The sequence below is a fragment of the Gambusia affinis genome, linkage group LG09 (genome assembly GCF_019740435.1).
Source record: "Gambusia affinis linkage group LG09, SWU_Gaff_1.0, whole genome shotgun sequence".
NCBI lineage: Eukaryota > Metazoa > Chordata > Actinopteri > Cyprinodontiformes > Poeciliidae > Gambusia > Gambusia affinis.
Genome location: NC_057876.1, coordinates 26,817,795 through 26,961,894, shown reverse-complemented (window position 1 = coordinate 26,961,894; position 144,100 = coordinate 26,817,795). Strand labels below are relative to the sequence as shown.

At 36.9% G+C, this 144,100-nt stretch overlaps 2 protein-coding genes and 1 long non-coding RNA gene across 12 annotated transcripts; 2 read left to right on the top strand and 1 right to left on the bottom strand.

The window, feature by feature from the left end:
* The first annotated feature begins 31,930 nt into the window (after window positions 1-31,930).
* phox2bb (paired like homeobox 2Bb) lies at window positions 31,931-36,162 on the top strand. The gene is made up of 3 exons (XM_044126500.1): window positions 31,931-32,384; window positions 33,025-33,212; window positions 33,465-36,162. The coding sequence occupies exons 1-3, from the start codon at window positions 32,144-32,146 to the stop codon at window positions 33,891-33,893; spliced, it is 858 nt and encodes a 285-aa protein (XP_043982435.1). The 5' UTR covers window positions 31,931-32,143; the 3' UTR covers window positions 33,894-36,162.
* Window positions 36,163-37,649: 1,487 nt separating this feature from the next.
* On the bottom strand, window positions 37,650-106,301 carry LOC122836714 (LIM and calponin homology domains-containing protein 1-like). 10 transcript variants are annotated; one of them, XM_044126489.1, is made up of 27 exons: window positions 106,285-106,301; window positions 105,837-106,132; window positions 80,316-80,386; window positions 77,419-77,488; window positions 71,669-71,775; window positions 66,074-66,104; window positions 63,434-63,544; window positions 62,078-62,276; window positions 57,939-58,197; window positions 50,708-50,834; window positions 50,415-50,572; window positions 49,095-49,575; window positions 47,011-47,277; window positions 46,214-46,319; window positions 46,008-46,105; window positions 45,840-45,945; window positions 45,252-45,326; window positions 44,172-44,200; window positions 43,113-43,226; window positions 41,670-41,762; window positions 41,343-41,507; window positions 40,763-40,857; window positions 40,203-40,358; window positions 39,685-39,777; window positions 39,136-39,244; window positions 38,444-38,546; window positions 37,650-37,933 (listed from the first exon to the last, which is right to left on the bottom strand). In XM_044126489.1, the coding sequence occupies exons 2-27, from the start codon at window positions 105,936-105,938 to the stop codon at window positions 37,908-37,910; spliced, it is 3,351 nt and encodes a 1,116-aa protein (XP_043982424.1). In that variant the 5' UTR covers window positions 105,939-106,132; window positions 106,285-106,301; the 3' UTR covers window positions 37,650-37,907. The 10 variants fall into 10 exon arrangements, with proteins under 10 accessions (XP_043982424.1, XP_043982428.1, XP_043982426.1 ...); XM_044126493.1 differs by lacking the exons at window positions 39,685-39,777; window positions 106,285-106,301 and having other exon boundaries at window positions 105,837-106,215; XM_044126491.1 differs by lacking the exons at window positions 41,670-41,762; window positions 106,285-106,301 and having other exon boundaries at window positions 105,837-106,211.
* A 4,312-nt stretch (window positions 106,302-110,613) lies between these two features.
* LOC122836713 lies at window positions 110,614-129,176 on the top strand. The gene is made up of 3 exons (XR_006371598.1): window positions 110,614-110,660; window positions 113,516-113,579; window positions 129,107-129,176. It is a non-coding gene; the product is annotated as an uncharacterized LOC122836713 (long non-coding RNA).
* The last annotated feature ends 14,924 nt before the right edge of the window (window positions 129,177-144,100 follow it).

The window sequence follows — 144,100 nt, the reverse complement described above, 5'->3', positions numbered from 1 at the left end:
TGGTTTGCAATGTTTTCATATTCTTTTCCATAAATGCAAACCTACAGGTTATTATGAATCATTCATAAATGTTTCCACCAAAATGATGTCTTTCATACTTACAACTCTAACACTGCAGTAGCTAATGTGTTTTCCACTTTCTGCCAATAGTTCTCAAAGTTATTTCAGCTCCTAAACCTCAAAATAATAATCCAGAGAAGTTCTATCCTGAGCATTGTTAGTTAAAGTCTAAAAATATAGGTAGTGAGGCAGTTAATAAAGGGCACAAAACACCAACAGTTTCCATCCTGATTCAAATGCTCTACTCTATATTGGATCCTTAGCTAAATTCTTGCTCTTTGTTAGTATTCTATGGGACTTTATATCTACAGAGTGAGTAAAGCTATACAAATTGTCCAAAATATTTTTTGAACAAATCTGAGTTCCCCACAAATTAGTTCTTCCATCCCTAACAATGATCTGAACCGAGGTAGAGAGAGTGTATTGGCTGCTGCAGGTCCCTGCCTCTCTGTGACATGTGCACCTGTGAAACACTGACCATTAAACTTTAAAATATTTAAAGCAAATGGTTGAGGTTGGTAAGCAGAAGAACTGTCTTTACTGAATGTTTCATTCACTCAATTACAAGAAAGAAATTCTCAAATGATTTGAATGACTCACTCATAAAAAAATATCTTTTAGCAACAGTAATTTATTTCACACCTTCATTATATTCATGGGTCACATTTTGCATGGGTACAGATTTTGTAATTGCAGAACATCCAGTAACTCAAATTAAGTGAAATGGTGAAGAACGAAGAATGATCAGTAGAAAATAAAAGGAAATGAACCCAGAAAATCATTTGCTTGTGACTATGTGGAAGAATGGTGAAGCAAATATTCACTACAGTAAGAGTTAGGTTACTATTACACCATGACGTCTACAAAAGTTTTACTGACTGATGAATTACTCATTTTTGAAATAACATTACCTGCAGAGGCAATCAATCTTTCCTATTAAATCAACAGGCAGATGCAGTGTGCTAAATCATCCTCCACAAACTGAAGTACAGATATAAAAAAATGCCAAATGAGACTGTGTAATTATTTTCCAGTGATGAAACAATTCAGAGGCTCTTGTCATCTATATGACTAGATTTGAATATTAACAGAACATACTAACTGAGTCCTATTTGGATCAATTTGTGGACTTTTACACATCCAGCTCAGAACTTCTGTGAGGAGCTTATTTGCTTTGAATTCGACTTGATGTCATATATATATATATATATATATATATATATATATATATATATATATATATATATATATATATATACTTTGAATTGAGTTTCTCTTTGGCAGACATTTTTCTTGGTACTGTGTAAATCACCTCTGACAAAAAGTATTTAAGATCAAACTGATCAATGGACCAAAACATCCTGGAAAAAGTTTGATCCATAAAACATAAATAAAAAAAATACAGTATTAATTACAGTTGTTGCAGTTTTAGAAATGGGCTTCAACAAAAACCAGAACACTAAAATATCTAATAATTCAAAATATGAACAAGTCACATTAAAACAGAGTCATAAACCCATAATTACAGTAATCTGCGTGGGGTAATGCAAAATTATGGAATAAATGGGATGTAGTTCAAAGCAAAGACAGCATCTGTTCAGTGCCCAGGTGAACTCAAAGTAGAGACATCACATTATCACCAAAGTCACAGTATTGACACCAAAGTCACAGCTGTCAGCTCAGCCTGTGGGAGGAAAATGTTGTCATTTGTACCCACCCACTGGTCCATCAGGGCTTTCTGTGAATGGCCATGCACAATCATGACTGAGTCTGCAAACATACAACAATAATATTCCAGTTCAGTGATCCAAACATGCAGCAGTTTAAAAGAAAGTGTCAGATGATCATCAGAAGAAACCCCCCCCCCAATAATGTTTCCTTTTAAGAACCAATATCTGCATTGATATTCTGGTGAGAAGTAGCTACATTCATTCTTCTCAGATCATTACTTCTCCTTTTTTTCTTTCATATAGACACTGTCATTATTAGTGCAGTGTTTTGTCCAAGAAGCCCATAATGAAAACTCTAGATTTCTGGGTGGAACACAGTGGTCCAAATGAGCCAAATATAGTTCAAACATGGACTAAATGGACTGCACTGCATTACGACATTTCAGCACAGGTGAAGTGTTTGTGTAAAAACTGAGTTTTCATGCATTTAGATGTTATTGACTATTACAAAGATTACAAAGATTGTTACAATACTAGTAACAATCTTTTTAAATGAAAATTATTCTGTTAATCCTTTTAGAACCTTTCAGATGGTGCTACATGACTCACTGTAGGCTCCAGACCCAAACTTTGGGAACCACTAAACACATTGTGGTTTGCTGAGGATTCTTCTCCATATCTGGTAGATATGCACAAAGGCTGCAAAAAAAAAAAAAAAAAAAATCTTTTTTTGTCTAATGGTCCATGTCTAATGGTCTGCAAGGTGAAAGGTGAAAAACTGAAGCAACTCTCATATTTGGCTGGAGTTTAAAGCAAAGTTTAAAGAGGAAAGGGAAGGTTGGAGAATCCACATTTAGAAACTACAAAATAAAAATTTGGTGTAGGAGTGATTTAGACATGGCCTTTTCACCTAAAATATAATTATTTCATAATTATATTTAATATTTTTACTCTGTATATTTTACATATGGTTCTTCTGCTTAATGGAACTGTTGTTTTGCAGTACTTCTCAACTTTTCTTCCTTCTTTTAATCCTATTTTAGTACCATCAGCATGTGCTTCATACACCAAAAAACCTCCTTTAAGCTGAAATAAGAAATAAATGTGTTTTCATGACTCAGTTTTCGACCTAATCAAATACCACATAGGCAAAGTGCCATTGTTTTCATGTATCTATTCTGCAAAAAATGTCAGTCAAATCAGACTGACAGCAACAGACACAAACTGATCCTCTATTTTCCCTTTCTCTCCTCTATTTCTCTTCCCATCGCCTATAGCTTCCTGGAAGGCTGTGATTGGCCGGCTGTCTGGGTAGTGATAGCAGCCCTGGAGCCGAGGATGATTGATGACGGCGGGGGCAAGGCCGACACTGGCAGCATAAAGCTCCATAGACACCTCAATAAAGAGCCTGGCCAGTGGAGAGCCTGGGCCCCTCCGCCTCAGAGGACCCACGGCTAGAGGAGTGCATGGAGAGAGGCAGAGGAAGAGAGAGAGAAGGAGAGGTGCTCTGTTGTCGGATAATCTGTTTAGCTGTCGAGCCAGCAGCCGTCTGAGGCTGGATAAGTGCAGCGACGGATGTGTGTGGGGTGAAAATAGCAGGGGTTGGCTGGTGGAGAGCTGGAGGGGGAGAAAGAGGCAGAGACGGAGGGTAGGGGTTGGAGGAAGGCGTATAATGGGAAAAAAGGGAAGAAGATGAAGCAGAGGGGAAATGGGAGAAGCAGGCTGGCTGTTTACGCATGCTAAAAATGATCAACGAGCCAAAAAAAGTTGACCACAAGAAAGTGAGCGATGTGACCCCTCACACGTCAACCCTGGTGGTCATGACTCAGCCAGCCAATGCATAACTGCGGTGACCTTTGGTTCAGCAGATCAATGAGACCCTGCAAAGTTGGATTCCTCGGGTGTTGCATCTACTGATGTGCCTCCAGACCACATGCAGCCCTGTTGTAACCCCCATCTCACAGCAGCTCTGAAAAACACAATTAGGCACCAATCTGCTCCTACCAAGTCAGCTTTCAGTGAGTCCAGCATGGCTACACGGAGTCCTGCAGACCCTCCTGGCTGGAGTTGTCAGGATGGAGGTCAGAAAGAGAGAGACGAATGACGACAATGACGACATCTTCACTCTACAGGAACTGGGAGGGGTTTTGTCTGACTGTTGAAATTTTAATGTAAAGTTTAACATATTGATGCAGTTTCTGATAATAAATCTAACATGGTTTTATAAAATGTATCTGTTTGTTGTGTTTTAATTCCTGCACTGCTATGCTTGCATCATGCATCAGATCACACGAAATAAACTGGTCTAGTGTTAGTAACAAAAGACTAGAGAAATAAAAAGAATTCAATATAGCAATAAAAATATGCAATACACTTAATGATGATGATGATGATTATTATTATTATTATTATTATTATTATTATTATTATTATTATTATTATTATTATTATTATTATTATTATTATTATTATTATTATCTTAGACTCAAAGGAAAGATGTTTATAGACAGACAACTCCAGGTGGAATGATCAGATGTCCAGATAAAGCAGTGGTGATAAAAAATGAAATGCAGAAACAGATTTTATTAAAGTGAGAAGGATAAACATAGATCTGTGTTTATAGCGTGATGACAGTGACTGACATGCTTGTTCAGGAACAATTAAAAGCTGTGTGGCATTCAGCCTCATTGTCTCTTGTTAAGTTGTATAATCATTTCATGATATAAATCAGTGACTCATACTATTCACTAATGAACCTAAATCTTACTAACTAGCAACAAATTGCATCTTATTGCTTTATAGCCAATTAAAGACACCAAATCAGTGTGAGCAGTTTAAAAGCAACAGATTAATGAAAGCTCAACAGTCACGTTTGTCTTTATTGATTTGTGATTAGTGAGGGTGTTCATTCATGGGGTATCTATAACTTGATTTTGGACTTGATTTTAATTGCCTAATTGGAGTAATTATTAAGCAATGGGAAATCACTGCACCTGTTCTCTTCATCTGGAATGTTCAGTGATGTTTGATGTCGACAAATGCAGTTACACCCTGAATTGTTCAAATAAACTATTAGAATAATAAGAGATAATTTAAAGTGTTATTAGTTAAAAAACACACTTGTTGAATTCTGACACTGATGACACCAGCTTTAACAGCCTCATCTGAATTCTTGTTTGTCTTGAAATCCATTTGCATTCAATTTTCTATCCAAACATTCAAATTTTAACCAGATGAGTTTAAATACTCACTCTGACCTTTGTTTCTAATAACCAAACCCTTAAGACATTTGTCCTTACAGTTGTCATGATTAGCCATTCTGTTTGTAGATTTCACTTTGAAGCTGCTCAATTTGCAGCATCTATTGATGATTTTGTTTTTAAAAAGGAGATTTTGGTTATTTTTACACAGCAGGCAATTAAACCCAAATCCATCTATTTTTCATAGGAGTCCAATTCTGATCTTTTCAGTCCCTCTAAAAAACTGATCTGTGCCACTTTCATTTGTGATTCTAAATCAGGTTGAAAGCACCTGCATTCAGAATGTTCAGACGTTAACTAACGTTCAGAAAAAGTTAGTTTACTTTTACATTTTATGCACAATTTTATGCATAATTCTTAGAAGATGTCAGTTGTGGTAAATCTGGATGCTAACAATGGTTAAAGCGAGCAAGCTATTACTGATGCTTTTTTTTCTTAGCTTCCTTCGTTTTGTTATGATCTTGTGATGATATTATTGGGTCCCATTGCTCAGCAACTTTGAAATCATTCCATATATGGCTACATCCATTATTGGCTCTGCAATGGATGGCCATAAATTGAATCCATTATTTTCATGGGACAACAGTGTTAAGAACTTTGCCACTACACTGCCATTAATGTTTTACCCCTTCAATCATAAATCTGGTTGTTTTGGTTAAAAGGTACGCTGTTCTTCTAAGCAGGCAAAAAATCCTTTAACTTAGGGATTTTTAAAAATAAATAATTGGATAAAGAAGAACATTTATGATCATCCTTGTCACATTTTAATAAAGAACTTTAAATTTTCCTTTTGTTCAGTGGCCATTGGTCTATTATTTATTTATTTTCCATATTCATCTTACATATATCTGAAATGTAATGACTGCAGTCAGCCATGATCATTGACGCAACACATTAAAAGTCCTTATAAAACGTTCAATCTCTCCATCATTATATATGAACGTGTTGATGTTTTGTATATATAAATGTAATTAGATGTTTTATTTTGATCAAAGGGCCAATTTTGTCTTTAATGTATCAATTAAAAAATGCATGTAAACCATGGTTTATGTCTCCATATGCAGATTAATTTTGCATTCATAATATTGTCTCATTAAATGAGGTTGGAACATGGTTATCTGCATTGTGAACACATCCATTACAGTGAATTCTCAGTTGGAGCTATTACTCCCTATTACAGCTGTGCGTTGTTGGTGGGCAGAGGTTAACAAAAGGCCAAGACAAGCCCAAGCCACTGGCGTTGGCCACACAGGGAAATGTTGGCAAGCGAGCCAGAGAATAATCATAGGCTAATCTGATTTCCAGCTCCGATAATGGAGGCTGAGCTAAATAAGAAAAATTCCAGGCAAATTTGTGCAAATGAAAAAGGATTCCTCTTGACATAATGGTATGGTGCAAGACAGCGTCTAATGAGCAATAATCTGTCTAAGAGCTTCTCTCTCTCTGCTGTTCTGGTTGTCTCTCCATCTTTTTCGTTCTATCTCCCTCTCCTCCTGCTACTCCTCCTTCACCCTTCCCACTCCGCCCTAGCTCTCATCAGCTTCTTATATGTTTCTGCAAAGCTGCATGTCACAGCCCTGTGACACAGATTAAATAGAGGAGAGAAAATGTCTGCAGAGCAAGTTGTAAGGATTAACATGGAGTTTTAAGCATCTTATATTCACAAATAGGCAAGGTTATCTTGGCTGGCATTAATGGTCGCCATGTGTACATTCTATAGAGTAATAATTATTTCAAAATGACTCAGAACATTTCCAACCCACAATTGGTTCCATGACAGGTTGAAAGGTCAAAAGGATAAAACACATTTTCTTTAATACTAATTTGTATAAAAAATAATATACTGTTTATTATACTGTTTGATTACTATTATCCACTGTAGTATATGTATGATTCTATTAAAATGATTTTAAACTCTTTCTTCAGCTTTCTAAACTGGAACCGCAAAAAATATATATTGTAAGCTAAATTATCAACAAGGTATATTAAAACAAAGTAAGAGAGTCAATACCAGCCTTATTCCACAGTTTGCCTGTGCAAAGATCCTCAGAGGAGAGTGATGTGTGCTCACCAAAAAGTTTTTGTAGCTGTAGCAACCTCAACATCCTTATTAGGGGAGTTTGTATAGTGAAGATAAAATGGAGTTTTATTTCAAATTTGAAGAGACTTTAGCTTACTCTCAATTAAAATATGTGTTAAAAAACTGACTACTGTCAGATTGAACATTTTAAAAGCTGCATGAAGACATAAAACTTGTTCCAGTCAATCTACTTTTCTATTGAATCATGTTTAGGATTAAGCATTAGTTTACTTTGTTAAATATCCAATAATTAAGATGATTCTCATTTTTCCTGGTATTCATATGGAATTAATCCATCATTTCTTAGTGTGCTAATCTATACATCTGAAAATATTTTTTGTGTCTCAGTTCTTTACGTTCACTTCATCATATTTCTTCAAGTATCACATTTCACTTTAATATACCAGCAGTGCATTTTTGCAGAAAAAAAACCTGGAGTGCAGCAGGGCCTCATGATGTCACAATAACAGCTCTATAATGTTACAACAGCTTTTTTCACACAGCAGCTGTGAAGCAATTTTACTTCCAGAGAAGGGTAACATCCTTCCTTCCTCCACTCTTTTCAACCTGGGCCAGCAGCAGCAGCAGCAGCTTGGTCCGCTGTCCCTGACAACTTCCATAAATTATTAGATATTTTCATATTTCAAATTTCATCTACATTCATGTGGATCGGCCTAGGGCCTTGGGAGAAGCAAGCTTTGGGGTGTCAGCTGAGGAGGCAGTGGCTCCCTCAGCTGCAGCACTGCCACTGGCTGCCTGGCTCTATGGCCCCAGAGAACCTTGGCTAATTGAATTGCATCCCCTGATTAGATTATCCTTGCGGCAGCTTGCTGCCAATCTGAAGTATGGGTGCCTTCTATCCTACTTAACCCTTCGGCCCCCCACCCGCTGCTACAGGCTCACACACACAACACACACACATAAACGCAGACAAGGCAGAGTGGCCAATATATTCAGGGGCCATCAAAGTTGGCCAGTTTAGTTATTTTTCTTTTGCATTGTCTTGCCTTGTAAAAGTGGCCATCTTTCACCGCCTGGCCCTCACCACCGCTCGTTTTTCACCAAACAGCAAAGTCTGGCAAATGCTCAGGATCATTGCTTCAACTTTGTTTTTTTGTTTGTTTTGCTATTTATTTCCATGTTTCAAACTCAGCAACTGTGTGGTCGAATCACTGAGGGTCTGAAAGAGCCAGAGTAAAGAGAAAATTCATAACAGAGCACCTTACAAAGAATAACTCAGCACTTTATTAATCTGCTCCATATAAAGTTTACAACTGCAATAAAGTTGTAAAAATGCAACTTTTTTTGTTTGATTAAGGGTTTTAAAAGGTTGTTTATTTAAAAATATAACTTTTTTCAATGTTTGGGATCAACTAACCACATAAATATGGTAAGCCCCTATTTGGTACATTGACTGTTAGAGTTGGGTAGCAGAGTGATGTTAACCATTGTAGCAGTTAGATGCAATAATTAATAACTACACTTTTCAGTTTTCTATTTTGTAAAAAATGTTACACCTTGATTAAACCTGAAGTGTGATGAATATTTATCATTTGCATGAACAAACACGAATCTGATCTGTTAAATTGGATTGAATGTTCCCTTGGTCCCTATAACATGTTCAAGACTTTTTTAGAGAATACTGTGATCAACTGTTTTAAAAGCAGCACTAAGATTTAACAGGACAACTACAGACACACAGAAATTGCCTCCAAGGCAAAGGTCCATAACAACACATGAACACATTTTAGATAAGTATGAAGAGGGTGTGTACCCCTCACATCTGAGGAATATTCATTTCGACCCCTAAAACATTTAGAATAAAATGTTACTTAAAAACATTACTTAAATAAGTACCGTTCACATTGAAAAGGTCTGAAAGCCAACTTAAATGTAAAATAAATGTCTACACAACATTTCATTAGAGTTTTTCTACCATCACATTCCACTCCAAAGTTATTCAACAGTGTGATGTGTACCACAGATTAACACATAAATAAGACAATGTGTGTAGCAATGATTGCGGTAAACATTTAAATACCATGGTGACACTCCTGCATAATGCTGCTCGATGGAAGCTCGGTTTTTCATCCATCTGATGAAAAACCTTGCAAATTGGAGTATCAAGAAGGAACATGTTTTCAAGGATCACCTAGATTTCCTGACCCATGAAATCCCATGATTACTGTTTAAAATTCCCAATTTAGACTCCTAGAGTATTGCTCCTGGATCTCCATGCAAAACTGTGTCCAGTATTGGAAAGACTAACCTGCCAGAACAATGCCATCCCTGTTCAACTACAGGTTTTAATTATGCTGGGATCTCTGGCAACCAACTCTTGCAAGCATGAATTAGCTAACAGGTGTGTGTTGAACATAATCATAATCATAATCAATTCTCTTTTGAGGCCACTTTAAGGAACAACATAGCTCTGTGAAATTATAAGCCTGCTGAGAGAAAAAAAAAAATGCCTGTGTCTCGCAAGCCACATGTTAGCCATTTATTTGTGTCAATCTAAAACTCTGACATCAGGTGACCTAGATGTTCATGCTTCAGTTATTTCCCTACAATTTTTTAGGATGTGGTGCATTTGAAATTTACATTTTGATTTCTGGTGTAAGTGCACATATACTGAGTTTAGCCTATCAACATAATCAGTACAACACTCCTAAGAGTGGCTGTGAACTGCATAATGACAGAGCATCGTTGTGATGACGTGTCAGAATACAGACCGCTACAAGAAATCTTTTTTGCCAATAGCCATCACCATCTTCAGTAACTCTTTGAAGAATCTGAATTAATGAGCTACAATGACATTTAATTGCCCTTTGGGATTAATAAAGTATTTCTGAATATAAATTTGTATGAAGTACATTCGTACAAATTTGCAGTATTACAAAGGGGTTTGTTGTACTGTGATTTATTCCAATATAATGGTGCAATCCTAATACATGACGCCATATTCTTTCACGAGAGAAGAGTCATCTGGGTTTTCTGCAATTTCTCTGAACACGCTTGGAGCTTGGGGTGAGTCTGCTCCAAAGTCAACTCCTGGGGAAATTCTTATGATAAAACCATTCAATTAGTTCAATAATTGACACCAAACCAGTTTGGCCTTACAGTATTTCCCAAACCTAAGTGTGTAACCATTGTGTAACCATTGTGTTAACAGCAATCTTGATGGCACAGAAGCAGATATTTTGACAAATTTTTATGGAGCTAGTGACCTTTGCTGCTAGTGAGCCAACCCAAGCAAGTGATTGCCAACATAGAGCTGCTTCACACACTACTAATTTCTGTATTTACATTATGGTTGAATAAATATGTGATATTCTGTTTACTTGAGGTTGTGTGTGTCTAATTATACATGCAGACCAGGTGAGAAACAGATTGTATTTTTTGTGTATCACCCTTATGCCCAACAAACAAAAAAAGGACAGTAAGCTTAGAAAGGAAGAGTCGAAGACTTAGACTTTATAGTTTATGTTAGGGCTGACTGGATTTCTATGTTACAGTCAGGCCATTTTAGAGACAGAAGTCTTTAAACATCAGAGATGGTCCCATGACCGCACACTGACTTCACACACCTCCCTTCTTGATGACAGCATCTGGGGCATGTCATCTCGTGCATTGCCACATTTCAGTTTTGGGCCAATGCATAACCCAGATGAATATAAGTGTTCGCTGAGGAAAAGTCATGTTCTGATGTAATTATCATCTATTGCTTCCTGTAATCGCATCAGATCTCTTTTGAACAATAATCTCATGTTGAGCGTCTGGAAGTGGAGCCCTCCTCCCTGTTTATTGTTCTCCACTTCGGTAAAGCACAATTCAATTGAGGAGACTGCTATTAGATTTTTAGCTCTGTAGAATAACCCGAAATCGTATTTTTGCTGGAAATTATCAATACATCTTGGAGAACAAAAGGAAGAAGACACAGAGCAAAAGTAGACCCTGGGTAGAGAGAGGAGGGATGTAATACAGCAGATGAAAGATGAGCAGGAGTAGAATAAAAGACTTTCACCAACTGGAGAAGGGCTTTATTGACATGCCAGGGTCAGATGTATATGCTACAGTTTGCAAATCACATCAAAACTGTAAAACACTGCTTTTCCACAGTAGACACTTTATTGTGTGCCTGGTAAATGTGGTAAGTAAGTGGGTACATACTGAAATGAGGAAAGGAGTGTACAGTTGAGGAAAACATCAAAAGAAGCCCTGCAAACAATAAAAAACAAGTTTTTGTGCTTTGGAATATATTACATTAACACTTTCCTAGATTTAGAAAAGCACTACAGACATACCAGACAAGGAAATCTTTCAACATCTAATGTTTTTTTTTTTGTTTGTTGTTTTTTGTAGAACCAGCAATAGTTCATAGTGGCCAATGAGCAAAAACAGAGGAAAAGGCAAGAAATTTAGAACTAGAAAAACTGAGGGAAACCTGTGCAAATATTGTCACTGAGATATAGCATTTCTCTTGTAAATATTACCAGAATGTGAACTTTGATAATTTTAACTCTAAAGTTCCTGCAGTTGGCATTGAGGTCATGTTCCAAGTTGGGAAAGAAACTAGTCTCAGAACAGTTACAAATATAAATAAAACTACAAATGTTGACAAGAAATGTTTGACCAAAATATAAAAATGAAAAAAGACAATATATATATGAAGTGCTTTGCAAAAGTATTTGCATCCCTAGAATTTTTTTCATATTTGTTCATGTTGCAGCCACAAACTTCTGTGTTTTACTGAGATTTTGATTCAGTTTAACTAAGTTTATTTATTTATAACCAACTTACAGTAAATGTTGTCCCACTGCACTTTTAATTTAATTTAATACAAGCAGATCTAATTTACAGTCATAAATATACAGAACAAAAATCCAATTGATATTTAATACATTCCAGTTCAATACTAGATACTAAACAGTGAAGTTGTTTATTAATCTAACTGGAAAAACATTTTCTCTTCAAGTAAATGCACACAGTTAAATTTATGATTTGTCTGCAACTCCTCATGCAGTGCAGGCAGCTACAGTAGAAAGTTGATTGCTAACCTTGTAGCAGTCGTTCACATGTGGCAACAGTGGAAAGGAAAATGCCATTTTACCCAAAAGAAACATTTTCAGTAATGCCTTTCCTCTGGTCCTTCTTTACACAATTTTGACCAGATTTGAGAGGTGGACGAAAAATAGATTCCCCTCTCGGAGATACAGATTTCTGCAGATTCTCCAGAGTTACATTGATACAAATGATTCTTTCATTAACACTTTACTTACACCAACCCAGATGAACAAGCATTCCACCAGTCAATCTGGCAGACCGAGGAAAGTTTGCTGTCTGTTTCAAAACTTTACATGCAAATGCAATTTGGTCCATGCATGTAAGGTTGAGTGAGTGTATATGTTTTACATTTTTCAAGCACATTGGATGAAATGTCTTAGTTCAAATGTTGAAGTCTTAAGAAAATTATTCACCTATTAAATTTGAAATGCATTTTGTTGTAGAGCTGTTTTGATACAATAGCTTTGTGTAGGTTTGAGGATAGTAAGCTATATTTGTAGCTACCCAAAGTTATTTTATTTTATTTTTTTTACTTAACTCATATTTGTAGCTATTGCAGGGCTAGTTCCATTAGATAATCAAGAGTTTACTTTTACAAAAACAGCTAAGGCCATCGGATCTGGAGTGACAACAGGATGCTGAAGGCCTGGATGCTCCAACATGTGTTATAAACAAACCACAGCTCCCTTCTCTGGATAACTTTCTGAAGTGTATCAGATGATTTAACATCTTCTCTGGCTAATGGGTTCAGTTTGGAAAAAAAGAGCCTTGCATATGTCTTCAGCATCTAATGTAAACTGCACTCAAAATCAGCAATTACAAAGTGCTTTACTAAGTGCAGGCAGGAGGCACTAAGAGAACTGAAGTGAAAACATCACAAGCCAACACCAGCTGATCTTACATCTTATTATATCCAGAGTGGTTTTCTCTCAAGTACCTCCAAACAAAAAATGTTATCTGAGATGGTGCACATCTATGGATCTTTCTCTTCAGAGGAGGATAACTCACCTGACAATGGAAGAATGTGTGGCTGAGCACAGTAAGTCAGCAGGAATAAAACTGAAAGAACCACTGAATCATCTTCAAAGTCCTGGATGGTTTTATCACGTTCTTTGATGAGTCATGAACTCCACTATAATTTGGTGTTTCACATCAGCTGTCCTCCTGTAAATAACAGCAACTTAATTAATTCAATTAGAAGGTGCATTACAGTGAAGGAAAGTAATACTACAGTGCCTGGTCATAGATTATATCTTAAAGTGTATATGTGCATTATACTTTTACAACTTCTTAAAATTGATTATTGGCGGTCAGCACAAAGTGAAACACACAATAAATTTATCTGTATTACTATGCTTAGAGTTAGAGTAACTTTAATAAAAGTTTTATCTACAAAAATAGGATTAAAAAAAATCACTTCTATAGATAACCCTAATAGGACAGGATTTGCATTTTGATACTCTGAGATTAAAAACCAAATCCATAAATATTTTCTTGTGATATTTGCACCTTTGAGTAAAGATTTTTCAAACTTTTTTTTTGTTTGTTTTTTTTTGCAAGGAACTTTTATGGCCTGCACTTACTTTCTTGTATAGCTGATCATAACAGGTCTAATAGTTTAATATAAATGTTTGGCATCTATGTTAATTGTTTATCATCACACAATTAAATGAGTGGTGTTATTTTGATTAAAACAAAAATTTTATCAGTTTTTTATGTTTTAGGTAAATTATGTCAGGGAAGTCCAACACTACAAAATTAAAATCATATTTTGTTAATAATTTAGGTTACACACTGTTTGTATTTGACTATTCTTTACAAGTAAAGACTGACTGAAAACTGCTCACCTGTTTCTGTCGCTTCAGGATGTTGAGGACGTTGAGGCAGGAAGACTGGATGAGCTCCCCGCCTCCCTCAGCAGCCATCCAGCCATCCATCCATCCAGCCAGCTCTCTTGAGTCACTTTTCATAATTATTGAATTACATTCCTGGCAACCCATTAAGCAGGACATTCTCTTCTTAACCACCTGCTCTTCCCCCCTCCCCCACCCCATTTTACGCCATCAATCTTTCAGCGTTACCGGAGCCCCTAAAAGCTTTCTGACTGCTCTATAATGGGGGACAGCGCAGGGTCAGGGGGTGCTGCTGGACTGTGTGCTCAGGAGCAGTGATGCCTCAGCATTCTGGAGGGGAACGAGGCAAAGGGACGGGTCGCCGCAGTGGTGTGAGGGGGCATGGGGGTCACTCTGCTATGTGGCTCGAATAGGTCACTGATTGAACCTTTGGCTGGAAACAAAAGGGAGAAAAAATATATAGTTTATATGACTTTGTGCATACATGCTGTTGTTCTCTATAAACAAAACTAAAACTCAGTAGATTTAATCTTTGTGACAATGGGCTGTAATTTATTCTTCCAGGTGAGAAAAACTTTCCTCGGCTACCTCAGCTGGTGTTTCACTACATTTCCCAGAATTCCTCCTGTCCTTGAGAAAGAAATATGGATGAAGACTGAATCTGCCGCAGTAGTTGGAGGATTAATGACCACTCTCTCCTGTTAGGTTAAAAATGACAGAGATAAAACTTTAGGAAATGATATTCTTTTTTCCTTGTGTACTTTCAGCTTTATGCATGTGTGTGCTGACTCTCGCCACTTCTACAGGGACTTCTAAGGGGTACTCCCACTACAATGCAGTATTAATTCAAGGTAGATCATATTTTCCCTGATAAGCGATGCATGTAAAACCAGCAAAACAAAACAAAACAAAACAATCTATTGATCATGTTGTCTTTTATATTATTGTCTTATCCTCTATCTTATCTAATCATCCAATACAAACTACAGATAACCTCTGTACAGACTGCCAGTTTAAAACCCTAACAGATCATTTTCAGTTTGTGATTTCAGCTGAAATTTTTACCAAATGTCTTTGATACAAAACTGTGGTCTCCTGAACAGCTGGCAGGAAAGTATGAATAATTTTACAAGGTGTCAGTTTGCAAAGCTTTTACAGAATTCTCCTATTAACATAAAACATAACAGCTGGTGGGTTTTACACTTTAGGCTAAAGTGTTGTTAATATTAATACTCCCTTTTTTCTTCATATATACGGTAATAATGAAGAAGTAAATTGAGATTTTAGAAAATACAAATATTTGTCGTTTCATTGTCAGAGATCTTACTCAATGAACTTCAACCATGATATTTTCTAACAACAATTTTTTTTTTTTTTTATGGATTTCTTCTGAATACACCAAACATTCCTCATTCTTTAGCTAACTTTTCTTTATTTGGTTGACCTCATGCCCTCTGGAGCAGGGCGGCTGGACAGTGGGCCCAAAATCCATTTATTTTCCTTTAGTAACATGTTCAACAAAGGACCTGATAAATTGAACTGTGATTAACTAAGATGAATAATACCAGTTGACTGATTAACTTTTAGCAATCAGCTAGGAATTAAGACATTTCAGAAAATTTATTCTAATGTATTTTGGTAAAAAAAAAAAAAATCAAATTCAAGATAAAGAGGAAAATATTGAGTTTTATGATCATTATTCAAAAAAGCACTGGGGAAAAGTCTTCATATGTCTTGAACTTATCTCAATTCGTCACATCACCACATACTTCTGCGCTTTTCATTTGGATATAATCGGATAAACCAACAAATAATTGTGATGGGGAAAGAAAATTATATTTGGTTTTCAACATTTTTACAAGAAAGAGGAGTTTTCTGTAGTTTGAGGTTTTATTCAGATCTCTGAGTTAAAACCTTGGAGATCCATCTATCACTGAAATTACAATTGCATGTCTTATGTTGCTTGCAGCTTTTTACATCTGGAGCACACTTCTTTGCCAATTCTTTGCATAGTCGTTCAATGTCAATCAGATTGGATAAAGAGCATCTATGAGGTTAATTTTCAAGTCTAACCACAGATTCTAATGGGATAATATAGGGGGAGTCTGCTTTAAGCTAAATCACTGCATTGTATTTGTGGCTGCATGTTTACTGTTATTGTTTTGCTTCAAGGTGAATTTTCTCCCCTATTTAAACTCTTTTTCAACTTCCAACAGATTATATTCCAGGGTTACCATGTATATTTAGCTCCTTCCATCAACTCAATTCAACTTCCCTGTTCCTGCTGAAGAAACCCAAAATAAATTTTGTCTCAATTTTCTTCCTTTCTGCTTGGCTCTGCATGATGTCCTCCATAAATACCAAACTTGTGGAGAACACAATTAATAGTTGATGGATTGAACAGAGCATTGTAAGGGCGTTGGGAGCTTGTGATCTTATTTTATATCCTAATTTTGATTTAAAAATCTCCACAACTTTATATCTTAGCTGCTTTCCTAGTCTTTTTTGAACTGCTTACTCATTATGTCCCCCAACAAATTTCTGACACTTTCACAAAACAGTTAGCTTCATATTGAGGTTATGTTACACACAGATGAAGTCTGTTTACAAACCAGGTGATCTCTGAAACCAGTTGGATGTACTGGATTTCATTTAAAGGTGGCAGAACACAGGGCAATTAAGAAAAATTCACACCACACTTTTCTGATCTGTATTTGGAAACAAAAGTTAAAACCATTACTTCCATTCCACTGTAAAACCTTGTGCCACATACAGTGCATTTCAAAAAACTAAATAAAGTGCATTAGAGTTTGTCATGTAAACAAATCTCTCACTGCTCAACAAAACAATCCCAAAGGTCAACAGGTCAGCAGGAGACACAAACCTTTAATTTATGCTTAAACTGGGTGGATACACTACTATGAGTCCACATCTTCACATAAACACAAGAAACATGTACCACTATGATTCTTTATCTTTTAATTGCCATAGCACACTTTCATAGCTGTCCATATTGTGAATTCTCAGTCCTGAGTTCCCCAGAATGTTTGTTCTATTGCAGTTTGGCATTATTTACTAAAAGTGTTCATGTAAATTAAAGAATAAGTAATAAAAAAAAAATCTAAAGAAAACTTTAGCCCACATGACTTTATGATAAATCACCTATTTTATGGGTGCATTGAATGAGTTTACAGAAAGACTGCACCATATTATTTTCCACTGTTATTACTACTACTGGATTTTACCTCAGCTGGAGATCAATGGTAAATCATTTATTTACCTTTACTGGAGCTATGATAACATTTAGGTTCTGTTACAGGTTATAAAATACTAAAGAGACTTCTAGATAAAATGCTAGAAAGTAAACATAGGGCACACACAACTGCTTCTTTTGAAATTAAATCCATCAACTCAGTTTATAATGCACACACCTGGTGTTAAAGTGGCTCTGGGAGTCATGTTGCAACAGTTCTTCCTTCATCAGTCATCACATGAACACTGGAAACATCATGCAGAGCCTTCTGGTATTTTGCCTTGCATTGCTTTTTTCACTGTGATCTCCAGGAGACTCCACTCAAGTCGATATTAAGTGAATAGTAAGGTTAGCTTTGTCTTTACCCTGCTGGCTTATTGACTCATCTGTCAATACCACTGCAGGCAAAATCTATAAGACCTCCGAATGTTATCTCAACATTTTTGTTTTTTTGTATGTTCCATGTCTGTACATGGCTTTAAATGTCCTTCAAAATATTTAAATGAGATGTAAATCTGTATTGCATGTGGGTGGAGAAAAGGGTATGAAAGAGTAAGAATGTTATGAAAATGAAAAATTGACCTTTTCTTTATTAAAAGGCACACAAACTCACGTCAGTTCATTCTCCCAAGGAGAGTTTTTAGCTTAGACTTCTTATTAGGGTTGTGAATTTATGCAACGTGGTTCTAATGCTACATTTTGTTGCAACATATTCTCTATGAGCCAAATGAGTATTTAAAATATGCTGGGCCTTTGGCAAATATTTACCAGAGGCTTCTAGTAACACTTGCAAGCAGCTTTATAGACACTAAAAAAGCCCAAACTGCAATATTTCATTTGCAACCAACTTCTAAGAATTGAAATTGTTTTAGTTAACATCTTAAAACAGTATAATCATTGTATTTATTTCAGTGTTATACCACAAAAAGGAATTTTATCAAGTCAAACATGAATACAAAACAGTTCTAATTCTGTGGTGTTATTATCTAATATAATATTAATTCAAAGGTCTACCATCTCTAGACAGAAGGATCGCAGCAGTTAGTCATGTTAAAAGACACTGTCTGTGCCTTCAACATAAATTGGTCACAACCTGCTGAAGTACCGGACTTCAGCCATGTGTGGTTTTATGAAAATAGAGACATCTCTTAATGGAACAGGTTGGAAAAGAATTCCTGTTTAGTGTATCATCAAACTTCCACTGCAGAACCGATGATGTTTGTTTACATGTTTAAAAAATACAAAGACGGTGCACAATAATACACATTACTGTAAATACACTAGCTTTGCCAAAAAGGCTATTTTTCAACTACAGTTTCTGGATCAGCTGACATGAGCACTACAGGGATTAAAATACAATGACCATGTATTTAAAAAAAAACAAATATAATACACATGTATAATCACAAATTAACATACATTTGACCATCCCTTAACCATAGTTTTGATTGAGTGTATTGATTAAAAGCAAACAGTGAATCATTTTTCAACCTATCTAAACATTTTGTTTCACTGTGAACAGTAAAGTTAAAGTCTGCACAGCATTATATCATACAGGACATTTACACACAGAGTTCAATCAGAGGAAAGTCTGGGCCTCCCTTCTTAGGCTCCAGTCTCCCTTGTAGACACATCATCTACATTTTTACCTCCAAGAATTTTCAAAAAAGCCACTTAGCATGTTTTTTTCTATGTTTCTGTACTTTTTAGGTACTGAGGAAGATTTTTATCTTCAAGGAACCCAGTAGGGAGTAAATGCAGGTTCTCACAAGGAAAGTGTTTACAAATAAACATTATGGGTGTGCAAAGCAGGGGGGAGGTTGGTAGGTGTTATGCTTCACTTCACAGCATGCTGTTCATTACCTAATGCTCAGATCCCAACACATATTATTCATCTTTGACAGCTTGAACACTTTGCATACAGCACACACTCTTAAACACACAGATGGAGCCCCCTCTCTCTGAGGACACACACTGATGTAATGCATTACCTGAGTAGAAACAGCTAACCTTGTTCATGCCGAGTATACACCAAAACTTCACTGCATCTAAACTAAAGCCCTTTCCTTTACCCTCTGTAGAGATATTTTAGTTTCAGCTTTGGCTCCATGTTGGTTTAGTAAATAATTACAGTATGTAGTGTAAATCCGACCTATAAATGACTAAAAACCATTGCTCAACTATTTTTTAGCATTACAATACAATAAACTAACATTCTGGGAACAAACTGTTCCACTGCTCAAATGCGTAGAAGCTGTATACAAAAGTCACCTTGCAAGCCACACTTTATCATAAGCTGCACATAAGCATGCACATTCAGGGCGTATGAGTAATGAACAACCTTAATAACACCTCCAAGTTTTCCTCTTGTTCTCTCTGCTGGCTGTTTAAATTCACATCCCCCTTTAACGTCTCTCTAATCTGATTACTGTTGGGCTAATGGCTCTCCTTCTGCTCCTCCCAGACGCTTTGCCCAGACCTTGGAAAACACACACAGAGGCAAACAAACCAACACAGGCTGTTTGGGGCGTATATTGGTGCAGAGATGGTACATCTGCAAAGTAAGGCAGAGGGAAAAGAGCTGAGGGATAGAGAAAAAAAATGTTGGTGTTTATATGCATAGGGGTGAGTGTTTCTAGGGGTGAGGAGGGAGACAGGGAGTAGACCAGGAGCATCTCACTCCAAAAGCTCTCCCTTTGCTCTCCCTTTCTCTGCTTCCCCCCTCCCTTTAGCAAATCTATAGGGAGGGAAGGCAGAGACAGGTGCATTTCTCCACAAATTGAGTTAGCCAAGACATGCCACATCCAATTGGACTAAATTGATGTGAGAGTTTGTGATGTCTGCCGTGGGTATTACAGCAAAGGTCAGTGTGCCGAGACAATGACATCAATCTGGTCCACGTGGCCGAGTGCTGGGCCCCCACCAGCCCCGTGATTCAGATGCAAACCTGCAAACACAAGCAGAGGGATGGAGAGGGGCGGGATGAATGCTGGTTGCAAACTGGTGGGCATTTTGTGATTGCATTTAAACGGACAATGAACGAGATTTCCACGCCGTCTGAATGACAGGACACATGCCCACCAGATATGAAATTATGACAAAAAGGTGTCTTCCACAAAAATGTATGATATAGCTGTGGCTACAATGTAGCGTGCGACCGTTAGCGGGTTAATGCATCGGTGAATAAAACATTATACAATTTATATATAAAAACAAACTGACATGATGTTTTGCTATAGTAAGTGAAAGCAAAAAATACTATATGTGGTGAAGGGCCTCTGTTTTTTGCTATTACTCTTAACAGTATCACTTTTTTATCATTTCTTTTGCAGTTATGTTCAGACTTTTTAGAATCTTTTTTGTTTATAGGTTGCAAAGCCATGTTAAAAACTGATGACATTATATTGGAATGCCAAACTTGGCCATTAATGGATAACACAACAGTTCACCCACAACATAAAAAATGGGTGATATTGCTAACTGCAGTTCAAATGTTTGTTAATAAAATGTTTTCTGTATGACCAGGTATAGAAAGTGAAGAGAAATGTCTAAGAGCAATACCAAACAAACTGGCACTCGTGAAGGTCTTTAAAAGTTCTGTGAAGAGACCAGTTTGTGACAAAAAAATCCCTGGAAAACTAAACGCACCCATAAATGGTCCCTGTTTCCTATTTTTGAGCCATCAGGCAGCATTCCAACAAAAAGTCCTTCTCAAATTCTTACCACATTCAAGTTTTCTTAAGTTTCTAGCTCAGTTGCTGTCTACTGCTCTAGGAGTTCCCAGACAGTTTGCACCTTTAGCTTCATGTCATTACTGCAACAACAATCTTCAGGCCACTGTTACTGAAAGCCATATCTGCTTTCATACTGTGTGTGTTTAATTTCACCTGAAAGATGAAAAACTCTTCATGTATTCAAATTAATACCCAAAAACGTATATTTTCTTTTTCATTATGTTGCAGGTGCTTCATATGGTTTGATTGGGTCTTATGCTTCACTTTACCTACATACCTACTACCTGCATCTACCTATTAACCAATTCTTGTCATGTCTTCTTGTTTCTTTAACTTTGGGATGTTACTCATATACAGGCCGACATCATTGCCAGTTCCTCCAGTGTTATTCAGCTTATGAACACATACTGCCGATCAATTTCATATCTAACACAAGAGTAGTGGTATTTTAAGGTTACTTTGATTTAACTCTCAGAAAATCCAATATAAACTTCATCAGACTGTCACCTCTGCAGAGCCCTGCACACCCAGATTTCAGGGGCTTGGCTTTCATCACACCTTTATTCAGAAAGCCATTTTCTCTATCGCATTAGCGTTATTGCTCCGTTTATGGTTCCCTCTGTCTTCGCGCTGGTGCTCTATATGAGCCCAGGGCTATTGGTTTTCATTGGGACGCTTCTCAGTCTGGACCAGGACCAGGCCGGGCCGATCAGCTTCCCCTGATGATAATTCCTATGAAATTTATATGAACAGCTGAGTCCAACTCTTGACTTCACAAACTCACTCTCTCAGTGGAAACTGACACCTGAAACATTAATGTAACACAAAGATAAACAGTTAACTTGGGACATTTTTCCAAATGTCCCAAGTTAAAGATGACAATTAGACATTTCAGCAAAGCTCAACTTAATAACATGTCCTGTTAAGTGACACAAAAGTTTGCGGACACAGATTCAGAGCTTTTGAAAACAAACTAAGCCTGGTTTTTCAAGAAATTCACTAATTTCAAAGTAAACAACCATCCAATCTGAACTGATTAGGGATATCATCTGGCTTCTTCAACAAAGTTTCCTGGAACACACGGGATCCAGGAAGGAGATGCAATTCATCGCCTGGAATCCCAGACCAGAGATTTGTCTGAGAGGCAATTTACTGCCATTTTCTATGGGGGCTGTGGCCTGATGCATAAACATTGTTCCTAATATGCCAATTCATCATCAAGCAGCTGGGGGATTCTGGGTGTGTTTTGATCAAATTTACACCCGGTGATGATGAGGGGCGTGTTAGTTTTGCTGCAGAAAAGTGCAGATCCAGCTATTTGTCACGTCAAGCTTCCACAAGGGAGGCAGAGGAGAGATGATGCATGGCACAGAAACGATATAGAACAGAAGCTCAGAGAAGCACCACCTACTTTCAGGCAGCCAAGACTGCTGGCATCATATTTTAACCACTTGACTTCTCTTTCTGCCAGAGCGAGCAATATATGGTCTCATACAAACATTCAGTATTAGAGGACAAAAACCTACAAGGAATTAAAAAGCTGGGTGTAATTTTACAGTCACTTGTGATATTGATGTTATTGTCAGATGTAATTCTGTTGATAAATCAGTGATTTATTTTTCAAGAATCAATTAATGTCATGATCTGTAACATTTTGGGGTTTTATATATTCCTACATTTGCTTTTCTTTTAGCATTTTTCTGTTTTGTTAACGATAGTGGTAACACTTTATTTAACGGGTTGTGAATAAGACTGTCATGACACCGTCATAAACATGACATAACACATGTCAAGAACATGAATAAGTCTTCATGAATATTTATGACTGTTGTCATAAAGCATCATTTGGTAAATTATGACACTTTTAATACAAAGTTGACATTATTCAAAATGTCTTTGTCATGACAACTTGACATTAACCAACAAATCATGATCTGACATAAACTTGTTATAAAAGTATTACTGATTAAGCTTTAAAAATTATGTAGCTTTATGTTATTAAACCTAAAGTTTAATCAGCAATAATCAGATGACACTTTATGACAACAGTCATAAATATTCATGAAGACTTACTCATGTTCATGACAGGTGTTATGTCACGTTTTATGACGGTGTCATGACTGTCTTATTCACAACCCGTCAAATAAAGTGTTATCATGATGGTTTTATATGTTCCTGATTTAATCCTTACTTTTCTTAGCTCCCTGCACTCTGCAACAGTGTCTCTCTCATTGGCTCATTAATGTACCTGTCATAAGAATCTAACATGGGTCACATGCGCAAAAAAATGTTACATTTGGGTTGCCTTTGAATGCAGTGTGAATGTAATCTAAATTATGTTGTACATGTGGTACAGCATCATACATGCGGAGGAAAACAATATTTTGCAGGGACCTTACACACAAACAGAGAAATATAGCATAGCATATCATCCAAGGAAAAAATACTTACCACAATTAGGTCTTCAAAACTTGACTAATCACAATGTTAGAATCTTGTAGTTTGATGGGAGATGATGTCATATTGAACTGCTAATAAAAAATCCCAAAACATCAGATTAACTTTTGAAAAGCACATTCAGAAAAAAATTCTCAAAGCAAAAAACTTTGACACAGACATTCAGATAAAACCTTTTGAGCAAAACAACTAATGAGGTCATATGCTATGAAATCTCAGGACACCACCTATGTAGAATAAGAGCTTATTTGAACATCCTGAAAGGATATTTATAAGGAACATAAATGAAAACTGTTCAGAAAGGTCAAATCTCAGCTGTTCATGTGCACTACACCATATTCATGGTATAAGTTTGACAGTATTTATTTGACTTTAGCCATTTGAGTGAAATAAGACTGCTGTAACTACTGATACAATATTTCATGCATAAAAATTCACGACCAGAAAGCAAGTAATTCAAAACCAATTGATCAGTAAAAAATAAAATAACAAAGATTAATAATTGTAAGAAAAAATTATATTTAATATTTACTTTCCATGTTAGCCCCTTTCACCCCCCAGTTGTGTGTAATCACAGTCAAAGATTGCTACCCATATCAGACATAGATCTTTAAAATAGATCAATTTGTATTAAAGGCAATAAAGTTTTATGTGCTCAACAAGTGAATGATCCCAACCACAGTGTATCTAAAAAAGCAAAGACAAGTTAGTGATTTGATTCTGGGGACACAGAGAAATCTCACACAGGATTAGGGTCATCATCAAAGTTCAATGATTATTTAAAATCTGTAAAATACAAAAATTATTGCATCAGGTGCAGTCCTCAATCAAAATCCTCAGGGAAAACAGTTGCAAAAGGTAAATAAAGAAATGATGGCCTTGTATTTAGTTACTGTTTACATGTATTGATTTGATCCAGAACACGGAATCTGTCTCATCCGGCTCTGTGGTGCACCATCATCCTTCAGAGCCCAGACAACGCCTTCTGGGAACAGGAAGTGAATCAGTGGACAGACCCACTCTGATAGCTCCCATCTGGCTGTTCTTTAAGGCTTTCATCCAATCAAATTAGGTTTGATTGATCAACAAGCTCTGCCATTGGGTGGTGGTCATGGCAATATAATTTACCCTTCACCGTCAATATAGATAGCTGTTCTTTGGAAGACCAATGACAAAAGGATGAACATAAAATTCAAGAGTTTGCATTTGTTGTCTAGCATGCAGCTCAGAATACTCAGGTTGTTTCTGCTGAGGAGGAAATGTGCAAAATCCACATTTTGCACAAACAGAATCTTTTCATCAAGATGAAAGATTCTGTTGGTCGTTTTCATAAAAAGAGCCACTAAAAACATCAACTAAAGGGAAAAAAAATTGACATTAGCAATAAGACACAGCAAATGGATTAGATTTGGAATAATTGCAAACTTTTTCACTTTATTTACTTCACATCAGCCTCACTGACTCCTGCAAATCAAAGATTTAAAAAGTAAAACTAATTGGAAACCAGTAATCTATAAAAGAAAGACTGAAAGTTTTCTAGTACATCCATAAACTCCTAGGTGAACCTGAGGAGGAGACTTGGCTCCCAACACCTGTTTGGGCCGGTGAATGATGTCGAAATGCTTCACAAAATATTTGTTATAGCTATTTTTTGGTCAATGTTTTCCCTCCAGATATAAATTCAACATTTCTAATTCTATTAAATTAGCATTGTTACATCACCCTCTATTCCCAGTTAACCCAGTGTGTCACTGATAAGTTAATTAACGGCTCTGACATCTCATTTGTATAAGAAACAATATATTTTAGAAGCCCTGTTGTTGGCTCTCATTGGGTCCCCCCTCCCCTTTTTGACTATATGGAAATCATAATTCATATGAGCTGCCTGATGGTTTATGCAGATGGAGGCTGCAGGCAAAACAGTTTAATGCGCGGCCACGTGTTCAGTCATAACACAAGTGAGGAATATGAAACTGGGAGAGAAAGGAGGAACCACGAGGCGAGGCAAATTAGCAGCTTTAGAAATTGATAGCAGGTGTTTACATGCGGCATTTTTGCATATTATTATATGGAAGCAGGAGGGGTGTAATAAACATCACAAAGCCTTGTATCATAATCAATATCATACACAATGACCTTGACGTTGCATGATGGATTGGGGGACACGGACTACTGTAATTGCATCTCTTATCCTTCCTTCCTTTACTTCTTCTCTTTGTCCAACCCTTTTTCACGTTTTTTGCCGTAAAACAGCGCTGCGTCTTGCTCTGTGCGCTGCCTCCTTGCCTGCCGCTGAGATGACCATTAATCGCTTAATTCCAGTAAACCTACGTGTGCACAAAGGGCCGCTGTCTTCCCCTTAATGCATGTGTGATTAAGCTTCTGGGCAGGCCACACGGCATTATTAGCCAGCAGGTCCTTGTATAGAGGGCCAAATGCCTTCAGGGGGCCCGAGGGTGGTGTGTGTGTGTGGGGTGGCTGTGGAGGCAAGTTAATGACACTGACCCTCACTTCCCCAACAGCTATTCAATTCAACAATAATAACGGGTCACGCATCTGATTTATGGGGTTGGGGATAATAATTGTCAACTGCTAATGTCGGGTTGGGTGCGGAGAAAGGATAGGGGGGTAATGCCAGTGGACTATACTTAAATAAAATATGCTTTGACCCCACTGGGGGTGAAATGCAGAAAAAAAAATGACAGATGATGTTTCAGTCACCCCTTCCTCTCAAAGCTTGTTGCAGCCAAACGGAGTCCAAACCCACAATGCCTCGCTGTTTGTGTGATCTGAAACCTTCAGAAAGAACCCGCAGCCAGGCTCTCAGCCGGCAGCCTCATGGCCTGCATCTCTCCACCCCACCGCCCTGCTCGGCTGCAATAAATTAATAACAACCAAACAATGTGTCGCGGAGAGGCGGATTCGATTACTAAGTTTATTTACAGGGAAAATCTCATGAAGGCCATTGACCACCGTTAAACAGCGCGGGATGAAACGATGACAAGAGCCCCGATAAGAATTTAATTCCATCTCATTTCAGACGATTTTATGAATCAAATTCTTGAACACTGGCAAGAGATTTAATGATCGCATCTTAGCGAAATCTTATTTCAGAAGCGGTCGATGGCATTTCTCTGCGTTAATGTCGACTTAGAGGTTGGAGTAATTTAGTAATTGATTCTTTGCCTGGCTCTTGCTCGTGCCAAGGCCGCGTTAGAGGGTAATATGTTTCCTAATCTTATCCCCCGGAATAAGATTTTTATGTTAATCCGCTGGCTGGTCTCTTGGTCACTCGGGAAGCGCAGATAAAGGCTCGGAGGGGCAGATGAGGCCAGGAGGGACGAGCCGGGCTCTTCAGGAACTGGCTGCAACATCTGGAAGACAGTGGTACGCGTTATTGTAGAATAAAAGAACATTATCACTCACGACAGAGACCTCTACAGGCAGGGCAACTTTAGTTGAACAGCAAGTGTTTTGCAGGGAAATAAAGGAACAGATGCACAGACTTGTACATAGAGACGATAAATAAATAACACAAATGTGATGTTTAAGAATCAGATAAAAAGACAGAAACAGTGAAAACAAAAAATAAAACAGCGCATACATTGCATACGTAAATTATTACCCAGATTAAAAAATACTTTAATCAACCAATAAATTTGCTTTTGATAGGAAATGGAACAGGTATTTTTCAAAGGACAGCAAAGTAACGTATTTGCTGACATTACAGCAGTCAACTAAGTACTCTTTAGCATGTTTTCATTGGTATTTAAAGATTTAACTTTGGTGATGAGCTTCAAGTCTTGGAGGTTGGGAGTCCTCCTTGCAACCACCATAATCTTTAGCTTCCTCCACAGAGTTTCCTTTTTATTCAACTCAGAAATCTGGATGTGCTGCTCCAGAAAAACTGCATATTACTGAAGAAACATGATTATCAAATTAAAAGATTACTTTAAATTTAAATCCACCACGCGCATTATTGATGTTAGTTATAACTGGAGCTACAACATGATACATATGAATGAGCAAAATAAAATTTAGCCCCAATGGAAAAAACTATGAAAGACCATGGATATGATTTTACATCTGGCGGAATATGATCTATAGTTGGTGTTGGTCAGAACTCTTTCAGATGAGCTGCAGCTGCCTGATTCATTTTAATTAAAGAGAACAAAAACACCTTTTCTGTAACCTACTAAATATGAAACATTACCAAAATAAAATTGCATTCTAACTAGGACAGAGAAATAGGTTATGATAATTTTTAATATGAAGTAGGGTGATTTACAAATAGGCTTTTTGTGAATGTTGGTTTGAGTCCAAAGGTTTTGCTATGCGGTAAAACTTGTTAAATGTAGATCATCAAACTTGCATCTTTTGGGCCAAAACCAATTATGTTTTTCTTTTTTGCCTTAGATTTGAAAACATTCTGATAAATCTGCCGACTGTGTGGACATCACTTAGTGTCTTCCTGGGATTTGTGTGAAACTGTGTGTAGGATGGAAAACGCAGTCCTCATGACCTGAACTAGAATTTCCACTTTTGCTCAGGATTATCATCATTCCTGTAAAAGTAATATCTTGAGGGAGTCGGGTGAACTTCCTAAGATATATGAAGTTTATTTGTTTTGTAAACTGAATTTGACTAAATTGTGGTAGCATTCAAAATTTCAATCATTGCATTGCATGGTGCTGATTTTAAAATATATTTCTATGAATGGGATCTGTCTATCTGGCAAAGTGACTTCATATAACATTTGCTATATATAAACGTTTCATTTAAATATATAAAGAAAATTCAAATGAATTGAAAAAGAGTGATCTGGGAATGGAGCCTTGAGGAACCCCCAACTTTATCGTCATTTACTCAAAATTATAACTACACAATTATAGTTACACAGTCTGAGTAGTTTAAGCACAGTCAATCCCACCCATCTTTCCAGTCTGAAGCATGTTATGAGCTTTGCAAAGCGCATGGAAATTCAATAATATCAAAATCGACGATTTTCATCCATCACTGGTGAGATGTGTCATTAAGATACTTAAAATTAAACCGTGGGTTGAAACCACAAATGTGTTCTCAAAGAGGAGAGAAAACAACATTTATTTGCAGAACAGGTGAATATTATCTCTACATTTCTATTTGACCCAATCAGCGCAACAATTTATGTCAGAAAGAATATGCAACAGATAGAAATGCGCAAAAAATACAGAACAAATGTGACAGCGGCTGCACCATGCAAAGCAAACCCCTCTCTTTCTTTGTGCTGCACATTTTCTTTTCTCCTCTGCAGACACTGGTGGAAGACACCAGTTCCTAATTTAATTTCGTCTCTTCTCCAGATGTCACTTTCCATCTGTGCGGTTGGAAACGCAAAGCGCTTTTTACGCACCAGCCTGGAACACGGTAGTTTCTTCTATTCATATCTGAAAATGCGTCAATCGACAAACATTTAATCCGAAAAAATATATAACTGCGGTGAAGGAATGCTTTAACTTTTCCGAATGGAACTTATTGAAATGGAATAATCTGCGATGATTTTATCGCACCTCTGATTTTTCTCGGATATTTTTCTGCTCCGTCAAATTGAGACATCAGCCTAAATCGCCATGAGAGTGTCCCCAAAATGAATTTTTTATTTGCCCCAGAGCCCCTCCCCTGCAACACGCGGCCTTATTAATAACTGCTTTGATAAGCCCGGCATTTCCTCGGGCGAAGGAGTGAGACGTTGTAGGTGAAATGTGACAGCAGGACCCTCCCATCTCTCTCCCTCTCTTTATCTTCTTCTGTTCCTTTGCCTTTTCAGGGGAGTGGATCCATCCAATCCACCCGCAGACAATGGCATTTTGTTCCTCTTTTTGTTCCTCCTGTCGACCCGCATTCCTATATTGCTGAGCAACGATAGTGCGCACTAAATGGAGAGGAGTTCCTCCTGCATCCCGGCTATTGTTCGGCACTTGCCAAGGGAACTCAGGGTCTTGCACACATCCCATTTTCTTGATTTATTTAGGTAAAGCTGTATATTTAAAGCCATATAATTACACTTTAATTACCGCTGTATTTGACTTAAAGTGCTATTATGTTACTGTAAATCACTAAAAGCAATGCTCCAATGCGCATCTGGATAAAACTTCCTGTGGCATTTTGCAAAATGACTTAAAATCATGCAAAGAAACTCAGACTCCAGCGTGCGAGATTTCGAATTCAATATTCTGACATCAGAATGGAATCTGGGGCCTTTCGTCTCACCAGAACCAGTTGATAGAATTAAAAGATGTTGAAACTATAAAAGAAGGGGCGTTTCAATAGCTGGTGGACTCTGGTGGAGGGGACCGGGCTATAGAGCCCAGGAATAAAGAGCGGCCTCAGTGAAAGAAACCGATGGCTAAAAGCTATAATTGTATTTGCCTCGGCGAAATATCAGAAAAGACTTCTCGTTTCTTTGAGCGTTATTAGATTAATTCCCAGAGATGGTTTCTTTTCTAGCTGCCAGACGCGTGGAGGGAGGACGGTGAACCATTTGGCTCTTTGGTTTCAATAATCAAATTAACCATTTGGTACAACTTTTGGGTCCCAGCTCGTGTGCAGAGCGAATAAAGAAGATAAAAAAGAAAGCATTTACATAATAGGGACGGGGTTGTGTCAGTAAAGAATAAATAGGAGACAGAAACACACTGCAAGGTGTCAGCAGTTGGAGAGATACAAATAACTGATGGAAAACCCATGTCTTATGGAAGCAAAATACGTGTTCATATGGAAGTACGTCCGATCTAGTTATATTCTAATAAAGGTTTAACATTCCAGGAAACTAAAATTTGTAACGTATGTCCCATTTTTTTAGAGGCTAAAATGTAGAATTTAATCACAGACTCGTTAAAATTTACATTTTACCTGCAAACGGCCAACGTTTTTAATAACAGCAACACATTTCTTTTGGTGATAAAATAATCAATACTGCGATAAAGTCAGGTAAAATAAAGACTGAGACGCTTCAGAAAGAAAAATAATCTATAATAATCCTGTAAAACTAAACAGGCAGTGAGACAAACGCGTTTAATATCCACTGTCCAAACTGACACCAAACTCACCTGCTGTAAAATGCATGCTTTCAATCCCCCTAGGATTATTATAACAATATTACAGTCATATTCCAATCAACACACACCACCAGATGAAAGCGTTTAGGCACCAAATAACCATTTGCAAAATTAGATTGATGTGCCATAATTACTGATGCGCCTTTTTTTGTGTACAGATAATTTGGAGGGAAAACACGGAGCCTCGACAAGAACTTGAACTCGATCCAATGAATAAAAATAGGAGGGAAAAGAAGAAGAAGAGGAAGAAGAAGAAGAAACACAGTGTGTGTAAGCGCCATACAAAGCGGTTCACCTTATTACACAAACCGAATTAACCACTCAGCCAATATTGGGAGCCTGAGAGGTCCGATGACTGCCGCGCCAGTTCGTTACTTTCATTACAAAGATGTTATTTGCCAAATAAACGGAATAATGAAAGTAATAAAGAGAATTATAAAGTCATTCGAAACATAGAAAACACACCCGGCACGGTTTGATTCTGCAGCAGAGACAGCAAAGGAGAAGAAGTTTTTATGTTTTATTTCTTTAAATTAACGTCTTGAAATTTAAATATTTGTTTTATTATTTTTGTCATAAAATGGATATTTTTATTTGAAGAATTTGACAAGGCCCTTATTACACTTAACTGCACCTTCAGAGTTAAAGCCAGACTCTCACACAGAGCAAAACAAAAAAAATTGTCAATATGGGAAAAAAAAATCACGAGTGCATATTTGCTTGTTACATCCTCTTCTTTTGCGCAATGATTGCATTATTATCAAGTGCACTTGAAACGGATCCTTGTGCGTAAAAATAGGTCATTTTACTGGATAAAAATTGACATGTTTTACCGCTTCAGTGCAGAAGATCAGAGGCAGAAACAGCAGGAAAAAAATGTCGGAGCATACGGACAGAAAGAAGAGGCAGAGTGGGAATACTCTGTGAAATCCTGCCCAAGGTATACGGTCGCTTAAAAGGCTTAAAAGCTTGGAGAAAATTGGATCAGGGAGAATCGTCACCCAACTTTCATTATTTCCAAGTGGTGTGATTGAATTAAAGGGCAAGATGTTGGTTGGAGAGGAGTGGGGTGGATGGGTGGAGAAGGTGGGCGGCGGCGGCGGTGGTGGAGGGCTGCGTAATGGCGTGGTATTAAATTCTAATTAGAGATGCAGGGGATCAATGATAGGGAGGTTGGACAGCCCGGGCCCCCAGTGCCAGCCCAATAGACTGATGAGTTATTGTCATGTAAAAAAGCGCTAGCAATAAGACCAAACGCTTTGCTATTGTCCAAGCGGAAAGAGCCAAGTTTATTATGAGGACTATATGCTCTAGAGACCTCGGGCTAGGCGGCTCTTAGGGGGCTTTTCATAAAACAGGGCTAGGTTCGTATAAAGGAGGCCAGTTTTGGAGCAGGCGCTGAGCAGTGAACATCTACTCACCGTCCAGCCTTCTTCTAAGCAGTCCAAACCAAACAAGTCATCAAACTCAGACCGCGCGTCTTCCTCATTTTGATTTTTAATTTGGTTTTTTTTTTGTTTGTTTTTTTTTCGTTTCAGACCCATCTTTGGGTGCTTCTGTTGGATTTTTTTTTCCTAGGGAAGTGCAGCTTTCAATCGCAACCGAGACTTCTCAAATGTATAAAATGGAGTATTCTTACCTAAATTCCTCTGCCTACGAGTCATGTATGGCCGGGATGGACACGTCGAGCTTGGCATCGGCCTACGCGGACTTCAGTTCGTGCAGTCAGACTAGCGGCTTCCAGTACAATCCCATCAGGACCACTTTCGGGGCCACCTCCGGCTGTCCTTCCCTAACGCCGGGGTCCTGCAGTCTGGGGACCCTGCGGGATCACCAGAGCAGCCCGTATGCCGCAGGTAAGCAGCAGCGAGCTCCGCAGCCTCAACCTGGTGTATTATAGGACGCCTTGATTGCATTTGAAAATGGAAATGTGTTTAGTATTTACCAAACGAAATTTGCTTACACAAATGAAAGAATTTATCACGTTAGAAGCGATTGCAGGCAAGACGTAATTCGGTTATGGGGTTATACTATCCCAGTCACACCCAAAACCGCCAACAGAATTATCTTAAGCTGCCAAAATGATAGGCATAATTTATTTACTTTAGGATGAGACATAAAGCTTCGAAAATAATTAGATAACCAAAGACTAAAGCTCATTATTGACACTAAATTGGAGTTACAGTAGCAACAAGCGAGGCGGACGGCAACATTATGACAAGTTTTCAAACAGGAGCCTCAATCTGAGGAGCAACAATTAATTTTACAATTAGCCGCTTCACAGGTCAGCAGTGTTATCAATTCTGATCTAATTCAAAGGTAATCAAATACACGATTTAACTGGAAGCTCCAACTCAGCGTGAGTAACCGGATTTTACACAAAATAACCAACTTTTAATTTACTCCCATTTGACAGCATCACACTTAAACAATCTCGTTCCCTTTTTACTAAGCGGATAACATGCGTCAACCTTGACATTTCCTTTTGGTTTACAGTTCCCTACAAACTATTCACCGATCATGGTGGGCTGAACGAAAAGAGGAAGCAGAGGCGCATCCGGACTACGTTCACCAGCGCGCAGCTAAAGGAGCTGGAGCGGGTTTTTGCGGAGACCCACTACCCGGACATCTACACCAGAGAGGAGCTGGCACTCAAGATCGATCTGACTGAAGCCAGAGTGCAGGTACAAAAACCCCACAGCTCAACAGGAGCCCACCGCTGGCGGTTGACTTTACGTACGATTCATCTAATCATTTTCAAGTAAATCATTAGATACAAAGCTTGCATCTTTGATTTTACTAATATTGACGCAAACAGCCGCAAAATTATCCAACTTAAATTTTTATATTGCTTGTTTCACAACTATGAAAAAAATAAACATGAATATAATTTAAATGTTGTGTTTGTGGTATAAACGTTTTGAACGTTTTTGCAGGTGTGGTTTCAAAATCGTCGCGCGAAATTCCGCAAGCAGGAGCGTGCAGCTGCAGCGGCCGCAGCGGCTGCCAAGTCCAGTTCCGGGAAGAAGTCCGACTCCAGAGACGAAGACAGTAAAGACACCAAAACTACCGACCCAGACAGCACGGGAGGACCGGGGCCGAACCCGGTTCCCACTTCCAACTGCGGCGGACCGAGCCCCACCACAGGCCAGGTCAACACCACCGGGAACGGACAGGTGGACCAAGTGAAGACTTCCGTATCCACTGGCATGGGAGTGACGGCACCAAGCCAAGGCTGGGCCGCCGCACCCGGGACCATCACATCCATCCCGGACTCGTTGGGCGGGCCATTCGCCAGCGTACTGTCGTCTTTGCAAAGACAGAACGGAGCTAAAGCGACACTAGTAAAGACGAGCATGTTCTAATGAAGCTTAGAAAACCCGAGCAGAGTTCTCTGGAGACTGAAAAGCAATCGCCCAACACAGACTGGAGGACAATAAAAAACAGATAGAAAAACAGATGAATATGGTTATTTTATTTTTACCTTGCGCTTTTCCTTGTGGTCAACAATTTTCCTGTAAAATATCCATCTTGACAAGTCACACTTTCACATTGAGACTAAAGCAAGTTGGGTGAACTGCTACCACCTTCTCATATTCAAGTCTGAGAGCTATTTACCTACAAAACAGCGAAACGGGCTATTTACTTTCACTTAAAATGTAGAACGGCGTCATACATACCTCACCTTAATTTAGTTTTAGAAAAAAAGATGTTGGAGCAAATGACTTGTTCAGATGTTTATTTTTGTTCTCACTGTGGGGAAAAAAAACGAAGGTTGGCACACTGGAAACGCGCGGTGCCATCAGAAAGCAAAGGAGCCTCGTTAAATCTCATTCAGAGTGAGAGTTCAACAGCTGCTTCTGTTGGCTACAGAGGCGCCTGACAGCCATGACTGAGGACCCTCTGACACAACCATCCACCGACGCGTTTTTTCTTCCCTCTAGACACAGCCAACTGTGTGGAAACTGCGGTATTTTTTGTTTCTTAGGGCTGCAGAGAGTTTAGTTTCTTTAAATTGTCTCTACAAACACACTTATTTCCTCGATATTAAAAAAGGCACAAACTACTGCAATGTTCACGTCAGACAGGAAATCTATGTTTTGTGTGTCTTTCTACGGCAGTGTTTTGTGGCTCAAACTGTATAGTGTTATTACGTATTCTTGTCTCTTATAGTTGAACCATAGGCCATATTCCCTCGTAGATCGACCATACAAGTCTTTTTGATGTTTTACTAAAATTCCCTCGGAAAAATTTATTTTGGGTATTAAAAAAAGGGGGGATGGATGCAGACATTGTATTTATTTCTATATAATTTGCATGTTGTCTTTTTGTCTGGTTTAAAATGATTTTTCTCCCATTTTGTGAGCATTATGTAACATGTTTTGTCCAGGATCTGAAAGTTATTTATATGTAGGTATTGAATGCTTATATTTAAGAAGGAAATATTTCTACATGTGCACATAGTTTTCAAGGTGTACCATTGAAATGATTGTTGATGATAAAAAAATAATAGTTCAAGCTTGCTTTTGTCATTTTTTAAAGAAGTTCAAGAAGCGACCATTATTCTTTAAGTCTATATAGATTAACTGGGATTGTAAATCTCATCCCGGTGGTTTAAAAAGTCCGTCGATTTCAGCACCAAGGACAGTTCCGGGGCGGTTTCTAATTCATTTAGGCCCCATGGATTCTTTAATAATAACCAAACAATCACATCTTTGCTCCCCCAAAACAAACAAAACAAAATCTGGTTTTCACTTGACAAAACATTACAGCGATTCTGTTTCATCAACTTTGACGTTTTTACACATCGAAGAGTAGATAAATTAAAAAATTTATTTAAAACAAAGCATACTGGCAGTGTTCTTTTTTCTTTTTTTTCTATTTTGCTTAAAAATACCTAACATTAGTAATTGTTAAAAAAAAATAACATCAGAAGCATGACAAAAAAAGCATAAAACAAATAGTTTATGAAAATAAAAAAAACGACCAAATAACCAGACAAGTAAAAATAGGCTAAATAAAACAAAGTAACCTTTTAAAAAAATTAAATAAATAATAAAAAAAAAATTATTCTGCTTAGCAAACAGAAAAAAAGTCAAGAAAAATCATACAGCAAGATTGATTTAGTTGGATAAAAAAATATATTGTTTACTAAATTCTGTTTTAACAGTAAATAAGAAGTGAATAAATTACCAAAGTCATACACTCCCATCATTGTTCCAGACAGAATTTTTAAGGCAATTGATACAAAATAATAAAAATTAATGCCATTTTGTCATCTATATTAAATTGAGAACAAATATTATTGTTGAATTATTCCCAAGCATTAACCACAATCTTTGCAGAATCTTTCTACATTTACTATACTTCAAAACTAAATGTATGCATTTTGTTCAGTTGGTCATTAAGTCTTTGCACTATTTAGAATCATGTAAAAGATATATGGAAAAAGGTGATGTGGAAGGATTTGCATTTTCAATAAAAAAATAAAAATAAAATAATAATAAAATAAAAAAATCGGACTTTAATTTTCCAGCAAATATGAGCAACAACTTTTTCTTACATTTCCAGGACTTTCCAAATGTCTGTCAGCCACTTGTTTTGCAATAAAAGAAAAGAAATATATCTTTGATTTATAATATTTATTTATAAACATACAGTAATGTAATAATAAATGCCATTGCATTTAAACATCAAATGAAACTATATTCAGAATAGTGTTCAAGGTGAATATTATACAATAAATACAATACAGATGCAAAAAGGTTTCCATTCCCCTACTGTTCTGTTAAAACCCTCTGAGAGAGGAGCGCCGACTCAAACATACTGCTATAAAAGACTTGTCTTTGATTTACTCACCAGCTAAATGAGGATTAAAAATAAAAATACAACAGCTGGAAAATGATCCTAAAATACTGCAGATCAGAAAAAGTAAGAGATGACCCTGGAGGTGAAGCCTGCTCAGCACAAGGAAGTTTAGGCTGTTTTACTTTCATACAGCAAATCATTTGGTTTTATGCTTAAACATGCATTTTTTTTTCCAACACACCCACAACATATAACCAAGCTCTTAGCAAGAGTCCTAAATGTGCAGCTGGCAGGACAGGTCTTTAGTTTTAAACCAACCAAACATTGCACAGGTGCAGCTGCTGCTGGTCTGGTATTACCTCTGCTGACGATAGATGTTTCAGATACAACAGATGTTTATGTTTATGCTTTTTCAGGCTCATAAATGAACTATACAGCTGAGAAATGACCAAAATAAGCCTGATTCTTACACATTAAATATCACAAACATTAAAAATGAAACCCATATTTGCCCTGCAGTATGGAGAACACAGCATATTCTGTAACAAATGTTTTTTCTTTTCTCATTCGCCATTACGGATCACAGGGCAATCAAAGATGATGAAATTGAATACGTTCGTATGAAAATAAACAGCAGTGATTAAGCGGCTGACGGAGGGATGGAGTTTGCTTTTCTGCACTTTCCCACTTTAAATTTGACCAAATCACTTGTCACAAAATGAAAATAGTGCAGAAATAAGACACCATACATCTGGTGCTTTGCTTCCTGTATCATTTCCCTTTCCTAAGGCACATTAAACTGTTGGCTATACAACCAGAGAGACTGCATAAGGAACAATCTGCTGCAACCAAATAGCTCAAAACTCATTATTGCCTTTATAATAAGCCCAAATTGCTCTATAGCTTTATATTAGAACTTAATCACAATCTTTACAGAAACAAAAGTTTTTATATGACAGTCAAGGGTGAAAAAATATTTACTTTTGTATATTTTATGTTTCTAAATGGTTTCCAAAGGTTTATTCATAGCTTCATTGTACTTTTGTAATTTACCATGTAAATTAAAAAATTATTTACCTGAAGGGATTTTTAGTGTTTATACCTTCAGAAAATTCAGAATGAGCTACCTGACCCCATTTTCAATCCTCCGACTTCGAGTTGTATCCCTCGGAACAACATCAATCTTTAATCTGAAACAGATTGCATTACATTTTTGTGAATTTTCCCAGTATGAAAAGCGCTAAGATTTTACTCAGTGTGTTCAATGTAGGTTCTTTTCGGTATGGCTGCCGCCTTAAAACAAACTCACAGCATGATGAAGCATGTTTTATGGAAAGACGAATTGAATCCAGAATTCACTCACGTACCAGATGACATGAGCACAGATAATATATGTTCTTGTTTTAAACATTCAACAGTTCCCAGATGTCTATTTGGCTCATATGATGCATCTTCGGTGCTGCAGAGGAAGCATACATCCCAACAGGCTGCGCAGGACGTGATTGGTGGATAATCAGGTTAAAATGAGAATGAGACTTTCTTCTGTAAACCTTGTGCTTTTCACTTGAGCGTCACAATGTGGTCGGCTGTCCGGCCGCTTCAGAGAAAAGACAAGGAAAAAGAAACCAACAATTTTAACAAGCAGAAGTTTTTAAAAAAGGAATAAAAATGTTAATTTTCCAACAAAATTAATTTTGTCATCTCCTTTCAGACTTCCTTCTGATGCTTCACTGAGTCTGACTTGCGTTTATTAAAGGGATACTGAGGAGAGTTTTTAATAAAACACTTGTGTCTCACCAGGGTCCCCGCATTTAAGTTTTATAGAATGTTCTGATTTAAAAGTTTTAGAGAGAAACAGAATCAGTTTCCTTTAAAACACTAAATCTATGAACCAGAATTAACATATATACAGCAGTTCACAGTGTGTATCCTTTTGTTAAACTTTAACAGAACTTTTAATTCTGCAACCCATATAAGGGCTATAGGCCATGAAGACGGTTAATTTGAATAATATTTTAGGTGGATAGGTAGAAAAAGGATTTAAAAAACAACAACAACAAAAAAAGAAAACAAGAGATGGAGATAGAGATAATGTTTGGAAACTTACAGCGGGAACGAATGTAACATTGGTTGCAATTGAGGAGTCCATTTCTGATCCGGACGTCTGTCCCTGTGGTTGTGTCACCTAACTGTCCTTTACACACCCCACACTAACAAAGAGACAGGCAGGGAGAAGACAGCAAATATAGTTTATTCATTTATTAATACATTAAGATTAAAAAAAAGCTCCATCTCAGTACTGGAAAACATTCAACTTTTATCCATTGTTGCTCTGGCTGCATGTCCAAGCACCTTGTCCTGCAGACGGTGAACTTCCAACCTAGTTTCAAGTCTTTTCCAGCTTCTGACAGGTTTTTCTAAAACAATTCTTTACAGTTCAACCCAGATATTTACATTTCTTCACAAAACGGCTGCATTTCTACTGCGATTCAAATCAAATCTGTTTACTACTTAAGTGACTCAATTTTATTGACTACAAAAGCTCACCACACTATTAGAAAGGTACTGGCTCGTCTCATAAACCCTCACCAAAAATACACTAATGTTTGAAGTATAAATGTGACAGAATTTGAAAAAGTCCAAAGCATAAGAATAATGTGCAGAAAGTGTATCTAAATCGTATTCTTTAACTCTACCCATTTGATATTTAAGCTTTTGCTAGTAGAAAACAGAGAGGTCTGAATCTGTTACAGTGAATCAACCTTGTGGAGATAAAGTGCAGCTTGTGGGCCAACCAACCTTAAAGCAGTGGATGTGGAAGTAGAGGCTGAGAGTCTCTATGATCATGGCTGCTCCCTTCCCCAGAGGCTGACTACAGCTGGAACACAGCTTCTTCCCACTGACAGACCTACAAAAGGAAGAAGAGGCACGGATAAGATTTTTTTAAAACCAACATCTGTTTGTTCTATGCACTGCCCAAATCCTTTACCTGTGATTAAATTAACCACCATTGTCCTTCTTTTTTCTAATCTGTGTGTTTTTTTTTTTCATTTGAAACCTCATCAAAGCCTAGAAACTCAAATAGATCTGAAAACTAGAATTTCCCCTGCAATGTTTATGAATCTCCTCAAAATAAACAAAATATAATACAATAATTTTCTTGACATTATTGTTCACTCTGTCTATTTAAAATTTCAGGCAGACTGCAGGGTTGCTGCTGCAGTGCACATGGCATGAGAGGGGTGGAGGAAAGTAAAGGTGGGGGTGGGGAGTAAAGCAGAAAATGACAATGCAGAAATGAGCAGCGCCCATCCTCCTGGTCTTTGTGGGCTTTCTGTGCTGCAGTACCTGTTGGACGGTGGGGGAAATGTGTCTGGTGCTGATGGACATGCTGCGAGGGGCTTTGATGAGCTTCTTACATTGTTATCAGTGGGTCCGCACCTGGAAATGGACAGCAACATGCAACATGAAGATGGCTCCCAGAAACAGCAACATGATTGGACGAAACAGATGGACCACGACCAATCCAAACCACAGACACAAGAAACAGTTTTGGAAGATTTGACTGCACATTTTCGTTTAAATACAACATTTTTTATGTTTTTCTAAAACTTGACTTGTCTAAAAATGTTTTCTAAACACTTTTATGAAATGCAGTGGGTTATTTATGTGAAGGAGATTCATGGAGGAAAATACAGGCAACAGATGCCACCTGCTGGCCGTTTTTGGTTGCAACAGTGGTTCCTTTAAATCGAAAAGGAGGCAATTTCTTAAAACAGAAACAATGTTTATGAAAAATTTAAATGCTGACGTAATAAAACTGAATCAAGCTCTTTATTTCTTCTCTCTCTCAAACATTTACACACCTTCGTTCTCCAGCAGGCCGGCTGGTTCTGGTGCTGTCAGGCCCAGATTGCTTCTTGGGTGGAGTTGAACATTTGGGGGACGTCGGAGGAAGCTTTTGGCCATTGTGAACACTGTGACCAAGTCTCTCTGCCTGACTGCTGTTCTGACTCACCAAGCTGATAGAGGAAGAAAGAAAAACACAGAAACTTTCATCAAAGAGCCTCATCTCTATTTATGTTCAAAGCCTCGCCCAAAATAATGTCAAAATCTGGACTTTCTGACACAAATAGAATGAATTGGCTCCTAATAGTTAGGAAAAAATCTTGAATGTTTTGACTTAAACATGTTTTGAGTACAAAGACTATTCTGATTAAAACACATGAATCTTGCTAAAAAAAAAATAAAAGGATTTCCATATAAATAAATTAATGGAAAACGTTTTAAGACTTAGGAATGCACAAGTGAAGTAAAAATAATGACAAATTAACATCAAAGATCAATTGGAGCAACTCGCTGAGAAAAATCATCAGACAGCCATCTGAGCCACACTGTTAGCCACTTTGAGTCTCGGTTCACCAACCTTCTGCCGGTCTTCATGCTGTCGTCAGCAGTGCTGATGTCACTGGTTCTGTCATTTTCTTTCCTTTTCCACTCTGCACTCTCTGTACTTCCTCTCTGAATAATAAAACAGCAGATATTTGATTAGCTAACATAGCTTCTGAGAGTTTATATTTATAAATTTCAATCACTAAACTAGATAGTTTTAGCTCTAGTGGTTAAACTGTCATATTAACTATCTGCAACATAATCTTGGATTCTTTATCACAAACCAAGACAAAGTAATACAAAATTATAAAATAGAAGGAAAATGATACATAGTTCTCAAATCTCAAAAGTGTGGCATAAATTTTTATTCAGAGCCTTTGAGTCAATCTGTTGTAGAACCACTTTGTCCAACAATGACATCTGCAAGTCCATTGAGGTAAATCACCTTTTCCTTTTATTTCAGTCATGTACTACATTGTGTTAGTCTGAAACAAATTCATAATAAAACCCATTAAGGTTTGTAGTTTTAACTGAAAGAAATAAAAAGTATTTGTACAGCGACATGGTGCAAACAAAACGGATAATCCATAACACATAATGAATAAGTCCCTCACAGACTGTCTCTCCAGTAGCTCTTGTTTTCGTTCCCAATCTGCCAGCGAACGCACAATCGTGTCCTGTGGCTCGGAGGTGGAGGAGAGCCCCCCTCTGCTGGGGGAGGGCAGAGCTGAGGAGCGGGGTGTCAGAGGCATCACAGTCTCCTCCAGTATCCGACGCTCCTGTTAGGAAGGAGAAAATCCCAAACCAAACACCGACATAAACACAGTAGGTTGGTTTAAAGATCTAAAATGGCCACAGAAACATACAGTTAGTATGCTTTAACAATTCAGCTAATGCATGTGTAAACACACAAACACACACGCATGCACACGCACACACACCTCCTCATGATACTTCCTCTCCTCCTCCGCCACCTCCCTCTGTGCTTTTTCCCACTCCTCCTTCAGTTTCTCCTGCTCACGCTGGTATTTCTCCTGTCACCATGGCAACATACACATGACATACAGCAGAGAACCAAGGTATAGTGAAAAACTGAACTTTGTGCAGGTGGATGTTTGGGCCGAAAAACAGAAAAGGTGTGCACAGCTAGCTGGCACAGCCTTCACCTTTAAAAAGGTTTCATTTTTAGTTTTATACAATGACTGATTTTCATAAAATAAGGAAATAAATACAACAGAAAAAAACCCAAAAAACTTTAAGCCTGCATTTTTATTTTCTTCACTTAGATATGTGTCTGTTAAGCCTCAAATGAAAGATCAGAATGCAGCAAAAGCCCAGCAGAAAACAGACAATACCAAAGCATGCAGAAGCTGATAAGCACAGAGTTCCTTCACAATTATATTTTGAAAACCTGCTTTATATTTTTCATAATTTTAGGCAAAATTGCCAGAAAAGACAAATCAAATGTGTGGAGGAACCCCAGAGAGTTAGAGGAATTATCAACATTTATAATGGCGTAAGACTAGAGCACAAAGACGAAACACAGTGAGGAGGTGGAGAGCACACTGATGTGTCAAGCATTCATCCGTTTGAACAAACGTCCTCACAAACAACCAGAAAGGAGTGTAATCTGTTTTCAGGTCGCAGGTGAACGCTGTCAGTAACAGACCTCACTCCTTTAAACGTCTAAACATGTGCAGACTACAGATGCTCATTGGCTGAGGAGGGAGAGAGGGAACGGGGCAGCAACAACAGCAGCCACATTGGACAAATACCCCGCCTTTGTGTTTGCATGAGATGGAGACGGTGATGGAAGACTACCAAAGCAGGGCTTCTTCCACTGCATAAGCTCGCCATCTAGTGGTTCAAGTGAGCATAGGGGGAGTTGAGATCTGCTTAATATTAACACAAATATGCCAGGGAGGAAAAAGCAATGAAGTGCAGTTAGTCCTTCTGTGATTGTGCATTAGATGAGTACTATGATAAATAAACTATCCCAGACAAAAAAATGCTCTAAACAACTGGCTGAATTACTTCTGAGTGGATTCTGTGGGTTTGTCCAAACACAATGAAGCAAGTCTGATGAAACTAAACTCACTCTGTTGGTCTGATTCCAGTTATCTAAATTTAATAACTTTGAGAGTTAGATATAACATTCTCTCATTTACTTTGTATTTGCTTATTTTTCTGCTTTTCTTACTCAAACCTGTAAGACACTGAAATCAAACTCTACACATTTCCAGACGGGACAGAAAACCTGAGATAAACACTTCCTACCCCTCAGACTCACTGTTGGTGCTGTGCTCTGACCAAGCTCCATGACAAACTAAGTCTGGCCTTGCACACTCATGCGCCATGCTTTTCCCTGCGTGGTTGCCATGTACCTGCAGCATGCGCTCCTGCTCTTGCTGCCACCTTTCCTGACGCTTTCGCTCCTCATCCGGGTCCCAAGACCAGCGGTCTCCCCGCCTGGCCTTGGCCAACACCGGGACTGACACCTGATAGGCCCACACACGTATACACACAGGTCAACATGCACAAACACACAACAGATACATGCACACATCGATGTCCACACATAACCCATTCACATAGACCCCGATGTACACACACATCCACCACAGAAAAAAAAGAAAGGAGAAGGGAGGAGACAGAAATATTTGGTCTACCACAACAGCACTACTCCATTGCTAGCCAAAGGACGCCTACTAAGGAGAGAGAAGACAGAGAAAGAGAGCTGGAGGTGAATAAAAAAGGAAAAAGCAGTCTCAGCCATCAACTGCAGCATCCTCATATGGCATGCTACATCAACAGCTCCAAGTGATCTTCAGTAATTAGTTCAGTACCAGTCAGTGCGACAACAACCAAGGGCTAAGCTAAAAATGAGCAAAAAACGGGCATGATAAAAAATGAAAATAAAATGTTGACATTTGCATCACTATATAGTATGATGGGGCTGCTTTGTTTATGGAAAATTAAGTAACAAAAGTTTTACATAGGTTTAGATTTTTGGAGAAGGTTTATCATCAGCTTGACTGCTTATAACTGTAATTTGAATTAAAAGTAGAACCAAAATGTTTGGTGAAACCATACAAGTTCAACACAGAGGCTGCAGGAACGAACAGCGCAAACATGGAAATAAAAATAAATAACTGATAACATTTATGCATTCACTTCATATACACATGAAACATTTCTAAACAACTTTATTACCAAAAAACTATTATCAAAAAATGTGACAGAATGTTAAAGATGATCTTTTCTTCATAAAGAAGCTTAATCAAAGGACCAAAAATCTTCCAAATCTCTGTATTATTGTAGCTGCATTAGCAAGTTGTCAAATCACTGTTTCTACTAAAATGTTTCTACATTCAGATCTCTCTAGCACAAAGTATCAGGCCTGAAGAGAAGTAATAAGAGAGCTCAGCAAACCAGTTACTCACATTTCCATGTTGATCTTTCTCTGCTGCTTCTGTTAAAAAAAGGAACAAATAAAAAATCAAGTAATATTCTCGATACAAAGTGATGCGACAGATGTTTACAAAACATCACATTGGGGTGAAAACAAAAAGAAGATACATTATGAAAGCAATACATGATTTTTATAAGACTACAAATTATCTAATGTTGCTTATGTTATCCTAGTTGGTTTTTAAACCAGAGGAATGCACCTAGACAAAATATAGTCATTATTATTATTACTATTTATTTATTTATTTATTTATTTAATTTTTTACAAAATATCAGAAGCCACGCAGGAATTGTATGGGACATAGGTATGGAAAGCAAGAGGGTTATGGAAGATGGCAGATATTTTCATCTGAGTAGCGTTCTTGCCAGTAATTGCTACTTTTTCTAATTTTTCTAAAGTTCCAGGTGTCTTTGACAAAGAAACAGACCCGTATAATCACTGATCCTCCATTGTATTTAATACTGATAACAGAAAAGGACAATAGATCATAAAAGCAAAAAAAAAAAAAAAAAAAAAATTATAAGTAATAGAAATGCTTTACTTATTTTTTGGAAACCATTACAGATGCCTAACAATTTAGGCATCCCTAACATGGCTTGTAGCACCAAACCAAACACATAAAACAAATTTTATAAAATGTTCCTCACTGAAAGACTTTTCTAAATTTTGCAGTTTGAGAATACTCTTCTGCAATTAAAAATGACATTAATTCAATGTTTTCTTGTCTGGACGAGGTTTGCATAAATTCCGTACTCAGATTTGAACCTCATACATAGTTCAATGTAGGTGTGATTATACTGTTAAAGCTTGTTTAATACAAGTCAGATGCTGCTGGTTTTTGTGGAGAAATCAGTAATGAACACTCAACAGAATACTGTCAAAAGTTGGTTATCAGCTGATCAGTCTGATCAACTAGAAGCACACTCAGTAATATGCAAAAGCAGTTTAAACAAAAAGCTTCAAAGATACCTCAGATTGTAAAAGGATGAGGGAAAAGTGTACAGCAGCATGTTAGCGCGTTAAGGAGACCTCCACCAACACAGAGGTTTACCTGGTGGAGCGAAGAACTCCCAGCGTGATTTAGGGTTGTTGGAGGACTGTGGGGACTTGACACTGATTTCAAACTCTACAGCAAAATGATAAAAATATGTGGATGGAAGAAAAACAGGGAATGTGGGAGAGAAGGAAAATAGGGAAGGAAATAATGAGGGATAGGATAGATGTGAAAATCAGGAGCTGAAGCAGACAACCTGAAACATTAAGTCAAACCAGGGAAAAGTTCTGTATTTTTACTTATATGGTAGGTTTAGTAGAATTTTAGTTAGTAATAAGTAGACGCTTGGTATTAGGATGTGTGCTTTATTTTTTCAATATATTTCAGTTGACTCAGAACAGATCTCTGAATGTTTTGTTTTTAAAATGCTTTAAAGTGTCCTATAGATATGGATTAAAATCTGTATACAACTAAGAAGTGACTACAATAAGTTGTGATCAGTCATTTTATCTTATGTAAGCAGAAAGTGCTGAAAAGCTAAAAGAAAAACAGCAAATAAAACTGACATGATAATCAAACTTAGAATATAGGGAAGGATGGAAAAGAAGCTGCTGACTATGTTTGGATTTGAGGACATGAATTCACCTGATGACGTTTCCCTCAGGGGGTTATGTCCAAGTGATACGGGGGCAGCTGGACTCGATGTCGTCTCCACTCCCTCAAAAGACTCCTGACAGGAGGAAACTCTGACCTACAAGATGGTTTACAATGATTGGATGACTTCTTCTATGATGGCCACTGAATTTCTCTTACCGTTGATGTTACGGCCGGGTCGTTTGGTGTGTTTATCTCAGTTGGGAGAATCTGCAATATGTTCCCTATGGACTGTTCAGTCTTCTCCGATTTAGAATCTGTAAGACAATACAAACTAAATTCTAGAGATCATAGCTTTATACACAAAGAAAAACAGCCTATAAACAGAAAGTATGCAAATCAGCATTTTAGTTTGTTGTTAAGACCTGCAGGTGGCGCTTTCTGAGCTGCAGTAGTTGACTTTACTTCCTGTTGAGCAGAATCTTTCTGGCCTCCCGTCTCCACAAAGCTGTCCACTGGCTGCTTTAGCTCCTGTAATGGTCACAGATGGTTTATTGTCTGGATGAAAGACTGAGTCAGCAGACTGACATTCCTGTAGTGAAGGAGGAAATTGTTGCTTTCTAGAGTTCCAACCAAAACACTCAGGTGCCAAGAATTATTGGGAAAAGTTCCAGAGACAGAACATCCATCCATCCATCCATTTTCTGAACACCCTTCGTCCCTAATGGGGTCGGGAGGGTTGCTGGTGTCTATCTCCAGCTGCGTCCCAGGCGAGAGGCAGGGTACACTCTGGACAGGTCACCAGTCTGTCGCAGGGCAACACAGAGACATACAAGACAAACAACCATGCACACACACACTCACACCTAGGGAGAATTTAGAGAGACCAATTAACCTGACAGTCATGTTTTTGGACTGTGGGAGGAAGAGACAGAACAATTAAATAAATTAAATAGTTATAATAAAAACCTAAGGTCTCAAATCAAAAGCATGTCTTTGCAGGAATGTTGTGAGATGCAAAGTGTTTTGTACCAACAGAGCCTGTTTCCATAGAAACTGAACTGATGCAGCACGTTTGAGCATACAAAGGCTCACTGGATTCAACAAATCATCCTTTCCGCTACAGCAAGCTATTTGATATAACTTAGATGCCTGCTAATGCTTTCAAAGTAACTTTATTAGATGATGTATGAATGTAAATCATAAATATCCTGAATCTGACCTCCGGAAGAGAAGTGGGTCGAGTGGGAGTGGGCGAACCCTCATTGACTGAGTCTGCCTCCATGTTGCTCTGTTTGCCGCTGGTTTTTGTTAACACTGGACTTCCTCTTTCGGGGGAGGTGGGCGAACTGAGAGCGGGTGAGGCGTCTGAATGGGGGGCATCTGGAGATGCCTGGAACAGAGCAGGGGAGTCCCTTTCTTTGCTCTCCGACTTCATGGAACTGGGATCATTTCTGATGTCGCCGTTTACTCGTAGCAAACCGTCCGCCTGCATAACAACAGCACAGAATTAACAATAATATCTCCTTATTATGACCATAAAACTATATTGGATGTGAGGCATCAAAGTTAATTTTATGAAGTACTTTGCAAACATTTTCCTACTCTTAGGTATTTTTTTGTTAGATTTTGTCACATTACAACCACAAACAACCATGTATTTTATTGGGATTTTATGCACTAGACAAATACAAAGTACAAGAAAATTAAGTGGAAGAAAAATCATTCACTGTTTTAGAAATTGTTTACAAATAAAAATCTGAAAAGTGAGATGCGTTTTTATTTCAGTCACTACTTCACACAGTCACTCTTTTCAGCATAAAGACATGAATAAACTTTGATTTTTCTGTTTTTACAGTCTATAAATGTTTTGCTTCCACGATTGATCTTTATTTACCTCCGCCAGAGTTACACTGGGGCTCTTGACTGCTTCTCAGATAGAGAGCGAATAGAGAGGAATTCCTAGATTTAATCTACTAAGATTAAATCACACATTGGTGAAATCCATTTACAAATTAGCTGTCTTCTCATCACACTTGGTCAAACTGGATTTGAATTGAAGTTGGCAGGGTAAAATGGGTTTTACTCACTTTTAAGATTTCTACTTCTGAAGAGTTTTTACAGCTTCCCTTCTATTTCACAATTAACAGTCACAGAATGTTGTTAAGTCACATAAAATCCCAGTTAAATAGGTTTAAGTTTGTGATTTAAAAAAAAAGCAGAATCTGAAAAAGTTTAAGGAATGATTATTTTTTAGCACAGTATATTTTTCTGTAGGCTGAATTTTCACAGCTAAAAAAAATCATCAATTTATGACAAATAAAAAATGTAAATAATTAAACTAAAATCCCTCGTCCATTCTCATTATGAATCTTGCTTCTGTTAGTTATTATCTGTTCATCTGCTGAAAACACCCTGCTGGCCTCTGCTACAAAGAAGCACTAATATATGTGTGAGGAGCTCCCAGTGAGCGGTAACTTAAGACACGGTGTGGAGTCGGCTGAATGCAGCCTCTCAGTCGGCCCCCTCTTCCTCCACCTCCTCATCCCTGTCCTTACAGCCTGTGTGGGCACTCATTGTCCACCGGGAGCCCACTTCACATTGAGAGGGGTCCTACTTGTCAACTTCTTAAGTCAATAGCGAACAGAGGGCTCCATTCAAAATGGGACTCGTGACAAGAAATTCCAGAAAAAAGTGCTCTGCTGCATTTAGATCTGGTAATTCCTTGCATCTCCCTTTACACCACTCCACAATGCAAGAGCTCATTTTAAATATTCCTTTTGCTCACTTTTTGCCAGAAGAAAGAGGAATGGATCCCTTTAAGGGTGAAATTGGAACATTACACGCTTCTAAAGTGAGGGGAGGTTTTCGGTTTTCATACACACCAGTCACTCACCACAATAGTGGTTCTGTGACATTGTAATGTAAATGTTAAGAGATCTCCCAAGGGAAGAAGAGCAACAATACTTCCAGAATACAGTGGCTCATCTAAAGTTTACCCACTAATCATGTGAAAATGCAATATTTTTTTTTATGATGCAAAATGTTAGTAATCATCAACTAACATAGCAGTTGATTAATCGTCAACAAAAAAGCCATTTGCTTAAACAACACACTCAGAGAAGTAATTTAGCCAAGACTTTACAAAAAAATACACACATTTTGCATTGAAAATAAAAACACCTTTGTCTGTAAATATGTTAAGAGAGGTCAAGATGAACAATCTGAAAGCAGTAGTTAAATTTACTTTAAGGTTAATTTAAATGTAACCTTACATATGTATGTAACTCACAAATCCTGTCTCACCTTGCTATTCCATTTTTCATCAGCCGACGGTCGGGGCTGAAAGTAAGGCTTTGGTGTCAGCAAAGGCACCGGTTTAGGTGACAGGGCCCGGGTGGACGGTGGTTCAGAAGAGCGAGATCGGATCTGAGGCCGCTGGTGTGAGCTCGAGTCTTTGGGAAACTCTTCAATCTGCGCCTCCAGTGTGGACGTAAACCGTGGCGCCGGCGCAGATTGCTGCCGCAGGTACCTCAGTGGCCCGTCGGGCGCCTCGTCGAAAGGGTCTGGAGTCGTGGGGGAGGAGGAGAGTGAGAGGGAGAAGGGCGAGGTGGGAAAGGAGGGGTCGGCCGACATGCTGCGGTCCAGAAGCTTGGGCAGCTGCAGGCGTTCCAGGACGGCCTCGCTGATGGAGAAACGCTGGGCGTAGCGCTGGAGGATGGCCGATGCCTCCTCTGGAGTTCTGGCTTTCTGGTACGCCTCCCGCAGCTCCTCCTCACGCCGCTCCCTGACAACAGGCAGACATTTTCAGCCTGATTAAAATAAATTTGTCATTCAGAGTCAAAAACAAACATCTCTCATCTTATTGTCTTCATTTTCTTCACTTGCTATGGACAGCATTAAAGCTGCAGTATGTAACTTTTCTAAAAACATATTTTTTTTTCACATATTTCTGTTGTGACAGTTTGGTATGTGACAGCTGATCAATGTAAAAAAAAAAAAAGTTAATCTTCCTTCTCCCAGTGCCCACTAGAAAGAACCAGGAGTATGGTCTTAGCGCTGTCAATCACGCTCCGTGTAGCAGAGGCTGGAGTTTCTTCCCGATGGCAGAACCTGACAGGAATGCTAAGGCAAGTCAGCATGGTCACTGATGACAATGGTTTTCCTGTAAAGGTGGGCTGTTTCTCAGCCGTTAGCACATTGAGCAGTGAGTACATGAGAATGATTGACAACGCTAAGACCCTCCTCTTGGCTCTGATTGGTTGTTTTGTTCAGGAGCAGTGCATTTCTTCAGACAGCAGGGAGGAGGTGGATGTGATAGATTTTTTTCACAGATTATCTGTCTCATATTACACCCTCACTACATAGTGACAGTTTTAACAAATATGTGACTTTTTTTTTTAAAGAAAAGTTATAAACTGCAGCTTTAAGCCTTTTGCCAGTTAATAATAAATATCTTTATTTATGTTGGTTTTTAAGTGATGACCTTAAGTCAAATTTACCTGAATGTGTGAAGCCCATATTACAGTACATGTAAGGTTTTTCCACATCTGGATGTGTTGATCACTTTGGTAACTGATTTTGTTCAGATACCGAAGTGTTCAACATGTTGTGGACATCACCTACTTGTCCTCCACAATTTCTCTGTAGGTTTTGATGCTTTTTCTTCTTTGAGAGATGCAGCTGCCTCCTGACATCAGTTGCTGCATCATTTTCCTCTCCTCCTCTTTTTTGATCAGATCCTGAGAGACACTCCTCCTCCTACTTTTCCATCGGGCCAGGTCCTGACAGGCACACAAAAAAAAAAAAAAGAAAAAGAAATACAGGTCAGATACAACATGCTCCACAGCTTGAAGGAACAAATATTTCTGCAACCTTGCAGACAAAATAGTGAAAAGAGAGGAGACTAATGCATTTACTTCCTGCCAGTGATTCTCATCTTCTTTTATTCTGTTGTACTGGTTGTGCATCAGCTCATGACGAATGTGACTGTGCGGCTGCAGGATGCCCTCGTTTTCACCACGCATGTCGATCATACTCAAACTCCTAAAGGAGAAGGTGAAACAGAGATGATGCAAAATGGAGAAGCATAGCTTCAGTATTATGTAATGATATTGTTTTATTCAGAAATCAACAGAAACAGTTGCAGAATTCAGTAGTTTTTTTTTAGCTTCATCTGGAAATTTTGAAGTGTTTTTTTTTCCACATTATTTTCTGTTTAAGTCTAAAATGTTAGCTTGTATTTGCCTTTGCAACCCCAAAACAGGAGCAGCCAAAATAAAGGAAAGCCAGCCTTCTTTTATAGAACCAAACATTTGTGCTGATTCTTTAACTCATAGCAAAACGTTTTTGTTTTAATAAACTTTTATCTTAAAATAACTTTTCTGAATCCAGCAGCAGAAGGCAAATCATGCAACTGGCTGAAGCACAAGGGATGAGCAAAGTCTGTCCAAAGCAAAACATGGATCACAGGCTACAAGAGAATGCATATGGTCATCCTTTTTAATCACAGCAAAACATTTTTACTCTCCAGACTGATTTAGTCCAAACAGTAAACTTACAGTTTGAAGTTACAATTTGTGATTGAAGTGAAACAATTTGAAGTAGCCTAAACTTTACTGGCTCTACAAGTTCAGTTTAGTTCTACCTCATACAAATAAGCTAAATTATTGCCACCATAATGGTAAATGTTTTTGTCTTTTTGTCTCAATTTTGAAGCAGTAAAACTCCGTAAAACAACCTCTCAACCCTCATCTCCGGAAAATGCAGAGGAAAAACGGCACACGGGCGTTCGGCTACATGTGAAGGAGATAATAAACATTAAGAGCTGTTGATTATAGAAAGCAATTTTTGTATTGCTGCATCCAAATTCTGCTTAATAAATCTCTAAATATCATGATATTTAAAAAAAACAATCCAGGCAAGGGTACAAATGTTTGCACAGTATAGTAATCTAGGCCTTTTTATGATAGAAGGACAGTAGGGTAAAATTTAATTAGAATGAATAAATATGTAAAAAAATAAGACTCTGTGTCTGATAAGGGATCCAGAGTTATTTTTCCAATAACATCTGGAAGGATGTGTGGAAAGAGTTAAAGTGCAAACTGTAAGACTCAAAATGCATGAAGAAAAGGAAGAAAAAATAAAAACACCTCATACAAAACAAAAAATCCAATTCTGGCAATAAATGAAAAATGGAATGAGTCACAAACTGGAAGCACTTGAATGTTGAAAATGCAACTTACTGTGGATCATCTGATAAATTATCAGAGTGGCTGAAAACATAGAGAGCATGAAAAGACAACAATGACCAATGAACACAACCCTCAAGAAAGAAATATTTTCTCATGCAAATATACAGAAAATTAAATTTCTGCGTTTTAAATGACAGTAACAGATGATAGTATTCCAATTTAGAAAAAGGAGGATTATGTAATGGTTTGTTTGGTAAATTATCTCATATTAAAAATATAAACCAAACACAAGAGGGCAGTGTTATCCAAAATACAAATCGAATTGTAGCACTGCAAAGCAAAACAAAATAAAGAGCAAGAAAAGGTGCATTTCGCAAAGAGAAGCTAACTAAAGAAAGCTCATGCATCTTTAATCAGCATGAGCAGCTTAAAAGTTCCTCTCTGTGACCATGTATGAACTCGAGTATAACCATAAAGTTTCTCTCTTCTCTTTTTTAAATGCAGCTGCTGCTGTTATATTGGAATGGTGTGAAAGAAAGTGTGGCTTGTGGTCAGGGGAAACTAAATTTAGAGAGTAATCTCAAAACCAAACCCAGATTGTTTTCTGAAGCATCTGTTTACCACATGGTATACTCCAGAAAAACATCAAACTACCAAAAGATTTTGGTAGGACATCTACCTGGAATATGTCTCAAAATAGTTCCATGCGTATCGATGTACAATAAATGAGTCAAACAATTAGTTCCCCAATTGGATGACCTCAAAAAACCAAACAAAAAAACCCGCAGCATTCTTGTCTGCTTCTTTAAGCAAAAAAGCAAAGAAATTAGAATTTACTTTCACATTTTCATGCATTGTACAAACATTTAATCATTTAGAACAGCATTTTTATTCCCGGTTTATGCTTATAATATCATGCACTATTTAGACCATCATCCAGTCAAAGCAGTGCACACTGAGGTCAAACATCATGCTAATAGAGATTGCGCTCCAGGATCATCGGACTGACAGATCCCTCAGGTAAAAGGCAAGTCAAGGGGTTGGAGCCCAAAGCATCAGAGTTTGATAAAATGATTCGGCTCACGTTGCTGGAAGACTATGACCCAAACAAGATTTCTCTTCCTTTGGTTCCTCTCTGTCACTCCTTCCCTTCAATCCACTTGCATCGGTTGCTCCTGCAGCTGCTAAAGTGGTTGCCATGGCAGTGGGCACAGGAAGAAACTCAGAGGAAGCGTATTTGGGTGAGGTCAACATTCGACAGGCCCGTTTATCATCTTCATCTGCACCTGCACATCCCGCATCCTCCTGGTCTGTCGCGGTCGGACGTTTCCCAACACGGCTGGTAGCGCTGGGTGACAAAGCTGCCAAGTACTGGAAGAGTTCCTCTGAGCACGACCGAGCTGGAATACTGCAGAAAGCAAAGCAAACTGAAGCGCTTGGCTGCCTCGTATCTCCCTATATAATCAGACAACATTCCTCTGGAGCAGCCTGAATGTGGAACGGTTGTGAGGTCATAAATCAGAGGAGACGCAGCATGCTAACAGATCTGTTTAGAGCAGCTGGGTGCAAAAACAGCCAAACCCAAAAATGCTTCAAGTCTTTTTATTGTTTTGTCACCACTTTGTGATCAGCTGCTTTGCTGGTAGTTTTTACTGGGCTGAATAAACTTCAGCGTGCAGAGAGAAAATGGCCAGCTGCTGGCAGGGAGAAGAACAGCCTTCAGTCCCAATCTGCTCGGGGTCAGGGACGGAAGAAGACCTCATTTCCTCACATCCTGAGGGCAGGTCACATGTGCAGGCTGTTTTTGAGTATGTTTTGATACTTGCACACATGCGGGACAGTTTTGCGTGTATGGCTCGTTTAAACGTGCACACATGTTTCTTTGATGGTTGTTTTAATGAAGAGATTAAAACTAATCCACTGGAATGTACAGGGGAAATATTTTCTTTTGATTCTTGAAAATGTTATTACCAACACTTGCCCTGAAAACACATTTACATCCACTCCAAAACTTTTCATGCTTTGTAACATTGCAGCCTCTCCTGAGCCAATACAGCAAGAACACCTTTGGCTACTGTTGCATAGATTTTGGGATTTGTCTCTACCGCCTTAGGATATCTACAACCTGAAATTTCAGCTCAGTCTTCCTCTTAAAATTACTAAAGCACCATACGATGGGATGGAGAACATCCGTGAACTTAAATTTTCAAGTTTTGCCACTGATTCTAAAGGTATGGACTTTGACTAGACCATTCCATTGTAGATCTGGCTATATGTTTTAAGTGGAAGGAAAACCTGTGCCTTGATTGTCCTGTGTTTAACTCCATTTGTCGTCACAATGATTATGAACAGCTGAATTTTTACTAATAAAAATTTCTTACAGGATGATGCTGCCACCACCATGTGTCTGCTGCATTTATACTGAAATTAAATTACAATTCCTAAAGCAATATTTACTATAATGTCAGAGTTTATATGAATAGCTCACTTTTCTGATTTGTATTTTTTAATTATGCAAAATTAGCCTTATATTTGACAATTGTGCACTACTTTGTGCTGGTCAAATACGTAAAATACCAAATAAATTACATTACAAATTGTGACTGGAAAAAGTGTGAAAAAGTTTAAGTAATATGAAATCACTTTCAATTCATCTACTTTTGGTAAAACCATGAGTGCCAAGAAAAGAAAGCAACAAAAATTAAATGAAGGCTTTAAATCTGCTGTGAAACTAAACATGTTCAAATGTAAATATCTATGCCAAGAGCTTCATGTAGGAGCTTTGCATAAAATCCTTGAAACCTGCAGGGCCATTCTTAAAATGTTGAGAATCAACCAAAGCCATAACAACTGTGCCAAATTGAAGAAAACAAAAGGGAAAATGGGGGATGTGACTCAATGACAAACCAACAGGACTGAATGAAATGTTGAACTTTCTAGAAAAAAAAACTACAAAAATACAGGATAAGGCTGGATTATGATATAACCTAAGGCTTAAAATGTAATTTTCAAGAAATAAATACTGCCAATCCTAGAACAAGCCAGGTAAGATGAGAACTGAAATATAAAAACCGGCATTGAGCCTTGACAATTGATAAGTTTCCCCTTGTTGCTTAAAACTTGAAGTATAATTTATGGCCTCTGGGTGGCCAGCTAGGTGAACACTTAATCTGGTTCAATAAAGGACGGTGTATCCTAACCAGCTTTGAATGTGCACAGAGCCTTGTTAGCTTACAGTTAAGCTGTTGAACAGGAGCAATGGTGTAAAATCTCATCTGATAATTACAGTGCCAGAGTGTAAAAGGGTCGGATTAAAGCATCAGCTGTAAAGTTGGAACTGTTTTCTAAGGACGAGAACCATTCACTGTTATGTTTATGAATAACCTTGAACATCATGTCAGAAAATGGAGCATCTGCTGACAATTAAAATGAAGGGAGGAGAGATATTCAGATGGAAAGAAACTGACACTATTAAGATAATACTCAGTTGAAATAAACAGTTTGTTGAACCAAAATCTTTCACATGATGGAATGATATCAGTTCCATCAGGTTTCTTAATCTTTCCTCTCATAGGAAGTAGTTCGTAGTAAGAAGTTTTCAGAAAATAATATGCAATCAAATGAACTTACATGCAATTTGAGCACTTATTATTCCTTAATTTTACAAATTTACAGCTTTATGCTTCTTTAATCTGGAACATACTTCCAGAAAACTGTAGAACAGCTAAAACAGAGTTCCTTCATACCAAGGCTAAAACTTCATTCGCTTAGAGGTGTCCTTGATCAATAACAACTGGAACATTGATTAATTCCAGTCTGGATTAAACATTGTATAACTTCTGTTTATTATGTCACTGTAATTTAATGTTTCTTTTTTGTTAGTTCGTTGTGTTTTTATTATGTAAAGTGATATGTTGGTAATGTTGGTAACAATAAGTGCATTGTTGCTGAAATGTACAATAAAATAAACTTGACTTGTTAAGTCATGTTGGAAAGAGTTTGACCCAGACTGCCTCTAAAAATATGTGATTCCAATAAAGTCACCTTTAAGTTAATTTTTCTGAAGGTGGTTCTGAAAACTACTGAATGAATGAATGCAAATTCAAACAGAAGGAAAACTCTTGATTACTTTTAAATAATTTTAGAACTGTTGAGAATAAATAATAATTCTATGTTTTCTTCCATCTCATTTTGCTGTTTACATGCTCATATACACATCCATGTTTTCACATAGGTCACATGCTAAAGCTAAAGCTAAAAGAAATGACACACTAGAGAGCGCTCCCTTTAGGGCGTAGCTTAGATAGAGGCTAACAAAGGGAATTACAAACTGTTGTTTGGTGCCATTTTGCTCCGTTAGCCCATAAGGAAAGCATGAACAAATGGACCAGCTGTATTTCTGCTATTGATAAATGGAATTTATGAATTCAGTTCATTGAGTCTTCTTCAACCTCATGTACCAAGAACCTAGCTAGAGAAAGGATAATTCTCAGAACAAACCAAATTTTCTAAGAGACCTGAAAGATTATGTATGACAGTGGTTCCCAAAGTTGGTCCTCAAGGGTCTGAATCCTGCATGTTTTAGTTCTCTCCCTGTTTTAACACACCTGGATCCAATGATGGCTCATTAGAAGGACGAAGAAGAACATCGACATGCTGAAAAGACTGCTACTACTGCCAGGGAGAGAACTAAAACATGCAGGATGCCGACCTTCGAGGACCGACTTGGGCACCCTTGATGTAAGAATATTTCTTTCTCAGATGATATAAAAAAAAAAAAAACAACTCCATCAGAGATTTATAGGAAACGCTTATTTGAATTTTTCTAGACATTTCTAACATAGGGAAGTTGGACATGGAATTTGACCTTTGCTCAGAGATGACCTTCGGCTGAGTTATGGTGTCTCTGGGAGGCTCGCTGCTCCTCCTTATTCCCACAGCATGGATATTAATGCAAGGCGAGAATACTTTCAGCTTTTCCTCCTTCTCCTCCTCTTCGTTTTTACTTTCGCTTTCCTGAATCTGTGACTCGATGATTAGGGAGGGAGAAGGGCTGAGGGATTCTCCAAGTGGGAGTACTAAAACAGGGACTCCATTTGTACTATTATATCATTTACACCACACAGAGGAAAAATCAGGAGCACATAATCAGGTTGGAGGAAAATTGGTGACATGAGGAGGATTATGGTATGAAGATCACAAGACAAGAAAGCACACATGAACAATTAAAGGAAGGAAAAGACAAGAGGAGGTAAAACATGAAAGAAAAAAATATTTAATGCACAGTTTTAAGACCACATTAGCTGATGAAAAAAAAAATTTTAGCATCAAACAATGAGTGATGATGGAAACCGGAACAATGTGGAAGACTAATTCATTACAGACAAAGTGGCTGTGAGTTAATTATCTGCAATTTATCTCTTAATAAAACTAAAATGATTGAATAAGTTCAGTCAAACTCTGAAGTGATAGCACATATGGACACAATAGTTAGTAAAGAGAAAAATGAGAAAGAATTTACCGAGCAAGCAGAAATGTAAAACTTGCGATGAAAAGTCTGAACATTGCTCTCCCTGGTGTTAACATGCCATACAAATATATACCCATTAAGCCCTTCAGAGCTGAGCAGCTTGGTTCAATGAGGGCCAATGAAAACACACATCTGGCCTCCATCAGACACTCCCATCAGAACAATATGAGACAGAGAAAAATAATCAGTGGCTATAAGGTTTTACACCAGAAATATGCACATTGACACACGGTGTCTGATCCAAACCTAGAAAGTTTTAGTCCTGTTTATTTTAGCTCCATCTACCCCAACTCATATTTTGATGATTTATATTTATAAGTGCACCTCATTAAATTAAAATAATTAAACTAAACAAAGAGTATTAATAAAAGTGTTATTTTTCATCGGTTCATTTTAACCTTTTCTTTTCATCATTTTGTGACTCACCTACAGGGTCTGCCTCCCCCTACAGGTGATGTAGCAGTACTCCAGCTCTTTTGGCCTGTCTCCTCCTTTTCGTTCTTCTTCTTGCGAAGCGGTGCTGGCACGTATCCACTCTGATTGCTCCTGTTGGGGAGGTACTGGTTGAAAGGCATGGCGGTGCGCAGCTCAGTGACTGATGTCCGCCGCGCCAACATGTCATCCTTGTGGAGGTCCGGCATCTTCCTGTTAGGGGTGCCGTCGGACTCCGAGTCACTGCCGCGGCCTATGGTGAGCCAAAGAGGTGCAAAAAAGATTTTTATTAGAGTTATATAATGATAATCGCTCTCATTGTGGCCATTCTGCTTTATTTACCTTCACACAGAAAATAGTTGTTCACTGAATCAGGATTTAATCTAATTTTCAGAGACTAGCAAATTAAAAGATTTTATTTTCACGGAACGGAAGAGATGTAAAGGCGAGGGACATATTTCTTCCAGTTTGGAGAAGATTTTTTCATGCCTCAGCAAACATCAGACTGAAAGGCCAGAGAAAAAAAAACTGAGATGATTCAGCAGAGTTACAAAACTCTTGAAGGCTGACTCCCATTATCCTTGTGCAATGAAGAGCTGCAAACTATAATTACAAGGAAATTAATGGAAAAAATGCATTACTGAATCAGATATTTAAATTCATAACAGATTCTCTTCATCATCATTATTATTTTGCAGTATAATATTAACAGTTAACCTGTTTAAATCACCTTGTAAAAGACTTCATATCCTATGAACTTGTTCACATTTTATCGTGTTACATTAAACAATTTACTTGTCAGCTTGTCAGAACTAATGTTAATAAAAACCTTTGAAGGGTAGAAGGTCACCTCCCAGCAGACCAAACTTTACAGCCAGATTATTATCAGATTATTTAATCTGAACCATGGAACGGTTCAGATTAAACAATATTAACGTGTTAGAATGGACCAGTCCAAGTCCATACCCAAATTCAGATGAGAATCTAAAGTAAGACCTGACTTTTTTTTTCTGACCTAATCTTTTTAGCCTGGCAAAAGAGGCAAGTATTTCTAACCATTTCTATTCTCTAGATATGAGTAGATACTAGACCCCTAAAAGCATCATAACTATAGAATCTGCAGGGTTTTTAATCAGTGCAACTAATAAAAAAAAAAAAAAAAAAAACATTTTCAATTTTTTTTTATTTTTACAAAACTAAACAAAAGAAATAATCAACCAATGCTACTTTATGTTAGTCTATCACAGAAAACTATCATATTACAGATTTCCTGTAATATGATTAAAACAGTATATGAAGACCTTGCTTGATAAATACATTTTACCTATATAATTTAATTAATTTAACATTTCTAGGTCTTGTTTAATTTAGGTATCTTGTAACGGTAAGAAACAGCTAGCTGAGTCATTGACAGGAACAACTGGGAAAAGAGCGAAGGGGTGGCAGTGGGGCAAAGGTGTGCAATTATTTTAAGAAGAGACTTGTAATTGATGAGCCTCATGGCAGATGTCTGACAACCATTTCTTTAAATCTACAGATTATAGTCTTCAGTTCCTAAAGGTTATGAGCCTTACAGCAATCTTACAACAGTGTTTTAAAATTCAATGCATTCCATCGACTGAGCATCAATCAAACCCAAACAGGCTGATAGGCTGTGTTTATGAAACAAAGACAGTAACATAAATCATTACTAAATTAACATTGAACAGCTTACAACATTTTAGCCTAGAGTATGCAAGATTTTACTCTGGATGCCAATTTGTCTCCATTTTCACAGTTTGAACCCACTTCAGGGTCTTTTATGTTGTTCTCAACACCTGGCTTTGCAGAAGTGCACTGCTCATGGACTTTCCCTAATGTGTGGGGTAAATTCCTCTGAAATATGTCCTAATTCGATCCTCTAATAATACACAGAGGAGAGGAATGAAAATCAGGTTCTTAGAAACAGCCACATGTGTAATTCCAGTAATTTACTCCTGGCATACCAGAAGGTTCCTCTTTCATTTGTTAATTTATTTTGAAAACCTCTCCAATCGATAAGTCGTGTAAAATGGATAGCTTAGACAAACTTGTGCCACTGTCTCTTCACTCCGAGTTGTTCACTGTGAGCTATGACTCAGTGTAAACATTTCCTAACTAAAACACAAAACTTTCAACCAGATTTGAACCATAAAATAGTCCTTTATTTCTGATCAGAAACATATGGAAGCAGCCATGTCTGTTAGTGGAAATCAACGTCACATTACGGTTGTGAAAAGTTCTGGTCTGAAACAGATGAAGCTCCAACCAAAAAGGCCTGGAGACATCCACACTTCCAACTGTGAGTGATTTGGTTATGACTCTTAACCCAGCAATAGAAAACATGGGTGTCTCTTTCATCCACGTAAATCCATTTTTAAGGGGTAACATATGTTTTCATGGGATGATGTGCTCTCTGTAGATATGGTAACACTGAGGCTTAAGGGAAAATGTTTCATGTGTCATTACTACACTGTACCTTATAACAAATATCATCTACAAACTCCCACAAAAGAGTAAAGGGGTGCAGTGTGTTAAATATAGAAACTGAAATGATGGAAAGTCCACAGAGTGATAGAACTTTCCACAACTAAGACCGATGATATGGAATCAAATGATGATTATTAATTTTGTCTGTGCTATGAGCTGCATTTATAGCAGGCAAAAATTGGTTATTAATATCCATTTCCGTTATGCAACGCAAATTTACTATTTTAGCAAGAGTGAAAAACTCTGCATTCAGAAATATGCACAAATATTAAATATAATGTAACCAGGGATCAAATCTTTGTTTTTCAGATTTTAAATATTTGTTCAGAGCATAAGTTTTAATTGCTTAACTGAATAGATTTTCTATGATTAATATGCGGGAATTAGATAAAACTGTATTATGTAAACTCCCCAAAGACAGTCTCATGTATCAGAGCCATATCAAAGTTGGCAGAGACAAAACCATGTTGTCAATATTGAATTTCATTCAAAGAATGAATTAAACTCTTCCATCTGCCCCCTAATTACTCAGGGTGAAGTTAATTTTCATAGATGAATAAAGCAAGGGCTTTGTCTGAAGGTCATGGTAGGAAAACCTGGCACGTTTGTATGGATGTTGGTAAATGGATGCATTTGTTCACAGTGTGAGTCAAGGATTCATGCAACTGGGTGATCACAGATGTATGCTTTTCTTCTTCTAGTCACTTTGTTAGTTTTTATTCAATCACGTGTACATTTTTGAATATTTGTGTGTTAATGAACATAGAAAGTTTTTGATAAAATATGCCTAGCATTCTAATACCTGTTACACAGCTCTCACTAGGTAAAGTAATTTCATACAGTTTTTCAGGGACAAATTCTGCTTCCCTGTACAGCATCAGTAATCACAACATTTTTAAACTCTGGTGTTGGGGAATGTGCTTGACAGAATAAGAAATCACCATGAGCTTCATGCTCAGAGAAATTGATTGGAAGAAACTTGTGCAGTAAAATCCTTGAGATAATTCTTCAGAGCAGTCTAGCAATGAGGTTTACTGCAGCAACCTAACAGAATAAAAATGTTATCTCTCATATTGATTGAGGATTTCTGTGTGTCATTTTTTGCCTTTAAATTTGTAAGACTACAAACCTCCTATTCTTTTTTTTTACTTGATGGAAATGGTGTGTATTTTTTTGTTAGTTAAACTTATCAACAAGTATGGCATATTTAGAACTAGAGTCTGATAGCAGGATTTCCCTTTGCTCTTCCCAGAAGGAGAAACAAACAGGATGCTAAGTGTTGCTTTGAATTGTCACTCATGCAGTTTAGCAATGGAAATAACATCATGACTACTACTGCAGGCTTTTATAAGCTGCTGTTAAACTTTAAAAGGCACTAATTAACAAACAGTGTAGCAGTGAACAACTGTTAACTGCAGCAGATGGTTAAGTTTGGCATCATAAAAACCTGAAGAACTTTCTAACACATTGTGTAATTTCAGCAAAAACAATAAAAGCTGCTTTGACATTTGGGTTGCTATGTGCCATATACATACAAGTATTTGCCCCAGAAGAGGAGATAAGGAAGACTTAGCTTCTGTGGTAGTGCCAAGACAGATTCCACTATGAATATAGATGGATCCTACCATCACTGCTGCCGCGTGGGACCAGGACATCCGGCGACGGAGTCTGCTGCGAGCGCGAACCGAAGGAGTCCAGGCTGTCGAATGAATCTTCGCGTCCGTGGCGTGGCGGGGAGAGCGAGTCACTGCGTTCAGAGTCCCAGCAGTCGATGTAGCCACTGTCCCGAATGCTGCGTTGAGGACTTTCTGCCGCCTCTGCCTCCTGCATTATGAGGAAATGGGAAAAACACAATCAGATTTTTTGGTTTCTAAAATGTGAACTAAAAAAAAAAGGGTTAAACAAATATAATTTAATCCAATTTATTGAAAGAAATCCAGCATCTAAATGTTGCACTTTAGACTTTGAAACCTCTCAGATAACTCCACAGTCCTCCCACATCTGTTTAGTCAACAACCTTTTCAAAATATCCTCATTATCTTCTGCCTACATCCTTTCTCATTACTCTCTCTTCGCCTTAGTGACCTTCCCCTTTTTCTGCCGACAGCTGAAATGTGTCTTTGGTACTAATGGAAGGTGGAGAAAGACCTTTCCTGTCAACCAAATGGCTTCCTTTTCCTGACCCCATAACACTTTGCTATAGCTTCTCCAGCCTTGCATAAATCTCTGTATTCTTGAATGTTCCACAGTGGGTGGGAATTGTGTTCGACAGTGACATATTCTTTATTTGTTTTGGTCATATAAGAATGACCAGGGATATAAGGGCTTCTTTTCTTCTGGTACAGTCAGATTCACCTGCTTCAGGCTTTTCACTCATCATTAATAAATAATGGAAACACTGAGTATAATGTGTTGCCAATCAAAAATGAATGGATTTTGCAGCTTTATTGAACTCCCCTGTTATTCCAGTATTTTATTTATTGGGGAAAAAAAGGTTTTGTTTTGTCCATATGCAACATATGAACATCTGGTAAGCTAATTCCCCTGACTTGGCAGTAACTTATCTGTTTATTAGACAGTGAAATGATGTGACAATGTGGAAGAAATTTTGTGTAGGGTGACATCATGGCTATTAATGATTGTCACAGAAAGATTTGTTAAACCAGTTCCAACATTATTCCGTCCTTCTGGACAGCAACAGCAGGATTTCCACAGGAATCTAGTTTATAAAGGTCATGTCTGGACCTCAGGTGGATGATGCTATCATCTCTCTGAGATCATTTCTCAAATATTTCCTGACATCAGGACGTCCAAAAACATTCCCTTACTGATTCCTGATCAAGTGACAAAGCAGAGACTGTTTGTGTCTCATTTCTGGCCATACTGGTTAGAAGTACAATTTCTCATACTGAGATAAATAATATATTAATGTAATAAAATACTGAAAATATATTTTTTCATTGAAATATGACTTTAAAGACCTTTCGCATTTGTGACAGCAAGCCCTCAAACTCTTTTAGGTCCAGCGTGGGCCCGTTGTAGGAGGTGCAGCTGTTGGCAGCACGGCCGAGCCAGTAGATGGTGATTAAAACCTGCGGGGCAGAAATGGATAAAATTATCACAAAACTCAAGTGACATTTGGTTTGTTGGGATGATGGTAAACATGGAACGAACATTAAATACAACAGATTGATATGCCTGATCAAACCAACAGAGCTTTTAGTCCTCTCCTCTTGGCAGATATCAAATGAGTCAAATATATTTACTATAAATAATTTATATTTTTCCACTGTAGATTTGTTAAAATGATCAACAAACGTACTGTTTCAGCAGTTCATGTAAGTCACACACACATCTCTCTGATTCATATACTGACCTTTGAATTGGCCACTGTGATTTACTGAATAAATCATTGGGTCAGTTTTGCCTCTCTTAGACTACAGAAACATTACAGAACAAGCAGCTGGATTACTCTGCTATTTAGTTGAATCATTTGAAACCCAATGATCGAAGGATCCACTGAGTGTGAAATAGGAAACAAAGCTTATAGCACTCATTGGAAGTTTCTTTGCAGTCAGCTTAATGTGTAAAATGCAGAATGTACAGACTGAGGCTGACATCACACAGTGCTGCACCTTTAGCACTGTGGGGAGGGTGATTCCAGCTATATTTACAGTGTCCATGTCAACCTGCACTCCACCGGGACAGCTTTGATAAGAAGGCTCAGCCAGGCTTAATGTGGTAATTGCAGTTGCACCGTCAATGTAAACAGCTTCTGCCATTCAAATATACAGAGAGGACGAGCAAAGGGTTGGGCCTGCTGATCGGAGGGAAGCATGACGCCAAACAAGTCGCTTGCTGTGATCCTGAGTGAACTTTAAATGCAGTGACTTCTTTATTTTGAGTAACAGGTCAGAAGTACTTAGTGGCACTCATGGAGAACATAATATCAGTAAATGGACTAAGTAAAAGCTTAAGAAGTGATATTTTTAAAATCTTGGTTTTGGTGATCATCTCCATAAAACTGCACAATAAATTCTGTCACTCAAATTGGGGTAGGAGCCTATAATACCACTGGTTTCCATCTTGGACAGGTTGGCTTTGTCTTTGATGACATTTGGCTGCATTATTTTGCTGCTGTTCTGATTTATTTTCATTGATTTATACATTTCTCCATTTTGGTAGTGAATTTCATTGTCTACCCAACTACCATAATCTAAAACCATGAACGCAACAGAAAAGGAAAACTTGTGAGAAGCAATGACCTTTAAACCTTATCACAAGCATCATGTAGCTCTCTTAGCTGCAAAGTGCAGCACTCCAGTGTCACCAGCATAATGGGCACATCTCCAGTGAATGTAGGTCGCCACCAAACGTGTTCCACATGCTCACTATTGAACTCTAAATAGATCCACATTGATCCGAAATACAAAACTATAGTGGAAAACACTGTATGTCTGTTCCAGCACTATTTACACAAAAAATACCAAACCAACAAGCTGACAACTGTGTCAAACCAAAGCTTTGACATCAGCGCTGAGAAGCACCAGGTGAAAGGAAACATTTGTTTAGTGGAGTTTTGAGTGGCAGCAAAAATCAACAAGAGGCCTCAGATAGAGAAGTGTGTCACACTTACTTTATCTCATCAGTTTCAGCAGCTGTCTGCTGTGACATATGGCCTGTCAACGAGGATCTAGTGGAAAGATACGGTTGCCAAGCACCAAAAAACAAAAACAAAAAAAATAACTAGGATGTGAACAACTATTCACATGAGTACTTATGTTTTAACCAACACTAAGTGTGGTTTCCAATACAAAGAAACAAAAAACATGCTACTGGCTGTTCACATCTTCTCCTGCTTAATAAGCACATAACCATTACAGCAATATTCCACTCCTCCAGGAAGCCTCTTTTCAAAGTAACATCAAATCTGTTTGCTAAACAGGTTTATGTCTACATCAGCAGATTCTTCTCACAGCAGTTTCTTCACCTCTTAATATTTGATGCGCTGCAGAGATAGCCTCTGTCCAATCCTAGTCTTCAGTCTTCAGTGTGCAAGGCAAATCCACAGTGCACGTCACACAAGCAGATCCCAGCTAAAGCATCACCGACTGGCAATTTCCTCATTTCCTCTGCAGCTGTAAATGCTGGCTAACACAGCAGAGACTCAATGTGTTTAGTCAGCTAAATGAGCCAACAGGAGAGGTGAGCTCTGCAACGGCACACACATGAACTTGCTCAGTGCACACCAGCATCACAGAGAGAGTGAAGGGACGGAGAACGAGTGGAACTGCTCCGACTGCAGAGTGGGCAGGGCTAGCACAGCACCTTCTGCTTCTTAAAGTGCCATTAAAAAAAGAGCTATGTTGGAGCAGATAATAAACACAGAAAATAAGGGTAATAAAATCCTGTTTCTGCAGGAGAGAAATGTTTTCTAACAAGACAGACAGTAACTCCATGAAATTGAACAAACCTAATTAGACTCAACAGAAAAGGAAGATGGAAACAAAGATAGTAACAGCAGTCCAAACAGACAGTGTGTCAAAACACGGGTTTCAAAACCAATCATGCATTTAGCTCACAAACAAATTATAACAATCTAATCCAATGGCAACACTTACATTCTTGAGCCTTCGGCTGCAGTCGCTTCCCCTGAAGAAAAAGATAGAGAAATGTTAGACATTGGAATATAGGTTCCACAGATTTCAGGCAGGACTAATGTACTGCCTTCTACTGTTTTTCAGTTTTAATCAAGAAGTGTGAAATAATAGATAAATACTCAGATAAATTGCTAATGATCAGAATCAGATTGTTTCAGTTTGATCAGCTCTATTATGAACAAGAATGCCTCACATTAGTCATTTACCTCCAGGAAATACTTTTCTCTAAGTCAGCCAAATGTCCTTGTTAGACTTTAGGTTAAGTGAAAAAAAATCTTAAAATGTGCAGAAAATCTCTTCTTAGATGAATGTGCTAAAATCTTCTATCTGTAAAAAGGTCAAACATTAATCTAGGTTGATTTTAATTGTTTGGTATACTGACTAATTTGTAATTAATTAATTAGCCTTACTTTAACTCTGTTGAATGGCTGAAAAATCTCTTTTTTGATCAGTGAATTTATCGTACATAAGCTCTACAAAGTGATGCTGACAATATTTTTCAGTTGGGGCACCGGTGCAGAGAGAAGAAAGAACACATTTACTTATTTCATTATTATGAGCATTTGAGATAACAGAAAAAATAAATGCAACATTCAGCATCCTGAACAACACTGGTGTTGTTTCTACTACATGTTAAAGCTTCCAACTTGCTTCCAAGTTTAAAATAATTTTGATATACTATTTAATAAAAACTTTAATAAAGTATTAAACTGGAACTTTATATTGGCTCATGTCTTAAATGGGTTTGATCAGTTTGATCAGTATTAGAGTTAAATATCATTAGTCCTACTAAAAATACTAAAAGCATCTTTATATTATCCCAAATGAAAACAAACATAATAAATATGAAACTATTGAAAATGCTAAATTTTAAGATTTTATTGTAATTTCTCCATAATTAACATTTTTCAAAATTTATGTTTTTGTGTGTTGTTGCAACACATGAATAATTGCAACAACACACATAAAATAATAAAGATGCACAAGTTACAAAGGGTTAAGAAATTGCAGAAGACAGAGGTTCATTTCATGCTTGAGGTAGAAAAAAAAAAAAAAGCAAACCATAACTTTAAAGATGAATACTGGGTTGCAGCAATATAACCAAATTCCTATGTTATGAGTATGTTTCTAAGTAAGCTCCATGGTCAAACTCACTCAGCAGGTAACTGACACCTAAATAGCAGGTATTTGAGTTTCCCAGAGACCAAAGAAACAAATAGTGCGATTGAAGGTGATGAGGAAGGAGAAGTAGCTGCAGGGAATGATCCATAAACACTTCTTCTTTTGTTCAACCTGCTTCTCTGTCAGTCAAACACATGAGGACAAGCTGCTTCTTCTCTGCCATTACTCAGATGATGCACCAATAATTCACATTCCACAAGACATTAGCTCACATAGAGGCTACAGTTACAGAATACATCCGTTACATTATGTCCCTTTTCACCTGTCAGTCAGGGATTTTATGGAGAAATGTCAAAATTGAACAATGTTTCAGAGATGTAGAGTTTTTAATTTCCTTTAGTTCTGTTATTAAAAAGGCAAACAATACTTTCTGCATATAATTTTTCTCTTTAAGCACATTTTATCATGCATCCGAATGTGTTTTTTCAGTTAGGTGTTTGTAAATTAATAAGATGTGATCTAGAGAATTAATAAGAATATTCACACAAAAGGGTCACATATTTTGTACATTTTACACACTCCATGTTCACTCTATTATGAATAATTTCCAAGACTGAAATTTTCTGCTGCATCTTTCCAGCTCTTTGATCAAATGTCTTTTTACAGAAAATTAAATTCTAGCTCAGTTTCCTCAGTGAAGCAGTGTGTCTCCTCTCACTGAAGGACAAGAAAACAGTATCCTGAACAACACAAGGTTACATAACCACTGGAAATAGCACAGGGTCACTGGAACAATGACACCTCAGTTTCCTCTCAGATCTGACTTAATGCTGCAAACCTCCATTGTTTTTTGTTTTTTTTTAAGTTTTACAGAATTGATAAATTAGCCAGGCATAAGGATCCTTTTTCCCAGAATGTGTCCCCCAGTGTAGCCGGTGTTCCTGAAGTTTCCTAAGGAACAAATCTTACTTGGATTTTACTAGCTTTGCATACCCAGGTTGAGTGTCTTTCAGCTGCAGCTAACAAGAAGTTCTTTACTCACACAAATATGCGCAGAACTTTCAAAAAGACAAATCTATCAATTCTAAACAAGACCCTATTAGTTTGTATAAAAGTAAAAGCACATCAGGTCTGATTTCAAATTAGAAATTACTATTGTTATTTATTAGTATAATTTTATATGAAATAAGTTTGTTTAGAAAATGTGTAAAGTAAAAATATGAGTTATTCATCTTTATACTATTGGTAAAATACAAACCGACAATGGATTGCTACAGCCATGTGGACGTAAATATCTCTAAATAATGAAAAAAATGACATTTACAAACATGTTTCGTTATAAAACCTATGTAAACATTAGTTTCTACACATACAGAGATTCCCTGGTCCTGACAAAATCCCTAAAGCAGCTGCTCCCGACACCAGCTAAGATTAGCACTTATCCTCTCATCTGATCTGCAGAAGCAGCTTCCTAAGCCCTTCTGTGAATGAAACCCTGTTAAACACATTTAGCATTAGAACAGAGTATGCAAAGCACACTGAGAGACACCTGCACATTCACACAAACACTTACACTACATGTATAAACCATAACATGTTCTTGGTTTTGTTACCAAGCAACAAAGCAGGAGTCATGGCTGAGTGAGTGATGCAAAGCCTTTTGTTATATGTTGACAGAGACCAGTTGTGTCAAACAGACATGCCATTGTTTCTGCATTGACAGGCTTGTCCAAACTTCCATTAACTGCCTTTTACTAATTTATGTTGCTGTGAACTGCATGATTGTCTAATGCAGGCTGACTGACAGCACGAGACGAGGAAAGAAAAGCACAATCAGTGTTTAACAAAAGCTTTCTGTTGACATACAGCTGAAGTGCTCTGTGGCTTTCAGTCTGTATATAGCTGATTAAAATAAATAACTCATTCCACATTTAACAGCAACAACAGAAACTAGTCCTATATCAATGATGTATTGATTTTGCAGATTGTGACCCGAACTGGCTCAATTTCAGTTTGAACGGCTGCGACTGCTTACTGCCATATTGGAAAATCTGATTTTGCTGCAATCAAGTGAGAATGAGCACAAAATACAGTCAGCAGAGATCCAAAGTCAGAAAGTTCTAGTTGTTTTTCAAAAACAATTCAAGATAAAACTAAATTATTGACTTTTTCCTCGTAAATAACTCCACAGTTTGTGGTTATAGAAAAGGTTTGCCTCTGTGTGAAGCAACCCTGTCTGATAAATTCAAGTTTGTGTGAGTTTTAAAACACACAAACTTTTAAAATGACACAAAAAAGAAAATATAAATTACTGGTTTGGAGAGAATCAACCAGGCTACGCAAAACATAATTTCATCAGATGTTGACCGTACGTTTGGCTGTAACAAACAAGATGGAGAGGCTGCAAACTAACATGGGTCACACATCTCAAATCTGAGAGAAGCCGCCCTTCACACTTCCAGGTTTAGACTTTGAGCAATTTCTGAGTTTTGTGCCTCAGTAGACTCACAGATACGCCAGTGGATGAGAAAGAATCATAGAGCACATGCACTTCCATCTTACCTTTGGTGCATTAACTCTTCTATAGAAATCAAAAACCACTTCAAATGAGCATATTAATATTTTTTGCAAAATTCAGGAAGTTATTTTGAATCTTGCTTTTTTATCAGCCTTTTCTAATGCGATACTTCAAAATGTGCTTAAAAATGTTGATGGCAAGACAAGAAATGGTAGTTTCTTGTTACCTGCAGCTGAAAAGAACTCGACCTGGGTATGCTAAGCCAATAAAATCCAAGAAAGATTTGCTCCTTAAAAAACTTCAGGAACACCGTCTACACTGGAGGACTCATTCTGGGAATAAGCCTCCTTATGCCTGGCCAATTTATCAATTCTGTAAAACTAAAAATAAATAAATAAAGGAAGTCTGCAGCATTAAGTCAGACCAGAGAGGAAAATGAAGTGTTATTGTTCTAGTGACCCTGTGCTATTTCCAATGGTTTATGGTAATAAATACAATTTCAAAAGTAACTACAGTGCATATGCACCGTCTTTTTATGCTAGATTAGAGACAGAAGTTTAAAATTGTAGTTAATATTTGACCCCAGAGTTTATACTGTCCTCTAGAGATTTTGTGAAAAGTTTGAAACATAATCTGAAAGAATGGAAGAGTAACCACACATCTCAGAATGAGAGGATATTTGAGGTAAAGATCAAAGGTTCGGCCAGTTAAGACGTCAAAACATTTATTCTATGATTTCAACTCATTTCCTGTTACAGAAACATTTGTAGGCATCCCTTGCAAAGACGTATAAAAATTTAAGATGAAATTGTTTTATTGCAGTAAGATAGTCGAAACACCTTTTAATTTCTATTATATTAACACATTAATTAATTATTATATAAAAAAATAATTATGCTGTGAAAATCACTGGTGGAAGAATTATTTGCATCTCTGCAGTTTAAGCTTTGCACAACACTTATTGTTGAACTGGCTATCTGTTTTTGATCCTCATGCTGCTGAAAGATCCAGTGATGCCTCATTCGGAGTTTCCTGGCAGAGGCCAGCAGATGTTTATTTTAAAATCTTCCGGTACTGCAGAGATCCATGATGCCTTGCATCTTACCGCGCCTCTCAGGCCGTTGAAAGACAAACAACCTCACAGCATCACAGATTCTTTTTCATATATTTATCCATTGTTGCACATATGATTTCATATGAAACCAATACTGTTGCTGAAAAGCTCAATTGTAGTTTAATTTGACCAAAGTGCGTAGTTTCAGGTCAATTCTAAATGGCATTCATCAAATTTTACATCTTAATGTGTTTTCGACAGTAAATTTCAGTCATGTTCCCCAAATAACCTTTTGTCATGCAGGTAGCATAAAAAACCTGTTTTGTAGACTGGTCCGGATTAATCAAACAATAAGCTTTGGAGATATTTTATGTGTTTACCTATTCTGAAACAAAAAGATCAAAAATTGCTAATCAGAAGTGCCTAGAAACTTTGATCAAGTTATAAAAAATAAAGACGACTGGCATACAAATTCTTCTGATAAATAATTTCCTGTAAACTGAAAATAGCATTAAATCTAGAAGAAGAACTAATGCACCAAATGCATTAGTTAAAAACAATAATTTCTCAAATTTGTATTTTCCTCCTACTAAATATATGACTATACAACTGCTATACAAGATTCATTTAATTTAAAGTATTTTCCACATAATTTCCAGTGATTCCAATACATTGCTCATCATGTACATTCCTTAATGGATGCTTACACAAGTCAAGTGTCTTTTTGTAAAAAAAAAATAATAAAATAAGATAAACTAAATGTCCCTCAGCTAGTTTAATCTAAGATGACTGGTTCTGGAACAAAAAATTGAGAAATTGTAGGGCCTAGCAGGAAAGATAACAGTGAAGCTTTGAGTCTTACTTGGCAGCAGGACGTGTAGATGTGTCCTGCAGGTCTCCTGGGTCAAACAGCTGCGAGCCTTTAAGTCCTAACTCCTCACAACCTCGCAGAAAAACACTCAGGTTGTCCTGTGCAGAAAGGAAACAAACGGCAGGTTAAAACCAAAGCATGCAATAACTGCCCAAAATAGTCTGTCTTAGTAATAAAAATAAACTGCAATGTTCAAGAGTAGCTCATGACTGCAATCGGGTCAATATTAGCATTTCCTGAGCATAAATACATGAAAAAGCTTTTTGAGATTTCAGGCCAGCCAGATGAGTTTAACATCAAAGTTATAATAAAAATCTGAAGTTTTCTGCATCTTTAAGCCAAACAAGCCATCTGTCTCTGGTAAGAATGAAAATCTGGATACCTGTTGAATGAAAGGTGACACCACCAGGATTTATGCCCAAGTTTTGGACATCTTTTTTAGATTCCACCAACTTTCACTCTTCAGCTTCTGGTTTGAGAAAAATATTTTCAACCTTATAATCTGTCATCAGGCCCCCCTTTCTCACTGCTCATTCCTCTCTTCCATTGCTTAGATTTCACACTGCCCCGATCGTTGCAGTCCTTCGCTCTTCCCCTGTGTATGCTCTGACAATGTCTTTGTTGGATGCAACCCGAGTCAAGTTCTCTCATGTTCCCAGGTTCTCCCCCTCTCTCTTGCTAACTCTCTTTGTGTTTGTTTCAGAGGGCTGCAACTAAAGCCCTTCCCTCTCTTTCCCTCTCAGGGTGTCACCATTTCCTCTTCACCTAAGCCCCATTTCCCTCTTATATGATCATATTCATCTATGACATGAGATTATTCATGTCTTATATGAAAAAGTGGATCTAAGTGCACCCTTTGGGATTTGCAGCAAAACCTTGAGCAAAAGGATATTTATTTTAGTTTTCTACACTGGCATGGCTGCAAACATAAGCACAGCATGGAAAACACTTGTTCTCACGGTCCTTTTGCACTTGGAGCAAAACATTGCCTCCAAACCCACCCTGCAGCTTCCTGTGTTTCTGGGACGGGGCCATCTGTGCTCTCCTGGTGGGGGAACCCCACCCACAGATTGATACACACACACACACACACGCATACACACACACACACGCACATCTCTCCGCAAAAGGACTCAGCAGTTTCTTCAACCAGTTTAACTTCAGAAAGGGCCCACCAAAGCTGGGATCAACTGCATTGCAAAGAAAATTATTATTATTTTTTTTAGAGTATCAGCACAGCCATCATCCTGCTCTGTTGGCTTCAAGTCCTTCTAATCAGATGCACAGAAATGTTGGAGAAACCCGTTTTCTCCTGCTGCATTCAGAGTTGCGCATATGCCCTTCCCCCACCTGTTGCTACACACCGTCAATCACCTGGTTGAATAAGGCTGTTAAACTTTTCCTTACCTTGCATGAAAGACAAATGTAAACATAATAAATAAATCCATTGAATCATTATAAAAATATCCCTTTGCAATATTTTTAACATATTGACAGAAATCTTCAGTTTATTTCACTTTCAATAGGCAGTTTGGAATATTTAACATGATAAACAAATTCTCTCCCAGAAAGTAAGATCAACAATGACCTCTGATCTGCATATCAGGGCTCACTGGGCTTAAAAATAACAAAATCAGACAAAGCACCAAATTATGGGCCCCTATTTGAGCTGGTTGTTTTGTAAGACAGGAGGCAGGAAACTGGGCATCTACCCACACAGATGAGTGACAGCTGAATACGTTTGTAGAAAGTCTGTAAGGTCGAAGGTCAACAAAACGTTTTGGTTACTTGAGTAAAAAACTAAAAATATTAACCTTAAGGACAGTCAGTAGAACTCAAACAATATGATAAAATAATGGAAACCAAGTCAGACTTCCTGTATAGCAAAATGACACACCATATAATTTAAGATTATTAGACCTGGCAGAAAGACAAATAATTTCAGATGAACCAAGAATTTTGTTTCTGACAGACAATGATACATAAAATAAAGCAAGGCATCTAATGCTCAATTCTAATAGTTCTTGTCAGAAAAACAAACATTTTTTTATAGGTGTTTTTGGCTTTATTGGCTTGTATTTCACAGCAGATAGAAAGTGGATTATGAGAGAGGGAGAAGGCTTGCGGCTAAAGTCAGTGGGCTGTGACTCGAACCCATGACAGCGACTCGAGGACAGAGGCTGTACATGGGTCTCGCGCTCTGCCCACTGCGCCCCAAAAAGCACACATTTTTAATAAAAATCAGGTTAGCTGGAATTTAAAACTGATCTTGCCATTTGCGTCATTATTGTAAAAATACCAGCTTTAAATAACCTACATGACTGGCGAGGAATGCTTTTTGAAAATGAGAAGTACTGCTCATTATCTTGGAAGGGGATCACTTGCTGAAATGTATAATTACACTGAAAAACACAAGAGAATTCATAGTAAGCTAGAAACAGCCACCGTGGTCACAGAGGTCAAACTGCCAAAGCCAGGAGGTGGTTGTTCTAATTACAAAACTGTCTAAACCCCACAGAGACTTATTTTCCCATTAGTCTCCAAACAGGAAGAGGAAGGGGGGAGGACTGTGTTTTATTACGATGGGGCAGATAACAACAAACTCCTTGTTTATGTGTTTCTCACCTCTAAAATCACAGCCAAGACAAAGGAGAAAAGTGTGCAAAAGCAACAGAATTATGAAACTCAGAGAGAATAAAGGGAGCGCTTGTTCAGACATAAAAATCCCTCGAAGGTGTAGTGTTCTTTTAACATTATTTTTTATGTCAAATTACTTATGTAAACATGTCTTTCCAGTCGATTGTTTATTGTCCCTTTAGGCCAATTAGTAATGGTTAATTCCTGTTTTTCTGGTCTTGTAATTGTGTAGTCAACTACTGTAAATGATTGGATGTTTTCTTCATAATGTTGTTTTATGCTTCAGTGATTTGTGCTTCAGATATAACAATATATTTTTAAAAAGATGCATTTAACAAAATAAAATGATTAGAATAACTTTAAATGTTATGTAAGAGTCAGTAATCTTGATTAATTCAAACTCTGTGTTGAAAGTTTGGGTAGGCAGAAAACCTCCCACCCAAGATAAAAATAATATAAAGGATTGTCTTGCAAAGCACAGCACACCTACACCCAAATTTCCTGCACTGATAAGTGATTGTTCTTTTTTTCTCCTAATTTTAGTCATTTTTGACTTTAAGATGGTAAAGTACTGCTTGTGAAAATCCAGAAAAGACTCACTAGCAGCAACTTAGACAAGAAGATATATCCACCCACCCTGGACATGTTGGATTCAACCATGATTCTCTAAGTTCTAAGGTTTATCATAGAACTAACATGTTTTAATTACAATGCCTCTTTTTAAATCCTGACAAATTCAACAAGCAACCCTTATATGTGAGTTACAGAGGTTTGGATCTATAACTTCATTGACAATATTTCATTTTTTACTCCATCACATTAAAATTTAGTGTTTGGAAGAATTAAAACAATATTGCAAGATATTGCTACAGTTCATTGATCTGCATTTGCCCAGCAAATTCACCTTGATGTCAAACTGGGAACCCTCCATATCAAGTACCTACATGGTAAACTCTAAAGGCCAGAGTTAGCATGCTAACTGTACAATTTTATGACAGGATAATAAAACAGAAAAAAATAAAAAAACACTGAACAAGTATGTCCCAACTGAAAGAAGGAGAAGTCTTATCTTCCTAAAAGAAAAGAATAGAACTATACCTGGTATCCAGGTGTGGATGTACCTGAATACTAGAATTCTGGAATAACATATTTTATGCATATCAAAAACCTAAAAATGCTTTATAGTAACACCTAGAAGCATGCTTGAGGTTTGCAGCCAAAGGACATGGCCCCCTTGCAGTCACTGAGTCGAAAGTAAACTCCTCCATATATGCGTGTCTTATAGGATAAAGTGCAAGATATATCTGACTGCTACATCTTGGAACAGTTGCACCATCTGCATGACAATTATTTTAAACAGTGTAGCAAAAGTGAAGGGCTGAAAAAGGAAAGAAACAAGGTGTTGAAAAGGTTCAATCAAAGTCCAGGTTTCAGCCTGATTAAAATACTGAGGCAAAACCTGAAGAAAATTGCTTTTACTAATGTAGTAATGTAAACAGTTGTGGTCCAAATTTCATCCAAACTAACTCTTATAATTTTCTTGAAAGCAACCATTGGCATCGCTTTAAAATTAAAAGCAGGCTTTTAAAATAAAGTGTAAGTTGAGCTCCTATGCTATCAGCTATCAGTCTCTGTTTATTTGTGAGCGTCGGTCTTGAATGGCTGCTTCATTCAAATCAAGGTCACAGGTCATAATGAAAGAACTCTACTGTATTTGACTAGACTCAGCTGAAAACTATCAGGGTTGAGATATACTTCAATTCACAAGCTCTCATTCAAAGAGAGACTCAAACTGAGAATTCCTCAGAGTAACCAGAGCAACCACAGACAACAACATGTAATATTCATATTTCTGAAAAAAGAAACTTCTCTGCCAGTATGGAATGAAAGAGGTATTCTGGTTAAATAAAGACAGTGTAAAACTGGCTTTTTACAAACTGATGTATTGATTCAGGTTGTTAGCAGACAGGATGTTTATTGATAGTTTGATTTAGTGAAGAACTTTCTGAATGAGGATTTGCTGTCATGCATGACTAGATTTATTTTTTGTCATCAGATGGAACCTGACATTATTCACCTGTAGTTTAAAGCTTACTGCACTCCTGGTAGCTTAAAATGCAACTCCTTTTGAAGCCAGTGGTTCACTTTACAATGCTTCAAAAATGGACAAACATGCATCATTTTTCAACCTCATCCCTTCATGATACAGCATGAAACGACACAGAGAGCTTAAACTACTGTGTGTTTGCCTGTTTGCCTAGAGGTTGTCAGGTTTGAGTTAGTTTTTCTTGAAAAATACTGATGTCTATTTATATACTGTGAATGGTTCAGAGATATGTCCATACTGCCTATGTAACATCATTAACATCATTGTTTACAGAAATATTGTTTTAAATTTGTGACATATTGTGCAGCTCTCGCATATCTAATGCTGAGAATTTTAGTACATTTTCAAATTTAATGAACTATGTAAATGATGGATTAACGTAAAAGGTTGAGAATGAAAAAAGTTTATTTATGGTTATTCAGATTATGCATAACTATTGGTAGGTACAGCATGTTCTCAAAAAAACTGAAATAAAATTTGTTTCAAAATTGTTAGTTTAAGGGTTTTCAACTCATGCAGCCAAGTTATAGCAGCTATTTTATTTTTACATGTGTGCAGTTGAATAATACAAAATATATGTGACGCTGAAGTAGAAAACACATTTTGAAATGATTAATTTTAGTCTCAGTTTTGTACACTACTAAAACCTCACATTTTAGCAGGAGTGTGTTGACTTTTATTCAATCCATTGTCCCAAACAGCCAAACAAATCTTTTTTACCCAGTCACAAAATATATTTTGCACTTTCTTGACATGATATAATAGGATGACAGAAAACAGAAAATCTTATCTTTAGACAACCAATTACCGGAGATTATATTAAATTAACAGAAGCAGAAAATGAGGGCTTACACATATTTAGGCATTATGATAAAGATGACAAATAGCTACCAGAAGTATGGGGAAACATGCAGGCATGCCCAGAGGTTGTTCTAAGTTCATGAGTAAAGAAAAACAAATAAAAACATAAATTTGAATATAAAAGAGAAGAACTTACCAGGCCAGCTATTGGTGTTGGCAGTCGGTTAATTTTCTTTACCAAGCCAGGTCTAATGGAGCTCAGTAACCTCATGAAAAAAACAAAAAAACAGAGTAATCAATGTGGATCTTCAAGTGAATTTAGAGAAAGTAGAATCCCAACTTGAAACTGGAGCTGAAAGCAAGTTGTGATTAAAAGAGCTCAAATGTTGAGAACAAAGAATCTGTGCAAACAACCTCAAGGCCTCATACTGCCTTCTTGAAGATTGATAAAGATAAAGACCCTAAATCAGGCAACAGGCTCTGCGCTTCTCCTTTTCACCTTTGAACTTAGTGGATTAAGAAGGTCAAACTCATAAAACTGTTGTAAAATTTGAACTCTGACTACCATACGTTTTAAAAAGGTACAGATGTTTCTTAGTGGGAACATATTATTCATCCCACTTTGGTTACCACACCACACAATAATTTCAAACTCCAACATGTTCAGAATCAGACATAACTTAGAAGTGTTTTGAGGAAATATAGTTATTTTCGTCCATGAAGGAGCTCTGGCTGCATATAGTGACCAGATATAAAAGGAATAATGGACTTTACAATTTGTTAATTAAATCTATTCAAGGGTGTTTGCTAATTAAAAATACTGGCATAAATCAAGACAGAGGATGTTGCTTTAAACTCAATGTGTCCTATGTTGCATTATAACAAGACTATTGAGTTTTCTTGAGCTTTTGTAACAGAAAAATGTCAGACGGCAAATGAAAATGTACCTGTAGAGTTATAATGCTTTACAAAAATATTCACTCAGTTTGAACTTTTTCCTGTAAATTTTTGCAGAATTTTATGTAAAAGACCAACACACAGTGAAGAATAGTTATGAAGTTGAAGGGAAAGTATACATAGATTTTAAAATATTTTACAAACACAAATCTGAAAGTTGTGGAGCGCACATTTCTGACTTTCAGTCCAGTCACAGCTACAGTCTTTTCAGGTACATCTGACAGGTTTAGGTTTGAACATCTCGAACATTAACAATTTCACCAAATCTTTGTCAAATAGCGCACTTCTCAAGTGTGAGATTTTAGGGTTAAATTTGACTGGGCCATTCTAACACAAGCATGCATTAATCTGAAAAGCATTCAACTTTTGATCTATGTTTAAATCATAGCTAGGCAGTTCTGTCTAAGTAGGTTTGCACTTGTGATAATGTAAAATCCCAGTTTCATTTTCTTTTCACTCTGTGATTACATACTAACTTGTTTATGTCTACCATCCATCCCTCCATGCTCTGTACCTGCTAATCCTTACAGTGCTCCTGAACTATATCCAGTTGTGATCGGGCGAGAAACGGGCTACACCCTGGACAGGCAGTCCATCACAGGGCAACACAAACACACACAGGACAAACAACCATGCACACACATATTCAAACCTAACGGGGATTTGCACTGTGGTAGGAAGCCAATGGTGGATAGCATATATTTTGTACCACAGAGACTTACATAAATGCAGAGGATAAACTTTCTTTTTTTTTGTTCTTTTGCAATCTCTCATCACACAAGAAGCAATCTTTTCTCTGGGGCAAACTATAGTACATTCCTAACATCTATGAAGAAATAGCTTTACGGTGCTGGCTCTCCCTCCCTGTCTTATGTTTCAACTTTTGTGTCTGTTTTCATCAGAGGAAACACTGTAATGACCCTTCCCTGTAAAAGGAAAGCCCCCTCTCCTGGTTAAACTGTATTAGGTAGCAGACCTGTTATGCCGACCACATTCCAGCAGTCAATATGAGAAGAAGTACCATACAGTGCCTGTATAATCCTCTGGATGTTTTCCCCTTTTAATTTCTTTTACAAATCAACCATAAGCAATAAAATACAGAAGGAAAGGAGGGAGAGGGTATTGACATAATGAGTAAAGAAAAACAAATAAAAACAAAAACATTTAATGTCAAAATGACAAGTAAAAATACTAAACATAAAACCTGTGACATTCCAGATTCTGGTGTCTTTATGCTACAATCACTGCACCCAGCTGACCTCCATTCCCCTCTGGATGAGACTCCAAGCACCAATTGCCTGAACCTCAATTGCCAATTCAGGCAACCTCAGTGTGAGATTTTAGGGTTAAATTTGACTGGGCCATTTTAACTCTTACAGGTATGTCAGTGATTTTAAAAGTGCATCAATTATTATTATTATTATTATTAATATTTTCATTTAATTGTAACTACTTTCTTGAAATCAGTTTTACTTTGACATTAAAGGAGTAGTCTAGTACCGAGAACTTGAACAAGTAGGTCAAATCTTACTATAGAAACATTTGAAAAGTGTAAAACATCCATGGGGTGAATACTTCTTATAGGAACTGTAGTTTACTTTTCTAGTGAGCTCTGATTCCCTTAGCCCAAAACGTGTTCTTACTCCAGTTAGAGATTTCCTGCTGGATTGTTCACTTCTAAAAATAACTTTGAAGTAACAGCAGGAGGAGGATGTTTATGTACTCTATGAATGCTGTGTAGGTGTGTAGATAAGAAAACTGGCTGATAATTATAACAATACCAGAACTCCAAAAACGATTGTTTGGAATAAAAAAGTGCCTCATAAAAGGCCTTTGTTACTGTATCTACCTGCATAAAAAAGGTAAATAAATAAACCAATGCTGGCAGGTCCCATACTAATACTCAATTTAGCCTACTTTTTGAAAACTCCATGCACATTTTTACAAAATGATAGAGAAAACAAAATGTAGCAGATATCTAAAAAAAAACATATTGATAAGATGGGGTCCAGAAATAGCTAACTAATAAACTAGATGTTTCCCACAGACTTATGTTAAAGATAGAAAAAAGACAAAAAGAAATAGTCATAATCATCATATTTAGATAAAGAGCTAAACAAATGCAGAAAAACTTACTCGCACAGCAGAATCCCGTTCTCCAATCCTCCTCGGAAATCCTTGTCACCAAAGCACCGTCCAGTCGCAGCCTACAGATTGAACAACAACATTGAGTCACTCAATTATAACACCAAAAGGGCTGCAGATCACGGTGTGAACAAGACACATGGCCTGTCAGAAAACTACAAAACAAGGGCTGCAATTTTTCTTCTCACATCTTCATCCTCACCGGAGAAAATCAGAGAAAATCAGAGAATGGCTTGGATATGAGCACAAACACAACAGTTGTATATCACGGCCCCCTCCAGTGTAACAGCTCTAAACACTAACAAGCTTGACATAAGCTGCAATCATCCTGACCAAATGGCTGCAGCAGGATCATGTGTTGCGACAGAGGATTTATCGGTTAATAGAGGCTCAGACCATCCGAGACAAAGTCAGTCTATGAGAGTTTCCTGACAACTGATCATAAGGCATGACTATGTGGAAACACATGTTTATTTGTTGAAGAAAGTCTTTTAGTAATTTGCTTTTTTCAGTATCCAATTTAAACTGTTGCAGTCTCTTTCCCCCCCACCCAGAACATAAAATGTTTATCTGGTGTGATTGAACATTTCATGAATGGTTCTTACGTCTAACATGAAGTCAAGCCTTTTAAGAGAAAAAGTAAACATAATGAAAAGATGGGGCATGCTCCAAAGAGTGTGCTGTCGAATGACTTCCATGGCCAGTCTCATTTAAGATCCATTTATTCTGCATGTAAAGGAGAGACTCCTTTCGGTTTGCTGCTAAGGAAGCCAAAACAATTGCAAGATTAAATTTCCTGAGTGCTTCTTTTACATTAATTTTCACAGCTGTGGGAAGAGTGCAGACTTGTATCTGGCTGAGTGCTTTTATCAGGTTTTTGGGTCTCTGTGGATTCAGGAGGGTCCACAAACAAAACAGACTGCTGTGTGACACCGAGTAGGGCCAAATGTAGGTCCTGAATCTATAACATATATTTATTATATCTATAACGCCATATTTGGTGTTTATTTGTCCTTGTGTTAAGCTACTCTTGAAACAGAGAAAATGTCTAAAGCATCTTACTCAGGTTAAGAAGAAAAATAATTAGACAGTAGCTCAGTTGTTCCAGTTTGGGATACGAGTGTATCAAATATCTAAAAATTAGTGTGATAATGACTATACTGATTCTAAATGAACACCAATGTACCCAAACACAAAATGACAAAAATTTTAATACAAAAATTATGTTAGTAGAGCCTGACAGTATGATACGGGATAATCTGAAAAAAAAAAAAAAAAAAAAAAAAAAAAAGTAGCTCCTCTGGCTCCTCCCTGCAGTCCTACTGCCATCTGCCAAAATACACCACTCCCAGTAAGATTATATATTATACTGTCAGGACATAATGACAGTTTTAACAGATATGTAAAATAAAACTATAAGAAGTTATTGCAGCTTTAAATCAAAATCAGTCTCAGGTCTACTCCCTCAAAGAGGTGATAAAGAACTGACAGTTGGAATATTTGTCTGATTATAAAATAAAATCAAACATAAAGAAAGTAACACAATGGCAGCTGTGATGGTACCAGCAACAATTTAAAAAATGTTTTTTTACATCAAATTCCTGAATGGAGGGACAAATCTAGAGCTGGAAAAGTCTGGATCTGAACGTGTAGCTGGGTCATACAAGGGTATTCAATTAAAAAGAGGAATGTGTTGCTTTTGTCGTTTTCAGTGGAATGTCGCTCACATTGTTTCACCAAAAATCACATAACTCTCCCTGGTTTTGTTTTCCACCTATTCACTTCCTTCCCTTTGGGAAACCTTCATGTCTAGACCAAAGTCCTTCTTATGAAGCAGCGATTCCTTTCACTCTGGCATTCGCAAGGAAATGAAAGCTCTGCTGATTTAGGAAAACACAGATAATCTTTGCAGAACTAAGCTTTTGGCAAATCCAGTTTCCCTAGGAGGGTTTCTGATTTGGATCACTTTGAAAAAAATATAAATCACAAAACAGACACTTGAAAGGAATTTTTATGTTGGGAGTCTCTTCTACAGTTGGTTAATATCTGACAGAATCCCAATTGTCTTTGCTGGAAGGGAGTCAAGAAAAAATAAAATGCAACACAGCTCATTCAATCAAAATAACAATATCAAAGAGTTTTCTGTTGAATAGCCACAGAGTTCATGACTGTCCCAGTGCTCGCTCCCAATCTGAAACAGATTACCACATTCCTCTGATTATGACCACCATTCAATGAAAACAGACAGAAGTAACCTGAGAAACCCAGAACTTTACAACTACCTAAACCAAATTAGACACCAATAAGCATTCAGAATGGCTGGGATTCCTTGACATGGGGAATGAAAACACTAGTTACTTCAAGGCCCCTGAGGCCAGGCCTTTTGCAGATCTGACACTGTAAGCTTAAAGGCTGTTGAACATAAACAGAAACAAGCTCTCAACCCCACAGGCCTGGTTTACAGCACCATGCCTGCTCTGAATCTGCATGCCTGCTTTGCAGTCAAAAGCATTCTGCATTAAAGCCCAACAAGTTACGTGTATTGCATAATCCAACAAAGCACGCACAAGTCACAGAACGCACGTAAACACATCTTCTGGCCAGCAGCCAATAATCTTGTTAATTCATCTTGGCAAGAGCTGGAACTGTGAAAGCTTCTGGTTCTAAGAAACAAAAACAAGACAAGGGAGTCCAGCCTGCTAACGTAGGACACAAAGCTGATCAAATGAGCAACGGGGTGAAACACAAACAGCTCTCTGGCTTTATGATGAGAGACATCCAGTGTTTTATTTTCAGAAAGAATTTTTCTATTTCTTTCCGTTTCCAGAAACCGTTCAGTGCCACAAAACATTTTGTGGCACAGAACTAAATATAAATATGTTACATTTTCACAAGCATCATTGAGTCAGATCAGAGGGTTTGCATGAGTGGTCCATGTGACGGAGCGTTAGAGGGGACCCAGTCAACACTTAGACCTCCAACGAGTTCAGCCACAGGTCAGGAGTGGTATCTGCCTACAATCAGTCATCTGGACCTTTTCTCAAGCTGTCACCACTGCCACCCCTGTGGGGGTCCTTCATGGAAGCATTGGAGTCCTCAGATTTCTACCATTTGAAATGGGAAGGGCAATGAGAATTTGGTGAGTTGAGGTCTTGGACTGAGTTGTCTACAGATTCAACCAGAAATATCTTTACAAAAGGTAATCTTCTTGCTTAAAATGGTTTGAGATTTGATATTTGATTTAGTTTTAAGGTTAGCATGACTAAATTTAACTAAATCACAGCTGTACACTGAAAGTATGCCACTTATTGGTTTTAATAAATGGTTATTTGGTTGAATCAGATTTTTTTTGTCCATCCAACTGCCACTCACTGCATACTTTCTTTTTTGGGTCATATTGTTAATCTAATAGATAACTATGGATGAAAATCACAGTTGATCAGTGGTTTTTACAGTTGAATATCTCATTCAAGAAATTAAAACTACTCTCTTTCCCATTTTCATGCTCAGCTTATACTTTATTAAGTTACCTAGATGCCTAAATGTATTGCTGTCATGTGATTGTTGACCAACAATTGAAAAGTTGTACCTAATAGAGTGCCTGAAGTCAGCAGAACAGACCTCAAAGACAACTGAGGTCTGTTCTCAGTTGTCTTTGAGAACAACTGTTCTCAGTTGTTCTCAAACAACATGTAGTGTTTCTCAGAGAGTAGAAACAGTACATTTCAGCTTAAAATTAACTCTTGCTGAGTTCTCCCTAAGAAAACAGTCTCCTACCAGCTTTTACAACCACTACACAAAACATAAAATGTGTGTCTGTAAGGCAAAATTACTTGTAAATTTTTCCTTACTCCAATGTTTTCTCAAGTTGCTAGAGATTTTCTGATTATGCCTGCTGAATTACTTTGATACTAAAATCATCAGCTTCTTCTGCACACAGATTGTTGAAGATGAACGTTCACACACACACACACACTGACTTTCAAAAAGTTAATAGACCCCCAATGGACCACACATAAAGAAAGTACTTAATCATTCAATACAGCCATTTTGTCAGCATGTTTTCTTTTAGGCGGGATACAAGATGGATGACTTTAAAGGCAGCATGTGAACTTCTGAAACCGTGAGACACGCCGAGTCCAAATAAAGGCTCACTGCTCAGGCCAGAGAAAGTGAACAAAAGTAAACTGGGATACAGAGATCACCACATGTCTGAGAGGTTTATCTAATGTAATCACCATAGTATTAGATAGTGGAATTATCACTGGGCTGTGACAGACTAATCCCAGAGGAAGACAATGAATTCTGATGCATCTAAACCTACTTGATGACAGAAGAGAATTTAGGCTTAAAGAGCTCCTGTTTTAAAGGATTATATCAGCTCTCATCTTGAAAGACCACCATGAAGTGCAAGAAAAATAATCATTATCAAAAGAAAAGATCTAAATTAACCATTCGGTATCCAACTACAAAGTTGGATACCGAATGTATCCAATTTTCTGACATAAGACAACATAAGAAAATGTGTCTGGGACAGTTCTAAAATACTTTTCTAAAGGATTAATGGATAAATTAGAATGTGCCAATCATGCCAAGCAAGCAGCATTATTATTATGTGGAGAACAACAAATAATTCTCTAATTATTAGTAAAATAACCTGTTACTTTTTTACAGTAACTTTTAGCCTTCTTCTAGATGTTTTACATTCTTTATGATTTATGTAGCCAAATTGTCTTACTGAAGTTTTTGCAGACATCTTTTCCTGCTGCAATCACTGCTCACTTTGTTGGAGTGGTTTGGGGATAGATGACAGTAGCAATAACAAAAATATATAATTAGCAACGAGTCACAGTATTGATCAGATTTGAATCAGAATGTATAATACAATGAAAGCAAGGATGTTAACTTGGACAATATTCTGGCAAGTTAGTGATATTTCCACAGATGTGGACAAGAGAGAACAAATCAGGTTGAGTCTGAAACTAGACCATCAAAAGACCAAGGCTGCACTATTGAATGCTGACAGGCATTACAAAACATCACATTTTAATAGGAGTGTGTACACAAGGCTCAATAAAAGTTTTTTTATCTAGGAGTATACACCCCATTTTTACAGCAACACTGAAATTTGTTCTGTATTTTGGAGAATAAACCATACATTTATGACTGCTTCAAAAATATCAACTTGCTTTCATGTATTTAGAAACACAAACAAATTCATTTTTTTGCTGTCACCGTCTCATTTTTACCAGAAAAGCACAAATGTTCCCAGGCACACAGTGGATCCTGTGAGAGTCAGCTGGCGTGGGAAACCTTACACAAGCACTGATTAGTCATGAATTTCTCCTACTCACCAAGACACACTGATTTCATCACTGTATTTACGGTTCAGTTGTCAGCAGACGTTTGCAATAAATAAATATTCAAACACAGCTATAATCAGCATTAAAATTATCACCACATAATAATAAAGTAATGGTCAGCCTCCAGAGTTCTGTGACCACTGGTCTGTGATCAGCAATATGCTGCAGGAAAATGTTTTCTTATGGTGTTTTTGGTGTCACACATCTGTCTCCGGATACGAGTCCATCTGTCAAAAGGAACATACTGATTAGATTTTCTATATGGAGAAAATAAAGAGACCCCATGGAAGCTTAACTCAGTTTTACTCTGATGTTTAAAGAAACATCACTTGGAGCCAGGAAGACGTTTCCAAAAGTAGGTTAACTTCATGCCTTTGTAATAAAACTACAGATAATTTGCAGTTTCTGCATGTAGATTCAAGCAATGTTATAACACTGTTCTATATGGACATAAAAAAACAGGCTCATGTTTTGTTGGTTGTGATTTTTATTACATGTAGTCCTTGAAGACTTAACATGTCTACCACACACTCCCACATCACCTCACATGCTAGATTGTGCCATTTATCCTCCATCTCACTCACTGGCATTATGTAGCTATTAGGCCGTGGGTAAGAACAGCTTGGGCATTCAGAAATAGCAGCCCAGCAGTAAATTAAAATTAAAATGGAGTTTCTAACTTTGTGAAATAAGAACTGGTTTTTACTTAAAGACCTATAATATACACCCATAGCAAACACCTGGCATTTCATCAGAAGAGGCAGCTCCCTCTTACAAATCTGTTTTCTTTGGAGCTTAAATTGCCTGAATTCCAAAACCCAGCTCCTTTTTTTTTTATCCCTTCCCTTCTCTTTTACTTTTGATAAGCTCCAGTGATTTAACAAGACAAATTTCCTGTGACTGAAATGGACTAGCCCTCAGCTAAATGTCAGCTTTCCAGCCGGTCTGTCCCGTTACATCCTGATTTCAAAGGTGGAACAATGTTTTTGTTGTGGGTTAACTCCACTCCAAGTCTCCATTGGTGCCGTTCTCTGCCACCACCTTTCCTTCTAACATTTTACCCCCGTGGATTGACATCTTGGGGCATGAAGGACAAAGGAGGGGCTTCCCGTTCTGAGATTAGGCAGGCAGTTGCCAGGGAAAATTTAGATAAATTATTACAGAGGATCAACTTTGTTTTCCGCTTGTAAATCACAACTCATTTTTAATACCCACCAATTTCTCAGATAGCCATTTGTAAAAATTCTGAAAGATATCTGTTGTGCCAAATGTGGTGATTTATTGCATAAAATCCAAAAATAGTATATGGTCAGGGCCTACCTGCTATATATGTATTCATACCAAAAATAACTGATACTATCTTGTCAGTCTGGTATGCAAATGATTACAGACTTGATCTCTACCTGAACAGAATGTAACATTTTGTAGTCCCACTTTAGAAAGTGATAACAAAAAGAGAGCAGGGAGGATGCCCAGCTATCACTAAGCTCTATTTGGGAACATTAAGTTTCTCATACTGCTACACTAAGGGAAAAAAGTGACCTGAATCATTTTTCTAAAAGCAATAATATTGCTCCAAACTGATTTACTCACTGGAAACAAGTTCAGGTGGAGTGTAAAGCTCACTGGTACTGGAGAAAAATAAGTTGATGACCAAAGGACTTTCTGTAGTATCCAATAAGCCTAAACTCTGCACATCTTCTAAAATGCAAGAGGGAGGATCCCTTTGATAAACAGGGATTTTCCCCAACAGCTGCTGTGGAGAGTTCAGGTACAATTGGTACTCTAGGTGGTCAAAATGCCAACACAACTCCAAATAGATTTAAACATGGTTCATTCTCAAATATGGGCACAGTTTGATTTAAAACATTTTGTTTTCAAGTTGTTATATTATTGTATAATCTATCTAGCTATGTATCTATCTATCCAGGTAGTGGGTACACCTGCTCATACTACTATATTCATTGGTAAAAAAAAAAAAACTCCAATGACTTCCCCAGTCAGCTCTATACTTTTCACATTTTTCAGTTTTAGATCAGAGTTTCTCAATTCCAGTCATCAGGGGTTGCTGCCTTGCATATTTCAGTTGTGTCTCTGTTCCAGAACATCTGATTCAAGTGATTGCATGACCTGCTCTGCATGTCATCAAGTGCTACAGAAGCCTCTTAATCACCCACTTATTCAGGTCAGGTATGTGGGTGAAAGGAAACGCCTAAAACATGAAGACTGGAACACTGTTTTATACCATAATGAAATCTAATTTTAAAAAATGACAAGAATTCTTTCTTTACTGCTGTGACTTTAGAACCCGAATACCAACTGAGCCATGATTTTAATGTACACCTCTAGAAGATGGATGATGGTAATTACAGGGCAGTCCTCCAGAAAAACCCTCCAGAACCCGTTGCACTGTAATTTTAGTTGACAAAACATGAAAAACCAGTGCAAACTGTCAGTCAGTCGTTTATTCTGACTAAACTTGGGAAGTCTACCTTTTCCTTGCTAAAGAAAGTGTACAAACCTATTTGGGAATTTTTCTATTAATGAAAAAAAGACATTAATGTATCAAAGAAAGGAATAGCTAACTTTAGTCAGATTGTAAATGTTACTCCACAAAGCAGAGTGGCAGTCAAACATATGTGCATATGAGGTATTTTAAGCAGTTATATACTGTAAAAGCTTCATTTTTGCTCTTTTTGTTGATTTTTGTTTTTCTCATTTATTTATCATGATTTCATGACAGTTGGCAGTCTCAAATTGGGTTCTCTATTTTTCATTCCGGTGCATCACTTTTATTAGAACCACTGCAATAGTTTTATTTTTATTAATATTTTAACATGAACCAGATATTTCACCTTGCTCCTTAAAACAACAGTAAGCAGATGCAACAATGTAAGAAATACACACTGACCAACTCATGGAGTCCACAGAAAAGCACAACTTCACCATTTCTCTCATACCCGACAGGATTTTAGAGACAAGCTCGCCAAGATCCCGGATAGGAAACAAAGATCCTCGATGTCGACACTGGTTCTCTGAGCTAAGCTACTTAAGCAGCTGGGCTTTTCCATGTGCTTCCCGTAGACTCCAATATCCTGCCAGCTACAGCTTTCCTGACGGACAAAACAACATCTACCCAGTGGTCACACAAGGAGTGAAGTCAAACTCTGACAGACAAGCGGGCGCCCTCATGTTGACCTGGTCCACATACAGCTCATTGGCAGTATTCATCAAACAGTAACCTGTTTAATGAAGGCCTAGTCGTGGGTTAGTCTAACACAAATACATGGCTGAGCTGGGTTTTAATCCCAATAGTTTTCAAATTGGCTTGAGTGACAATTGCTGTAATTGCCTTTATGTAGTAGGTGACTACAAAGATATTGTGTAAAATACTTGGATTTATAGTTGCTCATCACATCACCTGTGTGATGCAATCTTTTCCAGTAGACATTTGGGAGTATTACTCCATATGGTGAAACTAGCCTCATCAAGGACAGCTATGGTCACGACATGACAATCATTTTTTAAAACCTCCCTAGCCATCCATCCACAAAAGTGAACATGCAGAATGATTCAAAAGAGAGACGTTACTTTCCTGGATGATCTGCATGGTTGTCTTGTTGTATAGACAAATACCTATAGTCAAGACGGTAACTGCTTCAATATTACCACAGAGTTGTGCATAACCTGAAGGTCTATTGTTCTTTTGAAGGAAAATGCTCCCAGACCTACCTCTGTGCTGCTTAGAAACATCTCCCGTTTCATCCGTCATGTTAATATCGTCAGAGGCCATCATGACATTGACCATTAATTTTTTTTTGTCGAAAAATAAACTTTCTTCCGACTTTTGATAAATGCCTGAAACAGTCGGGTTTTGTTTTGAGAGGAGCCATTTTTTTCTTTAAGCCTTTCTATTGCAGACCTGGTCTTACAGTAATTGGACACAGTCAGCATCAGTAGGAATCTTCTTTGGGCTCAGGATCAGCCTGAGTCTTCACAGATAGACTGTTGGATTTATGAAGTGCATGTGAATGTTTTCAGGATCACCTGACTTTTCTGTCAATTCAGGATCTTTAAGAACTTTAAAATGTCTGTCTTAATATGACCAATCTCTACAGCAACAGAGTGTTGCAACAGGCCTTGTTTTTGTCCCTCTGCCACATTCAAAGGTGTTAAAAAAACACTTTGCCACCAGGTGGTCATTAGAGTGTGGAAGCAATTTGCTGACAGAACATGATAAGGAACTCGTATTTAAACCCATATTTGATTTTAAACTTTGATCAAGTGATGAAAATACTTAGTCTATATGCAATTTCAAATAACTTGCCTACTCTGTTGTTTTGTCTCTTGCTCTCACTTCTTCGTCTTGTATTTTTAAGCTATACTAGGGACCTGGCAATGAATGCTCAGAATAGAGTAATTGTAGTAAAAAATGTGTTGACTTGAAATTTCTTCCTGTGTATTAAAAGTTGGATTTGGAGTTTATTCACAAGTGGCACAATACTCAGAACAGTATCCTGGCAACAGACCCTGGATGTTTATTAAAAACAGCAATGACAGAAATGAGATTCCTTTATATACTGTCAATTTCAGAGAGCCAGGCAAGTACACAAGCCAAAACAAGCCAAACCCCCTAATCTGTCAGCATGAAAAATTCTTTTCTTCCCCATCTACATGTTCTTACATGCTCTTTCTTCATATCCTCACAAAGCTTTGTCCTCAGCAGGTCTTATCAGGAGTTTCACTGACATTCTCTGTCAAGAGCAACATCAAAACAGGGCGTTATTCAAGTTATTATAACAGATTTTAATTTAATTTGGATATTTAAGGCAATTTTGTCCAATAGAAATCAACATTAAAAAGTCTACAACTTGGTTTCATCAACACAATGATTTTAACAGGACTGAGCATTCCTAAAAACACATTCAAGCTTTGGAATGTTAAGCCTAAATATTTCAGACAAACGACAGTTTACATGCACTGAATAGTCTGTTTTGTCTTGACTTATCAATTTGTAAGCTTTCCAGAAGATAACTGCACTCAAAATACAATATAACCATTTCAGACAGTAGAGATGATTAATACACATTGCTACAAAGCTTAGAACATTAATGAGTCCTAGGTATTCTCAGGCCTCTTGAGAATGCCAACAAAGACTGTTTAGACGTTTAAGGTTTTATGCATTTCAGGTAACAGTTTAACTCAATGAACAAACAAAACTTGTTTCTCAAATGCATTTCTAGGGATGCACAATATAATGGCATTAATATCGGTACCGACCAATTCTAAACATGCACTGATGTATCAATACCAGTCTGATAAATAAAACAGGACTGACAATAATCAACAATATTTATTGCCCTCTAGTTTGCTTCTGCGTTTCGGGAGATGTTGGCAATGTGGTATTTGTTGGGTATGTGACAGTTTTAGTGATACAGCATAATGTTTTGGGGTTTTAATTTGGGCTGAGATTTACAGTCAAGATTAGTGATTATCTAAATCTCCAGAAGCGGATGAGGAAGATGGCCCTCAACTATAACTATAAAACAAAAAGTCCCCTGTTTGTATTTCGTTGATAGTCTGTTGTTGACACCCTTTCTCAAAATTATGTAATATAATACAAAAGCCTCATGCTTTAAATATCCAGTATTAATGAACAATGATATTAGCAATTTTTGAGCAAGCTTTGTTTTTTAGGGCCCTTACTTAGGGCAGCTTCACACTTTGGACTTTGTTTTCAAGTGCACATAAGCTAATATTCACCTATCTCACTTGAGTCTGCTTAAAGGCAAATTAATGGTTGTATTAATTAAAAATCAATAACATATTAGCATGTTAGCAAAGAAACAATTTTCAAGTTTATACCCAAGTATTCTTGATCTTGATTAAAATGTAGAAAAACTATCAAATCAGAGTTTGGCCAATACAAAATTGTTTCTCCACACTTACATGGTGATTCAAAAAGAGTTATTTCTATATGCATGTTCATGAATGCAAAAAATGGCTGCTGGCAAAGACATGACACAAGGATGCTGAGAAGTTTCTAATAAACTGTAACTTCAAAACACATTTTCCTAAGTTGTCTTTTGTATCTGGATGTAATAGTGATTTATAACGTGCATCTTTCTTCCCTTGAATGATTGACAGGTTTGTGTTATATGGCCTCAAACATTACTGCTACTCAAGACCTACTCTTTTAATATTAATATTCTTCTTATCTGCTGTGATTAAATACTAGTTTATGCAGATAATATCAAGGAAAAACCAAAGAAAGAACAAAATAAAGCACCTATAGACAGCATTTAGTCCATCAATGTGAAATGTTAAATGGCCTGCCAAAGTTAAACTGCTGCCAGTATTCAACAAACAAGCTTCCTAAATTGCAGGGCTGGCAGTAAACCAGCTATGAAGGAGCCTGAGGAGACCTCTGCTGATGCCGCTCCACACAGCCTGACCTTCTGCAGTTCCAGAGAACAGGACTTCTACTGTCCAAGTCACACTTCTGCCTTTTAAAGGAAGCTTTTATCCTCTTCACTTTTAATGTGGCTTACGCATACCTGAGTGTAGAAAAACCTTTCAAGCAGCAAATCTGAATTCAGTGTACAATGAAGCAGCTTTGAAGATCAGAAAAGAAGATATTATCAGAGCATTAATAGCTTCATACATTTTAAAAACAGAAATAGAAATCTGCTTCTCTTAAAACAACCCGATACTATCTGACCTCTTCTTTAAGCTTATGGAAAGCCAGATTATAAAGACAAACTAGATGTAGACCTGATCAAATCCAGTGCTGGTTGGAACCAGATACAGACTTCTATCTTGCTGCACGGTTTTGACTGATTTTATGCACAGACACATATTAAAAAGGAGAGTAAGAACTACTTGAATGTGGAAAATAAGTCAAATGTGGGAAAAATTCCAGCATTAAAATGCACAATGTACAGTGAGATAGAAAAAAAATAGTATTTACAATAAAGAATGGACATATTGCTTGTGAAACGTGACTATTGGCAAAAATCTAAATTTGACAGTTTTCACTGCGTAAAATTCTGCATTTGTTTACATTTACATACACAGTCAAATTGGTCAGCAAAGACAATAAAAACAATACATTTAGTAAACCCTTCATTTCTTTACCAAAACAAAACAGGAAAGCAGAAAGTGCATAGGGGCAAATATTATAGTAAAGTTTACAGCTCTTTCTCCTCATTTTCATTTATAACACAGATGAATGGATGTTTTTATTTTGGTATAATATTATTCGTACCAAATTTTTTGGTATAATATTCATTCAAGATAAAGTGAAAAAGGATCAGATAAAACTTTCTTTCATTTGATCCTTTTATAAAAGATGCCATCTGCCTGCATTAATATAAAACAAGTGCATGTATATTTTGTCATCATGCAGGGTAGTTCAGGCAAGTGTTGGTCATCTGAGGCACGGTTGTGTCACTTCCCAGAGTCTGCTGGCTGCACACATTGTTAATGAAGCCAGTATTCGTGTGTGAGTGGGTGCATGTGTGTGTGCTGATGTCTGAATGGGATGAGGACTAAGGGGTTTTAGGAATGTTGGACCCAGTGGGCACAGAGTAATGTGTATGACACCCTGTGTGAGGAACAATGAAAGCAATCCCACTCAGTTCAAAAAGCTTCCATTCATGGCAAACCTGAGTCATCTAAACCTCTCTGATTCAAAAAGACGGCCTGCTACTTTAGCTTTTTGTTTCAACAAATAGAATATACTTATCTGGATGAAAACCGTTGTCCCTAAAATACCCATTATTTACGTTGTTCCTACACGATTTCTCTGAACATACAATCTGTAAAAGAAATGACTTCTACATGAAGACAATGAAAACAAGCTTAAATGCTGCTGTAACTATTCCAGGCCTGCAAGTGGTGCTATAACTCTGTCATGGAAACTTACTAAAAACAGAGAAGGAGGCATGGAGAGCCTGCATAAAGCTTTCAAGTCGGGTAAAGACAGGGGTCCTCAAATACAGGCAGCAAAGGCTGGCATCCTGCAGCATTAAGGTGCGTCAATGATCCAACACATCTGAAGCTAATAGCTGAATTACCTCCTCAGCATGCAGTCAAGTTCTCCAGAATCCTGTAAATGACCTGATAATTTAACTCAAAAGAAAACATCAAAGTACTTAATATAAACCATTTTTATAACTACTCCAAATGTTCAGTTTTTAAGATCTCTAGGTTTTAACTAACCCCTCTGAACTTCTATCATTAGCCTGTCACTTTCAACTTTTGCCAGCATTGCGTGTTGTGCAAGAACAACAATCTGAAATGTATTCAGAGAATGGGTGGGAAGGATAGATTTTCAAGATCTGTAACCACAGGAGGCATGTTATGTTTCTGTTTGTTCAGTCATTTGTAATACAGCCATTATTCTGATAAAAGATGCTGTGTTTCTTTAACAATTCTCACATTACAGCTTCATGACTGTCAGTCAAGTTTCACTTACTCCCTCGGCAGTCAGAAAGAGTCCAGCTCCCCAGAGTGCCGGCTTAGAAAACTAGGAAACCAGCTCACCCTGTATGACCTAATTAGAAACATCCCCTGGATGGTGATGAAACATCAGTCACTGCCTGTTCCCTCAAAAGGTCCCATTTATCTGCTGTTAAAAGCTTCATACACCTCAGGATAGAGGAAGGTTTCAGAATAACACCTAATGCAATAACTTTTAGCTAATAGCAAGGGTACATCTGCATAAATTTCTTCCATAACAACAGAAGAGCTGTTGCACATTTGCAAGGGTTTAATCATGGTTTCTAAACTGACCTGTATACAAAATGCAAGAGTCCATACAGGACTGCATAAATCCTGAATTAAATCAGAGGCAGGCAATGTGACCACCCAGCTTGAAAATGAGGACAATCAATAGTTTTGGCAAACTACAAGACAAGTGACGTAGAGCAACAAGGCTTGTGTAACCTGCACATATTTCTGGCTCACTGTTGATTTGTGGCTCCTGTTTAATTAAATAGAAGCTGGGCGTTCAACTAGAACGTAAACACTTTTCCTCTGTAGTGTGTTCAAAGGAACAACTCAAAACAGCTCCAGAGGCTCTACTTTTTCTGTCAAAAGAAGGCCAGTAAATAACAAGAAGAAGGCATGAATAGCTTTACTATAAAAATACTTTTAATCAGCTTTGTTTTCCTTTAAGAGAATAGTGGTGATTTCTCTAATTCTGCTTACAAAGACAGATAAATTAGGATTTTTCTTGTTCCTTAGCTTTTGTGTTCCCACTAAAGCCTAAAAAATGACTTGAGTTCTGTAACTCAAGCAGGTCAAATTTCAACCAACTTTTGCCACTTGTGAAAACAAAGAAGCAAGCAGATTTAGGCTTCAGGTAAAAAAAAAGCATATTTACATAATGCCAACTGTACTTAAATCCTGTGAAAGTCATTGATAAAGAGTTGGTTCTGTATTTTTGAAGTGAGGTTTTGGTGTAAAAGAATGAGGAGTTAATGTCTTAACTGCAGTATGTAACTTTTAATGTGTTCATCTAGTGCGAGTCTCTCCTGCAATATCCAGTGAAAATATTGTCATTGTTAATACTAATTCTATTTTATGAATGCTTAAACATGTTCTTGTACTACATGCACTTACATAATAGCAGACCCTAGCAATTAACTTAATTGAGCCACCATAACATTGAATTTAAGGCTGACTTAGGCTCACCTTCTAATCTAAAGAGTCATTTCATGACTCCTGAACAATTATTTTCTTGTCCAATTTCATGGGAGAAGGGGAAATAAACGACTCTTTCCTTTTCTGTGTTATAGTAATGTACCATAATGCAGCTGTTATAGTTGTTAAAGTAACATTATTAGCTTCATTAGGATTCCCTGTTATACTTCTTAACAGTACAATCTAGTAAAAGCAGTTAATGGCAATTTCAGAGTTGGTGTTTTTAAAGTTGTCAACCACAGACCACGCCTCAGTCAGAGATGTGCATATTCTTCTGTTTAAAGTTGCATTTGACTTGTTAACTAGGAATGTTACAGATCTGAAGTTAATTAAGTATTATTAACAACCCGTATGCCTGTTGTAGCAGGATAAAAATCAGCACAAACTGAAATCAGCATTAAATTAATGTGGATAATTTCAAAACTTAACTTGCTTCTTTATTCTATCTCTGTTTAGATAGCTTCACTGCCAAAGCACTTTGGGTTCTTCAAAATAAAAGCACTTCCTGTTTAATTCATCAAGAATTTTGACATTGCCATGTGGTAACTTATTTAATAAATAAGTAATAAAAAAGCCAAAAATATCCCTCCTGAATTAACTATTTTCAGATGGGGTTTTTTTGTTGTTTTTCTCAATGATTTTAGGCTTAAAAGATCAAAGCCTAAGGCACTAAGGCACTTTATGTGTTGTCACCTATCAGTTAATTCTCAGGGTGACCCTTTTATTAGATTTACCTCTAAGCGTGCTAAGTAACAACCCTACCTAACAGCTTCCCTGCAGAGAATGACTGTGCAGCCTGGCACACGGCCGGCTGCCTCTCTTTGAGACAGCACTGTGTGTGTGCGTGTGTGAGTGCTGCAACACAGTTTGAATGCTAGCCTGCTTTAATCTCTCTTGTTGAAAGCTTTCTCTTTCAGAGCATGAACACACACACACACACAGCAGTTGAACAAGATGACTCTGTTCACCTTGTCACAGACAGACTTCAGACAGGAGACACACACTCTGACACACACCCACAGACACAAAGAGAAACAGTGAGCAGATGACATGCTGGGTGGGTTGTGTTCTTCACAGGCATTTAAAAAATTTTATTGATCTTCTTTCTCTTTTACTTTTTTAATTTGGTCATGCCTTGGTGGCATCAGGAAGAGAATTTGGAGGAAAATCAATCTGCCACAATAGAAAGCTGATACAAGTACGCAAAGATTTATAAACCTTTAGCTTCAGACATCTGGAGTGTAAAGAGAGAAAGATCCAACACCCTTTCTAAATTTCTGTAAATCATCAGGAATAGTCTATCTTGCTTTCTTTTCTTCAGTTCAACCAATAGTCTTCATGTCTTGGAACTGGGGTGGCCATCGTACAAGGCTGATTCTCTATCTATCTATCTATCTATACATAGAGAGAGAGAGAGAGAGAGAGAGAGATATCTATGCATAGAGATATAGATATTTTTTTTTTTATAGTGGATGTGGCAATAAATTTTTTGACAGCCAATTTTCTATTTTTCTGGTAGACTCCACCAGACTTGTATTTAAATTGAGTAGAAAAATATAATAAGGAAAAGTTCAAGATGCTCATCCAGCCTTCTGTTCAATGGCTGACAGAAAAGTGTGCGTCATGTGCCATGCTCTGTTCATCACCCAAAATACTGGATTACTAAAATGCCATAGAAAGTCTGACAAATATAAAAAGGAAGGTATAAATGAAACAAAAATGTTTAGTTTTATTTATTTAGTAGATATTTTAAGAGAAATTGTGCCACTTGTTGTTTTCATAAAGACACATTTTCTTAACCTTCTATTTTTTGCCACTTTGATTGCTACTGCAATCAAGAAAATATTAAGGCTTTTTAAACATTCTTACATCTAATGTGGCCAAAACAATTCATTTGAAATATATAAAACAAACTTTTCCAAAAATACTGTTGTCTAAGTTGTGATGAGAATAACTGAATAACGCTGTTATTCAAGTCCAGCATCCACCTCATTTAAATATATTTGGTTGTGAAATGAAGAGCCTGTAGATGTCACCAGATAAGGTCAACCTTCCTGTTTCACATGAACATCATCCTTCCGTCAGACCGATGGAGCTATAAAACATCCACATTGCTTCTACTGACCATTCAATTCACTGCTTTATCTGGATGCTCCTCGAGAACGTCACTAAACAAATCAGCTACAGGTAGAACAAACATCATCCTTACCAACCTTTAAAATGAGGCAATGCTTCACTGGTTTACCAATTACTGGCATCAATTGCCAATCAACATGAGCTAGATAATCAACATGAGCTAGACAAGCATTATTAAAAATGCATTCATAGTAACATTTTCATACAAATCTAAAATCATGCTGCACAACTAATTTCAGTTTTGCACTTTATTCAGAAGCATTTAATCCACTGAAATAGACTGATATACATGAAAAGCATTCTTTTTTTGCATCTAACACAATGAGGCCAAGAGATCTTCACATTTGATTTAAAATGTAAAATTATTAAATTACGGGCGTGCTGTGGTGGCGGTAGCGCGACCCACATTTGGAGGCCTTGAGTCCTCGACGCCCAGACCCGGCGACATTTGCTGCATGTCTTCCCCCTCTCTCTCCCCCTTTCCTGTCAGCCTACTGTCATATAAGGGACACTAGAGCCCACAAAAAGACCCCCTGGAGGGGAGAAAATAAATAAATAAATTATTAAATTACTTACAGAAATAAATTTAAATCTGTTGTTTTGATCAATTTAAGAAGTGATAAATATGGCTAACATCTACATGTGCCCCCATTTTTCATGAGCTAAACATTAGCTGAACAAGGACTAGAAAGAGCACTTTTACTGGTTCATAAACTACCAAAAATAAGTCAAATGAAAGGGGTGAGAAGGTCAAACATTGATTTGCATTTGATTGTTGAGCTGAGTGAGAATATTTGCAAATGTTGATTTCAAACTTACACTCAGATGCTTCACAGGAGCAAAAAGCCACAAAACAAAAGCAGACAATTAAAGAAAGTGCTTCACATTATGGACGAGGAAAAACCGAAACCTTCAACAACATAAGGCTAACTATAATACAAACCATATGATGTACATAACTTATGTTGAAATCTACAATTAAAAATATAAATGGTGTAGCTCAAGTTACAAACTACTATCAGAATTTTGCCCTGATCAAACTTGCTGAAATCATTACAATTGCAAATCTTTTCCTGCTCCCAACAGATCAACTCTGAGGGAAAATGTCCACTTGCTGCCTAATATATCACAGGATATAGTTGCTAGAAAAATAATCAGTTCAAATCACTGTCTGAGTAGTCATAGTGGTATGTCTAACCAGTAAATTTCCCTGCACTGTGTTCCTGTACAGAAATTCAGAAGGAAATGGTTTCTAAAAAAGAAATAATGCTACACCAGGTGGCTTTCTGCCAGTGGTTCTTAACTCTGTATTTTACAACCAGTGTAAAAGGAGCTCCAACACAAGATCTGGTCTAGTATTTGCAGTTAAAAGTTGATAATATCTTTCAAACACTTTTCCTCAGTGGTGCCATTTTCACTAATTCAACTGTGTCAAGACAGCAGTTATTTGCAACACAACTTGAAAAGATTGACAGATTCTTACTGAGCGGAGGGCAGGAATTTGCATCTGTGAGTCGGTGATTGCCACAGAATTAACTTTCATCTGTCCCTTTCACAGGTTTATTTGAGCTACACAACACTTAACAAGACAAAAACAAAACAAAACAAAAAAAAAATCACATTTCTCCAATGACCAACCCTTCAGCTCACACTACATTATTATTAGTCGTTGAAAAGCTGTGTAAAATAAAAATTATGGAAGAAAAATTAAACTAACTATTCTTGAGTTAATTTTCTCCAATTCCAAGACTCATAATAGTTTCTTAAAGTCACATTTTAGGAAATGACAATAACTAACTGCTAGCTCAGATCTTCAACAGAGTCCATGTCTGGTTTGTGTTAATGTGTACTTGAAGATGCAAATTCCTGCCCTCTGCTCTCTGTTATCATTGGAAAAATGACACTACTGATAGACTAAACATTTGGAATTTTGTTCTTAAATCTTCTGTTTCAAATGTTGGTCTTCAACACAGTTTTTCTTTAATCTGATTTTAAATCAAACATTCCAGTTCTGAAAACAAGAAAGTGCTACCTTAAACAACAACATGAAAAACACTAAAAATGGATGATTAAATACTTTTAGCGAGTACAAAAACTATGCACACCCTGATTTCATAAATCAAGGTAGTAAAGATAGGGATGTCTTTGTACATCATGGGTCTAAGAGCACAAAGTGATGAATGGAACATCCTTCAAGTGGCCTAAATCCTTCTCAGACAGACACTTCCTTCTAAAATTACATTCTTCAACAGCTTGTAGTCATAGCAATGCAGCCCAAGTACTCCAACGGTAACTGCCAAGAAAGCTCAACCCTTAACATTAAGGTCCATTCTGTAGGATGAAATTACAAAGAACCTAACCTGCAAATGATATCATGCAGCAGGTCGTAACTAAACACAGACAGAGTAATTGCAGATGTTTGTTGAGCTCAAATAAATCATTTTAACCAATTATAACAATGAGGGCGAATTGGTGAAAATCTTATGTTAAAGTAGAATGCAAGATTTTTGCTTAAATAAGTTTATAAACAAACAAAGCAGATATGTTCAAGATTTTATGCTTTTCAAGACTGGCCTCAGCTCAAAGAAACAACATCCTGAACAACAAAGAACTCTAATTACAGCTCAAGAGCCGCTAAATTATAATGAATTAAAGATTTTACTGAAGTATACACTTGAACATAAAAGATACTTTATCAAGCTGACCAGTAAAATATCTTCATTCTTTTACATCTCACAGGGAACCGTTTGTGTGAGTCAACAGCTAAGACTAAACACAGTGTGGACGGCAGCCTTGATAAACAACCATGCATCACGGTCCGCCTTCTCTGACATCCCTCCATCTGGGCTCCTCTTCCTTTCCATAGAAAAAATTTAATGGTGAATTCCTTTAATTTATTCCACTAGAGAAAAATGTTTAACTTAAAAAAAAAACAAGACCTTAAATGGTGTCTTTCACAAAGCCCTCAGAGGATTTCAGCTAAATAAAAAACAATTAAAGATGCACTGATTGAAATGTTAAGGCCAATTTCCAGTTTCTGTAAAGCTTTGACTTGCAGCCTGGTAGTCTGACTTTTTGATGGTTCAATCAGTGGTGAGTGTAGATAAAACTTATTAATAATAATAATAAATCATTATTATTATTATTATTATAAGAATTCTTTAAAATTCATTAAGAATTTTAAATAGTGTTTTAGAGGTGTACAGAAAATAAAAATGCTTCTAAAAGTAAATCGGACAAAAATATCTAAGCATAATTTTCTAATAGTTTTTAAAAGAAGAATATGTTTAGAAATCTTTAGTGGATACAAGTTGCTTTAAAGTATGCAAATGTCAATTAGAGAGTTCACCTAATCCAATTTAGATTATGATGTTAGCAGAAGTTGATTATTTACATGCACATCAATCATCATACTAAGAGTTATTCACGTTTCCCCTCTGCTCCAGAAGGGTGTTCTCTTTTTGCCAGCACTCATCCTATTTTGCACATACTGTGCCAGAGCTGTTGCCAGATCCTGTGACAGAAACAAGCAACCTGATCCAAAACAAAAGACTGGATCAAAATCCATTAACAAAGAGCAACATTATTTAGCCAAAGGCATGGATCAGGGAGCAGCAAATTGGAGTTTCAACAGGTGACATGAAATCCCTCAAATTTCACAGGGCAATAAAAATGCATAGATGTATAAACCAAGACTAGAAAAATGTACACATCTTATTTTCATATTCAACCTTTTTTCTCCATCAGTGTATGTCATAATTGGGCTTATGAAAGCAGTAAGTCTAAATATAGTATACATGGTACAATAAACATTGAAGAGAATCTCAATAATATGCCTGACCTGTCTGCTGAGATCAGAGACATTGGCATGTCAAGAATATCACTTTTCCATTCAGGCATCTTTATATTATTCCAAAAATTCCAAATGTGTTTTTACTTGGTAAGAAAAGGGACACCCAACACGCTCACACATGTTCAGGAGAAAAAACATTGTGCCAAGAAACCTTGTTTAGACTAGAATGTGTTGGGGAACAGAGCCAACAAACAAACCAATCCAGACAGTTTTCACCTTGCTGATCATGCATTAAGACTAAAATCATTTCACTTTGTAATCACTCAAACTCATGTTTGAAAGCTATCTGAACATACAAAATTAACAGACTTGAGTAATCCCATTTTGAGCAAGATTTTTCAGTTTAAACATAAATGCCCGAACATTTTTAAGAACCAACAGTAATCAAGCTGCCAATAAAAAAATGGCTCTATTTCTGGGACTTCAGTTCAGTATAGGTTTTGGATTAGATAAGGTTACATAATTTGCATTTTTTTCTTGTTCTAATTTGTTTCTAATAATTCTAGTTGTCTGTTTTGCAATAAATTTGTCTTCAGCTCAGGCAAAACTGTACAATTGTTGAAATAACGCAACATGTCATTTGTTATAATTTCACATGATTCTGTTAAGAGGCAGAACTGTCCTAAACTACCAGTTAGAGAAAAGACAATTCATCAAACTACTGAGACGCTCCAGAGAAAAGAAGACAAATAAGGCGGTTCATCAAGTTTCTGTTCAAGCAAAACGCCCCATGGCTGTTCGACACAAATCATTCAACCTAACCAACTGAGGGCTTCTGCTCTCATCAAAGGGCCAGTCAGACTCCTCTGAAGTTCAGGGGAACCTAAGCACCATCATTAAAGAGGGCTGCGAGTGTGAAGAAGCAGCCATCAAAGCCTTAATAATTGCAGGTGTCAATGCTTCACTACAGTTCTGGATTGTTCCAAAGAAAACTGCTGGATGCCTTTTGTCTGGTAGTTGTAGCTGAGGAATATTTTACATGACTAGTTTGTCATTTCAACACGATAATTATTATTTTCAAACATAACATTTTCATTACATTATGACCATCTGTCTAATAATGTGTTAGCTACCCTTTTGCTAAAAAGACAGCCCTGAACCTTTGAGGCAAGGACTCCACCAGTCCCCAGAAGGTGTGCTGTAGTTTTCAGCACCAACATGTTAGCAGAACGTTCATGTCATGTAAGTTGCGAGACTCATTGAGGTTGTGGGAACTTCAACTCCATGTTAATGACTCATATTTATTGTGCTGCTTAAACTATTCCTGAACTATTCTCGCTTTGTAGGAAGGATCATTACTGTGCTTAAAGAGGTCACAGCCATCAGGAAATACTGTTTCCAAGGGTGTACGCATTATGCCACAATACTTGTTGGTGGGATGTGTCAAAATAACACCCACATGAATGGCAAATGTCCAGGGTTTCCCAGCCCAAGATTGTCCAAAGCATCACAGTGTCTCTACTTTCTTGTCATCTTCCCATGGTGTGTCCTTCATGGTCCCATTTGTTCAAAAGCAAACATGGCACCTAGCCATCAAACAAGTTTAAAACAAAATGTATTTAGTCAAACTAAGCCTTTCCTCCACTGCTTCCTGCTGCAGTGTTGGTGTTCACACGCCCATTATTAGGGTTTTCTGCAGTGAACAGGAGTCAGCATAGGCTCTTTGACTGGACTTTAGCCATGCAGGCCCAAATGTAATGCATTGTGTAACACCTCAGTAAATTCACCCATAGTAGTTCAACTCCTGGACTGGACCACAGGCACTGTAATTAGTAAGGCTCAGTCACCCATGACCCTGTCACCTTTTCACTGCTCCTGCTTTGGACCATATTTGATAGTTACTGACCACAACAGACCAAGAACAAGTTTTAAAATTTCTCTAGTTATAATTTTGCCATCATAATGTGCCCCATCCATGGACGTTAGAACTGGTCCAGTGATTCTAGATTTAAGTTTGTCTGTATTTCCAGTACAAAGTCACTGAAAGAACTTAACCTCTTTATTCTTATCCTATGTATTATTGTATTGTATTGTATTGTATTGTATGTATTAGGGGTGCCCAAATTCAGTTCTTCCATCTATGGAATGAATGGTTCATTACCGAGCCTCTGCAGAGCTGAATAACACCTTGATTCAGGTGTGTTGGAGCAAGGCTGCATTCAAACCCCTTTATCAATGGTTAAGTCTCACTCTAGCCAATAATGTCTGGTTCATTTCTAGCCAATAAGGGCATGTCTCCAATGGCAGTGTTTTTCTCACTGTGTGAGAAAAAGCTAATCATGCTTAGATTTCCCTAAATTAACTTTTGAGTTGGCCATATCCACCACTAGTTGTTCGTAATTTTAGAGGAACTGTAATAGTTTTTGTTACAAAAATAAAGTCTGTGTCAACCTCCCATCATTGAGTTCATCAAACATCTGTGAAAAATTACTTTCACATCTAATCCTTACAAGATACATCCTGGTAGTTAATGACAGGTCCTTTGACTGCCACAGCTTTACTTCAATTGATACACAACCCACAGCTGAAGCATGAATCAGTTCAAGATTTAACCATGGTCAGACCACCAGGACAGGCAGACAGCAAGGCATGAATCTGGCTTTGAAAGCAGATGCAGAGGTCTCTGTGTGGTTAGATGATGAATGGCAGGTTTTAAATTATTCTCACCTGCCAAAACAAAATAAGTAAAAGGTGATCCATGAAAGGGGGGAAAAAGAAGTCAGCCTAACTATGTTTGGCATGAACTAGCTCCGAAATGGCTTTAGGAAGTAATCATGCATGTCTTCCTCAGTCAAGTCTGCATCTTGTGAGCAAAAATTCAAATTGTGAGCTAAAAACCCTTCATAAAATGACAGTTAGCTTTAACCTCAACAAACTGCTGAGAAGATACACATCCAAACATGCCAGACTCAACTGTTTTCTATTGTTTGATTCGACTTTGACAATAAATGTCAAACTGGGGAAACTGCTGGCATAACCTCTTGCATCAGGTGCTGACATTATACCTGATGCAGCAGTTGGATATAACTGGATGTTGACTGAAACTTTGTGTTTAGGTTCAGTCAGGAGCAAGTGACTGTCAAGTGGTGTGTGGGGATAATGAAGTCCAATCCCAAGGGAGAAAGCTGAGAGGAGAACAACAAAAAAGCAGTTTCAGTTCACTTCCACTGATCTGTTCTCAGCCTCATGAATTCTAGGTCAGTGGTGGCTTTTTAAAGATGTGACATGGTCCTCTGAGGAGTTTGGAGCTACTAAATAGGCCTGCAAAGGCGCCTCACACTTTTATCTGTGTCTTTTTAATGCAGATAACATGGTGTGTTGAGAGTGTATAAAAATATCAAAATTAGAAATATGGAACAGAGATGCACCAGTCAGCCAGCAATGAATGGGACATATGCTTTGCTGCATTTGGGGATAAGCTTGTAATTTTTTTTTTTTTTTTTCTGTTGGATTCAGAACTATTACATATTTTAAGAAACTTGGAGATCATTCGTCATGATTATATGTTTTAAAATAACTGGAATCTGTTAAAATCAGAATTGGCTGAACAGACCTCTAAGAAAGGCAGAAATGATCAGAAGAAAAGTGCATTCTAGCAACAAGCCATAGATTTTCCCTTTGGCATGTGCATTAATAGCTAAAAAAGGATGTTTCAGTGGCGTTTTTGTATTTTTCTAGCATTTCACTTCCAGAAGTTTCCTGCTGTTAATGTATTTCATCCCAAGACAGACTCCAGCCTCACCATGTTGGACAGCAGCTAACAGGCAACCCTGAAGGTCACATGAACAGAGAATATCAGGTCCAAGATGGTCAAAAGTTTTATGCCACAGGGTAAGGAGATCTTCACTATTCCAAATCAAAATGTTTTCATTTTAATTATACAAAAAATGAGTAAAGTGAAAATCATGAAGCAGTTATCAGTCAGCTGTGATTTGACAAGAGGACAACTGAAAGCAGAATGATGACAAATTTAAACGCAATGGAGGCTGACAAGTGTCATGATTGAAATTCTCCCTGAACAAAACCTCGCTTGTGTGTGATTATTGTTGACTGGGCCTGCAATGGGGCAAAAATCCATTCCACATGATGCATTCATTGTTTTCAGCTAAACACGCTCCAGGTCACTTTAAACAGCCACTGTACAACAGCAAGCCCGTTCTGCAAATTTGAGAAGGGCCTGGACAAAATAACTGAAACTGTCTGTTTACGATTGGTGTTAAGTTTAAAGGGTAAAAGTTAGGATTCAGATGATGCATGCAGCTACAATGTATGTACCGGTAGTATTTTTTTCTTTTGGAAATGCATTTCTTATTTCAACAGGTGAAAAAACAATAAAATAAAGTGCACTTTAAACAGGAGGCTACATAAAGGCCACGCTATATCAACAAACACCTGCGCTTAAAAGAAGCAGGTTCTGAAGAGGTGATTCAGCTTTCGAGTTTTTGAACTCACCTCGATCCATTTCTGAGCCTCCAGAAACGCAGAGTCGGAGGCCGACTCCGACACAGGGTGATGCTGATGAGACTGTCCAAGGTCTGCAACCGGACTGGCCATGGACGAATGACTTGGCTCTTCTCTTTAAGTATGAACGCCTTACAGAAAAGGTGCAAAAGCCGCGATATTCCTCCGAAATGAGTGAAGAGTCGCGTCAGTGTTCCAGTTTCCCTCCGTTGTAGCTGTAGATGTTCCAGCAGCAGCACAGGCGGCCAGGCAAACGAACCAGTTTGTGCACTCCAGAGTCGCTCCTGCTGGAGTGTTTGCAACATCAAGTTACACGTAGTTATCTACAGAACTGAGGCTTGAAGCCTTCACAATAAAGGCAGCTTGCAGACAGACTCCGTGGAAAATATATTGGATCAGCAGAAGGATGAAAAACAGAGCTAAAACTCTCCACACTTACAACATTTCGTTCACTTTTGTAGCATTTGGAGATATTTCCAAACGGTTAGCGAAGTTAGGACGGCAAGTTTTCGCTTCGCATGTTCGTTAGAGGCTTTAATGGTGCTCTTATTTTGATAAAGATCAACTTCCGGTTTTAATCTCGCTGTTTTCCGTTCACTTTGATGGTAGTTTAAGACTCGCACACCGCAGTATTGCTCCAACGGTCCAAAATACACACAGCAGCGCCGCTCCACCGGCAGCCAATGAGGGCAGCAGCACGCTGGGGATCACACACCCACTTTCACATGTGGGGCAAAAAGCACAAGAGGGATCTCACTGACTTAGAGCAAAAGTTTCAAACCTGAAATTTACAATGAAGTAATAGAATTGACACAATGATCCACATTTATTGCCTAAATAGTTTAAAAAGAAAGATTAATGTATAAAAAAATCTAACTCTTCCAATTACATGCAAACCACAACAATACACACAAATAGAATACAGTGCAGTGCATCTGTTTGTAATGAGCTTATATAATTTAATTTAATTTTTATTTTTTTTATTTATTTATTTATTTATTTATTTATTTATTTATTTATTTATTTATTTATTTTAATGTGTGCTAGACCAGCTCTCCATTGGAGTGGCCAGAAGGAACCAGCAAGAAGCTTAGGGTGGCACACATAAAAGTTTTCCTTCTGCTTGAATTTTCTGTTTTGTAATTAGGTTCTTTATGTATTTTAAGTATTTTCTATTTTAGTCTTTAAAATATTAGAATTCACACATAACCATATTTTTGTCTTTCTGGTGACATCATTTAAAACATCTTAAATAAGATGCAAGCAAGAAAGTCCTTGGTTCAAATTTCAGAGTGAGGTGTTTCTACATGTAGTTTGCATGTTTTTCCTGTGTATGTGTAGGTTGCCTCTGGCCGCTTCCCACAGGCCAAAACTCATGACTGTTTGGTCCTCAAGTGTGTGTGAGTGGTTGTTTTTCCTGTGCATCCATGCTGCCCTGTGATGGACTGTTGACCTGTCCAGAGAGAACCATATCTCTCCCCCACTGACACCTGAGACTCTGCAAGGAATCTTTAACACTTCTTGTTTCAGGGTGTTTCAATTGTGTCCTCAAAATGCTTATAAAATAGTATATAGCTATTTAATGCTGAATGTTGACTAATTCCAACATGAGCCAGCTTGATCCTAAGCCTGCAAAACGCCCTTAATAGATAGATAGATAGATAGATAGATAGATAGATAGATAGATAGATAGATAGATAGATAGATAGATAGATAGATAGATAGATAGATAGATAGATAGATGGATAGATGGATAGATGGATAGATAGATAGATAGATAGATAGATAGATAGATAGATAGATAGATAGATAGATAGATAGATAGATAGATAGATAGAGAGAGAGAGAGAGAGAGAGAGAGAGAGAGAGAAGGGAAACTTGTCTATTTTTGTTAAAGTGACCGTGTTCTTATATAGGCTAACTGAGACAAAAACATCGTCTGTAATATAGTTCTTTGTTCTGAATTACAGAAGTACAGCAGGTTCTGGTCACAATTGAAGCTTCATAACTCCACAGGAAAGAATCCGGTTTTAGTTAGTAAGATGATGCGGATCTCTGCTGACATCTTGTGGAAATATGTAGCAGTACAGAAAAAGAGACATCAGGAAGTCTTCCTCCTTCTCTCCCGTTTCTATGGTTTCTGTATCCTGGATACCATAAACAATGACGGTTTCTCTTCTTTTCTCATGTGAATGCGGAAAAAAACTAAAGTTTGACCAACAGAATGCGGCTTATTTTGTCATTTTGCTTAATTTTGGTCTTTTTACAAACTATTTTTCCATAAATTCGATAGAAGAAGACGAAGAAGAAAGCGATCTCAATGAGTTTCTTAGAATTATTTTTAAACAGAGCAACAAAGGGAAATATAAGTTACTTTTAAATTTAAGTTACAAAATCTTTATTTATCCAAAAGTAAAACTTGTTATATAACAGACATGAACTACATATTGACAAATCTGATGCACATTCTTTTTTTTATTCTAACATAGAGGTAAACCAGGAGATATTTTTTCAGATGTTAATTGTGTTAACATTTAAAATCAATACAATGTTCGTTTACCACAAAGCATGGTTCACTTACTCGTATTCAAAAGTTGTGCATTTTGTCTACAAAATTGTTTTTATTCCCAATAAAATGTTTCAGGTTCAACCAATAATTCTTAGGGAGAAAACCATAGGAAAATATGTTCTAATATTAAAATATGGATGTGATGTTACTTTTTCAATGTACTGTATAATTATAATGAGTAGGACAGCTCTGAAATAAATATTGATGATTAGGTAGATGCAAGATATATTACTGATACTCATATGAATGGCAAATAATAATATATGATGGTACACTAGATGGCACTCTTTGCATTCATTATTTTCATTCCCTTTTAGATATTTAAAACACATCCATGTTGTTTTAGGAAATTCTAAATTAGGCTTATGTTGGTGTTTACTGTTGGGATGTTTTAAATAAAAGCACACAACTAGAGAGAAATTTATCTCATTACAATAGTCTTTCAGAGGTTTTCAATTAAGACTGAAAAAAACCCTTCTGCTTTAAAAAAAAAAAAAAAAAAAAAAAAAAAAAAAAACTTTGTACATGATATGCTCAAACACTTCATGGTTTATTCTAAATAAAATGCAGAAAGTGTTCAAATTTATCCTGTTTATTCCATTTAACGTGAAAAATCTAATAGAAAGATCAGAAAAAATGCAGCACTGAGAATGCCAACTTTTCTATACACAGAAAACTGGAAAATATCTCATAATATCTCATATGGTGCGTATCTCCAGTGGTAATTGGGTGAAAGGCAAAGTACCTGACAGTCATGTTTTTGGACAGTGGGAGAAAGCCAGAGTACCCAGAGATAACCCATGCATGCACAGGGAGAACATGCTAACTCCATGTCATGCCATACCAACATGCAGCCTCTAATTTTAGCTATACCTTTCATTAGGAGATGTTCACATTAAGAATTTGCATATTTATTAATGTTATGCTTTTGATGCAATCACAAAGATGTGGTTTTAGTAGCAGTTCATGATGCATTTAAGCTGTATTTGACTTTGTAAATAATAAAATATTATTAATGAAGCTAAATTCTGCCTTCATTCACCTTGTACACTAACAGAAAAGACGCAGTGACTTTCATTTATTTGACAGTGCTTGTTTATTTTATTTAGCTGTGAAAATTGGAGAACAAATATGTAATGGTTGGGTTTTACAAGCAGGCATTTAAAAACACTCAGAGCACAATAATCATGTCTGCACCAAGTGATTACTCATTAGCCTGCAGCCTCTCATCAAAGAGAGTCTCTGAACTTTTTACAGCAGTCTCAGAGCAGAGATGGGAGGAATTTCTCAGCTGTCAGAAGTGATTTAACATTTCCTTACCCTTCTGTAAGAGTCTTACTGTACACACCGCTGTACAGCCAGATGCAAACACCATGTTCTGTGACCATGCCAACCTTCGGCCCTTCCTCCACATTCACTCAGCATAAAAAGATTCATTTTTAATAGCTTCAATTTTCTGGCTTCTCTTTTAGCAGGTTGTGAACTGCAGTGTTTGCTGTAGAGACTGCAGAACGGATGTAAACACAGCTTTCAATCGCAATTATAAATCAAACTTGTAAAAGAGTTATGCTCTCCGGTCTCCTGAGCTCTCTGCACAAAGGCTCAGCCTTCTCACCCAAAACACCCCACTGTGCTCTGCCAGGAAGTTCTGGCTGAGGGATAAATTCTCTACAAGACAGAAACTTTTATGGCAACTTTGAAAGTTGGGCAGAGGTTATTATGCTCACTATTTTGCTTGTTTCCTTGGCTGATCCTCCCCCCCCAAAAATACAATAAGTGAGAAGATCTGCACTACTATATATTTAGAATTGTACACAGAATATTGGAAAGATGAAGGCAGGAGATAGTTAAATGTGCAGGATCGTTTTTATGCGAATATTTTAATGGTTTCATGCTTAGCAACTTCTATGCATGTACTCCACAGTAAACAGCTATGAAACAGCTTGTTGAGATGTGTGGGTGTTACTTCCATGTAACCCAGTTCATAGGACTCTTCACTGGAACCATCATGCCATACACTTCTTTGACCTTAAAAATCATCACGCTCCAGCTCATATCAGAAATCTGATTGTTCCATATATGTCCCTAACAGAGCACTTTGCTGTTAGACTGCAGGTTTGTTGATGGTCTACAGTTCACTTTGTTTACTTTTAAGACTAGGCTTAAAATTTCCTTTTTGGTTCTGTAGTTATGCTGCTACACAGACTTAGGCTGCTGGCAACAAACTGACAATTTTTCCTCATAAAGTAAGTCTGGCTGGATATTTCAACATTACTCTTGAGAGAATGGGGAGAACTCATATCTGTCTGTTACTGCTATGCTTTTGAAAACACTCTGCAAATTTTCAGTATACGGTAGTTATTGGTGGGGAATTTTGGTGTGGAATATTTTAGAGGCTATTCCAGAACCTTGTCTTCTCCTTTTCAAAACTAGTTGTGATGCATGCTTGAGATGACTTTCTTTCTGGAGAATCTAGTTGTATCTAAGTTTCATTTAAATCAAACTATTATCAAAAACTGGAAATAAAAAAAACAACATACACATCAAAAGTTGTATGAGGATGTCTAAAGACTATCACTAAAATTCTGGAATTGAAGCCAAATAAAATAATATTTGGACGTTGTTTAAAAGCCGGATCAGTGCCAGAATATCAACCAGTTTAAATGACATCAATCATCACTTCCAAGAGAGGTTACAGTCAGAAGTATGTCATTTGCACATTGTTAGCTTAAAAAGGATGCAATAGTAGATGCAACGCTGAATAAATAAAGTCAATCTAGCAGTAAGGACACCATCTCCAGACATTTTTTCCAGCAAAGTTGGATAAAAAAATTAAAAACATTCGTAAGGGACATCTAAATCAAACATAAGTTGAAATGCATGCATGTACAGCTTTGAAAACATTCTACTGTTGTTTAGACAATACTTATTTCTGTTTTTCTGAATGTTTTTAAGCCCTGAATAAAGGACAAATTGAATGTATCCTCAGAGACCAAAAAGCTGATTACATTCATGATAAGTTTATATAAACTTTCTACTGTCACTGCATGTATAGTAGCTGCTTGAACACTTGATTACTCTAAAGTTATTTGTATATTGAAACCACATTTAGTTTCATTCAGAGGAAAAATAAAACCCGATACTAATATTTCATCAGCTGGAATGGAGGCTGTTGTTGATCCTTCAGTCTTCTGTAGCTGAGATATCCTATGGTAGTTTAGTCCTGCTCATCACACTAGCACAGATATAAACCATGCTTCACTCTTTTCAAGGTGGTGCAACAGTTCTGTGTTCACCTTTAACCTCTCTTTTTCACAATACTTTTTTCCTTAATGACACATGTGTCTGCTGCTCTCTGAAAAGTCCCTGTAATTTTTAATTTAGAGTTTATTGTTCGGTGTAGTTTTCTTGCATTAGGGAGAACCATGGCTACTCAATTACACCTTAATGAACCTTTGTTTTCCTATAACATATCAAGGTATTTAATTGCAGAGTCTCCCACCTACATTCACAAACCCTTTTTTCAATTTGAAATACTTAAAAGTAAAATCCCACTGGTCACTAAATGTCAAATGTTTTAAAAAATGCTCTGCAGGCTGAAAAACATTTATACAAGCAATGTTTTTTTCTTTCTTGTTGCTGTGGAACACAACTTGGAGAACTTTCTTAGACAAAAATAAAATGAGTAGAGTTTCATTTAATCCAAAGTAAGTTTCAAGAGATCAGTGTGGCCTCTTTCTGTTGAAAAATGAAATCACTGAGGTTCTTTCTTAATCCTTGGAAGGATCTAAGAGAGTGAAGAGACACTACCACCCTCCTCTAACGCAGACTTCAACCTACACACAAACAACACACAGATATGCATCCGTACACACTCCTCCTACCCTGTGGAGAGAGAGAAGATTGAGAGAAACCTCCCACCATGGGGTGTCTTAAGAGGGCTAAAACCTCTCAGAATGTACTCTCCCTGCATCAAGATTTAAAGACCTCCCATACATGAGATTTTTGTTCTCAAAGAGAAGAAAGATGTGCTTCCTTTCCACATCATTTCAGACTAGAAAGCAAAACTTTTGTTTTTCAGTATTCAGACATATTCACTAAAATTGTCTCCATTTAATATTATTTAACATGCAAGTTTTTCAATGTAGTATGTTTTACACATTAAAAACTGTATAATGTTCCTAAAACCATATTGAATAAACACTAATTACTAATTGTTAAATGTCTAAATGTAAAAGTATTTAATTAACTATCATGAGGTCATCACTGTCCTCATGGACCCTTTGACTGACAAGTAAGCATTTGGGGGGTGACAGTTAAGGGATTAAAACAAGACAAAGATAGTAATTAAGTTACAAAAGCTTGCTCTAACTCCTCACTTTTCCAGTGGAGAACGACTGATGTTTAGAAGCTTTCAGTCTTGCTGTTGCTTACCGTTTAATTCTCCAGATGTTCAGCTGGAGGCATTTTCTCCTGATATCATGTTACCAGGCTCTTTACCTAATCCATGCATTCTATGTCATTTTGGCTTGTAAATATGTCCAGCATCACTTAACAATAGTGTTAGAACCATGAGTGGCCACAAAGTTGTGGGTATACACAGAGAGTACAGAAGTGCACCAAACACATCCCTGAGGAACTCATGTGTTGTCAGGAATATGTGGCTTTTGACAACTGCTTTTCTACCTTTAGTTTAAACTGGGTGATATTTGAACATTGGCGTGACAACATATTGAGACAACATTGGAATAAAGTCATTGTTTTTTTCTATAATTGAAAAACAAAGTGAAAATATGTTGGTGTTAGAAAAGAACAATTCATTAAAAATAATAAGGTAAATGATAAAATGGAGAAATAATATTCTAAATAAAAAGATGTAACAAGTTCAATTGGTCCAATAAAATCTTCATTGATTTATCTTATTATTATTGACCTTTGATGTATTATGACCTTTGATGTATTATTCAAGCAAAGGCAGATTGGGTGCTTGTACTCAGTGTGTGTGCTTGTAGGCCAATCAATGCATGTACCTGAGTGTTCATTCTTCTGTTTACTATAGACTGAACCTGAATGTTTTATTGATGAATTAATTGTGTTTCAGCATCATCAACCTTTTAAAGTCGAGTGAAGGCATATCGATTTGAACTCATAATGCACCCCAAAAGGTGAGATAGTTGGAGAAATGTGAGTTCAATGATCAATAAGTTGGCCAAGAAAAAAGATGATTGGCTACTAAAAAGTTTAAGCTGATTGTGGAAAGTGTGGGGAAATGCAGCTATTTTTGAAACAACAAAAATAGTAATTATTATCACACAATAAAAAGAGCTGAAGAATTTAAACTACAATACTGAAGTAATCCTTAGTGAAAATGTGAAGCATAACATTAAGCATTTGAACTGCTGTTAATGAAACTTAAAATTATGTATTCAAAACCAGCTTCAGTGGCTCCTGTGAAATCAATTTTTGTTCACACATTAACAAGATAATAATAATGAAATGAAATGCACAGAACATGTCAAATTTGACCTTTCACCTACAATAACTGCATTCCTCCAAATAATTTCAATTTGTTCTTTCTTGACATGTTAATGTAAACCAAATTGGTTCATTTCCTTCAAAGGTTTTATCTATGTAAGCTATGTCATAAATACAGCATCAACAAAGATATTAATTTAGCAACCAGCACAGGGCAACGTTATTGCTAACAAATTCAAATCTTGTTACAGTGGAAACTATTAAGTACAACGCAAAGTATTTCTCTTCTCATAACTACAATTTTTTGCTTTCTCTTTAACTATGACCACATCTGTCTAGTTACTTTTATTAAAAAGCAGACCTTGGTACACCCAAGTCTGCTTTTTAACTTACTTATTAAACTTGGCAAAATACATCAAGTGTTTTTAAGGAAAGAGTAACCCAAATACTACTCTTATTGATGATAATGAAAACATATTTTATTTAAAAAACAAATGCATCCTGAATGCATTTTGTACAAACACTTTTGAAATTTTGATGCCACAATATTTTGCACATCTTCTTCCTGCAAGAAATATGACAATTTGTGAAATTAAAATATTGCATGCCAAGTTTACTGTTGAGCAGGGAAATAAAATAAATCCCTGCTCAACAGGGATTTCTTTCCCTGTACAATACACACATACAGTACAGACCAAACGTTTGGACACACTTTCTAATTGAATTCAATGAGAAGGTGTGTCCAAAACTTTTGTTCACACATTAACAAGATAAACTTTTGGTCTCTACTGTATATATTTCAATTAGAAGTTTAAACAATAGATTCTATTGTCCAAAAGTATTTTTATCTTAGCAGTTTTGGCCAGCATTACACTGCTGCTCTGATTATTATTCACAATGGCTGTTTATCACTGAAATTTGTTCATAAAATAATAGTTTGAAAATACTTGAAAAAGTCAAATTGAGATTTGAATTCCAGTTTTCTCCTTTATTCCCTTCCCTCATGTTAGTACTAATCTTTTAATTTAAGCTCTTAAAGAATCTAAGATTTGAATCGATTTTACTCAGATTTTTAATGTAGCAGCTTTGGTTAGGTTTGCTTGTTTGGTTGTCTTTTTCATTAAATCATTAGTACATTTAGTTTGATTAAGATGAGTATTTAGATTTTTCATTTACGGGTTTTCCTGTTGATTTGTTTACGAATCACTTTTCCATATTACGATTTAGGTAAATCACTTTAAATTTTTCAGTTTCACTGAAATATAAATATCAGCAGCCTATGATGTTCTGGTCACTGCAAATGTTAGTCAGCTCTAATGTCTAAACTGCAACAGATGTAGCTCATAAACACATTTTAAATTGGCTTCCATTTAAGCCACAGGATGCAGACGGAAATTATGCAGTATGAGGCTACGATTGGCTGACTGATCAAAACAAAGTAACTGAAATTGTTTCAAAGGACATTACTAAAAAGTTATTTGTGCGTTTGTTTACCGACAAGTTCCAGCAATGTTGAGGTTTACAACAGATTAGTGAAGTCAACAGTGTACAGTTACCATATAATGGGACTCCTGATTTCTCTAAATGTGGCACATGGCAAAGAAAATACCCAGAAAATAAAACCACAGATGTTCCAGCATTCCCCCAAAAGAGCAGGCTATAATGACCTTCTTTCAAAATTGAGAGTAATTCCAACAAACTGCCATCGGTGAAGCAGAAACAGCGATGGAGTCACAGAGTTTATTTCCCATGAGTCTATTACTGTTGAAGCAGCCATATATATATTAGGCCTTGAAGCAGAAAAAAGTAGCATGTGATCAAGGAGGTTTTCACCAGAGCTGTAGCACCATGGCACAATATGAAATTTAAATTGTATTATTTTTTTCTTATTTCTGATCAGCATGGAATGGAGGCAATTTCTATGAATCCCTGCTGGCATGAACTCACTTCCAGACCTCTGGAGATTTCCTCTGTCCAGCCTTTTTACTGGGGTCTAATTTCAGCTGAGACTCTCTTCAACCTGCCTGCTAATGGTTGCTGTGAATATCTAATGTGATGCATTGCCGTGGTCATTTTCATTTTATCTGAGAACAAGTATTTCTTTACTCCCTCGTGTAGAGTGCTAGCTTAGAGTCTAACATGGGACAGGGAGGCAGAATTCCTCCGTGTCCAAATGCACTTTTCATTAGGAAACGGAATGGTTTGGGTCACAGAAGCAGCAGAGATGATCAAATCTCACACAATGGACCTGCTGGCTCTCTTTCAGGTTTTTGTTTATTGATGTGAGTTCAGGATTGTTGAATTGTCTGTGATTGTGTATTTATGGCTCGGATTTTCAATGGGGGTGAGCTGAAGCATTAAGCATATTACTGAGAAAAGTAACCCTCTGCAGGGTAGCAACAAATGCAATTTTCTGAAGATCACATTCAAAGTCACCTCTTTTCCTGTGTTACCAACATATTTCTGCATGGAGTTCTCCATTTTCATCTAAGGACTCTCCAGGTTAGAACCTGTCCAGGGTGTACCCGGCTTGACCTTGCTGAAATGTAAGAACAAAATAATGCATAAGTCAAAGTTCCTAATATGAGATGTAAAAGTCAGCTAAATCATTTGTCTGCCTGAGTAGGGAATGTATATGTAAGAGTAATTTGAGAGCAAAATAAATAAAACAAAGTGTCAGCAGGTGTGTGTGAGAGTAAGAGGTTAGTTTGTAGCGAAGTTTTTTAATAACTGAGGAGCTTCCTGAGTCCCCAGGTGTTCCATATAACAATAATCAAAGTTTTGCACTGTTTACTGAACCCACACAGATTTATTGATGCTTTTTGATGGAATAACACAGAAGCACAAGATGCAAATGTAACAGTAGGTCACAAAGCATAATGAATAAATCTGGGATGAAGCTGTTCGTTTGTCCTCACTACAAAACACAACAAAGGAAATTCCAGGACACTTAGGTTTAAACACAAACCCATAAGGTACACCTGATATATTTCCAACTATCATAAATCATTAAAGAATTCGTTATGACTGGGAATAATCATTCTTTGAACTAATTTTGCCAATCTTCTAAATGTGAGACGATGTAAATGTGACAATAGACTCTGCTATTTACATACAACGTCCACGCACAACAATGCACCATGGACCTTATGTTTGTATAAGCTTAGAACAAATATTAATTGCATTCAAATTGTGAATTATGTGTCATGTACATAGACTTCATTTCTATATTTGTTAATGGCCCATTTTTGCTTTACATTACATTTAATGAAAAATAATTTATTCAAGACACCATCTATTGTCTAGCTTAAATTGTAAATATGGATAAGTGTTAAATTAGAGCAGCAATGTATTCAAAGTCACCATGAATCTGCTCTCTCTTCCTACTCCTGCCTAGTTATATGACCAAATCTTCTGTAAAAGACTGACGGAGAACCTGCTCCTTCTATTGTTTAATGACTTTTGGTACTCGTTGCCATGGTAAATAAATATAAATCAGTATTGTGCTGATAATTAGTTAGGCCTCTGAACACACTCTAAATTTAGCTTCTTTAAGATTAGTGAATTTAATGACGTGAGCCTTTCTGAAACTTTAAACTCAGCTTCTTCAACTCAAAGTTCAGAGTTCGTTCTCTATATTTCCAGTTCTTGTCTGGAACCAGTTTAGCTTTCCATGACCTAAGAGACACGTCATACATCTATAAACATCACTTCCAATTAAATTTTAAATCCATCTGTTTCATTCCATGAATGACAATGACTGTGGTGAATGGAGACAGCTTTTTATTGTTGTTGCAAAAATCATATTATTTATTGCATTATCCCTGCAAGCATTTGGCCAAATATCACCTGCAGTACCAGCAGCCTACAAAACAGGACAAGTTAAAAACACTAATTTTCTCTGATGTGATTGGAAATAAAAATGTTTAAGAACCTAGTCTGCATGGCGTTCATGGATTCAGAAGTAAATATTGGGTTTGAGCACAGCTGAATGCAGTGGATTCATCTATTTAAACCCTGTCAAAACAAATAGTGGGAAGAAACTGTAGTTCATATTATTCCAATGATACTTTTTTTCCTAATAGTTAAAACTGCTCTTTTACAATTACAGTTACTTACAGTTTTTCATCCTAAATTAAACAGAACACAACTAACTTCAGAGTTTCAGACACATTTGAGTCACACTTTTTTGATTGGCTGTTTTCCTCCATAGAGTCTGTAGCTCCAGGTGAAAGCAGTTTGTCTCTCCAGCACAGAACAGATGCCAGAAAAAAAAAAGACTGTTTATTTGTACAAGAACTGGTTTCTAATGGTAGAAACACAAAGAACTACGGCAAAGCAAGTTCTAGTTAAGTCTCCTTTCTGGACACACCCTAATTTATTACGATTTTAATCATTTGTCCAGGTTTTTGTTTGTGTGAATTAAAATAATTCCCCTCCTGATGCATTTCATCAAGAAAATGCTTTGTCTTGTTTTTGAAAAGTCAGACCTGCCAACAGGAGTTAAAGATTGAATAGATTTTCTACATATTTTGTGTCCCACAAAGTAAAAGATCATTATACTTCCATTTTCAGTCTTCTCTTTAATCAAGTAGATTGTTTTCACCTTCAAATTTGTTATTAGTAAATGCCAATCAAGAAGTGTACGTCAAATGTTGTGAAAGGCTAAACATTTATCATCAGAGTTTGCATCCTGATTTGTAGTAAGAGGATATAAAACATGGCATGTAGTGATACTATGGGTAATTATTGATTTGTAATTACCTTTTTCTGTAAGTGTTTTATAGCTAAAAGTGACAGTAACAAAAATTAATTTTACATTTGAGTTACTGTGGTTTTGTGTCATTGTTAAGCCTTTCTGTGTTTAATAAAACAGCCCTGACCGATGTTCCCACTGACCTTTTTAGCAGAGGTTGCTGTTATAACTGGGTGTCTCCATGCACCCGCATCAAATATGAGTGTATACCATGGTAGCTATGAGCCTCTGGTTGCTGTTCGTTGTGTAATGGATTGTTTATTAGTTGCTCTGTACTGAGAATCACACTGTACTCTACCTTCATGAGTAAAATGTAGGGCATGACCTTGTTTTTCATACTGGTTTCATCGTCACACATTATCATATGTTGTGGAGCTATTTCTGACAAGTGCACGCACCGTTAAAATATGCGGACGCTCAGGAGGACAGGATACACTCTAATTAGACCAATCTGCATGCACGCTGTGTGTTTTGTGCATTTACAGTTGTTAGATTTAAGATGCAAATTGAATCCCACAAAGAGTCACCTCATGAACCCTCCTAATGCAAGCTTTGATTGCGCTTCAGTTGTCCTAAAAAGTGATTTGAAAGCTCCTCTGTCTGCATTAAATCTCCATAATGAAGCAAGACAAAAATGCCTTGGCCATTAGCATATGAGTTATCATTTGTAATTTTTTAAAGGCAGAAGCTCATTATGTTGAATCCTGTGAGGAGGAGAGGATTGCTCATAAGATAAAGTATCATATTCCTTCAAACACTAAAAACAATACTGGTTGTTTACTCAAATTGGTTGGAGCACTACAAAGTAAAGTAAGCTAACTAACCAATGAAAAATGGAAGATTATGAACTGGGAACAAACCAGGCCTACATTTATTATTGTAACACCATGTTTCTTTATAGTAGACTGATACATAAACAGTAAGAAATGTCCTGTACTCATGGGATGTATATTTGTACCTGTAAAAGTCAAGGAAGAAACAGTCAAAAATACGAGACTAAAGAATGAAAAAGAGACAAAATGACCAGCACTCTATCAAGAGAACATATTTAAAGCTCAGCACGTTTAAATGAATAAAAACAAGTTGGCTTTCTGGCTAAATAAAGAAAGCTAACAATCAGACAAGCAGACTCTCTCTGCTGAACATTCCCTCTACTTACTTTTCAAGTTTTCTTTTTCTCTTCTTCTCATTGTCTTTGTGCTCTGCAACAAACATCAGGCAGTAGCAACAGCTGACCTTGAGGGTCTTGCCTCTTGACAATGCACTGTGCTTGCCTCTGTGTTATTCTATAAATACGAGATAAGGACCGTGCCTGATCCCAGATGTGGTTGTGTGTGTTAATTGAGAACCCAGCACTGGTGACCTGCTGTATGCCTGTGCTCCCTGGACTGCCGCCCATCACTCATGCTGGGTAATTGGTAGCAGTGTAGCAGCAGAAAAATAACATATGAAAGAACAGAATAACTCTGATTGACAGGACTGTTAGGAAAGCTTCTTGTAATGAAAAATAAAATAAAATAAAAAATTTTACTTTCAGGCTGTTCATTTTAAGCTCTCTGTCATATTAATTATATCATTATATAAATACATTAATCTCCTCTGACTTTTCAGTTTGTCACTATAATGAACAGTCCAAATACTGATGTAACTTAGCTGAATAAATATGTAAATCACAAAGGTCAAGTTAAACTGAAAGTGTCAAATTGGTGATGTATATGTTTTAAATTGAAAATTAAAACTGAATAACAGTCGTACAATATCTGAAGCGCAACAATGTTGTCAACTGCTAATATTGGTGAATATTACCTTTGGCGTAAAAGGTCCTATGCTTGGTCCTACACTTTTCATATTATGTGTCATTTATATTAAACATTATGTTTGAAGAAACTTGAAATTATTTAAGTAATGGTTTAATCGAAACAAATAAAGACCCAACCCCTGAGTGTACAATAACTGATGGATGGCATCTAAACTACTAAACAGTAAATTAAACATCAGTCTTGTGATGAATTTGAAATTGTGCATGAAACCAGATTTTTGGGAGAGACAATTGATGGCTATCATCACCATAAAAAGTCAAAACATTGGAATGTTTTTGAAAAGTTCATTTGTTTAATTAATTTAATCTTCTAAGTGAAACACATGTTATAGATAATTTCACACTGACAGCTAATAAAAACACAACATTCAAGAGTGTAATACTACATCTGACCAGTAAAAAATGTGTTTTTCTGCTCAAACAATTGTATTTGTACACTACATTTCCTTTGCAACAATGCAGGTGGTTATTTTCAAAATGTATTGGTAATCTGACTAATGAACCTTATCAGAAAGCATATTCTGATTCACTCAATATAACTGTATATTATGTTACGTGTAGCCCTAGTGTTTTGATGAGCAGAACATAAAACAGGTCAATATGATAATAACACTGACTGAAATTACTTTCCCTTCTGACTCAATTTATTTTAACCGCCGTTAACCATTGTAAATATACTTTTTTCATAAAATTGTATGTGAACCAGAGGTGTACACAGATTTAAACAAGAAACTAGAACTAGACTGTGCACATTATCAGCATTTGCAGATGTAAATCAACACAGTGACAATAAAAGAGACTGCAGCTTTTGTTTGATAGACAGTAGTCAAATAATATATTAAAATATTAATCAACTCTAGCAAATCCCTGAAGGTACATTTGTGTATAAAAAAACTCATCCTTTCTGGCACCAAACAGATAATGGATGTCAGCATGTGATTAAAACTTCTTTGTACAGTTTATTAAAAAAAACACAATAGACTAAAGGATTTAGAATCTCTCCCCTCCCACCACAAAAAAAAAATACATTTAAATAAATTCATCCACCATCCATTCTCTTGTTTACTTCAAATATTAATTAATCTGTTCTAAATATTTTAGTGTAACCATTGCCTTTGACTGAGAACTACCTTTTTCAAAAGCTGTGGGTGCATTCAGTTTTATTCTTCCAGAATGCCATTTCCTCCCATGGAAGAGGTGACACAATAAGTGGCCCCGTTTTTCACCCTTTTAAATGGGTTGGGGATGAAGGGGTGGAGGGTGTCGGTGCATGTGCGTGCAGAGAAAGATGGGGGTGTATTACCCCCAGGGGAGGGCAGCACAGATCCAAGGGAACAAAAATGCCTCCATATTTGGTAAGGCTTTTGTCTCCTCTGACAGCTGAGTGTAGTGAGGGCTCGTAAAGTAATGAATTGAATTAAAATGTGAGTGTAAAAAAGCACAAGAGGCAAGGGAAAATTTTTCTGTGAGAGGGGTTGTTGAGGTTATTGGTTGTGTGCTTGTAAATGCCCCAGTTCAACACCAGGGTGAATCAAAATAAACACCCAAGGAGACACATTAAAAACAGTCTCTCCATATCCTCATTAAATGGTCTTCTTGGAAAATAATTGGCTCTTAAATGCTGTCAGCGCTTCCCTTGTTGTTTCCTATTGAGGAACATGTGAGAAGGAAATAAATTTCTTCCCTAATGAGTAAAAAATAGACTGGTTCTACATTAAATCAAATTAAATATGAACAAACCCCCATCACATTCAGCCTTCTGAGCTGATTAAAACACCTGATATCAAACTGTATGGAGCACAGACATAATTTAAAGTTGCCTATTTCATATTCCATTACTGTACACTCTTTCAACATAACCTTATATCTCAGTGAATCCATTGATTGATTTACTTTAAGGTATAAATCTTCTGATGTGAGAACAGCCGTAATTTTGATTTGCATTTTATTGAGCTTTAGATTGTTCAATAAAATCCCCCCACGATAATGATGAACGTGGGGGCAGCATTAATGGCATTAATGTTGACCAGCATGCTCTTTGTTTTTGCAGCTCTATCTGCTAGTTGCTTTTAATAAATTTCCTACCCACGAGTTTAGTGAAAGATAAGAAAGTTTGCAGCTGACAGAATTAACAAAAGGCTTAACATAAATTTATCTTTGAATCTATCATAACCTTATTGCTGGTAATTTTGACATCATGAATATGTATTTAAGCTTCATTTAATCAGGTTAGTCCCATTGAGATCAGACATCCCTTTTACAAGTGGGACCTTGCAAAGACTGCAGCACTAATTACAATTTGCTCAGAGGAAAAAAATGCATGCTGTAAAAATGATATTTTTAACCTCATGAAATGTAACACAGGTGTGAAATTGAAGCTTAGATTGGAAGTTTTTCCAGATATGAGGTGCTGAAAATTTTCTTGCACAGTTTAATTCGCACTTTGGGGTCAACAAATTGCAGAACATCCATTGATCTAAGACTGTAATTTCCACTTTCCTTGATAAGACAGGATGGATAAGAAGGTGAGATACCCCAGCTAGTTTTATAAATAAACTCATATCAATGACTGAATTGTACTCTATATGAAGATGCCCAGAGTGCACAGTGATGCAGAGATGAAGGAGAACACAGTTGGTACAAAATCTCAATGTACCATGGTATGTGGAGACAATGGAGCGACACATTCATATTCAAACATCTGCATAGTTCAACATAAAAAGAAGAAAAAAGCCATTAGTAGGATGATGATCTCTAACAAACCAGTAGGTCTACTGCCAAATTGCTGTGTAAGAAAAGAATAAAGGCGATGGAATGGCTCATCCAAAGTCCAGACCTCATATTGATTGATTGCTTAATTTTATCCATGACTGCAAAAGAAACAAATCCCCCGTTATATCACTGTCTGATAAAAGCAACTAATATGAGACTGAGTCTTTTCTGCCAAGAAGACCTAAATGTAAGTGCCGGTCTTAGGTTTTAGAATAGGATGGCCAACATGAAACTTTGAATATTTAAAGCAGTACACAGTGCATCTGTAATTCACAATGCTTCACTTTTTCCATATTTTGTTAAGTCTCAACATTTTTCCAAATTGTTTTAAATTAATCTTTTTCTTTAAAGGTCTACACTGTTAGACTTTTTATTGTAATTTTACAGTACCTTACTGGCAACACTGTTGCCAGTAAGGTACTGTAATTGCCATTCTACAGTATCTTGCTGGCAACAGTGTTGCCAGTAAGTTACTGTAGAATGGCAATTACAGTAACTTACTGGCAACACTGTTGCCAGTAAGTTACTGTAGAATGGCAATTACAGTACCTTACTGGCAACACTGTTGCCAGTAAGTTACTGTAATTGCCATTCTACAGTATCTTGCTGGCAACAGTGTTGCCAGTAAGTTACTGTAATTGCCATTCTACAGTAACTTACTGGCAACTTACTGGCAACAGTGTTGCCAGTAAGTTACTGTAATTGCCATTCTACAGTAACTTACTGGCAACTTACTGGCAACAGTGTTGCCTGTAAGTTACTGTAATTGACATTCTACAGTACCTTTACTGTCATGATATTTCACAGTTAATTTTTACTGTGAGTGTGATTTGCAGTTATAACTGCTTTACTGTAAATGTAGTTTATAGCATAAAACTGTAAATGTATTTTATAGTAAAGCTGGTCTACTGTAAACTTGTTTCACAACATAATGTCAGTTTTACTGTAAATTAAAGTTTACATTTTTTAATACAAGAATATTTTACCATAAACCGAAAAATTTCATAAAAGAAATTTTAGTCCAAGTACTGTGAATAAAAACAGGTATTTATTTTCAGCAGATTTGTTGAAATAAAATCCATTTATATATTCACAATGTCATAAAGAACAATGTCACAATACAATATAATGTGCTATAAAACAACAAAACCATAGAACACACTACAGGTCATGTCAATATTTTTTATGGCACATGTATGTAGCAACATGAACGTGTGCATCAAGTACCAGCCATAAACTATTAAAGACTGACTTTAAAAAAATATATAGAATATACTTAACTTCATTTGAATATGAACTGTATTTCATTCAATATGGACACTTGAATGCATCTGGATCCAATAACAGTAACAATCTTTACATAACCTTTTCTATTTGTTCCACACTGTACAACAAAAGAACAACTAAAAAAACTGGGCACTACAAATTTTATGTACCATATCAGGTATGCACCAACATGAACACGTATATCATTCAAATGGTGAACAGTCAAAAACCAGTAGAGGCTGCATTGTCAGAAAACAGTTAACAGTAGCTTAAATGTGCTCTGTTACACAATACATCACAAAAACAGTGCAAGTGTGATAATGTACTGTATGGTAGACATTCATATCAATAAATATTGTTATATCAGATGCATTTCCTACATCAGAAGAACTTTTATTCCATTCGTCAAACAAAATCAGTGAGATCCATCTTGTGGAAGCTGAACTGTAAAGAATAAGACGATGTGGGAGGTCATGAGATGGTCAGGAAGTTATCTACATTTTCAAATCGACAGGAAGGCTGACAAATTAAGCTGAAGTGACAATGTCCAAATGCATAAAACCATTGGCATAAAGCAGCATTAAGTTGATAATTTGTTTAAAAAATCAATTACACTGAAGTGATAATAGAAGCTGCATAAAGAATGAGCAGGACTGGCTTCACTTCAGGTTTTTGGATTGTTTATGGCAAAAGCAGTCAGTCAGTCTTCACTAATTCAAACGATTGCGTACTGTATTGAGACCCTGCAAATGTCCCCAAGGAGACGATGAAATACAACATGTCATAACAATCTTTTTAGTCATTTTGTTGGTGGACAATAAAATAATAAACATTTGGTAAAATGCTTACCTAGTTGGAAGTCCTCTATTCAAATTCAGCGAGTCGTTTGAGGAAGGTGGTGATCCGGGAGTTGACACTGACTACTTTCCTCTTGACAAGACTTCCCGTCTTGCGGCTTGTACTGACTTTGGCTGTGCATTTGGTACCAACATCTGGATTGATCCTCACAAAGAATCTTTTAACAGAAATAAAATATATTAATTGTATTTTTAAAATTAAGACATGCAATACAGCAATCAGCTATGGTTCTTCATCATCAGTCAAACTGTCATTAAATTTAATTCATAAATGGTTTGGTGTAAAGTACTTACCGTTGTATCATCTCCAGTGTGGTGGATGCTGACTCCTGATACTCCAGATTGAAGTCATAATATGACCCAAAAAGACAGCAAGGACGCTGGTAAAGTTATGTAGTTGCTCAGGCTTGAAAAATACCTTCTCCTCCATACTGACCATCCACCAGGTTGCAGACATCAAGCTATTTCCTAAAATAGACAAACCCTTGTCAGGCTAACGCTAGTGAGTAAAAGTACAGACTACCATAACTATTACATAGATTGCTAAAAAAAATTATAGTGATAGAAAATATTCCTCTTACCAAGCATGATTACCCTTGGTGTTGTAGGTAAGGTCATTTCCATCTCAACAGACATCTTGGTGGAAGATACCTTTGAAACATAAAAGGAAAACTCTTAAATATGAATTACTGGTAGTAATTTATATTTAAAGGGCCAGTTCACCCAGATTACAACAGGTTTTGAGAACCTCACCCGGAGACTAGACTAAACTTTACCCCTACATCCTGCTACCACTCTGAAACAGCGGATGTGAATGACAGTTTGTGAGGCTAAACTGATTTTTTTAAAGCATTACATTCCACAAATACAGTATCTGAATGGCTAAGTACAATATGGGTTAACGAAATGTCTGTAATTTGGGTGAATTGATACCTTTAACAAATTAATTGAACAATTCTGATTTAAGATGTGTGTTTTAAGTTAAGAGTCGATATAAAATTACATCAACCAAGATGAAGATTGAGTCTTTTTCTTTGAAATGTTTTCTTTTTCTCTGACGGAAGTAGGACATTGCTGTATTCCACAACGAAACCAATAATTAGCTGTGTGTTGATGTTTCTTCACATGACTACAAAATTCTCTAAATTATGAAGTACAAAGGCTGCAGAATTTACACCTGTACATAGTTGCACCTGTTAGTACTGACTTAACTTTAAATTTGTAAGTGCATGGTTTAAACAGGTGAACAGTCCTTATATGTAACCAGGGTTGGAAATTAACTTTTTTGTCCACCTGCTGAACCAACTCAAAAAATAACAGAAACCACTTGAATGTTTTCCACCTTTGTCCTCATTTACAGACTCTTATATACTATGTTGGAGATGTAATGCTACTTTAGCAGGCTAACTAGCTGTAGCAAGCTCAAAGTTATAGATTAGGTTAGCTGCTCCTCTACATTTCCAGACTATTTTGTGGCTTCAAATATGTTTGAAGAGCTGTCTTTTTACCTGTTGTCTTGTCTTTTCAAGAGTTGAAACTATGTTAGCACTCAGCAGGACAGAACTGCACAGCCACTTGGAGGGAAAAAGCTTGGGAGTTAAAAAAAAAGTCATCTGACAAAAAGAAAAAAAAGAACAAATTAGAATTCATCCTTGTTGACCTAGCTAATCTGCACTCTTAACATTTGCAAGGTCATGGTTTAAACAAATGAACAGTTATTAGATTATTTTATTATCTAATAAAATAATTAGATAATTAGTTATTAGTTATTTAAAAAAAAGGGGGGGGGGATCAATTATCAGTTAACGTTATATTGTTCGACAAAGGATGTAACAACAATGCTAACAGACACTCAGCACTGAGCTTATCTCAACCCAAAGCTAGTCGTTCGAGGAAGATTTAGCGGCAAAAGTCAAGCTAAAACCTTCGGTAAAATTAGCACCTTAGCTAACGTTAATTCCGAACCAGCTCAAAAAATAACACCATCATATTTTTCTATCTTTCACCTCATGCTAAGTTATAGCATTACAGCATGATGCTATAAGTTACGTTAGCTCCATCTAAAATGTACATATCCAGATTAAGTTTTGGCTTCAAACAGTTTTCTAAGAAGTGTTTTTTTACCTGTATTGCGAAGAGCTGAAGCAGTGTGAGCCCACAGCACGGCGACAGAGCTGCACTTGCACTTGGACGGAAAAAGCTTCGGAGTTTAAAACAAACGTCATCAGAAAAACGTTGGAAGCGAAGCCACCCTTGATGACGTAGCCAGATAAACTGCATATTAATGTTAGCTAGGATGTGAAAAAAACAAAAGTACACACTCTCTTTCTGCCTTAAAAATATGTTAACCACTAAAGGAGTAAAAATACAGAAACAGGGAACCACGATGAAACATCTATGATGACCGTTGGAAATCAAATAGAATTCTTACATGGCCAGCGCAAAGACATTATAAGTGCAGTACCACTACTGCAATGTGTAAACAGTAAATTACAACTTCAAAACATACAGTAAGTTAATGTAATACTATAAGGCAATGCAAATTACAGTAACTAATTGTAAAGATGTTTTATGTTAGTTTACTGGGTATTTTGCGGTATTTAGCTGTAAAAAATACAGCAAAGGCTAACAGTACAAGACATTCTAAGTACAGTACCACTACTGCAATGTGTAAACAGTAACTTACTGCAACTTCAAAACATACAGTAAGTTACTGTAATACAATGTCCTTTACCCATAATGCAATGCAAATTACAGTAACTAATTGTAAAGATGTTTTATGTTAGTTTTACTGGGCATTTTGCGGTATTTAGCTGTAGAAAATACAGCAAAGGCTAACAGTGTACACACAAATGCTCCTTCAGAATAATGTGAATACTTATGCAAATGAGATTTTTTTGTTTTGTTTTCTATTTTTAATAATTCTGCAAAAGACCAGCATATAGAAGTTTGAGGATCAGGCTGTAATCAAATGTGGAAAAAGTGAATTGCTGTGAACACTATCCTCATGCACTGTATATTTGACAGGCCAGGAAACTTTCTGAACCTTTATACAGAACCTTGAAAGTCCTTATTGTCTTCATCTATTAAATAAACTGTTATCTTCAGTCATAATTTCAGAGAAGCATAGAATACAACATTGTAAGCAGCAATGAATTATCCTAGTTTAGTGGAAGCTGTTTCTCATAACATGCAGGAATGAATGGCAGCTAACAGCCTCTTGCTCAGGCAGGAAACAACTGTGGAGTTACAACATAAATTACAATACAGAAGAAAAATATTTATTTTTCCCTTTAGAGTAATCCATAACTAATTCAAATGCCACATGCTTCACCAGAATGTAGGAAAGGTGTTTTAAAATCAAATTCAAAAATACTTTATTAATTTCAAAGTGAAATTACATGTTATTGTAACTCATATTATCCAAAGTGACAGGCCAAAGTTTCTAGTATACCTTAAATCTACACACATTTTAGGTCTCCTAGGATGAAAGTCTATGTATGTTCTGATTACCTTTATGCAAGACATGACACCAGGGGCTGTAAACAGTTGGATAGAACACACTGAGGTCTGAGTCTATGACTAAGATGCATTTTACAAGATCTGATCATTTTTACTGACAAGCAGTCTTACTCAGCTTTTAACTGTTTGGCTTGTCGGCTCACATGTTATAATTTCTGATTGTTTTGAAGTATAAAGCGTGTCTACATTTCTTTAAACACTGTTTATCACATCTATTTTTTACAGATGATCTGCTCCTGAACTACTCAAACCATGAAGCAGGATGTGTTGCTATGACAACTGGAATTAGCTGCAGGAAAACCGAATATTAAACAGAGGAAGCCATCTCTCCCATAGTCTGTTATTTATAAAACTAGCATCTTTGTTGGAACATAAAGAGCTTAACACCAGGATTAGTCTTTCAGTCTACAACTCTCTACAAAATTCTATGATAAAGTTTAAAGATATCCCTCATTATTGCATGATCCACTTCCAAAGAATTAGATTGTTTTTTATTCTATGAATGTAGCAGTTTTTCAAAATGTAAATATTATCACATTATACTAATTTTACATTTTTCTTTATTTTGGACATGCATTTCTAAAGTGGAGCAATGCATGAAAAGTCAGACATACAGTACAGACCAAAAGTTTGGTCTGTACTGAGTAAAGACCATAGGTTTGGACACACCTTCTAATTGAATTCAATTAGAAGTTGTGTCCAAACTTTTGGTCTGTACTGTACATATAGAGCATCTTGCAAAAATTTTAATCCTCCTGAAGTTTTTTTTACATTTTGTCAAGTTTCAAATACAAAACTCTAGCTTGTACTGGTATTTCAACATAAATTGGTGCAAGGGCAGAGGTATTTGAACAATGGAGCAAATGTAGCATCTAGGTGAAGGAGCATACAAGCTTTTGCTCTCCCATTTTTCCAACTCAAAAAAATCTGGTCAAGTTCAACCTATGACAAATTTATATAAGTTTTATCATTTTCTATTACAACCTTTTGTTTACTTGCAAATGTATGTTGTATTAACAATAACTCAAATGTTTGTCCCTCTGTTTATGGACCAAACCAAGTTGGTTTAGTCCAGCTCGTCCAGTCCACCTATTCCCAGACCAAACCAACAGCCTGATTGATAATATTATTCAGGTCAGAATATTATCAAATTTGTAAATGTTCAAATGGTATGAATATATTTGCAAATAGATATATATCCACTTTTTTAACCTCTTTTAAACCTTTTGTTCCCTCTAAATAAAGTATCAATAACCAAAGAGAATACCTGCTGTGTGTTCTGGTCTAAAAGTGCAATCCTCGTCTTCAAGGCTCATATGGAAGTTTGAGTCTGTGGGGAGTTTTAAAGGTCATGCCAATTTCACTGTCCCACTGTTTCTTTTCTTGTGTCTCTCTCCTGTGACTGAGAAAAGAACATAAGCTGAAGGCCTATGGAGAATATTGTGCACCATCTCTGGGCTCCTCCAGCACATTTCAGAAGCTGCCCTTGGAAATGTGTTAAAAGCCAGCTCACAGCATGCTAAAATACACAACACGGTCCTTGTTACGGCTACTCTGGCGTCTTAACAAGCCTCCAAATTTTCTCTTCGCCAGAGTAGTCCTAAGGAGGAGGTCTCTGACTCGTCAAATCCAAAAAGCACTCGCGGAGATGGCTTCTTGTCGAAAGATATGAAAACTTTTAATCAAAAATAATCTCCGAGTTGACTTATAATAAGTAAAGTTTATTTGACGGTAAAGAAAACCATTCCACTCCTCACTCCTCTATCAAACAACCAGAACTTCCCAGCTGCTGCCTGCCTGCCAATTATAGAAGTAGGCTGACTGACGAGGAGGAGGGCCCCAGCACAAAACAAACAAACAACAATAAATCCACCACTCATCTGCAACATCAACAAAAACAAATTCATCCAACCCTTTACAGGCTCCAACAGTCCTGTTGATGCCCTTGGTGTGTCTCAATATTCAAACCATAGATAATGGTATTCACTGCACAGTCGGTTCTGACTTCTTTTCATGTCTTTTGAGCATGCACCCGGCCTCATGCTGTGCTTTTGTACATGTTTGGTAAACAATGAGAGCAACAGTGACAATAAAGCGACCATGAATTGTATCTGGACACCGGAAAACCCCAGGGAAGATGAGTCTGTGTCTTTCTGATAATGTATTCCTAAAACATCTTTGGAATATTGACATGCAGGACTCCACTCTAACATACAGAAGATGTAGTTGCACAGAAAACAACCTCCTACAACCCCTCATGGCATCACACCAGATATCATCTAAGTCTGTCCAATTATCAGTTGGAGAAATTATTTACAGCAAGGCAGCACGTAGGTGGTGTTGCTCCATGCTCAAATTGGCTTTCTGGTTTTTTCCCTTTGAAACAAAATAAGCAGTAAGCAAACCAAAGCAGGAAGTGAGAATACGACTGACTGGGTGAATCATTTGGAGCATGTTGCATGTGTGATCTGTGTCTGTTTGAAGCTGTAGAAGCCTTAATTTCAGTCCAACTTCAGTTAATGTCAGCATAAAACTGAAACATTTTCCAAATATACCTCCACACCCTCAGCAGTCAGACTGTCTGGCATCATTTTCTGTCTACACTGTTAGACTTTTTATTGTAATTTTACAGTAACTTACTGGCAACACTGTTGCCAGTAAGTTACTGTAGAATGGTAATTACAGTAACTTACTGGCAACAGTGTTGCCAGTAAGTTACTGTAGAATGGTAATTACAGTACCTTACTGGCAACAGTGTTGCCAGTAAGTTGCCAGCAAGGTACTGTAATTACCATTCTACAGTACCTTACTGGCAACAGTGTTGCCAGTAAGTTACTGTAATCACCATTCTACAGTAACTTACTGGCGACTTACTGGCAACAGTGTTGCCTGTAAGTTACTGTAATTGACATTCTACAGTAACTTACTGGCAACTTACTGGCAACAGTGTTGCCTGTAAGTTACTGTAATTGACATTCTACAGTACCTTACTGGCAACAGTGTTGCCAGTAGGTTACTGTAATTACCATTCCACAGTACCTTTACTGTCATATTTCACAGTTAATTTTTACTGTGAGTGTGATTTACAGTTATGACTGCTTTACTGTAAATGTAGTTTATAGCATAAAACTGTAAATGTATTTTATAGTAAAGCTGGTCTACTGTAAACTTGTTTCACAACATGATGTCAGTTTTACTGTAAATTAAAGTTTACATTTTTTAATACAAGAATATTTTACCATAAACCGAAAAGTTTCACAAAAGAAATTTTAGTCCAAGTACTGTGAATAAAAACAGGTATTTATTTTCAGCAGATTTGTTGAAATAAAATCCATTTATATATTCGCAATGTCATAAAGAACAATGTCGCAATACAATATAATGTGCTATAAAACAACAAAACCATAGAACACACTACAGGTCATGTCAATATTTTTATGGCACATGTATGTAGCAACATGAACATGTGTGCATCAAGTACCAGCCATAAACTATTAAAGACTGACTTTAAAAAAATATATAGAATATACTTCATTTAAAAAACCAGCAGAGGCTGCATTGTCAGAAAACAGTAGCTTAAATGTGCTCTGTTACACAATACATCACAGTAACAGTGCAAGTGCGATAATGTACTATATGGTAGACATTCATATCAATAAATATTGTTATATCAGATGCATTTCCTACATCAGAAGAACTTTTATTCCATTTGTCAAACAAAATCAGTGGGATCCATCTTGTGGAAGCTGAACTGTAAAGAATAAGACAGACGATGTGGGAGGTCATGAGATGGTCAGGAAGTTATCTACATTTTCAAATCGACAGGAAGGCTGACAAATTAAGCTGACTGACAATGTCCAAATGCATAAAATCATTGGCATAAAGCAGCATTAAGTTGATAATTTCTTAAAAAAAAAAAATCAATTACACTGAAGTGATAATAGAAGCTGCATAAAGAATGAGCAGGACTGGCTTCACTTCAGGTTTTTGGATTGTTTATGGCAAAAGCAGTCAGTCAGTCTTCACTAATTCAAACGATTGCGTACTGTATTGACACCCTGCAAATGTCCCCAAGGAGACGATGAAGTACAACATGTCATAACAATCTTTTCAGTCATTTTGTTGGTGCTGACGGATTACTGCAAAGGTGTGCCTAATAAACTGAAAACTGCATAATATAAAAAAAAACACCTCACTTAAACGACTACACACTTATACATTTCTGTGATTTAGTAAGAGATGCAGCGACATCCACTTTTTACCACGGACACAGAAAAGATGCAGGCTACTCTAAAGGGCTATTGTGTAGGAATCACATGCCATTTATAAATAATCATTAAAATCATATTAAAAAGGCTAAAGTAAAGTCAGAACATGCAAGATAGGAGGAAAAGACAATAAAATAATAAACATTTGGTAAAATGCTTACCTAGTTGGAAGTCCTCTATTCAAATTCAGCGAGTCATTTGAGGAAGGTGTTGATCCGGGAGTTGACACTGACTACTTTCCTCTTGACAAGACTTCCCGTCTTGCAGCTTGTACTGACTTTGGCTGTGCATTTGGTACCAACATCTGGATTGATCCTCACAAAAAATCTTTTAACAGAAATAAAATATATTAATTGTATTTTTTAAAATGAAGACATACAATACAGCAATCAGCTATGGTTCTTCATCATCAGTCAAACTGTCATTAAATTTAATTCATAAATGGCTTGGTGTAGAGTACTTACCGTTGTATCATCTCCAGCGTGGTGGATGCTGACTCCTGATACTCCAGATTGAAGTCATAATATGACCCAAAAAAGACAGCAAGGACACTGGCAAAGTCATGTAGTTGCTCAGGTTCGAAAAATACCTTCTCCTCCATACTGACCATCCACCGGGTTGCACACATCAAGCTATTTCCTAAAATAGACAAACCCTTGTCAGGCTAACGCTAGTGAGTAAAAGTACAGACTACCATAACTATTACATAGATTGCTACAAAAAATTATAGTGATAGAAAATATTCCTCTTACCAAGCATGATTACCCTTGGTGTAGTAGGTACGGTCATTTCCATCTCAACAGACATCTTGGAGGAAGATACCTTTGAAACATAAAAGGAAAACTCTTAAATATGAATTACTGGTAGTAATTTATATTTAAAGGGCCAGTTCACCCAGATTACAACAGGTTTTTGAGAACCTCACCCCGGAGACTAGACTAGACTTTACCCCTACATCCTGCTACCACTCTGAAACAGCGGATGTGAATGACAGTTTGTGAGGCTAAATGCATTTTTTAAAGCATTACATTCCACAAATACAGTATCTGAATGGCTAAGTACAATATGGGTTAACAAAATGTTTGTGATTTGGGTGAAGTGATACCTTTAACAAATTAATTGAACAATTCTGATTTAAGATGTGTGTTTTAAGTTAAGAGTCGATATAAAATTACATCAACCAAGATGAAGATTGAGTCCTCTTTTTCTTCTAAATGTTTTATTTTTCTCTGACGGAAGTAGGACATTGCTCTATTCCACAACGAAACCGATAATTAGCTGTGTGTTGATGTTTCTTCACATGAGTACAAAATTCTCTAAATTCTGAAGTACAAATGCTGCAGAATTTACACCTGTACATAGTTGCACCTGTTAGTACTGACTTAACTTTAAATTTGCAAGAGCATGGTTTAAACAGGTGAACAGTCCTTATATGTAACCAGGGTTGGAAATTAACTTTTTTGTCCACCTGCCACTGTGGCTGAACCAACTCAAAAAATAACAGAAACCACTTGAATGTTTTCCACCGTTGTCCTCATTTACAGACTCTTGTACACTATGTTGGAGATGTAATGATACTTTAGCAGGCTAACTAGCTGTAGCAAGCTCAAAGTTATAGATTAGGTTAGCTGCTCCTCTAAATTTCCAGATTATTTTGTGGCTTCAAATATGTTTGAAGAGCTGTCTTTTTACCTGTTGTCTTGTCTTTTCAAGAGTTGAAGCTATGTTAGCACTCAGCAGGACAAAACTGCACAGCCACTTGGAGGGAAAAAGCTTGGGAGTTAAAAAAAGTCATCTGACAAAAAGAAAAAAAAGAACAACGTTAGAATTCATCCTTGTTGACCTAGCTAATCTGCACTCTTAACATTTGCAAGGTCATGGTTTAAACAAATGAACAGTTATTAGATGTATTTTTTTTAAAAAGGGGGCGGGGGGATCAATTATCAGTTAACGTTATATTGTTCGACAAATGATGTAACAACAATGCTAACAGACACTCAGCACTGAGCTTATCTCAACCCAAAGCTATTCGTTCGAGGAAGATTTAGAGGCAAAAGCCAAGCTAAAACCTTCGTAAAATTAGCACCTTAGCTAACGTTAATTCCGAACCAGCTCAAAAAATAACACCATCATATTTTTCTATCTTTCACCTCATGCTAAGTGATAGCATTATAGCATGATGCTATAAGTTACGTTAGCTCCATCTAAAATATACATTGGCTTCAAACAGTTTTCTAAGTGTTTTTTTACCTGACTTGCTAAGAGCTGAAGCAGTGTAAGCCCACAGCGACATATCTGCACATGCACTTGGACGGAAAAAGCTTGGAGTTTAAAACAAACGTCATCAGAAAAACGTTGGGAAGCCACCCTTGATGACGTAGCTAGATAAACTGCATATTAATGTTAGCTAGGATGTGAAAAAAACAAAAGTACATGCTCTCTTTCTGCCTTAAAATATGTTAACCACTAAAGGAGTAAAAATACAGAATCAGGGAACCACGATGAAACATCTATGATGACCGTTGGAAATCAAATAGAATTCTTACATGGCCAGCGCAAAGACATTATTAGTGCAGTATCACTACTGCAATGTGTAAACAGTAAATTACAACTTCAAAACATACAGTAAGTTACTGTAATGCTATGTACTATACCCATAATGTAATGCAAATTACAGTAACTAATTGTAAAGATGTTTTATGTTAGTTTACTGGGCATTTTGCGGTATTTAGCTGTAAAAAATACAGTAAAGGCTAACAGTGCAAGATATTATAAATACAGTACCACTACTGCATTGTGTAAACAGTAAATTACTGCAACTTCAAAACATACAGTAAGTTACTGTAATACTATGTCCTTTACCCATAATGCAATGCAAATTACAGTAACTAATTGTAAAGATGTTTTATGTTAGTTTTACTGGGCATTTTGCGGTATTTAGCTGTAGAAAATACAGCAAAGGCTAACAGTGTAAGATCATTTTTGAAGTACTTTACTCTTGCATGGTTGTGTGTTTTTTTTAAACCAAACATAATAACCTGAAGCCATACAAAGTCATGCACAAAACTGAAAAACAGAGCCTTTTCTGCAGGACCTGGGAAAACAAACTTTTCAGTTTCATCACAAGGGTTGTAAATATTTCATTTAAAGATTTTTAACAATTGTTCTCTTATGGAAGTCTGGGAGATTGCTACTGCAGGATCAAATTATTGATGTTTGGCAGTTTTCAGTGCATAGGTTGCAGTTTATTGTAAGTACTCTCTTGTAAAGAAAAGTGTGAAATCTATAGAAGACAGACGTCATCTCAAAATTTAACCTAAAAATATTACAAAGGAGTAGGAGTATCATTTTGACCACTTTTACTTCTGCAATATGCTTATTATATTGGCATGACCGAAAAAAGAGAAGAAAGCACTTTTTGGCATTTTAAAGGTGCCAAAAATTGCCGATATTCAGTAAGGAACACTAAACTGTCCTTTCAATAAATGAAACCATAACCAATAAAAAGGAAAGTAGTAAAACCAAAATCACCAGATTTTATTTGATAAAGTGAACACTTATAATAATTTATCCAGTAAGTAGGAGAGAGTCAGAAGAACTGAGTCTGAATGTGTTAACGTGGAGACTTAGCAAACTGGAACCCTACTAAATGATTGAAAAGCACTCTCTAGTGGAGCTCAGTCTGCCAGTGATTGTGAACTGTTTAGAATAACTTCTTTAGACAAGAATGTTAACTGCAAATGATAAAGTTGTGGCAGCAAATATATCATCCAAGTCAAGTAAGATGCAATGCTGCAGTTCTAAACAACACAATTATTCAGATGCCCTCCTACTTCTAAAAACAAATGTCACACTAATACTTTAAATTAGCTAGTCAAGTAGTTAGTGCAAAAGTCTTGATTTCCCTTACATATTCAGTTCATGTTATACACACTCCTTTTTTAGACGGGTGATTTGATGGTTAGTTCTTGCACTTTATTTTATTTATGGGTATTAGAAAAAAGGGAGTTCAGCTCCACTACAGTAATGTAGCTGATAAAATGTTATTCAAAGGATAGTGTTCATTATTCAGATTATCTAGGTCTCCCTGCAGTTCCTCCACAACAACCCAAACAAATAACTTCAAGCTTATGCTTCACATTTTGGTTGAAAGGGAAGTTAAAAGACGACATCTACAGTCAAATCCTCTCTCTGTTTAGCTCATTTGGTTTAGATATAAAGGAAAAACTGTTACTTGTAAGAATCAACAAAAAACAAGATAATGTCTTTATTTTTTAGTGGATGTTATTTTATAATGCAGCCTGTGGTAGGATAAATATAGAACATCATATACTTTATTGTGTATGTGGGCATTGAAAGACTAACTCGGTGTGTTTGTTCAAATTAACATGTTGTGTTAAATCAATCCAGAGAAGGACTAATACATATTTTAAGCAAAACTCTGTAAGCTAAATATTTGTATTCTTTAAGTATTTTTGGAGTAGATAATTTAAGAAGGTAAAATTTAGGTCAGGTAATAGAGAGAAAGAATATTGATGAGGAATGTTACTAACTGTGCTTTTCAAAGATTCAGATTGCAGCCGTTGTTCATGCAAGCAGGCTGGGCTGACTAAAACTACAAGGTTATTTGCAGCAGCAGCCTGGAGGACGAGCTCCACTGGGACAGAATAATAAACACACACATGCATACACATGACTGCCTGAATGCACTGATGGGGTTCTTTGGTGGACTAAGTTGCTAGATTATTTTGTACAAACAGGCAAGATTTAATCCTCATATTTCAAGCTATGAATAAAATAAATATCATTGTGAATTGTTTTAGCCTAATTAAGTTTAACTATTGTAATCAAAAAAGAAAATATACTACACCAAAATACCTGCATGACTTTATTTTCTGTCAGGTACAAACTTAAGTTTCATATAACTTTTATTACTTAATGCAAAAAAAACAAAAAAAAAACTACATTAGTCACCATAACCTCAAAAGCACATGATGTGCAGATAAAGGTTGTTCATGAATATTTTGGAGCTGAAAGTGTGTGAAAATGATTTGCAGACCAATAAAGCCATTCAATAACTGACACGCTCACATCAATTTTGCAATTAAAACAACTAATAAAGATGTAATTATTTTTTTCTTTACGAATTAAAGACCTATTGCTAATGCCCATTGACCTCTGTTTACCAGTCTGGATGCTGCTGCAGTGCAATAACATTCATCAAAGATTTACCAGAATGTTTTGTAGCACATTTTTTTATTTTTCTGAAGGAAAGCACTTTGAACTGCTTTGTTGCTAAAATGTGCTTCAAATAAACTTGATTGATAGATTGATCAATTGATTCTGTTAAGAGAAAAAGTTGGCAGCAGAGACAAGAAAATCAACAATATGTGTCCATTGAGAAGCAGCTTGTATGAACGGCTCATGCAAACGCCTATTTCCACCAAGTTTGCTAATTGCTGCTGGCTAGTCTGAAGGAGTTGAGTGGGGGATTAGCGGGGGACGGGTGCACTGTAAGGCAGAAGCTTGGAAGCTTGGAAATTTAACCTCTGAGGAAGAACTTTGTCATCAAAGGCAGCGCTCAGCCCCTCCAAGAGTTTTGCACAGGTGAAATTCAAGGATTACTCAACCACGCATGAAAGAATTAAGGCAACTCTATGTTTATATTTTTGATGAGGGAATAACATCATAACATAATGTAAAGCTCAAAAATGAAATAATACCATCCCTTAAAATATTGTTTTTGTTTGTATGTTGTGTTTTTGTAGTGATTTTCTGTGTGACTAATTCTTTATTTTGCTGCAAAGCCCTTTGAATGACTGTGTATGTATAGTGCTACAGAAATAAGTTGTCTTCCCTTCACTGAGCACATTTTGTGCTCGGGTATGCTGAAGCACATCTACACATTTTATGATCCCTGCTTAGTTTGGAGGGAGTAAGCAGGTTCACATTTAAAAGATTCATGGTGAGTGACATGGACTAAATAACTCCTGCCTAAATCTGCCTCTCCCAAGCTGATTGTTGACTGCATGATTTAAATATTTATCATATGCATATTGGACCCCCAAGGGCAGCAACTGAGATTACAGTGCGTTAATTGCAAAAAACATCACAAAAGCTTCGTGATCTAGACATTACATTTTATCATTAATGAGCCAGAGAGAAAAGTAACATTTATGTTGGGTCTGCAGCCACACATTAAAATTTTATTATTTGAATTAAAAGTTGATTTCTTTTATTGAATTGAAAGCTTTTTTTATTTTTCATGACTAAATGCTCAATATTTAATTAGAGATATACAAATTATTCAGGTGATGTTCTGTTTTTTCCACCCTTGTTCTTAAATAAACCTATATTATCATCTTAGAAATAATAAACACAATCAAGACAGTTCATCCATTCAACAGAGATATAAAATTATTTTTTTTCTACCTACATTCAAATCAAATGGAAAATCATTACTAATTAAAATCCCCTCAGTGACTATCAGCAACTCAACACAAGTTAAACATTAATGTGATGAGAGAAAATAGAATGGGACCCTTAAGTATGAATGAATGAATGAATGAATGAATGAATGAATGAATGAATGAATGAATGAATGAATGAATGAATGAATGAATGAACAGGTTCTCAATGGTAACTCTGAAAGCAGCATACATCAGATGTGAAGCTCTTGAATCTCACCAAGCACTATTTTTGTCACTGGATAAAAATGTATTCCCCAATCTAAAATCTAACTGCTTTCTTTCAAGAAACAGAAAACAATCACTAGTATTTTGTACTTTTTAAAATCGTGATTTTATCATAGAAGTCTTGTCACTAAGGTTGATGATCATAACAGCATCACAGGCGTAATAAATTTACCAAATACAAAATATTGAGCTTTGTTTAAAATTGTACACCTTTGCTTATTGGTGAACACAAATTTCTGTCATTCAAATCTTTCCTTGGTTCTCATCTAGGGTATGTGATGTGGATAACTTGCTGAAGCTCAAACTGACCAAGAGAAAGACAAAGAACTGTGGAATAACTGGTATTGCCACATTAGCTGGTGTAAGTATTTTAGAAACTCCTGATCTACTGAGATTTTCACACACAATCATATCTCAGGTTTACAGAGAAGGTTCTGACAGGAGAAAATATCCAGCAAGTAGCAGGTGTGTGAAGGAAAATGCCTTGTTGATGTCAGAGTTCAGAGAATAATGGGGAGAGTGGTCCTTCCTACAATAGCTCTTGTTTCAACCAAGGCATGCAGGAAGCTATTTCTAAAACAAAATGTCAAACCTTGAAGCAGATGGGCTGCATCAGCAGAGGACCACACTGGCTGCCCCTGCAGCGGAAGAACCAGAAACGGACATTAATAGGACGCAAAATCTAATAAAAAGTATAGCTTCTTTTAAGAGATTGTGCATAATTACAACAAAATGAACATAAATATAAAAGTAAGTTGATGACAAAGGGACGTGCTCACAAAATCTGACGCTCTTTGGAAAGGGAAAAACATGTTCAGTGATTTTCTAAGCATCAACATGTTGTTTGCGTGTAGACACAAGCATTTCCTTCAACCTTTACTGTGCTCCAAGTACCACTAATGACCTAAAAACACATTACAGACACAGTTTCAAGGAAACCTTGTTTATTTTCTTCCCGTCAGACCACTTTTCTGAGTTCGCCTCTATATCTGCAGACTCAAACCACAGTAAACATCCTGATCCATTCAGATTTGGATTCTATTTTCTAGTGATAAAGTACTTGTATAGCATATAGGCAAATCAAGTTTAAAAGCTCTCTAATGGGGTTTCCGTATGCTGTTAGCTTCCACCACCTGAATTCCATCAAACCAGCTGAATAGAAAGAAGACATCCCCTTCTATAAACATCTGCCATTAAAATTTATGCTACAGAAGGCAGCATTAAAGCTTCCCAGGAATCCTGACAAGATAACTCGTAAAATCCTGGCTCAGGGTCAAAGGTAGCAGTTATGGGAGGAGGTGCTTTCCTCCAGTTCTATAAAGACATAAATCACCTGGTGAGCTTCTGCTGCACATTTATGTTCATTTCTCTCACAGGATTTTGTTCAACTTTAATTTTGCAAGCCCAAATATTTCACATGAATAAATCCTTCACGTATTTCCCAGAATTTTGCAGGTAGTTGAAGGGTGAAAATAAGGACAGAGGAGCAGCTGGCATGGTGACACTGATGAAGTGCTACACAGAGACCTTACACCACTACAGTTTAGTAGAGATTGATTATCCAATTATCATCTGGCATGGTGGGGGGCTTCTCATGTTTAGAGTAACATTAACAAGACAAAGCTGTATGTACATGCCTTTCTGAGCACATTATTTCTTTCTGGATTAAGTTTAAATTCTCCATTATTTTTAATTGTGATACATTAAATCTGAATTAGCTTTTTCTTTGTAGGGGCTTCCTGCCCATAGATTGAAAGTTAAGTATTTCCGTAAATGAAAATTCTTACACATAATATGCAAATACTGTCTTAACACCACCAGATACTGACCTGCTTTAAGATGAAAAACATGTGTTTCCAGTCCATGTTCATAACAAAACCTTTGAGCGATTCAACATAACAAAGAAAATCTTTTTCAGAAGCAAAATCAACCTTCATTTCAATAATCATTTCATTAACCAGCCCTGAATCATATGGAAAACCTAGAAGAAAACATAAGACAGAACCCAGGACTATGGATGATATGGACAGAGTGCAAAGAGGATCTTCAAAGAAATCTCCCTGTGTGTTCCAACTTTGTGAATTCCTATAGGAGCAAAATAAAGGGCAACACACAATGGTGATATATGAATGGCTTCACACCTATGGAGCATGCAGTAACACCTTTTGAACATGTTCTGATAAAATCTATCTTTAACTGAAGTTCAATGATTTGTGCTGTCTTACAGGGCTTACAGGGCTATCTTATAGGGCAGTGCAAAATGATCTACAGCCATATACAGAACTAAATTTGTGGCTCCCAGGAATTTTAAAAAATCATTTCATAACATCAAATATGCATTCTAATTATCTGCTTCTCTAGACTCTATTAAAAAGAGAATGACTAGCAAATTTAAGTAGGTAATCTGCTGGTTGAAACAAGTACAATCAATGCAGATTCTATGCAGCAACACTTCCAGCATCAAATCTATCAATGTCCTTGCTTTTGCATGTCTGAAAAATGAGATTAAGAGCGCTAGTCGTCATCACTATTCATGTCCGTAATTCTGTGTTACACAGGTCATTAAGCCAGCAGGATAACAGGTGATTAGGAGGTGACTGCATTTGATCTTTTCTCCGTGGCTCTTGTTCAAATAAATTTGTGTCAACACAATGGCAATAAGCCACGCCACATCAAGTCAGTGAGTGAACAACAGGATTTAAAGTCTATTGTTCTTCAGCACGCTTGATGTATGGGAGGGAATTTTGTTCAGATGGTCCTAATGGCTCCCTGCAGGGAATGCATGTGTGCACTTTTTGATTTCATGCCTGCCAGTTTGTAGGTATTTCCAAACAAACGTGGAACTGAGGAACTTTACCATTTCTAAGGCTGAAATGGATTTGTTCAGTTTTGGTTAATTATGCAACTATAACCCTTTTTTCTTCATTATAAAGTGCAGTGGAAAAGTATTTGTTCCTTTTAATTCTATTGTAATACATTTACAGTAATGAGTCAAAGTACAAAAAAATCAAAAGGGCGCTATGTTGAATAGTAGTCAACCCCCTGTTAAATAACCAATCAGCTGTGGTTAACTTCATCTTTAGAGCAGTTGAGTTCAATGTCACAAACCCACAAAACGTTTGCTAATCTGTCTCAAAAAAGAACATTTATGTTCAGATCTGTATGGAATTCATGAAGTGGAGAGAAACCTTCATCTGTCAGTCAGGAGATGGTTATGAAGGGTTCTGACACTCCACCAACCCGCAATGAGAGGTAATATAGACAGATAAAGAAAATATGGAAAAGTGGTGAACCCTCCCAAAAATTTAAGAAATTACTCCAACTGTACATCAACAACTCATCCAGGAGGTCATGAATTAATCAAGGAAAACAATTTGCCAGCCTAAAATAACAAAGTCAGGATTTGTCTTCTTGATAAGGAGATTGGGAAAAAATGCCATCCAGGGGGGAGTTTTCAGGTGAAAACCATTGCTGACCAAAAAGAAAACAACAGCTCTTCTGAAACGTGAGAAGAACTTCAACAAAAAATTCCTGAAAGGGAATGTCTGGATTTAAATTCATGACCTTAAGCTCAAGATCAATTTGATAATACAGTTGGACAATGATCTCAAACACACCAACAAGTTCACCTCTGAATGACTGTCTGTTTAATAATAAAATTTGATTTCATGAGTAAAAATTGTAGCCTTAACATTATTTGTACAATCAGGCAAATGGACCCCAAAGCAGATGTGATGTTCCAGTGGCCCAACTGGAGCCAATTAAGTTCTTTACAATCCCCATCACAGTACTGCTGCTAATTTTTTGTATTAAGATTACTATAATCACCTTTACACAGAATCTGGTACTCTTTAACCATTAACCTCTTTCTCTGGGAGCAATTAAACTAAGCAATTAGAGCTTTGGTCCAACAGGAAGTATTGGCAGCTTTATGGCCTCGAGGACTGCAGTCCACATTTACTCCAGCGAGATGTGATGTGTGTCTGTTTTTCCTCTTTCACAAAAGTCTTTTCTACAGTTCACTCTGATATCCTGCCACATTTGGGGAAAATGAAAAAAAAAATATTTGCATTTCTCTCAAGTCTTACAATAAATTAATCCCAAACATACCAGTTTAGATGCTTCTTTACTGGTGAGTACATAAGTGCTGCTTGAACAGCTTTGTAAGAATTTTAGACAGACTGACTTTAACTCTTTTCATAATGCAAGAGATAAAAGATGATTTTATTTGAAGAGGAGGAATTTGGAAGCACTGC

Bases quoted from the DNA above. Each gene is read 5' to 3' on its own strand.
- phox2bb (XM_044126500.1), top strand. From the start codon at position 32,144: ATGTATAAAATGGAGTATTCTTACCTAAATTCCTCTGCCTACGAGTCA. The intron at 32,385-33,024 runs GTAAGCAGCAGC...TTTGGTTTACAG, and splicing joins GAGCAGCCCGTATGCCGCAG to TTCCCTACAAACTATTCACC. The intron at 33,213-33,464 runs GTACAAAAACCC...ACGTTTTTGCAG, and splicing joins TGACTGAAGCCAGAGTGCAG to GTGTGGTTTCAAAATCGTCG.
- LOC122836714 (XM_044126489.1), bottom strand. From the start codon at position 105,938: ATGGCCAGTCCGGTTGCAGACCTTGGACAGTCTCATCAGCATCACCCT. The intron at 66,105-71,668 runs GTAAGACTCAAA...CTTTTTCTTCAG, and splicing joins TCTACACGTCCTGCTGCCAA to GGGAAGCGACTGCAGCCGAA. The intron at 58,198-62,077 runs GTAGGATCCATC...GGCTCACCATAG, and splicing joins CCCACGCGGCAGCAGTGATG to GCCGCGGCAGTGACTCGGAG.